The 132,989-nt window shown below is 45.2% G+C and overlaps 13 protein-coding genes across 30 annotated transcripts in view; 8 read left to right on the top strand and 5 right to left on the bottom strand.

Moving 5' to 3' along the window:
• Positions 1-3,068: 3,068 nt before the first annotated feature.
• Positions 3,069-8,451, bottom strand: nrarpa (NOTCH regulated ankyrin repeat protein a). 2 transcript variants are annotated; one of them, XM_055513453.1, is made up of 3 exons: positions 7,203-8,451; positions 6,206-7,010; positions 3,069-6,076 (listed from the first exon to the last, which is right to left on the bottom strand). In XM_055513453.1, the coding sequence occupies exon 2, from the start codon at positions 6,559-6,561 to the stop codon at positions 6,223-6,225; it is 339 nt and encodes a 112-aa protein (XP_055369428.1). In that variant the 5' UTR covers positions 6,562-7,010; positions 7,203-8,451; the 3' UTR covers positions 3,069-6,076; positions 6,206-6,222. The 2 variants fall into 2 exon arrangements, with proteins under 2 accessions (XP_055369428.1, XP_029024906.1); XM_029169073.3 differs by having other exon boundaries at positions 3,069-7,010; positions 7,203-8,445.
• A 3,217-nt stretch (positions 8,452-11,668) lies between these two features.
• exd3 (exonuclease 3'-5' domain containing 3) lies at positions 11,669-37,520 on the bottom strand. 4 transcript variants are annotated; one of them, XM_029168938.3, is made up of 22 exons: positions 36,728-36,878; positions 35,923-35,984; positions 33,368-33,432; positions 32,598-32,759; positions 32,330-32,515; positions 32,199-32,252; positions 31,965-32,104; positions 31,700-31,806; positions 31,539-31,612; positions 30,964-31,002; positions 30,614-30,780; positions 30,287-30,440; positions 29,984-30,182; positions 29,769-29,878; positions 29,033-29,216; positions 28,706-28,881; positions 28,107-28,325; positions 27,946-27,999; positions 27,723-27,854; positions 12,350-12,416; positions 12,138-12,246; positions 11,669-11,938 (listed from the first exon to the last, which is right to left on the bottom strand). In XM_029168938.3, the coding sequence occupies exons 2-22, from the start codon at positions 35,981-35,983 to the stop codon at positions 11,923-11,925; spliced, it is 2,475 nt and encodes an 824-aa protein (XP_029024771.1). In that variant the 5' UTR covers position 35,984; positions 36,728-36,878; the 3' UTR covers positions 11,669-11,922. The 4 variants fall into 4 exon arrangements, with proteins under 4 accessions (XP_029024771.1, XP_040929076.1, XP_029024770.1 ...); XM_041073142.2 differs by lacking the exon at positions 36,728-36,878 and adding an exon at positions 37,442-37,520 and having other exon boundaries at positions 11,669-12,246; positions 35,919-35,984; XM_029168937.3 differs by having other exon boundaries at positions 11,669-12,246; positions 35,919-35,984; positions 36,728-36,877.
• A 310-nt stretch (positions 37,521-37,830) lies between these two features.
• Positions 37,831-42,323, top strand: cdc37l1 (cell division cycle 37-like 1). Of its 3 annotated transcripts, none has more exons than XM_055513446.1 (7): positions 37,831-38,195; positions 39,203-39,493; positions 39,580-39,673; positions 39,784-39,905; positions 40,074-40,196; positions 40,414-40,587; positions 41,320-42,323. In XM_055513446.1, exons 1-7 carry the CDS (start codon positions 38,091-38,093, stop codon positions 41,389-41,391), a joined length of 981 nt encoding a protein of 326 aa, XP_055369421.1. In that variant the 5' UTR covers positions 37,831-38,090; the 3' UTR covers positions 41,392-42,323. The 3 variants fall into 3 exon arrangements, with proteins under 3 accessions (XP_055369421.1, XP_055369420.1, XP_029024864.1); XM_055513445.1 differs by having other exon boundaries at positions 37,840-38,195; positions 41,289-42,323; XM_029169031.3 differs by having other exon boundaries at positions 37,843-38,195; positions 39,784-39,899; positions 41,289-42,323.
• Positions 42,324-43,072: 749 nt separating this feature from the next.
• ak3 (adenylate kinase 3) lies at positions 43,073-48,127 on the bottom strand. The gene is made up of 5 exons (XM_029169052.3): positions 47,466-48,127; positions 46,206-46,325; positions 45,936-46,108; positions 45,123-45,241; positions 43,073-44,694 (listed from the first exon to the last, which is right to left on the bottom strand). Exons 1-5 carry the CDS (start codon positions 47,623-47,625, stop codon positions 44,583-44,585), a joined length of 684 nt encoding a protein of 227 aa, XP_029024885.1. The 5' UTR covers positions 47,626-48,127; the 3' UTR covers positions 43,073-44,582.
• On the top strand, positions 48,118-54,568 carry rcl1 (RNA terminal phosphate cyclase-like 1). The gene is made up of 10 exons (XM_029169019.3): positions 48,118-48,148; positions 48,379-48,600; positions 49,099-49,170; positions 49,418-49,593; positions 50,094-50,168; positions 50,278-50,402; positions 50,651-50,776; positions 50,892-51,048; positions 53,375-53,478; positions 54,344-54,568. The coding sequence occupies exons 1-10, from the start codon at positions 48,118-48,120 to the stop codon at positions 54,495-54,497; spliced, it is 1,242 nt and encodes a 413-aa protein (XP_029024852.3). The 3' UTR covers positions 54,498-54,568.
• Positions 54,569-54,631: 63 nt separating this feature from the next.
• On the bottom strand, positions 54,632-58,165 carry anxa3b (annexin A3b). 3 transcript variants are annotated; one of them, XM_029169033.3, is made up of 14 exons: positions 58,035-58,165; positions 57,721-57,756; positions 57,577-57,624; positions 57,277-57,364; positions 57,101-57,195; positions 56,896-57,009; positions 56,668-56,758; positions 56,497-56,576; positions 56,348-56,404; positions 56,104-56,197; positions 55,860-55,955; positions 55,728-55,786; positions 55,027-55,149; positions 54,632-54,902 (listed from the first exon to the last, which is right to left on the bottom strand). In XM_029169033.3, the coding sequence occupies exons 2-14, from the start codon at positions 57,733-57,735 to the stop codon at positions 54,843-54,845; spliced, it is 1,020 nt and encodes a 339-aa protein (XP_029024866.1). In that variant the 5' UTR covers positions 57,736-57,756; positions 58,035-58,165; the 3' UTR covers positions 54,632-54,842. The 3 variants fall into 3 exon arrangements, with proteins under 3 accessions (XP_029024866.1, XP_029024868.1, XP_029024867.1); XM_029169035.3 differs by having other exon boundaries at positions 58,039-58,115; XM_029169034.3 differs by lacking the exon at positions 58,035-58,165 and having other exon boundaries at positions 57,721-58,028.
• An 844-nt stretch (positions 58,166-59,009) lies between these two features.
• Positions 59,010-67,097, top strand: si:ch211-282j22.3 (ER degradation-enhancing alpha-mannosidase-like protein 3). Its single transcript, XM_029168943.3, has 20 exons — positions 59,010-59,904; positions 59,989-60,034; positions 60,278-60,378; positions 60,624-60,663; positions 60,764-60,876; positions 61,092-61,245; positions 61,472-61,606; positions 61,721-61,826; positions 61,923-62,020; positions 62,128-62,253; positions 62,375-62,458; positions 62,647-62,730; positions 62,879-63,003; positions 63,172-63,337; positions 63,498-63,655; positions 63,738-63,855; positions 63,986-64,156; positions 64,310-64,475; positions 64,567-64,758; positions 64,962-67,097. Exons 1-20 carry the CDS (start codon positions 59,810-59,812, stop codon positions 65,219-65,221), a joined length of 2,538 nt encoding a protein of 845 aa, XP_029024776.1. The 5' UTR covers positions 59,010-59,809; the 3' UTR covers positions 65,222-67,097.
• A 779-nt stretch (positions 67,098-67,876) lies between these two features.
• Positions 67,877-79,340, top strand: npdc1a (neural proliferation, differentiation and control, 1a). Its single transcript, XM_029169705.3, has 9 exons — positions 67,877-68,214; positions 72,503-72,646; positions 76,710-76,820; positions 76,939-77,172; positions 77,387-77,453; positions 77,615-77,705; positions 77,817-77,896; positions 78,045-78,144; positions 78,280-79,340. Exons 1-9 carry the CDS (start codon positions 68,097-68,099, stop codon positions 78,349-78,351), a joined length of 1,017 nt encoding a protein of 338 aa, XP_029025538.1. The 5' UTR covers positions 67,877-68,096; the 3' UTR covers positions 78,352-79,340.
• Positions 79,341-82,099: 2,759 nt separating this feature from the next.
• pou5f3 (POU domain, class 5, transcription factor 3) lies at positions 82,100-85,099 on the top strand. Of its 2 annotated transcripts, none has more exons than XM_041073209.2 (5): positions 82,100-83,086; positions 83,171-83,279; positions 83,363-83,493; positions 83,693-83,857; positions 83,929-85,099. In XM_041073209.2, the coding sequence occupies exons 1-5, from the start codon at positions 82,334-82,336 to the stop codon at positions 84,187-84,189; spliced, it is 1,419 nt and encodes a 472-aa protein (XP_040929143.1). In that variant the 5' UTR covers positions 82,100-82,333; the 3' UTR covers positions 84,190-85,099. The 2 variants fall into 2 exon arrangements, with proteins under 2 accessions (XP_040929143.1, XP_029025286.1); XM_029169453.3 differs by having other exon boundaries at positions 83,168-83,279.
• On the bottom strand, positions 84,976-87,646 carry LOC114867102 (fucosyltransferase 7 (alpha (1,3) fucosyltransferase)). 4 transcript variants are annotated; one of them, XM_029169455.3, is made up of 3 exons: positions 86,963-87,646; positions 86,810-86,869; positions 84,976-86,676 (listed from the first exon to the last, which is right to left on the bottom strand). In XM_029169455.3, the coding sequence occupies exons 2-3, from the start codon at positions 86,810-86,812 to the stop codon at positions 85,606-85,608; spliced, it is 1,074 nt and encodes a 357-aa protein (XP_029025288.1). In that variant the 5' UTR covers positions 86,813-86,869; positions 86,963-87,646; the 3' UTR covers positions 84,976-85,605. The 4 variants fall into 4 exon arrangements, with proteins under 4 accessions (XP_029025288.1, XP_029025290.1, XP_029025289.1 ...); XM_029169457.2 differs by having other exon boundaries at positions 87,315-87,646; XM_029169456.3 differs by having other exon boundaries at positions 87,349-87,646.
• A 2,652-nt stretch (positions 87,647-90,298) lies between these two features.
• clic3 (chloride intracellular channel 3) lies at positions 90,299-92,916 on the top strand. Of its 3 annotated transcripts, none has more exons than XM_029169458.3 (7): positions 90,299-90,458; positions 90,599-90,697; positions 91,237-91,346; positions 91,792-91,917; positions 92,001-92,107; positions 92,208-92,383; positions 92,507-92,916. In XM_029169458.3, exons 2-7 carry the CDS (start codon positions 90,641-90,643, stop codon positions 92,669-92,671), a joined length of 741 nt encoding a protein of 246 aa, XP_029025291.1. In that variant the 5' UTR covers positions 90,299-90,458; positions 90,599-90,640; the 3' UTR covers positions 92,672-92,916. The 3 variants fall into 3 exon arrangements, with proteins under 3 accessions (XP_029025291.1, XP_029025292.1, XP_029025293.1); XM_029169459.3 differs by having other exon boundaries at positions 90,306-90,458; positions 90,604-90,697; XM_029169460.3 differs by having other exon boundaries at positions 90,309-90,458; positions 90,607-90,697.
• A 579-nt stretch (positions 92,917-93,495) lies between these two features.
• Positions 93,496-109,898, top strand: LOC114867048 (patatin-like phospholipase domain-containing protein 7). Of its 4 annotated transcripts, none has more exons than XM_029169353.3 (36): positions 93,496-93,633; positions 94,426-94,471; positions 94,556-94,630; positions 95,023-95,110; positions 95,371-95,453; positions 95,672-95,772; positions 95,918-96,058; positions 96,147-96,306; positions 96,438-96,518; positions 96,995-97,123; positions 97,273-97,353; positions 97,808-97,937; positions 98,023-98,079; positions 98,222-98,298; positions 98,418-98,573; positions 98,727-98,804; positions 98,897-99,102; positions 99,344-99,475; positions 99,617-99,740; positions 100,388-100,501; positions 100,582-100,648; positions 100,722-100,871; positions 101,123-101,186; positions 101,396-101,564; positions 102,599-102,781; positions 102,884-103,002; positions 103,158-103,314; positions 103,759-103,875; positions 104,057-104,126; positions 104,281-104,397; positions 104,581-104,729; positions 104,861-105,013; positions 105,145-105,261; positions 106,222-106,306; positions 106,596-106,699; positions 107,990-109,898. In XM_029169353.3, the coding sequence occupies exons 1-36, from the start codon at positions 93,614-93,616 to the stop codon at positions 108,137-108,139; spliced, it is 4,050 nt and encodes a 1,349-aa protein (XP_029025186.1). In that variant the 5' UTR covers positions 93,496-93,613; the 3' UTR covers positions 108,140-109,898. The 4 variants fall into 4 exon arrangements, with proteins under 4 accessions (XP_029025186.1, XP_029025187.1, XP_055369463.1 ...); XM_029169354.3 differs by having other exon boundaries at positions 93,505-93,633; positions 94,397-94,471; XM_055513488.1 differs by lacking the exon at positions 93,496-93,633 and having other exon boundaries at positions 95,094-95,110.
• Positions 109,899-120,341: 10,443 nt separating this feature from the next.
• Positions 120,342-132,989, top strand: part of nsmfa (NMDA receptor synaptonuclear signaling and neuronal migration factor a) — a 24,677-nt gene continuing 12,029 nt past the window's right edge. The window contains 6 exon segments of the mRNA XM_055513194.1: positions 120,342-120,720; positions 127,438-127,499; positions 127,668-128,162; positions 128,165-128,545; positions 128,995-129,061; positions 132,707-132,759. Of these exon segments, the coding sequence (XP_055369169.1) occupies positions 120,650-120,720; positions 127,438-127,499; positions 127,668-128,162; positions 128,165-128,545; positions 128,995-129,061; positions 132,707-132,759 (1,129 nt within the window). The 5' untranslated portion in view covers positions 120,342-120,649.

Genomic DNA, 132,989 nt, shown 5'->3' with positions numbered 1-132,989 from the left:
CTTCTGGGCTGTTTTCTTCAACATTAAGACCTTCATGATGATCCGTTCACTTTGTGTTTATATACGTTTATGTTTCAGTTCTTTCCACCTGTAAACTGACTCTAACGTGTCTGTGTCTGACACAGCCTGACGAGGAACAGAGATGCAGCTTGACTCAAGGCCAACGTGTGTGTGTGTGTGTGTGTGTGTGTGTGTGTGTGTGTGTGTGTGTGTGTGTGTGTGTGTGTGTGTGTGTGTGTGTGTGTGTGTGTGTGTGTGTGTGTGTGTGTGTGTGTCTCCATTCCCCTGCTTTGTTCTGGACTGCAGCCCATACCTACACACACACACACACACACACACACACACACACACACACACACACACACACACACACACACACACACACACACACACACACACACACACACAGGCTGTTCTGTGTATTGGGTGCTGAATGGTTACGCCTGCAGGGCAGGGGTAAGGTTACTTTACATACTGCACTTACAGCTCCCTTTACCACTGGGGTATAAAATGGATTTGAATGAGAATGAGAGGAACAGAGGGGTGAAGGGAGGAGGGAGGAGGGAGAAGGGGGAGAAGGGGAAGGAGGAGGGCGGGGGGCACTCCCTTTGTGTAACAGGAGGTCTGCTGCTGCTCTGGCATGGCTATGGAGATGGAGGAGCGGGGTCACTCTCCCTGCTCTCCCTCCCTCTGTCCCTTCACTATAGGATGGCTGCTCTGTCCCTCCTCCTCATCCCTCCATCCATCCCTTCCTCCCTATTAGCATAGCAGCTGCCCGATACAGGGCGTAGGGTGGGGAATGGCCAGGTTGCTGTGTGCATATGTGAGTGTGAGGATGTTTTGTGGAGGGAGGGAGGTTAGAGGGGGGGAGAGGGGGGGGGGGGGGGGGTCCAGTCAATGGCGGTCCGTCTGGCTGGTGAATAGCAGCGAGAGCAGGCCCCCGCAAGCTAGACAAAGGCGCTGGGGAGGGAGGGGACGGGGTCGGGGTGTGTGAGGGGAACGGAGGGAGGCAGTGAATGGAGCGCCTTGTCACCAGCGCTATGGAAAGAAGCACAGAATGAAGTGGAAGAATGAAAAGAAAAGTTCAAAAAGGAGCGGAGGGCAAGGAAAGGGCCGACCCAACCACCTGTCTCTCTCTCTCGCTCACTCGCTCGCCCGCCCGCCCGTCTTCTACTCACAGACAGCTTCTGAACGGGTCGTGTTTGGCGACAGACATGCTTTTACTTTCGGGAGCAAAGTGCAGATTCAGCAGGATTTGAAGCCGTCGCCCAGTGAGCAGGAAGCAGCAGGAAGGTCATCAGCAGAAGTGTCCAGTGCTTCCCTATCATTCACATCACACGCACACCCACGCTGGCCCGTCAGGTGAAAGATGGGACACACACACACACACACACACACACACACACACACACACACACACACACACACACACACACACACACACACACACACACTACCAGCGCGTTGTGAAACCCAAGATACAGAAAGAAGTTCCTTCTTTGTGGGATTATGTAACTATTCCACACGTTTAAAATACACGCTCTGATACTAAACATGAACCAGATGTTATTCAGAGGAGCTGCTCGTACTATTATTACTCAATCAGTGTATAACGGGACGCTGTGAGGAAGTCACGCAGAGGATCTTGAAGAGAGACTGTTATAGAATGAGGAATTGGCTGTTGTGAAACCAATTTAAGACATGCAGTTATTCAAACTCAGAGCAACCCTTTAAATCGTAATGTGGAAATATGAGGATAATAGCACAGATGCAACTGATTACTGTAATAGAGAGTCAGACAATGCTTCAGCGTTCTATTTCCAAATTTTTCTGGACTTTACGCAATTCCCCAAACTATTTTTCATCTGATAGTCCTCTGTCAAATTCCAAAAGCCCTCACGTTGCCTGGCTGAGCCACGCAAAGGAGAGGCCGGACCGGTGCGAAGGACGGAAAGCCGCGGCACATGAAGAAGCTATTAGGGGGCCTAGCAGCCAGCAGCAGCCCTGGGAGGCCGGCCAACTCAGTGTGTGAACAATGGGAACCCGGCTCAACAAAAACATCCTGCACAAGTGAGAGACGGGGAGGGAGAGAGGGAGGAAAGGACGAGCGAGGCCAGAGATGCGGTATGCGAACACAGAGGGGCTCAAGAACCGGCACCGGGCCGGTGCAGGAGGTCCGAGCCGAGGTCCCGGGCGGCACCGGACGGCTCCGACACCAGCGTGGACCTCCAGGCGCTTCAACCGGGCACTCGCACGTCTCTTTGTTCAAACACTCACAATTGAGCGCCGGCCGACACCCAGCGAATGTCGCAACACGAACAGGTCTGACATGTGGAAAGGCGCATAGTCGTTTCCCACGACCCTCCCACGGGCGTGCAGCATCACGGAGCGTGACTCAGTCGCAGGCGGCGCGCCGCACAAACAGGTGCTGGGACTCAGTACCTGGGAAAAGGATCCAGAAGCGCTGATTCTTCACATTCTTGGCTGCGAATGAGTCACGGTGCTGCAGCCGCTCTGCTCTTAACTCGGGTCATTTCATGCATCATTACATGAGAACATGTTTCACAAGAGGCAGAAATACACACATTTAAAGAATACGTGAACGTGAATAGGTTTATTTGCATCGTTCTACTGCGACTAAACAGTAGAGAGGAGCATGAATGGTGCGTTCAGGACCCGGGGAAGTCCTGAACTGCTGCGCCTCAGCCTCCGTTCGTGAGCGAGCACAAGAGCAGAGTGTGTTAGAAGGTTTTTGAGTGTGGGGGTAACATAAAACCATCTCTCCCACAACACACACAGGGGAGGGGACCCTTCTTTAAACGGAGCCTACCCACAATGCACCGGGCTCTTTTATCCCAGCAGTGAAAGGATGAGGCCAGATGAATGACAAAAGGAGAGAATGGGGATCTGGGTTGGGCCCAGGGGGGGGGGGGGGGGGGGGGGGGGGGGGGGGGGGGGGGGGGGGGGGGGGGGGGGGGGGGGGGGTCGGTGGTGATGGGGGGTGCTTCTCAAATCAACCTTTCCATGAAATATTCGGGGGGGAAGAAATGTATGCTTACACGGAAAACTTGAGTTTAATGATTTCTTTACTGGCTTGTACACAAACGTACAAAAATAATACAGCACTCATCTCCACATGACATCACGTCATCATCACAGTGTTACAAACGTTCAGAAATGAAAGATTACAAAGGAAAAAGAAAAAAAAAATCAAACACGAGGGAACATCTGCATCACTCACGAAATGAACACTCAGCTGTTTCCGCCTGCTTGAAATGAAGCAAGACCAGAAACGTGACTTGGTCCAAAGAAGTCAGCACTTTTTTTCCTTTTTCAAATTTAAAAGAAAAAAGAAAAAGCATCTCACTCATGTACACCAATCCGGCAGCCGGCCCCTCACGTCATAAATGTTATGACCCTGGTGAGCCAGACAACCACACAACCGTGCAATTTTTATCAGGTTACAATGATCTTACCATCAAATGTATTATTCCCCTTTAAAAAAACAGGAAGATAGCACTTCAGAAAAGAAAGTGCCCCAAGATATCATCATCATCATCATCAGCGCTGATATATATATCCATATGTATATATACATACACCCAATCACAGAGATACACGCATCTTTGTTAAAAAAACATCATGTCTTTTCCACAAAGCAACACACACATTAGGACATTATCAACTGGAGCATATATTTTTACAATAGTATTTTGTTGTGTTTGTTTTTTTCTATTCAGAAAAAATTAAATGTTGACACATCAAAGCCAACGTTTCAACAACAGTCATCAGTGCAATATTCAAACAAACAAACAAACAAACAAAAAAAGAAAAGAAAAACATCAAGTTTAAGGCAAGCGATGCATATTTTTTTTTCCATTTGTTGCCTGAACTCAATCTATACCATGACAATGGATCTATCGCTTCAGGTACTTGTAGTTGTTCCAGGTTTGAAACAGGAAACAGGGATGACTGTTTAACGCAGCAGCACCGGGCCACACGAGAAGCGCACACACAGAGACAGAGACACACACACACACACACACACACACACACACACACACACACACACACACACACACACACACACACACACACACACACACACACACACACACACACACACACAGACACACAGACACACACACAAAAGCTCCTCGTGTGGTGCAGCAATGCTGCCGCGAAGATTTTAAACTGTTGGCCATTTAAGCAGTAGGCTTTAAAACAAGAACATCAACATTAATTAAAAAAAAAACAAATACAAGCAGCATCGATACGAATGTTAGGGTGCCACGACTTTGAAAAGGCAGCAGGCAGGTTTACGGAGCCAAATTGAATCATTTGCTATGACGTCCTGCAAATAGTCACGTGTCTTCATCGTCCAACAGTATTAGGGTCCTGCTCAGTAGTAGTAATTAGTCCAAAGCCCTGGCTCCTGCAGTTATCCCGTACACACACTGGGACGCGCAAGGCTCCACGTTTTTGTGCAATAAAACTCCCTGCATTTATAAGTCATCCCATTCAATTCCATTTGTGTATGACTGAAAATGTAGAACACAAAAACGAGCATACGGGCTGATGAAAAGAGGGTGGAGGTTTATAGGGAAAGCGATGGCTGTGTGTGACAGAGAGAGAGAGAGAGAGAGACACAGACTCCTGTGCAGGAAGGCTAAAAGGATGCTTTGTCGGTTTGGTTGTAGTGTAAAATAAACTGTCCCGACTGAGGATGAGTTCATTGCATTTTCTGAGCTGAAGTCAATCTGTCTGTTAGGCTACAAAGAAAACAACAACAACATACTGGCATTGGGGTGATCAGACAAACCGTGAGCCTCCTCAGACCCCGAGCCGCGCGGCAGAGTGGTGAGAGAGCTGAAGTTGAGAATACTTTATAGTCGAGGTAGCTGGCAAAAGGCAACCAAACAAAGTCCTTTTCATGGACAGAGGGAGAAAGTCTTCTAGAGGGTCAACGGGCTTTTACAGTGGGGGTGGGGTGGGTGGGTCGACCTCCACACGGGACAGTTTATACTACGAGTCTGAAGCAGCTTGAGTCACCCTAGATATTCTTACACTTATAGAAATTTAAAGAAGAACCACAACAATATTCAAAATGCATCTTCTCAATGTACCTTCATAAATAACAAAAGCCCAGTCTGCTTTCACAGTGATGACTAGGATGTTAATAAAATACTGAAAGGAGATTATAAAGTGAATTTTCCAAATGCGACTTTTTTTTTGATACAAAGCGAAAGCAGCGTTTTTTTTTTTTTAGTAACACAATGACCATTGGCAAAGTGGTCGCACTGGCCTGAAAAAGTTGGACACCAGCATGGCAAAGGTCTGCTCGCAGTAGGCGGAGCGCATCCAGCTACTGTCTCTTTCTTAAAGATAAAACAAAAGGTTTTCTTAAAAAAAAAAGTAAAGCTATTGTGTACAGTACTTCACAACATTGATGAAGGCAGTTGTTATATAATGATTACACATCTGAAAAGCCTGCTGGAGAGCCGTGATGGAGCTCTCTGAGTGGAAGGGGGTCAAACCAGTGAATGCATTTAGCGGAAATAAACCTCTGGTAGCCAACAGAGGGCAGCCCTTCTTCTCTTGTTCATGCGTCTTCCCTTTCAGATATTCCAGCATGCAGCCATGTAGCATCAAGTGCCATGTTGTGTAAAAAAAATAACTTAAAAGGGATTTTACAAGTGAACAACAGGTCAAATCTGAGCCCCCCTGCAGAGACAGTATTCCACTGGACTAAGGATGGAGAGGAGGGGAGCGCACCAGTCCATCTGCACTCTGGAGTCCAGAAACACACACATGCGCTGCACACTCTCCGGCTTCTGTTAGAGTGGATGACGCGGCCTAGTATAGACATTCAAGAGGAAAGCTTTAGTACCAACAAACTCACCGCGGTGGCGTTTCTTTTGTTAAAGAGTCGTGCAGAAGCGCTGTGTGTGGACCGTGGCCGTGCCTCGTTCTCTCAGCAGTGCAGAGAGGACCCCGTTTGGTTCACACACACACGGAGGATTATCGTGCAGGCCTACTTTGTATTTCCATTTTGTATAATTTGGCACCACGAAGCCTAGATGCAGATAAGATGAGAGTTTATTCGCTTTTACAAGAGCCCGGCTTTCCCGTGTGTTGCGGTTTCATGTTCCATTTGTTGCTGTTGTTGTTGTTGATCTTCAATGTTATTTTTCTCTATGTTTACCTGACAGCAGAGACAGATCACCGGGCGCCAGACGAGTACTTGGCCTTGGTGATGAGGTATAGCACAATGTCCTGGTGGCCCCCGAAGGCGGCGATGTGTAACGCGCTCCACCCCTCCCGGTTCGCCAGCCGGATGTCTGCGCCGAACTTCACCAGGAGCTTCACCAGCTCCAAGTTCCCGTCGATGACGGACTGGTGCAGGGCCGTCTGTCCCTCCGGCCCGAAGGAGTTGACGTTGAACTCGCAGTTCGTCATGTTCTGCAGCAACGAGTGCAGCTCCTTGGTGTTGCCCTTCTTCACCGCCTCCTGAAACACCCTCTGCGGCGCGGAGCACGTCGAGACGTCCGCTTGGCTCATCGCTGTAATCCTGCCCGGGCGCTAAAGCTGAGAGTAATCGTCTTCTCCCTGTTGAGCGTCTCTGGTCTGGTGCCAGCTGCACTGGATTGTTACCAGTTGTGGCACTTTGAAGTAATAACAGGAGAAGATCACTGTATATCCCAAAAAGGACAAGAGAGCAAATAACACACTCGGTGTGCAAAAATGTTTATATCTGAGAGATCCTAAAATCCCTAAAACATAAATGGGTACTCTCTCAAGGGATCCGAGGGTCCGTGGGTGGAGGGCTCCTCTGTAGCAGCAGGTTCTCTATCGCAGGGGATGGAGAGGACAGACGCCTCCGGGGGAATTACAAGTATATGACCACTATCTCCACAGCCCAGGCTCCTCGTGGTGCGTCCCCGCAGGTTCCCCTTCAACGGCCCGGCCTGATTCCTGGCTACGTGCCGCTGCTCGTGCGCCCGGGGCGTCTGGGAGAGACAAAAAAAGACAAGAGAAGCCCGAATTAATTCCACTTTCTCACCGCCAGCCTTTGAGCTTGACCCAGCATTCCGCCACATCCAGGCGTGAGAGACGGGATCCCCGTGCGCACACGTTTACGCACGGACACGGGACCTGGCTGCCGCCGGTTAAGAACGAGCCGCTGCACATTTGTGACTTACCTTTGAGAGATGGACGGGTCCGTGGCGACGAGAACGTGAGAAATCCTCCGTGTGGCTCGGTCTGTGTCGTCCGTGCGGTCCGTGCGAGTCTCTGCCCTGCGCCGCGCTCTGGGGGAATATTTTACGCGTCCTGTATTTGCATGACAATACCTTCCCAAAGAATCAACTGTGGAGGAATGGGCGGAAACCCAGCGAGGTTATAAGCTGCCGGCTCGGCTGGGAGGAGGGGCCAGAGGCCTGTGAATACGAAGGGGGCGTGGTTTGTGGTGGGGGGAGCAACAAAGTTGCTGCTGAAATATTAAACAACCCGCAGCAATATTATGGCGAGCGGTGTCCGATCCCCTGCAGCCCAGGAAGACCACGGACCCCAGGAGGCCGAATGAAAGCCGGCGGCCGGAGCTGTAAACGGCTGCAGGAGCGCGTCACTGCAGGGGAAACCACTGGATTAACATCAGGAGGAGCGTTAAAAGCCAATCAAGTCATATGCACGTGGATAGAAATAATCAATGTCTCTCACTTGACGACCACAAACTATAGCTTCATCAAGAAAATTATATTTTTTAGGAAATATATATACATATATTTCACACAATAGAGATGTAGTTTCACGTCCGCAACAGGTGAAAGATCCGTAAAACGTTCTGAAAAATAATCTCACCTTTATCTTTTGGGCTATGAATCCGTACTGTGTTAAAGTAACTACAGTAGTGGCTTCTTTGTACTCGTTGACGCCGTATCACGTCACATGGAAATGTGTTCAAATGTGCTGATAACCCACTTTTCTCTGGAGTCCGACTGAGGCCAATGAAAGCGCGCTGACCACGTATGAGGCCAATTTAGATCTGTCCAAAAGTTACATGTCGCTTTAAACCCATGTGCATTCTGAATTAAATTATTTTTAAAGAGCGGAGGGAGACATTTTAAAAGTTTTAATAGTTACTCTTTTGCAGCTAAACGTCTAAAGCCCCAGAGTAATAGTACCGTAAATGTCTCTGAGCCAAACGGCAAAAGAAAAACTCCAAACGCTCCACACAAAAAAACACCTCGGAGGAGGAGGTTATAGCTGGCTGTGTAAATCATAAAGTGCGGATATATTCCAGTTGTTTTTGAGCGACTAGACTGTGGGACTTGAAATAACAAAAGCCCTGCGCCACTTCCTTTTTGCAAGTGAAAAGAGGTGACGCTGCGTAGATTGACACGCCGCTCAGCTGCCCCCGCCACCGTGGGAACTGGGCGCCTGTGTGTGTGTGTGTGTGTGTGTGTGTGTGTGTGTGTGTGTGTGTGTGTGAACAGGCAACCATAGCGCTGACAGACATTGATAGACTCAAGCAAAGTTTTAGGAAAAAAAAACGCGCATGTGAACGCGGCAGAGATGGACAGATAGAAGAAGAGCGGGGAGGGGGTGGGGGGCGTGTGTGAAAACCACACCAGGTACGGCTCAGCTCCCATGAGCCGTTTGCTCCGTTTGTCGAACCGTGCTTCGTCTCATTTGTGTAACACTTCATAAACCGCTCTCTGCTCGGACGGTTTGGCGGCTTTCACACTGTCCTGTTTTCCCACACTCTGAACTGTACATTTGGCGCACGTCTGCGGCTGCATCTGTCTGCATGAGTGTGTGTGCGTCAGCGTGGGACCGACTACAACAGGGATCCCACATGAAGCTCACAGCCTAGATTAAACCACATTATTTAGTGATTATAGGCTGCGTTATATAATTTATAACATTCATCTGACTGCTCTAAACGGTGGTAGGTTGTTCTGCATCCCTCCAGGTGCATCTGCAGGTGACAGTGTGTGTCTGGTTCATTTGTTCCTCTGTTGCATGGGGTCCACAGCTGCAACTGCTCCAGAACAAAGGCTGCGCTTCTGACTCATTCGCAGATATGTGGTAAATAATACCTGCTAGCTCAGACTACCGCTGTATAATAATACTCGCTTTTCCTCCTCCTATATATGTGATACATAAAGAGGCACCAGGGGATTTCTGGAGTTTGAGGTTCCAAACTCTCCTGGGACGAAAGCAGGTTGTGAGCTACTTTTTGACATGTGGACCGTGTTTCTTGAAAGAAAAGAAAAGCACACGTTTTTTTTGTTATATGTAATTTTTCTTGGGTCTATCAAACAGTGCAGAACATCTTCTGGAAAATCAGGAACATCTGTCCGCTATCAGAGCTTTGGCTGCAGTGCGTCTGCACACTTGGAAAACATTTGCACAGACCGCAGGAGCCAAACGTTCCTCCGATTGGACGAGTTTCTCTCCCAAACTATGGCATTTGCTCACCTCTCTTTGACCCCCCCCCCAAAAAAAATCTGTAAAAAATCTGTATGTATGTATGTATGTATCTAGATCGGTGATGATATATAGATTAGGAGAGATGAGAAGATCGAGGGAGATAGAGAAGAGAGAGGATGAGAATAGAGAGTAGAGGAGGTAGAGATAGGAGTAGAGGAAGAGAGATTATTATATAGTATATATATATATCTGTTATATACTATATATAATATATACTATAGGTATATATATATAGATATATATATATATTAATATATGCTATTATATATATATATTATATTATATATATATATACTATATATATTATTATATATATATGTACACACAAAGACTGCGCAAATTCTCTTCTAGCTCAAAAATGGAAAGTGGTCTCACTGACAAAATAGAAATCTGTGCTGGTTGGATAAATGCGACTCGTTATTTTCCCCGCGCCAGTGAAATAAGCCAGAGTTGTGCGTGCGGGGCTTTGTTGATGCCTCGAAGACGGGGCGCCGAGACTCGGGCCAGTCGGTGCCAGAGACACGACGGGAGGAGCCCCCGGTCCCGTCCTCGACCCGGGGTGGGAAAACAGGAGGATGGACGCAATGTGCAACGGTTACATAAAAATGCTGAGCTGGTTATCGGGAGGATGTGGCAGTGTTATTTCACAGATGAGACGAGGAGCGTGCAGAACCCCTGTTTGTGGGGAGAGAGAGAGAGAGCGAGCGAGAGAGAGAGAGAGGTGACGTTTACCAGGAGGGCGGTCCTTTTGAATCCGATTCATTCCAGGCACCACGTGTCCCCAGAGCGTGGGAAAGAGGCGAGCTTTTCTTCCCAGCGAAGAAAGAGCAGGGATCAAATAACACTGCGCTGCAGCAGAAAGCTCGCGCTCTGCGCAGAGACAGGGGCTGCGACCACCCGAACGAGGACGGGACGGGACTCCCAGAGAGCGTCAGCTCCGGCGCGGACCGTATTTATGGCAGTAGAAGCGCTTCGTGGTGGATGAACGTGGCCGCAGCTCGTAGACAGTGCGCGTCAAACGTGCCACGTTGGTTTCTGCGTCGAGCCGAGCGATAAACGCGTTAGAGGCAGGTTCTGGACTCGTCGTTTCCGTAATACCCTGACGGACAGAACAGCGCAGCTTAGTTTAATATATGATCATGTAATAGATTAACAATGAGCAATAGTCAATCAATAAAAAATAGTTTCTGGACAATGTCTTCACACCTTTCTTGCTTCAACACCTCCAGTCTGCATTGCTCTTACAGAGATGACGTTCTGCTCCAACACGTGACAGACGCAGATATAGAACATTCAGATGCAAAGCTTCGTCCTGAAGTACCTCTGATTCCTGCCACTGAGCAGGTTCCTGCAAACCGATAGCTTGTGAGGCTGGAGATGAAGGGCTTCAGCTCACGCGCACTGCATGAAGCACATTCCATCTGTTGCTGCTGCGATTATTCAGTTTTTTTAAAACCACTTTCCACTAAAAGTAAAAAAAAGGGATGGAGTAAATGTCTATGTTTTTGAGCGTCGCTGAATCACGTTGAGATTCAAATCTCTGATTCGTACTGCAGCTGCTGTGATTCAGACTAAAACAACACTCCTCCCTTTAAAAAAGTAGATTTTTAATTCTTTTTAAATCTGTTTTTGAGTCAAATCATCCATAATCATATGTGCACATCTGGCTCTGGTTACGGAGAGAGATTTTAAGTCTAGACTCCCGTTTCAAAATCTTTAATTGTAGGAGCTTCATAGCAGATCTCTTCTAACCTTTATGGGCAAACCCATTTTACTGCGTGTGTGTGTGTGTGTGTGTGTGTGTGTGTGTGTGTGTGTGTGTGTGTGTGTGTGTGTGTGAACAGACGAGAGGAGAAAAGCAGTCCTGAGAAAATGAGACAGGACCCAGGACGTTTGTATGTTGAGTTACTCTGTGACCCGTCTGCTCTCACGCCTTGGGCAGGACCCCCCCCCCATCGTCGCGTTACACCTGATACACATCATTGAAGCTCCAGACTGTTCACACGTATTGAGCTCAGTGTGTGCACTGACTCAGCCGATGTCTAGATATGAATATGGTCTCTGATGATCCCGTCAATCTGTTCTCGCTTAATCCTAAAACCCACCATCTGCGCTGAACATTCTGGAAAGTCAAAAATACAGAAACGCCTGCAAACCAAATTTACTTCACTCATTAAAGTAAACAAATGCCAGTTTTATTAATAAAGAAATTTAAAAGTTAATAACTAAATAAGCAGGTAGCTAAATTAAGTCCAGAAAACATTCCGTCATCGTCTTGATGCATGTGGCCACCATGTGTTAAAAGGAACATGTGCTTTACACAGAACATCATAACGAGATACAGCCATGAATACAGTCAAACAACCATTTTAGCATGTGATCAGTCTTGTGTGGAGATGAAAGCAGCTCGTTCAGCGGCCCCGTCTGTTACGTGTAAGACCTCCTGAAACATGGAGACGACCCGGGTGAAGTGCGAGCCCTCCCAGAACACCTTGCCACATTTGGTGCACACACAGAAGAGCGCTATGCGCGGCAGCAGGGCGGGGGACACCGTGTGGAGCTGTATGGGCACCCCCCCGGGGAAGGTCAGCGTGCCGGGGTCCAGCTGTGAAAGGGGGGCCCAGCGGCACTGAAGGGCATACCTGGGCAGGTCCGCAGCCACGCCGGAGCCCAGGGGGTCGCCGAGCTTCTCGCCGTCCTCAAGGGACGCGAGGAGCGCGGGATCCGTTACGTCCTGGTCCTGCAGAAAACCTACGGGCAGAACGCGACAAAGTGAACCAAGCAGCACCTCCACGATGCAGGTATTAACAGAAATGGAGCGCTGGAGGTGTGTTGCTAAGCAGAGGCGAGCGACCTTTCTGTCGGAGCATCCTGAACATGTCCTCTCTGGGCACGGCCACGTACTCATCGCTGTTACACGCCTGGTGAACACATGAAAACACAAGCAGCCACTTTTAGTTGTTCATCTCGTTGGTCTGGACGGCTGCTGCACGTGAATGCGAGCGGGGGCTGCAGAGCCAGACCCGCGTCGACCCATTCACGCTGACATTTTTCCCAGGCTGCTGCTTTAGTGTGAACGGGTTTAAGTGTCACAGAGAGACCGTGTCAATGTGTGAGCGCGGCGATGCCGTTTACGCCTCAGTAACATTCACAGCTCCGTGCCGTCCCGTCCTCCCCTGCAGCAAACGTCTCTGCGGGACATTAGTGGCTCCTTGCTTGACGGCCCATGACGCGCTCACACACTCGTCTGCCAGTGGTCCTGCTAAAAGCCTTGTCAACACACCTGAGCTCCACCCAGCAAAAAGCATTCCACTCAGAGACGGGCTGTAAATCACACCCCGATCCTCCACTCGCTCGCTCTCAGATTAGTTCGTCTGTCTTCACCCAGATAGAGTTTAAATGGAGGCTGTGAATCAGGAGCACCCCCCCCACACACACACACATAAAGGCACGGTATGTCTTCTCCCCTGTCTGCACACGCAGGGCTGTGTTTGCCTCTGTAGCACCTGAGGTCAGGACGGGAGGAAGCAGCCAGACATGGAGGTGTGGGAACGGCAGAGGTGTCATCTCCTGCCTTAGAGTCTATGGGAATGAGAATTCAACATTAAAACACACTCGCGCAGGCACTCGCATAAACACGCTAAGATGTCCCCACGAAAAGCCGCTGCACAGACACAACACTTCACGATTCACACCGGTCCCCTGCAGCGCGCACACAGGCCGCGTGCGACCGCTCGCAGCGCAGACACGCGGCAGCGCGGCGGCAGCCAGGAAAACAGACCCAGCTATTTGCTCAGCTCACAGTTTCCCAGAGTCGAGCAAGCCAGAACCCGCTCTGAACTCTCAAGGCTAAGCCGCGGACACGCAGGCACGCACGCACACGGCCTCGCACACACGCGAGGCGGATCGAACCCATTCCGGCTGCCATTCGTTCGTTTAAAGATCCTGCAGACATGGATGAAGCAGCATGTGCAGTGTCGATCGGTCCCGTGGAAACAGACAGAATAAACTTGCTTCCATCAATAAGTGGAAACGAGGCTGGAGCATATGATCAGTGTTTGGCTTGATGCAGGACAGGAAGTCTTCACCACAGCAGAGTTTTCAGTGCACAGGTGCCTCCACTGTGGACCTGAAGCCTCGCGAAGCAGATTTTAGTTGTTTGCACATGTAATTATTAGGGAGCACAGCACGTGGCTCGGGTCCCGACAGGACTTTTTTGAGGTTTTTATGTAACTGATGCCTTCAGTCTCTGCACATAGACACATTATTGTGTTGTGTTTTTTCCCAACTGAATAATTCGCAATGAGAATACAGTTTATCGCCACAGATGCAGCGCTAGCACGTTCAATCAGAAAGCCACCAATGAAATGGGCAAACATTCCTTTTGTTCAGATTTATTTACTCAAAGAACAAGGTGGTTGCTGCACGGCTGCATGTTCTAACCCTTGACTGCCCTTTGTCATTCCGGAGCTTTTCAGGGAACCTCCTGCATTCTCACACTCCGTGTGGCCCTGCCGCAGGAAGAATGCTCCTTGCCGTGACAACAAAGGCTATCTAAAGTGTGATACTGTGTTTCAAAGGATGGGAGGTGGTGGAAAAAAAGAGAAGAGCGAAAGGGATCGTGGAAAGGAGGTAGGAAAGAGAGGAGGGGGGAGTCTGGGGGGTGGGGGGGATTTTTCCCTAAAATGCTGCCGTGGCTCTCCCATGGGAAAATCTTCGGCCGATCTCCAAAGGCGGTGCTTTCAGGGCGTTGTAGGTCACATGGTTAGGGTTTAGCCAATTGTGCACTGGTGATTTGATTCAAACTGTGGGAAACCAGGTAACAGGGCAGCATGGGAACTGGGAAGGAGCGCTGGTGGAGTGACAACCGCCTCCGAATTTCAAATACAGGTTCTAAAATATCTACCTTCACCGTTTAAGGTCTCTGAGCTTAAATATATTATACAGTGTGTCATTTTCTACTTTAACTACAGCATTCGTTCCAAAGAAAGGAAAATAAAACATACAGCAGCATGGGTTCATTATTTTAAAGCACTGCCCACATCAGGGATCTTCCACTTGCCAGTAATTCTGCTTGAATGGAAATATCTGCCTCACACGCTTGTAGAAACGATGAGTAAAGAGAAGCTAAGAGACCAAAACGCGTTCTCCACGCTTTCCCACGCGGCGCCAAGGTCAATGGATGCAAAGTGCAGCGGGAAGAAGGACGTGGAAAGCGCTGACGCCGCTCGGCTGCTAATCACTCAAATCTCATCGCTATCTTCCCCAAAGCCCTGCTGTCTGCGGAGTCGCGCCCACAACTGTCGCCTGCTCGGTGGAACGATACCGACGGTTCTGACGGAATCAACTGCAGAGCTGCAGGTGGTCCAGGGCGCTGTGCAAAACAGCGACTCGTCATATGCGAATGCATCCAAAAATAACAGGACCATAATTTGGCTTCTGGAATTTGCCCTCTGTCGAGCTGAAGGCTTTGGCAGGAAAGCAGCCGCTGCAGTGAAGTCCATGAGTGACAAGAGCTTTTTGATCACGTCCTTAATCTCTAGTCAGCGGCTGCAAATGATTTTTATCCAGGTATTAAATATCCTTACGTGTTTTATGACATTAGCAGCCGTTTTAAACGGTCTATTGTCTGGAGGTGGAGGTCAGTTTGCCGATGCAGCAGGAGCGCAGGGTAAACACTGCACTGACCCGCTGCATGTACTTTCCCACAGCACCCTGAGGGTATCTGGCCAGTGTCTCAGCCCAGCAGTCTGGGGTAATTATGCTCACAGCAACCTGAACTTGGACCGCAGCCGTGCCTGCCCGGGCTTGACATCACGCACGCCTCCCTCTGACTCACCCGGCGCACACACATGTGCAAGCACTGGCGCTCGCACATAGCCCACAGCTCTGCAAAAGGCGGCGGAGACACGCATGCAGCTCTCGCACTCACACGCCCGTCCCTGACTCACGTTGCACCCACTCATTTCACCTGCATGAAACGCAAAATCACACACACAAAATGATTTCCTGTGTGATTTTCCCATGGCTGCAGTAAACTATTCCGTTTATTAAGGTAAAGCAACGCAATAGCTTCATCATGACATCTTGTTGCTTCCATGTGGAGCATGAACCATATTCAGTCTTTTTCATTTTCTGAGCCTCACTTTGACATTGCTGCCGTTTTTCCTCCCTCCTTTGGTCACTTAGTCTCTCTTCTCAACAGAGGAGATAGCAGCCTAGAGTGAAGCAGATAACAACCCAGTCTTCACACACAGCACTAATGCTTTCCCTCGGCTTGGCACAGGCGGTTCATTATGTGTTTCAGCCACTCAACCTTCAACCTCAGCCTCCTTCTCCCTTTCTCCGGCCGAACTCACGTCTTCTCCCTCTCTGCGTCTTGCTTAAAGCTCCATCTAGTCCCGCTCTCCTTCTCCCTGGTTGTCTCTCACCTCTAACCTCTTTCTTTTGCTCCTCATTCAACCCCCCCACACCCCCCCCTTGAAATGCCGGATAACTAGCACCAGTCTAATCCAAACAGCTCAGGAAAACAACGCGCTGAAAAGGTCCGTTGAGCAATGGGATAAAAACAGCTCATTTCAAAAACATAAAAAGCTGGATTAAACTCTAACCAGCCTCTATTGATGTGTAGCTTTTTTCATTATGGCTTAAAATTAAAACAACCCGACTAAAGAATCTACCAGTTTAAGGGGAAATGTGTCACATTCAACACTGAGACTAATGAGTACGCAAGTTAATGCACATGTCAGCGTTATTACAGCTGGAACGTTCAAGGTGGTCCGAGAAAGTAGTAGATTATTATCATTAAAAATGATTTTAGTCATTTGTCAAGTCAAGACCAGCTCATTCACTTTTTAAGTAACTAGTTTAAGATGGGTCGACCCTCTCATTAATTTATTATCACATTATTTTGACAAGTCATTATCATCACAATCTAACTAACTAAGCGTTGCTTGTGCAACATCTACCCGCTGCCCGTCAATTCTCCCGAGCCGCTGCTGCACCCATTCAACCCGATGTTGTAATGACATCTACAGTCATCCACGACGTGCGCTAACAATCCTTAAACTGTCACTACACCCACACACTTCAACTGAAATTCCACCCACTCGACCTGAATCCATCAACCTGAACTACATCTGCGCACACACACACACACACACACACACACACACACACACACACACACACACACACACACACACAGAAGGTCCCGTCATGGGAGAGCCACCGGCAGATTCCTTCGCTGAACATTTATCATTGCCGGCGCATATTTCTCCCTCCAGCCTTCCTCCTCGCCCATTCTCTTACTTTTTTTTCTCATGCCTTCCTGATGCTGAGGCTCAAAGGCACGCCGAGAATGTTATTGTAATGCATAGTGATTCACCCAGGACTGTAAATATTGACAGTGGTGACTGTCGCTGCTTGGTTCGCCACTGTTCATGTGAGGCGGAGGCATCGGGGTGGTGCACTGTACCTGCACACAGCTTCACTTTACTGCATGAATGTCAAGACCACGAAAATAAATACACAACCCATCCATTTCAACTTCAGTTGTAAGTAAGTAAATGTACTGAAACCTCAACCTGCCTTTGTGTGAACATTTGTTGCATCATCTTGCACGTGATGATCGTTGCCTAAGGGTTTGTGTGAAATCACATCAGACATCTTCCCATGTACAGTACAGTGGGTCCATACTGGGGGCACACACCCACCACACAAAGTGCTGAACAATGCGTGCATGCACATGTCCTTTTTTGGAAGAGGCCTGCCAGTCATTACTAAACGCTTCCTCCCTATTTTCAAAGGTCAAGAAGAATGAACGTCCACGCTAAATTCAATGCAAACAACAAGCCTCATTCCTAAGTTTTTTTCTCTGGCGTCCCAAGAAAAATCCAAGATCCTCATGACATATTCATGAAGTGTTGATATGGGCTTTAATAATGATGTCGTGTGATGATGGTGTGCAAATCCTATTTAACATAGCTGAATGTCCTGCTGGTGCCCATAAGTCACCGCTGTAATGTGAGAACATGCACAGGTTGTGGGCTTACCTAAAAAACAGATCCCAAATAGGAAAAGAAGATCAGACTCTTCATGAAAGCTGCATGAAGAAAGCTGCTTCATCTTGAGAACATTTGTGAAAATTTCCAATTGTGAATGAAAACTTACTTACGGCCCAAGCAGTAAGTCTGTCTGAACATAGAACAGTGAGCTGTGTTAAAATGTAATTCTACTAAAACTACTAATGGAACAACTGGATCATAAAACTATTAAGTCATAGCTTGTGCTGGTAACATCGTTAATGCTTCAGACAAACTCAGAACACTTCATCCACGTCTGTCTCTAAGAGTCATCACACATTATCAGGACACACACACACAGTGGACAGGGCTATGAGAGGGTGAGATAAGGGCAAATAAAAGAGGGAAAGGTCTCAGGGTTAAGTGGCAATAATGGTGCAGGATAAGACATCTATGTGTGTGTGTGTGTGTGTGTGTGTGTGTGTGTGTGTGTGTGTGTGTGTGTGTGTGTGTGTGTGCGTGTGCGTGTGTGTGCGAGTGTGTGAGAGAGTTCAAACTCATTTCAAAGTGTCTCTGGGAGTCTTGAGACACGAGAGGAACACATTAGAGAAGCAGAGGTAGAGGGGAGAGGGGAGGTAAAAAAGGGGGGGGGTGTTAAAAGGAAGCAGTACATGACACTGAACAAAGACCGAAGGGAGAAAGAGGAGCGAGGTGGAGGAGGGTAAGGGAGAGTTCAGGAGAAGTGGGTCGGAGGTGAGAGGTTGGGGTGTTCGGGCCGAGGACGGGAGGGGACTCGTGGTGACGAGATTCACCTCTATTGTGACTACAACAAGGTAAACCCAGAAGAAAGAGCGAAGGAGAGAGTTCCTGGGTCGTACACGCTCTTTAATTCCACCCTTCCTTCCCTTCCCTCCCTTCCCTCCCTCCCTCCCTCGCTGCTCCCTCACTACCACCAGCCCCAGCAAATTCCCTAGGGCCAGGGGCAGTCCCCTTTCAGTCTCTAGTGACACAGTAATTAGAAGTGTGGGAACTGAAACCGTCCCTCGTTCTGAGCCCCGCACTCCCACCCATACCCCTCCCTCCCTCCCTCCCCCTCCCTCCCTCATTTCGCTTGCCCCCCTTCAAATCAGCTCCCAGCTCCTAGCCTTCTCCTCTGCATCCTCTGCCACCTTATCCACACCACCTTAGCTCCCGATGTACGGAGGCAGCATCTAACTTGCAACAGGAGGCAAACGTCGACCCCATACTAAAACTATCTGCAACGAGAAACGGATGCTGTTAATTGACAAACAGAAGTATAGGAAAAAACATGACAACTGCTGCTGCCGCATTGAATTAAAACTAATCTAACCAAAGCCCACAGTGGCTAAATCCTCGTGGGCCACCTGTGATGCTCATGGGAGCGTCACATCGCACGCTCTCACACACATACACACACTCGACCCCATACCCTTCATTCACCCCCACCACCTCAATCCACCCCACCGCCCCCACCGCCCCCACCGCCCCCACAGCCACAGAGTCCCCCTATCTCCTCGAACAGAGCAACGCTGTCTCTGCCGCTCTCTGTCAAGCCCACCGTCACCACCCCAACCCCCATTCGCTATCTCCACGGTGATAACCATGGGAACAGCAGCACTGTGGGAACAGGCCACCAGTTGACCAAAATAGACAGCAGGAAAATGGAGGGAAAGAAAGGAAGAAAGGGCTCCCTGCATCCAAGGAGGAGGCCTGTGCGTGTGTGTGTGTGTGTGTGTGTAGGAGCTCCATGGGATCATCTAGACAGACAGGTACTCAGGCACTCCAGTCACCTCCGTTCCACCGGTAACAAAGAGGGGACGCTGGGTGGCTTGAGTTGCTGCTTCATTAATAGACGCAGCTTTGGTTTCGGAGTCGGTGGGACGTGCTGGAAATTCTCCTTCTCACACACGTTCAAACGTTTTAATAGACAGCAAAGCCCCACGCAGAAAAGGCTACACCCTTGACCACAAACACCCACACCCACACTGCAGACTAATACCACACCATCACACACCCAGGCGCTCCCACGACCACGCACCTTCAAACTGCACACACGCACGGAAATGAGATCCCACTGACTTCTGTCTACTTCATGAAATCAGTGATGAAGCACAGTTTGTTGAATGATCTGATTATTAATCTCAACATTTCTCTCAACTGCAAACAAGCTGCTCCTAGAAAATTCGCGACATTAGTTATGGGAAGGGATTCCTATGAGAAACATTATACCCGGGTTTTCTTTGGCCTGAAGGGGGAGGAGAAAAGGGGAAAGACGCAAGTTGTGCATCATCATCTTCCTTTTTTTTTTTTACCTACAGTGCATTTAATTTTCCATTCCATTTATATCCTGCATGTCTTTAAAGAGCAAAGCCTTGGCTCCTACTCTTATTTTATCTCCCTTCCTCTTTCTCCCCAAACTTACATCATTCCTCCACTTTTGTCCAATCTTTATTTCATTGCATGGATTCTCTTCCTCCGCTCCCTGTTCCTCTGTTAGTTTGTTTTACACTGTATGTCTCTCTATCGCTGTTGTTTCCAGATTTCTATCACTCCATCTAACCTCTCTGTCCATTAGAACTGCCCCCTTTGGTCTCTCAGGCCTTTCCCAGGCCAAAGAGTCTGACCTCTTCATCCTTCTACCTCTTTGCTCCCTAGAGGGGGGGGGTCTCTGTTTAATCTGAGTATGTGAAGAAATGAGTAAAAAGGGGGAACAAAATAGAGGAATTGTGTGCGTGCGTGTGTTTTCATGCCCGTCAAGCCTGGAGCTCCCAAAGCAAACAGGCTTTTACCCTCTTGATAGCATCACATCACGCAAACTAGACGAACTGCTGCAAGACAGAGTTTTCAGTCCAAGATCTTCACATGCACATACAAGCAGGGTACAAAGACGCAAGAGGCGCAACTAAGGAATGCACAGTCACAAAACTGATGTTCACAGTCTGCACGTAATAAAAAAAAGCAAGCTCCCAAACACTAGACATACACACAGAAGGCTGAGTGGTTACATTCAGAAACCACAAACTGAATGGGGGAGGGGGGGGGGGGGGGGGGGTGGTTACCATCTATTATCACTGTCTCCATGAGGTTTAGATTTAATTGTTGACACAACTTATTCTTGGAAACTGTAACACACATACTGCACGAACACACAGTGCACATACATAAAGGTGTTCCTCACACACAAGCAGACATCACAATTAAAGGAATCGTCTGCCTTTTTTATGACTCTAACAGGATTACCCAAGACATTGCTCTTCAAACTCCCAAAACTCTATAAACAGGAGACAGGAAGACAACCACAAAACGTCACTACCTCAACTCCTATGTGACTGTAAGCACAGACTGCAGACCACACACACTCATCACGCACAGACGCCGCAATCATAAGCTGAAAGGTAGCTAAAATTATGTCGTTAGTAACCTAACATTAGCTAAACAAAGCAGAGGAGGACATGATTTGCTTTCCAGAACTCCTTCATGCCGCAGGGGAGCTTGTATTCTGTGCACAACAACACACTGTTGTCTTTTAACTCACTGTTGCATCATGTACTTCGAAATCCTGCAGTTTTACAGTAAGGGTGAAAAGCGATATTCAATCAGTCCGTAAACAGAAAACTGGCTCCGTGTCAGTTTCTCAAAGTTGCCTATCGCATAGTCTGATGTAAGTCATATTCTGTCTCCTGGGAGTCACAGCAATCAAAACGCAGAATGAAGAGAACACTTGAGAAAGAATGGGATAAAACTGGATTTGTGCCAAAAGGACTCATTAGCAATATCATGTGTGAGAATGGGGTAACTCAATCTACTGCAGCGGCCTCGTGTGCCAGAGCCGTGATAATAACAACGCTAAACCTTTTAGCTTTTAGCCACGCTGCTGATGGAAGGTTTTTCTTTTTACCAGCCTAGTTGTGAGCAGCACAGGCGAAGTGAGCCCAGACGGTCCGCTGCGCTGCACCGCGCGCTGAGTGTGGGAGAATGATCTATGATTCACTAAGCTGCAAAGACAGGAGATCGCATTTCACTATCGCAAGGGAAACCATTATACCATGACCACAGACACAAAGACAGTCATACCAGCAGTATCTGGGAGAAACACAGTTGTTATGGCTAGTTCTCACAACGTTTTTTGCCGAGTTATCTATTTGGTTTCCATCTCACCGATGGGAGCGATGCTTTTGGGGTTTCTGGAAGTAAATCAAATTTGCACGCATGCACCTTCTGCAGGAAAGTAAACAAATCCAGCTCTGTCTGATTTTTTATTTCCACTCCGCAACACGTTGACCTACTTTTGCAACTGGTTTGTACGTAGCTGAGGTCTTGTCGTGCCACATATGTTTCAGCTTGTAGTGCACACCTAAATGCATACATGCCTCCGAACTGTGCATCGCCGGCGTTAACGCTTTGTGTGTGGCAGCGCTGTCGTTAGTCGACCCGAACTTTGTTATTATAGCGCCAAGAATTCTGCCTCCCCTAGGAGACTATTTAGAGGCAGAGGGCAATCAGTCACAGCAGCACCGTCTGGCTGTGCAGCTACTGTGTTCTGCAAAACATGAGAAACTTCCTCTTTCTGTGTGTATGTTAGAGAGGAAGGCATCACTAAGTGGTTCCCTCTCCAGCAGGGGAAAGTAGACCCTGTCGAGTGCCTCTCGGCTTCCCCACCTCCCCAACGAGCCAATAATGCAGTCAGACACACACACACACACACACACACACACACACACACACACACACACACACACACACACACACACACACACACACACACACACACGCACACACACACAGAGTGAGGTTTCTCCTCTGGAGGGGAACATAAACAGGGCTGTCTGTCTGCGAGCGGGGAGCGAGTTCTCATGACATCACCACCCAGCAGGAATGCTTTGCCCCATCAAAAACCCCTCCGCTGGCCAGCAATCCGCACATACGCATACACAAAAACACATGTTGAATGATTTATGCACGTCTGCCGTTTTACAACAGAAAGGTCCATATTCACAATAACAAGCAGCCCAGCGGCATTTTCTCTGCTCCAACATTTCATTACTTGGCAATTATTCTTTAATTCCTCACTACTCAGTCCCCCCCCCCTGCAATGTCTCTTACACTGTTACTTTACTGTTCTGTCCATTTAGACATTCACTGTAGTTCACACATACAGTATAATACAGTATAAGTACAAATCAACTATGAGAAACTGAGAAATATTGTTTTGTGTTGATGCGTATGTGTGTGGGTGTGGGAGACATGGGAAATTACGCACTAGTTCATTGTATTGGTGTTTGGAGGAAAAGCCCTATTGAAGCTCTCCCTCCTACCTTCTCACCTCTCTTCCTCCCTCCCTGACTCTCTCCCCCTTTTCCCTCCCTCCATCACTTCCTGCCTCATCTTTCTCTTCATAGCCATCTCTTTCCATGACCCCTCGCCAGTTTCCCCATCTTACTCTGCCTTCTAGTGTTCACCTCTGCAACCCAACCTGTCACTGTCATGTTTTCTTGCTATTTCTCTCCATGTGATTTTTTCCTCCTCCGGTTTCTCTCAGGCTTTTGGGGAGAGCAGGGGCAGGAAGCAGCTTGGCTCTCAGACAATGGAACGCATCAAAAAGCAGCACCAGCCTCACCAACTTTACACGCACACGACGCACACGACGCACACGACGCACACACACACACACACACACACACACACACACACACACACACACACACACACACACACACACACACACACACACACACACACACACACACACACACACACACAGCAAGACAAACAGGACATTCCAGCTGCCGGCTGCACCGGATTCCTCGCCTTGGCTAATCTGAAACGGAGAGAGAGCCTAGGAGCGGAGTGGAAGCTGGGTGAGAACAGTGGGTGAGGGAGACTGGGGGAGATGGGGAGCAAGGAGGCCAACCAAAGGGTGAGAAAAAGAAACAGATACAGAGAGGGAGTGAGAAACTAAACTGGCAAGTAGGGATTATAGAAGATAAAGAACTGCTGATTTGTAAGTGTTTTCAAAGAAAATAACATGTAACACTTATAGTCACATGCAGCTGTGCAGCTGTAACAGGGTATTAATTCACCCTAACACATGCATGTAATGTAGATAAGTATATAGGCTTGATACATTCATGCTAAGAGACACCTTATGTGGACATGTGGAGGTTCTGATGTCTGAACGTCAACCTCGTACCCACGCATGAGGGCGTCACTGGCGGCGCGCTCCCAGATCCGACCTGACCGTGGGAAACGTGAGCAGGCATGATTTCTGAGAGACCACGTGGTTGTTGATCGACAGCTCGTCTCTGTGCCTGTCTATTAGTGTGTGACTATATCTGTTATTGTACCTGTCGTGAGAATTCACTTCCAGGGGGCCTAAGGACACGTGCTGCAAGATCCAAGCTCCAGGTTTTACAGTGGGATTTCAACACATGCTCTGCTTCGCACACACTTCACCACAGTTGTATGAGTTTTGTCCAAACGTTCATTTCATGGCATTGTGTGACACGTTGGCTGCAGTTCACTTGTGGCCCCATGATGTATTTCTGTGAACTCTTCCATTTTTCTGATGAAAAATGACTCAGAATTAAAATCTCATTCCTGTAAAGAAGTAATTTCAACACACAACTGTGTGTGTGTGTGTGTGTGTGTGTGTGTGTGTGTGTGTGTGTGTGTGTGTGTGTGTGTGTGTGTGTGTGTGTGTGTGTGTGTGTGTGTGTGTGTGTGTGTGTGTTTGAGTAACAGGAGACCCGGAGCCTTCGCCACACACAGTGGGAAATATTTGGGATGGTTTCCCTCGGAATGTCTTGGCGTGCCTATGGAATGCCCCCCTCCCCAGCGACTCCTCCTCCCCTCTTATGCTGTCGCACCCCTCTCACTTCCAAAGAGGGGAGAGAGAGAGAGTGGGAAACTGGCGGGACACAGATTCAACCACTGCTTTGCCTCCACGAAGAACAGAGGCAGAGGACGGTCAATGCCACAGTGCACAAACTAGGCGGAAAATGTGTGATTGGACTTTAGAGCTGCATCTGTTACAAAGCAAACTATGGCAAGTATCTTCATGTGGTCCAGGACTTACACACATCCCACTGACCAACCCCTGTTCACTTATACACTCACACACGCACACACATACACAGCGAGCGTAGGGTAACTTTAGACGTGTCTCAACCGCTCACATTCCTGGCTTCTCAGCCAGCGGCCCTCTTTGTAGATCAAAGGATAGACAACAAGTCTGTGTATCACCATGCTCTCCTCCTCCCCTCCTCTTCCTTCAGTTTCACCTTTTCCATACACTCTCTCCACTTTAACCATTCTCGTGTTTACACACCACCAAGCGACTTCTCATTTCTCACACAACCGTTGTCGTATTATATCAACTCTTGGGTTCATTTTGTCCCATCTGAATCACCTCGCTGTACTTCCCTTTCCCATTCTGGCCGTTTTAAAACCTCGCTGCCATCTCTTCTGTTCTCACTTCTCCGTCTCCCTTCCCCCCCCCCCTTTTCTTCTCCCACCCCTCCCTCTCACGGTGTGGCAGTTCCTGTTGCTCTTGTTTTCACTTCCCCAGCGGTCTGGTGCGTGGGAACCAGCGTCTCTGCTGCAACAGTGTCTAAGGCTGACTTCGAGTGTGTGAGTCTGTGCGTGTTAAGGTGCTGAAGTGACAACATGCGTGTGAATTTGTTTGTCAGCTTTGCGATTTGAGTGTCTGTGTCTATGTGAGAATGTGGCTGACGGGTTGGATGTGGTGCAACTGTATCTCCCAGTCAATCTGCGCTCTCAGGGGGTTAAAGCTACTAATAATTACAATATATTTATTTCACAAATGCTACAATGATGACAAATATGAATAAAAGTTCAAACTATACACATTATCCCAAACCAGGACACAAACACAAAGCCCACCTACATCTCCCCTGGACTCCTTGCAGTGTGGACACACATTCCTGTGCTTCTAAAATCTCTGTGTGGCCTATTGATACACAGAGACAAACATTAACCCTTTCCCAGCACAAACGACACACACACACATACACAAGCTTGTGGTTAATCTCTTTTCTGCTTTTTCTCTCCCTCTTCACCCATGACATTCATCAGCGGTGTAGCTGCAGGAGAGGGGATCGCAGCGAGACAAAGGGGGAGAAAATCACCCATCCACTGCTCATCGGAGCGCCTTACAATCAGATAACAAAGGGGTTAACTTCGCCTGGGTGGGCCGTGGAGTAGACCCCACGGTGGCACTCTCTCAGTCACACATGCACACGTCACACACAAAACATCTCCACCTAATTTGATATTAACTAGATAGTAGTTTAGTAAATGATTTAAATATAGATCAAACTGTTTGAAGTCTATTTGAAAGGCAAATCTTATTTTGAATCCTGATTATTAAAGTAGGGAGCTTATTTTGTTTGCCTTTAAGAAATGACATTTTTAGATAATAATATTTAAACTATTACAGTTCAATCTGATAAAGAATTAACTGAAGAGACAACGGTTGTCTGAAACAGATGGCCGTATTCAGACTGAGGCTGTAAAACCTGCCCATGTACTGGGACAAATGTTTCCCAGCTCTGAACTGTCTGACGTCTATGATTTTACAGGTAACATTTGGTCCTTCTTTGGCTATAATACATCCACAGGCCTTTGCTTCGAGGTGGCATTCACAGTGACCAAACAGCACATCAAGGGCCTGACCATTTGTTCGGGCTGGTCACATATTTCTAGTGTGTATATGGAGGATGTAGCGTCAAGGTGGTCCAGGTTTCGGGAGATGAATGCACTTGTGGTGTGTCTTGGCACATTTGGGCTCCCCCACTAGGAGCAGGTCAGAACACCCACGTAAAAAAGAAACTGTCACACACAAACACAAATACAGCCATCAGCGCTCTGGCAGAGTTCTCTAAACAGCCACCCATGGAGATATCTGCTTCTCAAGTGCCCTAAATCCAACAGTTATTGATAGCGACTGCCTAACAAACACCTTTGTCAGGCTTCACAAACATGCGTAAATAAGAATTAGAACAGTGCTTAAATGACCCTGTGTTACACTGCATGCTGAAAGATTTATAAGCTGAGGAGCTGCCTCACATTTGAGTCTGCTGCACTTCTTTTTGGTTGTTTTTAATTTCTTCCATCTCTAGCACCTTTACAAGTCCAGGATGTGGTGGCAGCAACCTAACCTAAAGTCGAGGATGACTGGTGGGTTTGCAAAATTGAACCTGTGCAACAACCTGTTCCCAGCTACTGCTGCTCCTGGGGGCCCCTGGCATTCCCAGACCAGATGGGATATGCAATCGCTCCAGCTTTCCCTTGGAACGCCCCAGGCTCGCCTTCCAGTTCTATGTTCCAGGAGGAAAACTAAGCAGATAACCAAATGGCCGCCACCGGCTACCTTCAGTGTGAATGTGCAGGGAGTCAGCTGATCTGTTTTCAGAAGCTGGCTCCATTTTGGGTCCAATGTCTCCACAACAATCACAGTACAACAAACCCAAACCTTCCAAAGCACATTAACCTGCCAACCAAAACTCCTAATTGATTTAAATCTCAGTTGGTAAACGGGGGCCTGGTCAGACATTCTCTTCGCTCTCATCTTTGCCTTTTGGTTCACTGACAACATTTACATTTTCCCAGGAAAGTACAGTAGAGAGGGGAGAAGGTCTTCTGCTTTTTCCTTGTCATATAATAACCTCTTCCTCTTTTATTCAGCATTACACAAAGCCACAACAAGCTTTGTTCTTAGAATTCAGGAACATAAAGAGTCCTGGTGTATTTAACACCACATAATTATTTCTTGAATAATCAACATTACTTGTGAAAAACACTGAATGTTTCCTTTTACTCTTTTTTTGAACATTCTAATATATTTAATATAAACAGCAATAGTCTGTGATACATACCTTTTACCTTTTTCCCCTTTGCTCTCCTTTCCATTTCATTTCCCAGAAACTTGTCCTCACTGTGTATAGCAACATCTAGTAACCATGTTAACTGGGTAATCAGGTCATCAGGGAAAGAGTTTATAAGACACACCTAAGAAATTTGGCTTCTGGAAGCCAGAATGTCCACACAGCAGGCGAGTTATCAGACTTTATCTGTACCTCTGGAGACCGAAAGCAGTAAAAAGCAATGACATTATTTTATTAAGACACACAGAACTCCGGCAGCCAACCAAAAGGTTCCTACCTGACAGCGGCTGAATATATCGCTGGCAGTGGGCTGGACATTAAAGTGTCTGAGAACTCGGACAGCCTGGTCTCTGGCCTTTTCTGAACAGTCCAGGGAAAGACACCGACCTTCACCCACCTGGGAGCGCAACTATTCATATAGGACAGAAAACACACATGCTCTAGCAAATGGTAAACATCATCATTATCTATTGATAGGTTTCCTGTTTGTGAATACTTACACTTTGGTATGGTTGGCCACATGTGAGAATGACACGGGCTTCAGCCTGTGCTAACTGACACAAAATGCAAAAGGACACATTAAACAATGTAAAAGTTGTTTATTGGCATTTGTATTTATCTCTAAATGTCTTAGCAGGTTCAGTTCCACCTACTAGCTCACCTTTGCTGCCACTCTGTGATCATCGGTGCTCTCCAACATGACAACATCGACTCCTAAACAACGCAGGTACCTCCCAAGCCCCTGTAGCATATTGTCACACACCACCCGTAGCTGCTGGGGGGGCAGAGGGCTGCAGTCTCCTGAAAGCTTCCCACCACACGGGAGGCCTGTCTCATTGTCAGAGTGAGGGGGAATGACCCTTTGAGCTCCCTGACATTCCTAAATGGACAGAGACGATAATGTGATACTTAAGTGATCCCCACAGGGGGATTTTCTTTTCACTTGCATCACAGTGCAGGAAGGTCAAAGCGGAGGGAAATCTATCCAACTGCACCCCTGGAGCTGATAAGAACTACTGAAGCATCTTGGTCAAACACATATTGTCCCTCTCTGCGGGCTGTATTCCTAGGTTTTTAGTCTTTTTATTCATTTGGAAACTAAAACATTATCAATTAACTAATAATCATTATATGTTTTGGCACAGAAGATTATACTTCAAACCATCAACCTAGAAACTATCACATCTTAAAACATTTGAACACATTTTAAAATTTGTAAATGATTTCAAATTTAATGAGAGGCAGCAATTGGCTCTTAACCTCTGTCTGAAGGGCTTCTCCTGCCTGCTTGGCCTGGCTTTGTTTCCCCTTCTTCTTTTTTGCACTCTTCTCTGACTGGTTTGAGGACACGCTCCATAGGTCAGCTGGTAATCCAAAGTATTCTGGTTTACTGGAGAGGACAGAGTACACATCCAGCAAACAGTAGGCATCTGCCGCTAGGAGAGAAAAAAGGAGGAATCGGGTGTGAATTTATTGGTTTGCATTTCATCAGGGGATAACAAAATAATCTGTGATATTCAATAGTGAAAAGAACTGCCACCATCTGTCTCCCTGTCATTGTGTGTCTGTGCGTGCACAATAGCTTACCTGCATATCTAATTTGGCTGATGCGCAGAGGACGTTTCTCCCAGTTGGACATCTGCTCTGTCTTGTCCAGGGGCCTTCCCAGGACCTGTTGTACCAGTTGACTCAGGCCTTTCTCTGCAGAGTCCTCTCCTACCAGCACCTCTTTGGGACCATCGTCGGTTCTGGTGGCCTTGCAGCGCTGAATCTAAATAAATATGTGCAGAATAAAAAGGTAGCTTCGCTATTTTTCTTTACTAAACACGTTCTGTCATTAACTCAGGCCTTGGAAACTTTATTAACTTGAATGATCTGCAGTTGATGACAGTGCAAGGGTGCAGGCAATACATTGTTAAACTGTTAAACAGTCCCTCCCATCTTATGTCCTGCCACAACATCCTGTTTGAACCGGACATTCCTTGTGATTTTGAAAAATATGTGTTGCATTCCTCACATCCTGCAACATGCAGCCTAGCAGACGGTGAAGCAACATCATCAGTTACTGACCCACGGTGCCATTTCCCCATTCCTATTCCCCATAGAGACTCTGAGTTCCGCTTCATATATCTCAGGCAAACTACTGGGACATGGCAGCAGTGTGTACCCAGGGAAGCATCCAAATATAGCCAAGAGCAGGGGAACTATAACACAACAAGTTAATCACAATCCTCTGATATAGTACAGCCATTAAGTAGTCAACAAAAGTGTGTGCTACTACTTTACAACCCTTTACGTAAGGTCATGATAATGACAGTGTTACCTTTTGGTGTACGTTGAGTAGATCAAGCACCCCCTCAGTCTTCAGTGGCTCCTCTAAAAATTGCTGCCAAGTGCCTGAGAGACATCGGAGATCCCCTGCCATACCGTAACCTGAATGTGAAAGTAGGACAAATGTAATGATAAATAAAACGAAAAAAAAATAAAAGTGTCACCTGTAAGGAGATGACCTCAGATTGCTTAAAATGGGTCTCTTACCCAGTTTAGAGACATTTCTTTCAGAGAAGAAGCTCCTTATGAAGCTAACAGTATCTGGGTGTTGATAGAATCCATTTGCACAGAGGTCCAATAAAAAAACCTGGTCAGAAACTGCAAGTTGTATCAGAGAAACCTGCTGAATTGACATACAGCCAAACGTGGGCTGCCACTCCATATCAACTCCCACAATACTGCCGTCCTGAAGAACACGAAATAAAAAACAGGGTTTTAAAAATAGCTTCCAATAAGTGTTCTCTATTCACATCAGACACTTCCCTTTCCCCTATTGCTGGATATCTGTACCTTAAGTACGACATTACTGCATCTCTGCAGAGCTTCTGGCGTGTCCACAAAGTGAACCTTGTCCTTGGTCAGAGGCAGCTGGTAGAACATCTGACAGTGAGACTGAGATGGCATCCACTCCTCACTTTGGGCTGAATCACTGAAACCTATCTGTCTGAATAGTGAGGCGAAATGTGGGCATTGTTACTGGTAGGCACATTTACAAAGATCAGTGAGGGAATGTAACTAGATACACAAATGAATAAAAAAATATATACTGTAGTCTTTTTAATATGTTGCATGTTAAACACACCAGAATATTTGAATTTTTTAAATGATAAAACTCACTGTAGATGGGGGGGTAGAGCCTGCTGTGTCTTCCATACCTCGCATGGTAAACGGTTTCTGGGGATTGTGTATCTTAGTGACCATTGTGATGCTGTCTGTAGATTACAGTACTTCACCAACATCTCCACCAACTGGATCTGCAGCTCGAGGTCGTCTGCCACGACATACTATAAGCATACAAAAAACATATTGCTTATATTTTCTACACAAGCCTCAGTTCACTTTATTCAAAAATAAATCATGCGTGTCTTTTTTGTGATCTCTAGTGAATAACAAGCTCACTGAAAAAACAAACAAACAAACAGATGTCTGTTATGAAAAGTGAACAAAAAACTAAAGACATAACATACCTGTACATTGTCACTCCAGTTTTCCTCTGTCATACTTTTCTAAAAGAAAAAGAGAATGTAAATACAGACTAAAAGAAATACACACAATATGATTTTCAGAATATAACCTGGGTTAACTAACTAATTATTAGCTAATTCCTTCTCATAAATTCTTTTTACATGGTGTAATTGAATTACAAAGAAGCCTGAGAATTCTTTCACTGTCAGTCGTACTGTACTGTAATTACTCCTATTCATTCCCAGCACTTCTGTCAACAGCAAGAAATATAATAATAACTTCAAGTTCCAGTCAGTTCTTTGCTCAGCGTGTTTAACCACTAACCCACTAATGCTATGTCAGTGCATGTTCCCGCCAGACCTGGAGGTAAGACTTCATTGCATAACTCAGCTGTGACTTGAGCTTCTTAGCAAACCTCAAATGCTTTCTCTGCTGAAAATTTCCAAAAAAATCTATTGAGATTCCACAGAGTTCTGTTGGAAACTAGTATTGGCTAAAACTAATGAAAATATATTAAAAGTGAAAAGATGATTTAAAATGCATTGGTTAATAATTTATTAAAAACTTACTCACTTACCTCCACAAACCTCTTATACATAAGAAAACGTAGACTGCCTAGTTTCCGTTTGTGCAAAGCATTAGGACACAGTTCTGAGTGAAAAAGACAAGGTTGCGGTTATTTCTGCACATGCATATCTATAGGACATAAAATGACCACAGATGTCCCCAATCACACACTTTGGTTAATGTTGAATTTCTCCACGAGCCGTAAGGTGTGCTTGGTGAGCACTTTGGGCTGAATCTGGGCAACACAGTGTCTGGACAGAGACAAATGAGGGTATCTCCTGCAGAAACACAGATAGCCATGTGTAAGTTGACGCAGTTTAAACTAATGCCTGCATAGATTTACGTATATATATATATATATATATATATATATATATATATATATATATATATATATATATATATATATATATATATATATATATATGCTACATACTTGTGTATCTCCTCCACACTGAAGCTGGGGTGGCACCAGGAATCCAGAAGTACGACCAGTTGTTGTTCTAGCTGACTGTGACCTGTGACGAAGGTCTCTGCCAAAGCCAGCTTACCTTGCAGTATGAGCGGTACACACATCTGTAGAGAAAAGTTGAAAACTTAAGAGTTCAGGAAGCTGATTGGGAAGTCAAATAGAAAGGTTTAAACACACACACTGAATAATTTGCCTTACCTCCTCCATATTCAGGTTCTTCTGTAACTTCAGCTTTATACCGACTATTGCTGCCTGTAAAAAAAAATAAAGAACAATTAGAAAAACTAACAGAAAAATCTACCATATGACAATGTTAAAAATGCTTTCACCTCTTTATAGCATTTGAGGGTCTGCAACCTCTTAATGTGCAGCAGAAGTATGGCTGGATCTAGGGAGGTGAGCTGGTAGGTGTTTATGAGGCTCTCTAAAAAGCTGGACTGGGTATCTGTTAATAAGTTCAGAGCACGACACTGGAGTGGAACGGCTTGTTGCTCAGGGAGAGAGCCTATGGTTGCCTGGTGAAAAACACAAACAACAAGAACATAAAAATAGTTTCTTAACTCATAACTGCATTTATTTAGTTAAAATTCTTTCTACCTGTGGGTGCTCCTTCATCCATGTCTGGTATTCCATGAGAACGCGATGGCCAAAGGTGTGGCTGTTGCCCTTCTGTTTTACTGGACAGCCTTCCAGCATCGTTAGCAAGCCCTCCAGGGGTTCGGGTAGCTTTGAAAATCCATGAAATGAAGCCAGATGTAGCTGGAAAGTGACAGCGAGGAAAACGCGTCAGCTTTATGGGTCTGTTTCTGTTCATATTACTTAGATAGGCAATAAAAGTGGAGGATCAAAGGAACCTCTGCAGAAATCTCTATTTACTAATTTATCACCTCAGGATATGGCAGAGATTTTCAATCAGCTGAAATAGCACAGTAGTTATAATCACTGGGCCCCATGAACACAGGTTTGTTTTCATTCTAAGTCTAATCTAAGATTAAGAATTCAAACTCTGCCGTTAGGAAGTTCCTACAACAGAAAATGATATCTGTGTGAGAATGCCTTGCGCTGTATCTTAATTTGCAAAGCAGATGTCATCCACTCAATATCCTCCTCACACAGATCTCAAGTTCATTCAGTGCAACGCAAATTCCTTCCTTCCTACCGACAGACACTCTGGTTTCCTCATTAACACACACAGACACACACGCACTTCATCTGAACATGCTGATATCCGAGCCCACTCTCTTGTGTTCCTTCCTGTGCAACTGCTTGTTGGAGACACACAGCAACTCCATCTCGCTACCTCTGTGAGCGCACTCGCTCTTTATTGTGCACATGGAATTGACACACGCTGTGAAAGTGACTCTCACCGTCTGCAGATCTTTCCGGTTCCATAGCTCAAAGAGCTGGTTTCTCAGCTCAGCAGGGTCAAGACCTGTGGGGGATCACATACATGGTTAGATCAGGTGGGGTTTCACTCTGACCAGAGACCTCTTTTAAACTGTTTAGGATTAAACATTATTTTTACTGATAGCTTCTGACTCCGGGGCCTTTGGCCCTGAAGCATATGCAGTACAGTTCCATGCAACATAAATCTAAGCTTTTGCCTACAATGACCTTTTGTTACATACCTACAGATCGTGAATAAGAACGGCTCAATTTGTGGTAATGAACTATATTGAAAGTATTTCTTGTTAAAACATGCACAACTGTGCAAGGTCAAATATTACATTGTTAACAAGCATAGCAGAGCCACCATAGCATGAGATTAACAGCTGAGGCTGGTTGGACATGAGCGGAACCAGCTTTAGCTCTGCATTCCTGTTGAGTCTGCAGCTAAAGTATACTAGAAGAAAATGTCCTTCCATGAAAGGCCACAACTGTATTGAAATGAGGCAGGATATACAGTACGTATACTGTATATGTGTAGGTGTGTTTTACATGTTTTGTGTCTAGCTGCCTCTGTGTGCATCCCAAAAGCTTCAGCTTCTTTCTGTCACTCATGCTGTGTGGGCTCAGCCATACCTGCCCCTTTGCCTTTCTCCCTCCCTCCCTTCTTCCCAGGGCTAGTTTTCCTGTTCTCCTTTCTCTCCCTGCAGCAGCCTCTCTTGATTTTGTCTCGGATTTCCCGAGGAAAGGGCTATGCAGTGGTCAGGGTGTAAAAAATACAGTCTTCCTGATGCACAGCCTGGGAAAGTAGACCATAAGGTTTCTCTCTCTCACATGTTGGCCTCTTTCATTACGGTATCTGTCTTGGCCTGACACTTTGTTTCAGTCATGTAACCCTGTCTGATAATCATATCTTCTGGCTTCATTTTATTTGTATTTTTTGTAGTTGTGCTTCTCTACGATTCCTAATCCTAGACTCACTTCAGTCTCCATTTAAAATAAATAATAATTTTTCTCACTTCCTTGTTTAGTGTTTATTACACACTTCTGAGTTTCCTTTCCTTATTTGCAAGTTCATCTGGTTTTAGTTATTATGTGTGACTCAATGATCTCTCCAAAACGAAAACAACAAACCCCCAACAATATTATTTTCACTGTGACTTGTTTTACACAAGGCTTGTTGAAAATTACACAGAAGTACAATTTCTGCATATATATGCATCAATCACTTTTTAATTATAAAATACGTAAAGTGTTACTTAGATGTTACTTATAAGATGCTACATTACAGCATGCTATAAAGATTAGATTTGTCATGAATAGGCAAAGCTGCTTTAATTTGAAACACCTCTGCTGTTATAATGCACATTCCAAGCCATTCATTCGACTAATGAACATGCATATGTGCATAGGCACCGACACAAAACACAAACGGCACAACCCACTTCACTTCGCTCTCCATGTTTATGTGAGAAGAGGAAAGAGAAGTAGTGGCGGTGAGAGGAAAGGAATGTGGCCCATGTAGCTTCTTTATGTTCTTGGATTGTGATTGAATGAAATGAGCAGAAAGCTCTATTCATTAGGACATAATTACCCCATCACCTCATATAAATACATGGATACACATGGTGTACATGAACTCATTCACCCCTTGGAGGGTGACTCTGTCTTTCTTTTTTATTTTCAACATAAGAAAGCTTCTTTCTTTCAGAGTATTTCAAAGAAATCAAGCAGCAACCCTAACCCCATTGTAGTCTCTCACCTTTAAAACAATATAAGTCACAGACATTTCAGTAAAATTAGACAAAATTAAATCCACAGGCAGTTAGACGCCTGTTGCCAGGCAGCTGCCAAACAACTATAAGTGTCTAAATGGGGCATTTGGTGTCACTACAGCCACCAGAACAACTTTAGAGTGACTTGGCAGAGGCTGTGCAAGTGGCTCAACTCCACTGGAAGGATGCCACAACATTCTTCTACAAGTACTTCTCTTCTTTTGTAATTTATTGTAGGTGCTGGCAAAAGGTTTCAACAGGTGCTATTACAAAATCTTGTAAGTGAGGAAAGTACCAGCACTTACAAAGAAAGACTCCCATTAAACCAATGTCTGCATGTCAATTAGGGCTTCAGAATTGACCCAGTACAGCTCAGTGCCATGTGGACTGACACATACCTATATGCTCTACAACATGAAAAGAATGGTGATGTTGATATTCTTGTAAACTCTATTACCAAACTAACACGACCTAGAAATGTAAACAAAGCTACAAACTAGTTTATTCAAAGTTTGTATTTAGAGTTATTAACACGTTTAAGTACAGACGAAGTGCTGAAAACAGTTGGGCTGTTTTTTTAAGGACACAGTATTTCCAAGTAAAAATGATACTGAATATCAAGATACAGTGTTGTGTAATACTGTAGGGAAAAACATACTCCTTCAATAATTTACACGCATTTTTAATTATTATGTGCATTTTTTCTTAGAATCCATGTACACGGGGACTTGAATATAGTATAGACTATGATACAAACCCACTGCCTCTGAAGTAGTATGGCTCATCTCTCTCTCTGTCCACAGGAATGTGTGCTGATGTCATTCTATAGATCCACAGAAACACAGTTATAAATGTAAAGCTAGACCACATTCACTTAGAAGCTCAAAATAAATTCATGTATTTTGTTACTGTTATAACCATTGTGATAAAACATTGTAAAGACAATGTTCTTGGCAAACAATTAGACATACGCTATCATGAATCAATTTTGCTGACAATATCATTCATTGCCAGAGAAACAACTGTGGGTACACCAGCCTGAGAAAGGGCAGGAAGCCAGCTGGCTAAGATCCTTCATTTCAGGCTGAGCGTGTTGTTTTAGGCAGTAGTTTGGTTGTTTCTCACTGCCTGAATGTCTACAGGAGACTGTGGCATTCAACGTTTTCCAGGCAACAGCAGATTTTCAAGTGATTGGGACGGAATACAAATAAGACACGGCTCTGACAATGCTTTATATTATCTCCTTACTCCATCTAGTGGTAACAAAGTTTAAATCGACTTCCTCATTGCTTGTTTTCATCCCGTGGTAACAAACACTAGCTCGCTTAGTCCCGTAGAATCAAACGGACACTTTAATAACACATTTCATCTGTTAGTACCACATTTATTAAAGCATTTTAGGCCGACGTAGCAACGTTTATGTTTTTCCTATTACACTGGTGGTTTAAAAACGACAGGGTGCCATAAAGCTCTTTTTCCACATACAGTGGACCTTTTGTTTTATTTTACAAGTCCAGGTAATATCAAACTACTGCTACGCTGTATCATATATAGGAACGCACTCACCATGTGCTAGTTTCTTCCTTTAATTATCGTCAGATAAACTAACTAGCCAGCCTAGCCCAGCTAGCTGCTCTTGCCCCGCCTCCTTTGCTTCTTCTTCTTCTAAAGTATTATTAGGGTGTTTGACAACCAGTGTAAAAAAGCATTACCGCCCCCGACTGCTTCGACTACATCACAGTTGAAGTTATTCCTGCTTTAAAGAAAAAGATGTTTTTTTTCTGCTTACTCTAATCAGCTAAACTTACTATGGTATCTGTTACTGGGGCTCTGTTCAATCAATGGCTGTATTTGTACGCAACTTATTATCTGTATCTATGGACATAAATAATCATACTGGTGTTCTTTCCCTTCAGTCACTGGTGTACTGTGAACTACTGTCTCTTACTTGGTCCCACACCCTTCTATACTGTAGCGATCCGGGGGGGGGGGGGGGGGTGTACATAGTTTGGTTGACTGTTCCAGTTCGTATTGTGTTATGTGGCTCTTTTATTTTGAAGCGCAGATTGTTGCGTGACGCCAGGTGTGCTTCCGGAAAAGAAGGGACCCGGGAGAGAGAGGCGGGAGTTTTTGTTCTGTGTAGTGCCGGGGGAGCTTAAAAAAGACTGTGGTGAGACCTGTTGTGACACCGCTGTTGTTATAAGAAAATGAAATAAGTGCTGTTCACACCGAGGCTCGTAACAATACTATATAACCCCTGGTTGACGTCTGACGTGTTACCTCAGCTATCATCTGTGCTGCTATTTATATTGGGCTCATTCTCCACCTAGCGGCGAACCTTAAAGGACGTAACAGCTTCTTCTTCTTCTTCTTCTTCTTCTTCTTAAACTAAATACATTTGTAGAATTTAATTTGAGTCAGATTTGTTGATATAAGCAACTCGAATAAAAAATGGTAAAACACATGTCCACACTTCCAATGTTTTCATTTCTATTTAATTTACTTGTTTTTACTTTTATTTTATAAGGTTTTGAAATCCTTCGTTTATGAATTAGTATATGGCGTGTAGAGTTTGTATCAGGATTATTTGTTGCTTTAAAGAGTGATTACATCAGTGTTGCAACACTGAGAAGTGACTAGAATTAAGTAGAAGCATGAAAAGCTCTAGACAGTGTCACGTGGACAGCGTTGTTTACCACGTGCTCAGCGTGTAACCTTAAAATGACGGAACCGGGCGACCCAGGAGCGGATGTTGTTCTCGTTGCTAATGTTGTTCTCAAGAGCTAAAAGTCGCCTTCTGGGTGCACCTCATTCCCGACGCCTCGGTCTGGTATTTATAATAGCTGTTGACAGACACGGCTAGCTTCAGCTAGCGGGTCCCAGGCCAGAGCTCAGAGCCTAGCTGACTGACGTTAGTTTCCCAGCAGTGATGGAGTGGCTGGGTAGCGGAGCTCCAGTTCATTCTGCAGAAGAGTTTAGCGGTGACCCAGCTTCCACAGCCACCGCCTGCAGTGGTGTTTATCCTCCGCAGCAGGTAATTAGATCAAGTTATAGTTCTCGCTGTTGCTGGGAGATACTTATCGTACTTGGCAACACAGAACGAACTTAGTGTCAAAGATCTAACAAAGATGCTAACTAGCTAAGACCAGATTGAAGTTGGCGTCGTAGCTTCCGATTCGGCAAATAGTTTTGTGGGTCGAAGAGTAGCTTTCATGCTAAGTTAGCTTTGATGTGATATTTAGCAATGTATGTGTTGTTGGTTTAGCCTCACTGTTGTTGCCACAGATCATTGTCCAGCCTCCATATTAGAGCTGTTTTGAGCGCATGCTTCCCTCTAGCGTGGGGCTGTACTGTACACAGGCCACTGCTCGTGTCCTAATCGTATCAACACGCTGATGAATGCAGCGCCTTAGAAGAGATCAGCGGGGTGTGGGATGAGTGGTGAGATCAGGAGCCACAGCAGGTCATGGAGCGGTAGCTCATCGCTTTTATAAAGAACTGACAGCTGGGTGTGTTGGCTTTAGCTGTGTTTGTAGCCATGGATAACATGCAAACGGGGATGTATTTATCTTTAGCCCTCTCACTCAGATACAACGTGCTAGTGCTCATCATGCCATATAAGGCAATGTCCACATTTAGTTTGTGATGAGAGGGAATAAATAGTTTTTCTGTCATTCACTTGGAGCACGATAATCTTATGTCGAATAGGAACACTGGGATTTGATGAGATCATTTTAAATGAATACACCCAGACTTTAGTGTTAAGTCAACTATATACATACAGTATATGGATAGTAATAGTGTATAGATTCAGTGGAATATAGTATTTCTCCTCTTTAGAATGTTGTGACCCTGTGTGTTTTTAAATGCTTCTTTAAAATCTAATTGTATAGAAGTTGCACCACTGCAGCATTATGTGACTATAATCAAATTAGAATCTCTTTAATTCAGTACACTACTGTAATTAACTGGTAATTCACTGACAGAATCTTCATTTTCTCAAACACTGCAATTGTTTTTCTTTCCATTTACGGAATCCAGCCACATCTTTGTGACTGTGCCATGTCATCACTGTGCCAAAGCCAGCAGCGCTGTGTTAAGGCTTCTATTGTCTCCAGTTGGAGGTTGGCTGAGGCGCAGGACCAGCTGTGTTCATTAGGGGTCCACAGCTCGGAGTCCCTGGAGCAGGAACGCGCTCGGATTATGGCCTGCCCCGCAGACCTCACAAACACCGAGGAGGAGTGGCGACGCAAGGAGAGCATGCTGGGAGGTCAGGAACCCAGCCGCAGTTCCTTGCTTGAAAGTGTCGGAAGTTGGAACGTTTTTGACAAGGTAACAACTCCTGTCACCGACTTTGATTCAACATTGTGCATTGACCATGTTTTGCCATTGTAAACAATGCTGTTTTGCTCTTACAGAGTATTATTAATGTCCAAAATCAGCCCGTTGAACTGGATCATGACAAATGCAAGACATTTTTACAAAAGTATGAGCAAGAGATCAGGCATTTTGGTAAGTGACAAAATAAACCGGAAGCCTACCACTGTCTTTAATGTAAATGAAAACCAAAATAAATCCATAAATAAATCTCAAGGTTCAAATGTCTTGCATGTATTTGTCAGGGATGCTGCGGAGATGGGATGACAGTCAGCGGTTTCTTGCAGACATGCCTCATCTCATCTGTGAGGAAACGGCTAATTACTTAAGTTTTTGGTGTATAAGACTACAGCAAGAAGGGGTAAAGGCCTGTATTTTTTATCAATTTATTATAACCCCCTCCCCCCTTAACAACAAATATTTTTATACTAGCTAGTTAACAGCACTGCTGAAAACTCACCAGGTGATTTGAAATGTAAGTTCTGGTTGACAATTAAGACTCACATTTGGAAATCAATTGTCTTGTGTCCTGCAGAAAGAAGCGCTGATGGAGCAGGTGGCACATCAAGCTGTAGTGATGCAATTCATCCTGGAGATGGCCTCAAATTCTCAGCAAGATCCCAGAGGTTGCTTCAGACAGTTTTTCCACAAAGCCAAAGTGAGATGCACACATCTGCTCATATCCCACTTAATTCAAATACGGCACAGTCAAGTGTATATAAATGTGGTACCTCTAGAAATGTAGAATCAAATTATTTAAAAAATATTAGTTTCAGACGTGATTCAGCATTTTTTTTATTATGGTAACAAAACAGATGTTAATGTTATCTTTTTCACTTTTTCTGAGCTAATATATATCTTTTTATTTTTTGTAGGAGGGACAAGAGGTCTACCTAGAAGTCTTCCACTCAGAGCTTGAGGCCTTCAAACACAGAGTTAGAGAATACACAGACAAGTGTAGACGTGGTACATCAAACAACGCTGAAGGGCAGAACACTGACACAAACTGTAGACGTGACCCTAAAGAAGCTCTGGACTCATTACCTCAGGTACGTTTTCCTCTCTCCCTTTTTTCCAGTGCACCTGCAAAATTCACAGGCTACTGCACCACACAGTTGTGGAATAGATGAGTTTAGAAGGCCTCTCGCTCAAAAAGATATTTCACCTTTTCGTCATTCACTGCTCTGAAATCAGTATTTCATGTCTATTTCTGTAGCTTCATTGAGTAGAGTAGTAGTGATCTAAGTTAAACAGCTTTTACTTAACTTTGTCTTTGTAAGTTGAAAATTATTTTGTAAATGAAAGAGAACAAAGGCCTCTCTTCCCTTTAGTTGGCCTCACAGCTTGACTAGCTGCCAAAAGTCTGCTTAAAAGGAAAGAAAAAAGAAACTCCTTCCCCTCCCCCAGAATGTGATCAAGCCTGTTGCAGCTTTCCTTACAGCATTCCTATAGCTTCTCTTTATCTCACAATCTAAGTCATCAGAAGAACATATTTAACTGAGAATCTATACTTTATAGAAACATTTCATTTTTTTTAGTGGTTCGTGTTTCTTTTGCAATTAAAAATTGTATATCTGCTCATAAAAAGAGGCAGAGTGTAGTTGCATCATCATTGTAACTGGGAAGCAGTAGGCTAAACCCCCACAGTGTCCGTCTCTTTTTATTGGTACTGTAACTACTTGGTTTGAGTGTGTGCATAGCAGTCCCTACCTGTGATTGGTTTTGACTTCCTCGTTGTCTTCACCATCAGATGGCAGAATACCCTATGATGTGTTGTTTAGAGACTGGCCCGTGGACAAGCACAGGCAGCTGGACAAAGGAGGATGCTACAGAAACGGACGATACACGTATGATGGAGACCTCTTAGGGGACGCAGGATCCTTCCCAACCCTCTCTGCTTCAGTCTTCATCGTCTCTCCGTTTAGGAATAATCTCAGTTTCAGGCCCTCTTTACACAGCAGACCAGGCCGCTGTGTAAATGCCACTGCAGAGCAGGAATAAACCGAGCGATTATCCGTCTGCTATCAGCATGTCAGCGTCTGACCAGTTGTCTCCTGCAGTGCCTTTTACAAACAGAATCCATTTGTCGTGCCATTACAGCTCCTTCATTATGCTTCATGCTAGTTATTTTTGTTTCTGTAAAAAGCATTCTTACCCAAACTGAATGTGGGGCATAGGGGACTGAAAATCGTATCCAGACAACACAAAGATTTAAGATTAGAATTAAGCAACACTGAGCGACCTGTGTTTTTGAGGAATTAATCAAATGTTATATGTACAGTATTTAAAAATAAGCATAGTAACTACTGTAAAAAGGATCATGTAGGGTAAAGGCTCTATAGACAATTCAGACTTAATATTTTTATATGAATCATGGGATAGAAAACCTCTTGTTGAGCAAGTCTAACTGGCACTTTTGTTGCTTTCTAAGGAGCATGCCCTGTCTGCTACCTGACTCGACTACATGGAACGTACAACAAAACAGATGTCACGTTTGCATACGTTATTGTGTCATTGGCCGATTGTGAGAGATCTGGTCTCGTTGCTCAAAGCAAAGTGAGGTTTTCATTAAGCCCAGTTTTATGATGCAGGAGCTCAGCGTGATACATGTTCATAAGTGAATTTGATGCAGTTTAAGCAAATGATTTGTGTTGTCTGGTGAGGTGTTAAGTAATCAAATATCCTTTCTCATCTGCACTCAACATGCATCTCTGGCATTCAGATATTATCTAGCTAGTTAAACAGTGAAGACATGTACAGATTAGTCCAACAGTGTCTATAGTAAGTAATATATAAAAATAATGTTCACTTACAACAACAGATGATGGCATCACAGTATTTTCTAAAGTGAATGTTGTGCACTTTTGTGTTGGTGTTTCAAAAACCAAATGAACTGCAGAGAATAGTGCATGCTTTATCGGACGTATCTGCACGGTTGTGTCTCGGGCAAAAAAACAAAAATAACAGAACACTGCGTGACAAAGCACTTGGCGTTTGATGCACCTGAATGCACGGCACGTGTTAAATCAGTCCAGCTTTATTAAGACACAGCTTTTCACGATTTGAAATGTGAATTTTCTAAATTCAAGATATTGTCTGGGTGCAAGACGCATGGTAATGTACGGTGCAGTGAGGGCACATTTGCATACTGGTTATGATGTCATCACATCATCACTCTTCAACCAGAGCACAAACAACACAGTTCAACCTTCAAATTCATTGTATTATATTGTGTGACAGATTTACTTGGTCAGCATTGCAGGTGTGAGGATTTGTCTTTGTCGTCGGAGAAAAACAAACTTACATTTATTTTCCCAGGATCCTAAACACCCAGTTTCCTTATACATGTGGTCTGTGCAGACTCTGGATTGTGTGATTAGAAGGCACCGGTAAAGAGAGGAGGGGAAAAGGGCTGAGCTCCTCACAAACACTCTGAATGTGTCCTGCACTTTATATTTCTCTTTTCAAATAGAACAAGTTGGAATGTCTGAAACAACCGATTTCATACAGAAAGCCTTAGATAACTGTGTGGCGTTTCCTTTTTTTTTTTTTTTTTTTTTTACACTTTGCAATCTTTGTGTTCTTCGTTATCCAGTATTGAAGGGAGCCGTCTGAATATCTCTCTGCAGCAGTCTGTAAAAATCTGCTCCATGAATCTACCAACCATGTATTTTTGCAGACTGAGGAATTAGAAACAGCTTATGCTGCATTAAGTACAGTTCATGTATCTGTTGTGTTAAATGTTATTGGTTCTACTACAATCATTTCACCTTTGAGTCACTACTTGACACATTTACTTCTGCTCTGCACAACTGTAGAAATACTTTAACACACAATGTTTTGTTGGCAATGAACATAAAACGATGTGCTGTATTTAAGTTTTTTTTTTCTTTTTATCTACAGTGACAACTATGCAATTTACTGTTGGGCTTGAAGTGATGTAAACCTGTGACCAGTGTCTCTGGCGTCATGACTTCCTGCTGTAAATCATGTTTTCAGTTGGAAGGTGAACTTCCTCCTTTCGCCCAGGTTTCTAAAAAGCTGTAGTCTCCGAACACTGATGATGCTGTGTCTTGTTGTGAACTGCTGCGGTTCTTTTCAGATGTGTACTTAATGCTGTTTAACATGAACTGGTTTCAGATTAGAAGAAAATCTCTGGCTGTCAGGTTGCATCATGGGTGATGTAGGCCCCAGTTATAAGACGAGTGATGCCTACTGGTTAAGTTCAGGACACTGCAAACTGACCTTGAGTGAATGCGGTCGTTTACTGTAACAGATTTATACACTTTAAATGTTTCAAGCTAGTATATTTTTAATCGACTTTCGGTTGTGACGTTACATTAAATATCAGTATAAAATCTTATAAAAGTGGAAACTGGCATTTATGAAAAGCAACACCATTAGGCCTGTAGGTGGATAAAAGACAACGCTACACAATGAAGGCTGAATTCAAAATGTAAAATATCAAATGTGTAATCACTTCTCACATTATTCAATCAGTGGTTGTAATTTAGAAAAAAAAGAATTAACAAACTACATTCACTAATGTTAGTGATATGTTTAAAAGCAGCGAAAGGCATTTGAGTGCAATATGTGATTTACAGTCATTTTAAAAGCACATTTACCTTAAGGTTAGATATCCACAACATAAAAGCAGATTAATACTAAAACCTCTGGAAATAAGTCATGATTAGCAATAAGAAAACCTATAAAGGGTAAAATCAGATCTCTAAACTTGCTTCTTTAGTTGCTGGATTTGCCAGAGAGGACGTGCCAATAAAGTCTCTTCATGTCAGTGAATCTTGACTTCATCAAAGGCACATTATAAACAGGAACCTGATCATCCTGAGAATGTGCCAACCATCATCAATCAGGTGAAGTCCTGCTATAGCTGCCCATCATAAACTCTGAGCCTGCTCCTTAAATACAGACACTTGAAGTATAACAGCACACAGAGTGTTTTGATTGAAAGTGCCACATCGAGTGGACGACTGGTTTCTGCTGGTGAACTTTGACCCCTTCGCTGCCCTTCTGCTCAGGCTCTCTACGCGACTCTCTGGTTGGCAGACGAGAGTCTCCTGTGGAGGAAGTCCTCGATGTGTGGCCAGATCCTGTTGGTTTCTGTGCCAGTGAATGTCTCCAGTATACCTTTACTCCTGTAAGAGAAGAGACACAGTCACTTTAGCTTCAGAAAAGCTCTGCAGAGAGCCTGCTCGGCCCTTTGTGTTTACTTTAAACATGACTTTTGCATTCTTTCTGCTTCTTAAGGCCTTGATGAAGAAGCTCTTTGTGATCTGCGGTACTTTACGACTTGTACCGCTGCCTTTTGTTTGGCCTCCTAATTTACATTTCTACAACTCTGCTTCTAGGACAGACACACACAACTACTAACCTGCTGACTTTACTTGCTGTTTGAGATATTAAGTACTTAAGAAACAAAGCAATGAAAAGAGATGATTTACAGATAGAGTGGCTACAAAGACACAACTCACAAATGAGGCCTATTGGAGTGTATGAGCCTAAACACTGAGCCTGGTGAACGTCAGGGAGGATACTGCAATTCATTTATGATGATCTGTGTTACCTGTAATACTCTAAGACGGGCTCTGTCTGGGTTTTATAGGCATTTAGCCTCCGTGTAACAGTCTCTGGTGTGTCGTCGTCCCTCTGGACCAGAGGCTCCCCTGTCACATCATCAAGACCCTGGAAAAAAAAATAAATCACTGAGCAGCTGCAACTGAGAAGACTGTGTCATAAAACCACAACTCAGACTCCATTTCATCTCCTACAAACCACAGACCCTGCTGCCTTTGATGTCGCTCCGATGCCTGCTTTTGTTACGTTACTGCTTAAGGTTCATAAAGTTCTTTAACCAGTCAATGATTAACTATTAATGTCTTCTATTTCTCTGACCCGGGCAGGAATGTGCTGCAAATCACTTCCCGAGAAAGAACACCTGACCACGCGTGCGTTAGCCGTGAATCACGCATCACTCACTCAGTTTGGAAACATTCTAAACTCCCCATGACTGATGTGAAATGAACAATATACTATTATTATTTCAGTAATAGCCTCTAAAAACCCTTCCACGTCTGCCAGCATCTCTGTTTACTAGAGTTCTAACAGTGCATGAAAGCGAATTCTCCTCTTGGAATTTGCAGCAAACAAGGGCCCTGTTGTTTGCACTTTGCCTGGTTGCATGCTAATGTTTTTCCCATCAGCATGTTGTGATTCCAGTATTATTTGTTTCCTCTGTTTCTTTAGTCTTCCCACTTGTGTCTGATAATCTGATATGATTTTGTCTAGATTCAAATCCAGTGTCTTTATCTCTCAATTGTCTCCACTGACTGTGCCTGGAAAGCAGCAATAGGCAAAATGTAACGGAGAAGATATTTACAGAAACTTTGGGTGGGTTGAAATCTATGTTGTAGACTCTGCCGCTGGGAAGGTGAGTCCAGCGTGAAGTCAACCTCTGTTTGATGATTTCGAAGGGCACGTTGAGGTTGACGGCCGTGTCCACACTGTAGGCATCGTCCAAAGCCTCTGCCTGGACTATTGTACGAGGGAAACCTGTTGAGAAGAAGAATTGTCACCAACCACGTCATTTTCAGGACTTAAGTAAATGAAATATCTGAATGTTTCCGTCTGTGAACTTCTATGCTCTTACCGTCAAGCAGCCAGCTGCTCTGGCCCACTGCCCTCAGGTCGCTCAGGATAAGACGAGACATGACGTCATCCGGTACCAGCTGACCCTGATCAATACAGGCCTTCATTAACAGGCCGAGCTCTGACACGACACAAAAGGACCAATGACAGAGAGTGAGGCTCAGCTCGTTTCCCGAGGGCACTTTGGAATCTGACGTCTCTGAAGGCTAATGTCATCACGTTAAAAAAGATTAGCGACGGCTCAGTAACAAAAGCATCTAATGATATTATACTGTTCTACAGAAACTCTTAGCTCTTTCATTGAACTTTTTTAGGCACACAGGCAACTCAGCAGCTTCACCTTGTTTGATTGTAATTTTTTGCAGCAACAAGTCAAACGTGGCCTCAGATGTCTGTGAGCTTTACAGGAGTACATCTAAAATGTAAATTTATGCTTTGTAAACCATTAATAAAAAGTAAGGAAGTTCCAGACGTTTTGCAAATGTGACCCGACTGTAACAAGAAATAACTAGACGTGGATGTTTGTTTTGCTCTGTTGCAGTAACATGTAACTTTTATTCAATTTATAATTCAAACTATTAGATCTGAGCCTGCACTTACTTTTATCTCCATGAAATAAAAGTGTTGAGTGAGACAGAAACAGGACGTGGGAGCCCACGAGTTCATTCTCAAGGTCGGTTAGTGGAAAAAGCACATCCATGGAATGTAAATAAGAGCTGATCTGGGAGCTGCTGGAGTGAAGCTGCTCGTGTTCACAGGTGCGCAGAGTGCAAGTGTAACTGAGCGTGTGCGTGAATAATGCTTATGTCTGTGTGTTACTGCTGCTCACACACTATGAACGCCTCTCCCTTTCGTGGTCCTCCTCGGGGACAAAGGTGCACTGCTTTCCTTATCTTTACACGTCTCATCACCTGCATCCACGGTGTTACTGGCGGCTGCTGGCTGCCTTCCAGAGTTCGGGTCAGGCTGGTTCGGGACTACTGTAAACACGCTGTTCTGCCTTATTCCTCTGTGGCATGTGGCAACGAGATAAGGCGTTAGCTGCGAGGAGTGGTTCCGTTATCGCACTTGTGCAGAACACGAACTTTGATTGCACCGTTGCTGCGGCACGATGAGCTCTTTGCGCCTTTTACGGGTTTTTGCGCAAAGCTGAAAGCGCCATACAGCGTAGCCTTAATAGTTTAAACCCACGCAGACCCGCGTGCACGTTGCAGTTAGGTGTACAGTGACAGACTGTCGTGACGTGGAACCACTGTCTTACCGGTTTTAGCGTCGATGTTGGCTCTCAAAATGTCCCCACTGGAAATGTGTTTGAGTCCAAAAGTTTTGGTTATGCGTCCGGATATCGTTCCTTTCCCCGAACCCGGAGGTCCCATGATGACAGCACGAAAAACCCTTTGGAGAACCATCGTCGGACGCATTAAAAACAATTTCTAGCGACGGATGCTTCCTCCACTTTCCATGAAAGTCCCGTCTGGATGCAGGCAAAACTGGGCCGGGGCAGGTTTACTTTCTAGTCCAAGAAGTGCGACGCAAGCGCGAGTGGGTGTCGTTTGTGGAATCTCAAGACTCCCGTTGGACCTTGAATTTGTTATTTCCCCAATCGCATCAGAGATGAGAAGGAAGAGGAGGAGACGGAGGAGGAGGAAGGAGAAGTGGAGAAACGCGACCCCGCGGGGGCACGTGGGGACACTGCGCGCTGAGAGGGCGCGTGAGCTTCCTTCTGCTGCGTCCCGGGAGTCTTCCTGGTGTGTGTCCCTGATAACAATTTAGTGGGGATGTATTTATTGTATAACACAGTTATGTAATTGGTCCACGGGCGAAAAAAGCCTGATGGCAATGTTGTGGTAATTAATCCCTTCCGAGCCTCGATCAGCTGACAGACCTGCAGATTGGCCTGCAGGCTGGGAGCCATGACCATCAGTCTGTTCTCTATTCAGTGGTGTATGTGGGAATAATGTTGGCTCATTGTACCATGCGTCAATAAACACAAACATTTCATAGTAATGTTATACTTGTTCCTACTTTATTCTTTTTTATTTTGTGCACATTTTAAGCGTGTTACATGCATCTTTTCAGCCACGGCCACGTTATTTATTCAGTATAATGAGAACTTTCATAACATCCGTAAGTGGCGACTGCTGGGAGGGACGCTGGAAAAACGCATTTTTGAGCCTCCGGTGTCGCCGTAGCGTCGCCTCCCATCAACGTCTCCTGGACAAACACACGTGGATTTCCACAGACGCTAGGCAGAAACAATAATAACATGGCAAGCTTTGGGCTCATATACGACGGCTGCAATTTCTTCAGACAGCGGCTGATTTTGTCCACACTCAGTGGGAAGCAGGTGAAAATCAAAAGCATACGTTCTACTGATGACGAACCGGGGCTCCGTGGTGAGTTTTGCTTCACTCTGCATGTGGCGTCGCAGTTAGCATGGCGGCTAACGGGCTAGCTGTTACGCAGTTGGGAGCGAGAGTAAATACAAGGCGTCAGAGGTGGGGAATTAGTGGGGTAATAATGCAAATCTAAGATAAATGCAGTCTTGTCTTGTTGCACAAGGTTATGTTGTTTTTGGCTTTTTTAAAAATTTAATGATTGGTTGAAGGGGTTTGTTTTGACGTCATATTGTTTGAGTTACTGGGAGTATGTGATATCAGGCGTGTTCAGCATCCCACTTGTTTTACTAGTGTTTGCTTTGGGACTTTAAAAATATAAACATATAAAATAACATACTGTCCATTTATTTATTTATAGTATTATTTATTTATTTATATATAATCTATTTTTAAACAATTATCAATGTTTTAGCATGCATACATTTAAAATGATAAAACCACAGCTGCTTTAGAATTTCTTTCCTAATTAATTCGTTTTGTATTTGTCTTCTTCAGATTTTGAAGCCAGTTTTATTCGATTACTAGACAAAGTGACCAATGGTTCCAAAATAGAGATTAACCAAACAGGTGAGTCTAAATAAGTGTGTGACTGCAGACATGTCAGTGTGTGTGGTTTGTTTAATAGCTGTTTACTGTAAGAGCATAATATACTGCTACACTGCTTGTGCACACGTCAGTGTTTTTTACATCATTTATAAAAAATACTTGGACTGAAATCAACTTACTCAAAACAAAGCCTGTTTTTTCTCTTTTTTTTTAATGACTGTAAACTTCAGTATTAGAGGGTTTTGTTGGCTTGTGTTTCTGTCCTCAGGTACCGTGTTGTTCTACCAGCCTGGTTTGTTATATGGAGGTGTAGTAGAACATGACTGTAACACACAGCGTTCCATTGGATACTACCTGGAGGCTCTGCTCATGCTGGCGCCATTTATGAAGATGCCTCTGAAAGCCACGCTGAGGGGAGTAACGAATGACCCAACAGACCCCACAGTAAGGGCACACACCTCCGTTCGATCTCTGTGCAACAGTTCTACGTGTTTCCTTTGCTTCGGTTGTTTTTATTGAACACACTGGGTGGAGCTGAAGCATGTGAGTGCTGAGAAAAATGTGAACTATGTTTTGTGGTTAAGTGCAGACACTGCTCTAGTGCAGAAATCCGTACGTGCTACGAATAGGTCGGCAGTGTTGCAGGGAAGTGCTAGTGTTTTTATAAGCATTTATGTTGATTGTAGTCTAATTAGTTTTTAGTAATATTATTTAGTAATTTATCTAGTCTATTTTTTTCAATAATTCAGAAGTCGGTGTGTTTGTTTTATATATGTTATATTTTATATAATATTTGTAGCATCCACATATTTCAAATGTAACATCTCTACTTGTTGCTGTGTTAAAGTCTTTATTAAAATGTATTGACCGTTACCATACTATTGCCGTAGATGTTTTAGGTTCTTTTAATAATAACTTAAACTAAAACTGTTTGTCTTCTGCAGGTTGACCTGTTAAAGTCCACAGCACTCCAACTGATGAAGAAGTTTGGGATTGAAGGAGAGGGATTCGATCTGAAGGTGAAGACATAATGATAGCCTGTCAACTAGCATGTCATGATTCTGGCTGATGTCGGGTCTAGTAGTTCTGCTACTAGTTAACGTCTCTCATTGGCTGTTGCGCCCTCAGGTGGTTAAAAGAGGAATGGCACCTGGTGGGGGAGGAGAGGTACTCTTTACATGTCCAGTCCGCAGGACCATCAAGCCAGTCCAGCTGACAGACCCAGGAAAGATCAAGAGGATCAGAGGAGTGGCGTATCCTTGCAATGAATACATTTATGACCCTTTTTAAACTGTAAAAATGGGGAGGAATCTGCAAAACAAAGTCAAAGTAGATGCAGAAATATATTTTTCTCAGTTGACAGATGAGTTAATCAGTGTTGTTTCAAGAATGGTTGAAATGTTTTCCATTAACCTAAATGTGGGATGTTTGTTCTTAGTTAGTGATAGCACACGCTGAATGCATTAACAACAGTCACTGGTCCTTGACTGTTTGGACCCAGATATTCAGTGCGAGTGTCTCCTCAGATTGGCAACAGGATTGTGGAGTCCGCCAGGGGCGTCCTCAACCAGTTTCTTCCAGATATCTACATCTACACCGACCACATGAAAGGAGCCAATTCGGGCAAGTGAGTAGCTCAAGAAACATTTAACAGTAACTTATTACCTTACCTGATGATCTTTATGCATTAGCATTGCCTTTTCATACCAAGAGTCCTCACAGGTTGTGTTTGTTAACTGCAGGTCTCCAGGTTTTGGCCTCACTCTGGTGGCTGAGACACTGACTGGCTGCTTTCTCAGTGCTGAGATGTCCTCTACGCCGCAGGGGCAGGGAGAGCCTGTACTGCCAGAGGACCTCGGTAGGAACTGCGCCAAACTGCTGTTGGAGGAGATACATCGGGTACGCAAAGACCTACACAGATAGAACATAGACACACTTCTGTCTCTGCACTGATGACGTCATGTGTCATTGGGACCTAGACAAGAAATTAAAATTTAGACAGTTATTTGCCTTGTATTTTTTTACCTTAATTATACAGGTTGATGCCAGGGCAGCTGGTGAATATGTTTGCAGCTGTTCAGTTTTCTCGGGGAATCCCTGACCTGCATAATCAGGAGGCATCATAACCTCTGTACGCAACAATGACATTCACATCGCTTGTTTACTGACATTCTCAGATAATGACCATTAACAGGCAGCTGGAATTCAGTAGATGAGCTAAATGCTGGCAGATTCACAATGTAGAAAGCAGCATGTGTATTTAGAAATGTTTCAGTGAGTTGAATGTGATATCTTGGCTAATAAATGTGTTGTTGTGTGCTGCTATAGTGATTTGTCCTAAAGTCTGAGTAAGGAAATATGAAAATAACAAACTTTATTTTAAAGATTGATACTGGTTTACGTGCCATGTTTGAGTTGGATTTTATTTATGCATTTATATCTGCCTGTTAGTGGTAAATGTGACCTACGGATGTGACCTGTGACTATGAACCTAAACAGTCACAGGCAAAAGAGCCCACTTCATCAGAATGTGTACAATGTTCATGCAGTGACTCAGTGTCTTCATTTTGCTCCAGATGGATCTGCTGCTTATTGGGGCCATGTGAGTCCAGTTATCTTGTCAGGGTCGTGCTGATTAACTCTGAATGAGCAATATTGTTGGATGCACTCTCTTAACAGTGCAAGCAGTGAAGCAGGGAGCAACGGTTCCTCTTTAGCAGTCATGCAGGGTGGTCGGATTAAAACGTGTTTCTCATCTTTATTAAGTAAAAGATCATCTTTCTATAAAATGCCTTTTTTAATATGGCTGGACTGTAACGGGACAGAGTCGCTGCTGCAGCTGGAGGAAAAAATATTACCCTAGAGTAAAACATTCCTGTTACTTTTTTGTTGAAGTAGTTAATTTTTGAACACACAAGGTGGAAATGGCTGAAATCACACTTGAGGGCATGGGTGCTCTGTATGTGTGTATCTATTTGTTTTATGGTTAATGAGTACTTCTTGTAAATCTAAGCAACAAGCTGGACATTTTGTTTTTGGAAGCACCTTCAGGCAGGAGCTGATGTAAGTGGTTTCCTTTTAAATGTTGATGTTTTTGACCTGAATTAATATTTTTACTTAAAAAAAACGCAAACGTGACTAACTTGGGTTTGTGTTTGTAGAAAATATTCAGAGATAGAATTTGTTACCTTGTAGAACACATCTGCCTTCACATTTGTAATTTGACTGTTGAGAAAGGGGGGGTTGTGATTTGCTTGAAGAATTCAAGGGACTTTTCCGTAAAGCATCGTGGCTAGTTTGTGCCTCCTGGGACACGATAACTGTCTGTTTCCCCTGGAAGGCAGAGCCTGAAACTAGCTGTTAAAACGTGCGCTAACGCCTTAGACTTGTTAGTTTGTAGTAAAAAACGAGCAACTTAGTAAATGGCGACGACCACCAAGATGAGCAACGTCAAAAGGTAGAGTGCAAGCGTGACTTATATGATGGTTTTAAAAGAAATGTCTGTGTTTTTAAAATAAATGGTCTTTATCTACGCTGCTAAATTTTTATTTGAGGCTGGTTAAACATGATTAGTGGGTCAATCGGAACTATGCACAGAAAATGTGTTTAATTCAGAAAACATTTGAATTTATTTGCATAACTTTGCACATCTGAACAATCTGATCAAGTCATATGGAAGGTAGTTGGTGAAAGGGTGCCACTATATGTTTGCAGTGACATAATTAAAGAATTGAATCATATTCCGGTGACAAACTGTCACCATGACATGGCTTCATGTGACTGGACTGAGTTTGAACTTGGACGGTGCTGTGTAGCTGCAGAATAATTGGCATCACTCTGATACAGAACATTAAGTGGCCCATGTCTCACTGTGAGCTTCCATTTTACAGCAAGTTTAGTTTAAGCGTATCCTCGGGTGTGTCTGGTTTTGCATGAGCCTCTTCATAGGAGTTGGGAGTAGTGCATAACTGTTGAGTAATCACATCGGCATGTCCTCACTAGAATACAGAAAATGTGCTGTCTGTCCTCTGAATACCCCAACAACTGCTCCCTGAAGCCAAACTACGCGCTGTGTCCACTATCATTTAAGAACGAAAGACGAAAGAAATGCATTTATTTGTATAAGTATTTAAGTATATTTGTCTGTCACATTTGGACCCGTTACCTTATCTCCTTTTGCTACTCATTTCTGTTGAAACGCATGGTCCTTCCTCTTTCTCTGTAGGGTGGTTCTGTTGATTCATCCAATCAGAGCTTGGCGCTGCTCTTCATGACCCTTGGCCAACAGGACGTGTCGAAGGTTCTGCTCGGTCCCCTCTCCCCGTACACGTAAGCCGCTGTCACACATTAGGGCAAACTCTCCAAACAGGCCCTTGGCTTATTCAGGAGTTGTTATTCAGATGGATTTGCACATTGACCTTTAAATGTAGTTATCATTCTACGAGTCTGCCTCTTTTTGTCACTTGAGAGAAAACAGCCAAAGAGAAATCAACCAGGATAAGCCAGATAGGACAAAGAAACACGAAACTGTAAATGAGCTGCATGGAAAGAAATGACAAGCAGCACATTGTACATGCAATGCCTGTAAAATGTACTGATGGGCACTGGTGAAAGTCATAACAAAAAACTACATTGTTAAACTAACTCTCTTTAAAAATATAAAAGCCGAAACGAGTGATTTCATTCCAATCATCCGTAGTCATGTGGTTTATGCAGGAAATGTGAAATGAGTGGACATAATTAGGGTAAAAATGTTAACACAATTTAAAATGCTTAGGCATAAAAAGTAAGTTTGAACACAGTTGATTTCAGACGTCATCAAAGAGGAGAACTATGAACTGTCCATTTTCAGTTATCATGGTACCGGTGCTGTATCCCTCTCAAGTACAGTACTATGATAACTGAAGATTGGCTGTGCCATCACAATACACGCTCCTCATTCAGGTAACGCTAAAGCTGTTTTTTGCACTTTTTTTTTTAACCAATGGGGAAACATTTTGTTTCATGTGTAACTAACTGCATTATAAGCATTCATTCGACTTAGACAGCACAGAGTGGGCCTCAGACGCTGGGTTTTAATGACATTTAAATTAGGTTGCATATTTGTGAACACCACCACTTTGGAATGGCAACATGTAAAGTCTCCTGCAGCTGATCAATGAAGTGTTATCTTGACTTTCTTCCCCCTCTCCAGGATCGAGTTCCTCAGACACATGAGAGATTTCTTCCAGGTCACCTTCAAGATCGATGTACAGAAGCCCTCTGAAGATGAAAGGAAGGGGGGAGACAAGGTCCTGATGACCTGTGTAGGAGTAGGTTACAGCAACATAAATAAAGTTGTGAAGTAATATTTTTATATTAAATGTTAGTGTTTTTGTAAATTATGACTTTTTGGTAATAAAAGGTTAATTGTCTCTTATTATTACAGCATTTGTGTTGTTTCACCACTGTTTAATCCCTAGTACAAATTCAATATTAGGAATTAGAAGAATAATAAATGTGCATTTAATAGTTTTGTTACTGTTAACACCAGCAGAAATACAGAACATCAAACTTGTCACGTTTTGGAGCTGTTACTGCTTCTCCATGATGAGTAGATTCATAGTTACTTGGCCCTGTTTGTGTAAATGTAATGGAAAGGTCAGTGACTAATAATGCTCTAGATATGTGGGAAGCTGCTGTCAGGGGAGGAGTCAGTTGTCTTGGCCACAAAGACGTTTGAGTGCGTCGCCGTAGCTGCCGGACACATCGGACTGCACAGAAAGGAAAGAAAATCATGACTGGGTTGTATGAGTATATAAAACAGAAACCTTGAACCCAGTAACACATCTAAACTCTCAGGGTTACGTTTACAGCTCTCTATGCGTGTGCACTCACCTCTAATTGGGAGTAGAGCGAATATCCAAACAGCTTCTTGTATTCGACTCTGATGTCCAACAGGTCTATTTCAGAGCGGCAGACCAGTACCCTGGTCAAAATGGACTCTGTGGTCCCCAAACCCTGCAAGTGAAGTTGGAGGAAGAACCAAAGCGTCACTTTGGCCCTGGATGAGTCAGGGATGACGTTGCTTCCTGGGAACAACGTGTTGCTCACATGCTGGAAGCTTCTTTACTTCTAGTTCTACGCTGATCTGCTTTAGAGCATGTTAACAGTTTGCAGCCGCTGTGTATTTAGTGAAAGCAGCAGCATCAACAAAACTGTGGCTTAACATTCCTTTCCACACACAATGACTGTAATTGTCCGCTGTTGTTGAAAGGGACACATGGCCAACCGAACAATATGTGGACTTTATTTTGGGATCTGCTGGACTACAGTGCTGCGCAAAAGTATTGCATGCATGTTTGTCACACTCTGTCTGATTATCAAACAAATGCAATCATTAGTCAAAAATAACACAAGGAAACACATCATACATCTTTGCTTAAAATTATTTTTACCCTTAATTAAAATTTATTTGATGATCAGACACATTAAAGTGTGACAAACATGCAAACAAATAAATCAGTAAGGGGGCAAATACTTTTGCACAGCACTGTGTGTTTTTTAATTCATGCTATCGATCGTGACTCCATCGTTACCTTCATGCTCTCGTGCAGCTTCTCAGCGAAGTACGCAGGAGTGCTCTTCACACACTTAACTGAACAGAAACGCACAATATGTTTTAAAATCAAAGTCTGACAAACGTACAAACAACCAAATGTTTTTCTCACCAACGGCCACAAGCAGCGTCTCCAGGTTTCCAGACATCTCACTCTCAATGCTCTCCTGCAGAGTCTTGTTGCTGATGTTCTTGTACTCGACCAGAGCTGCCAAAACATCAGGGTCATTCACTTCCCCGGTCGCCCATTGTAGCACTATATGTCTGATGGGTGTAGATCCACACACACCACTGTGTGCTCACTCCTGTTTCCTGACACATTAACACACATTTTTCATGCAGATGCTAAAACCTACTCTGGCGGAGCTGGGGAACACTTCTGTGGCACAGGATGTCGATAAATCTGTCCTCGTCCGTTCCCCACTTCTTCTCTCCTGCTTCATACAGAGCCTGGTGGGATCAAAATGAATGTGAGCCTAAACAACGATATATATGAACCAGTTAAGAGTGAGCAGGTTCAGACTCACGGTTGAGGCGAGTCTATGACGACATGCTAAAAAATGCTGGGAATAACGAAACAGTGTGCGGGTGTGATGGTACCTTGGCGTCCGCTCTGGCTTTGGCAGCATCCACGTTGCTGCTCTCATCTCTCTTCCCCTGTAATCGGGTCACGTTATTTAGCGTCTCCTCAGAAATGTGTCTTTAGGTCATATTTTGTGCCTCATGGTTCATGCTTGTGCGAACGGTACCTCAGCCAGGATGAGCAGGGCTTTGCCGTAGTCTCCAGACACCTCAGACTTCAGATCGTATATCAGAGACCTTCCGATTTCTCAAATGAACAAAGGATGTTGCTCAGGCACTTTGAAGAACGAACGTCTGTCATTGGAGGACGTTACGAACGCACTGTGGCGAATTCCTACCTGCCAGGTATGCGTCAGACAGCGCTTTAATCTGCCGGTTGGATCTCGAGGCAAAGATTTCTGTCAGCGTGCTCTCTGTGGTCCCTGCACCCTGAATGGAACGGAACATGAACACCGCAAATAAACAATGCAAAGAATACAGTGTTCTGACTCCAAAGTTAAATTGTGTAAAAACTAGTTCAATGTAGAATGTCGGGCCCTGTGTTTAAGTAAACTGGACAGTCTCACCTTTATGGATTTGATGACTTCGCGGGCGTCGTAAACAGCAGGAGGCGTTACCAAGGCAACTAACAAGTCCTCAAAATCTCCATGGGTGTCACCCTTCAGATCAGCCACTAAGGTCTGAGTGAGAGTTAATGGAGGTGAAAAGTAAAGGCGCGTCTACTCCTACAGAGTAAATATTTAATATATTGATATAAGCCCATTTATTTACCCTTCCTGTGGCTTTCTCATAAGCCTTAGCGATGATTTGGCGTTGGCCATTACTTCTTTGAGTCAACACCTCAATTATTGTTTTTTCTGTTGTTCCTATGACAGAAAACACAGGATTACTATTTTATATGACACGGTAAATGTCATAGTAATGTGCTCTTTGTAATCGTAACATACCAAGACCCTCTATCGCCTTCCTCAATGCAGACACGTCTTCTTCCACTTTGAAATTGGGCTTGTCCTTCACAGTCCCTCGCGTGTTCGACTGATTAAACACACACGCACGCACGCACGCACGCGCGCGCACACACACACACACACACACACACGTTATATGATGTAATTGCATTTTGGTTGAAAACAAGGAAGTAAACTTATTATAAATTATATCTGTGTTAAAAGTGAATTTAAATTACACCAGTTGGATTGCAATCTATATTATTTGATATATTTATATAGAGAGTTTGTCCAACTTACTGTCTCTGTCAGAGAAGACGGGGAGTCTAAGAGCAGATCCAAGTCATCCTAAAGCAGGAGGCAACAAAGTATTATATTAACTTCTCATGTCTAAAGATTTCATCTAATTCGGGCCATGTTTTTACCCACAGACCGCAAACTCACCCAAACAGACGCCATCGTGTAGAGGAATAAAACAAACTATCGGGAAGAAAAACAGTGACTTTTGTGATTAATGACTCCTTGCACTGTTCCTCTGGACACTTTGTGCTAAATCCACGTCATCCGCTCTCGTGAAGAAGTTGAATAAATAAACCCAGAGAGACTGTGAGCGACACGAGAGGACCGCGGCAGAGTTCTGCCAGGCCCGGTTTCCTGATCAGCGAAGCCGAAAACAGATGAGCGAAGGACAGAAAGAAATGCGCACACACATAAAACAAGTAGCATCACGAGTCTGCACAGTGTGTCTGCTGTCTTACCTACAGATCAAGAGCTGATTTCACGAAATTTCCCTAAATCCCAGGCTCGCCACACCTTTGAGAACAGCTGGGAAAGCAACGCCCCTGAGCAGCAGGATGGAGCTGGATCAGATCACAAACCCCTCCTCGAGTCCAGTCATCAGTCCGTGTCCGCCTGACTGTATTTATTAAAAACGTTAATTAATTAAGGAATTAATGAATTAATTAGGCCTGACATTAACAAATTTGACTAAAGTAAATCATTCTCTATACTAAAATTTGTTAAAGATAAGCCACAACAACTGCAACTACTAATAAGTGAATTCAATCCCTCGTCTTTGTCCTCTATTTTTTCTTTTGTCCTCGTTTTCTTTTTTCCATCTTCCAGCCTGGATGTGGGCTTTCGAATATTTCTTATTATGTTTTAACAAAGTCGAAGGAAAAACAAATTTCCTGATTGCTCAGCATCCCCATCTTGTGGCTGTAAGAGGTTGAATAATATGACCGTGACTGATGCGTGATCCTAATATATTTAATATATCAGCAAAAAGATCCAGCTTTCGAGTGATATGTTCCATAACATCTTAATCTGCATCTTAATATTTATTCATCCCCTTCCACTTATTTTTGTCATTAAACACTTACTGATAACAGTAATTCTATTACTATTGTCAGAGAAACTGACTTGTAATATTTTAGGATTGTAATTGTTTTACATTACGCTCTTTACTGGCACCACGTACGGTATCTTCTAACGCGACCGCCCCTTCTTAGCCACTTTTCCCTTAGTTTAACCTGTAAGGATACTGCCCCGGTACCAAAATAAATGCCTACAACAGGTAGGTTGTCTTAATACAACACTAAACCTAGTCATAACATAAACGTAATAACATTGTACTAATTGCCACCTTAATACAGCAGTGTGGTTTAGGGTAAAACTTGGGCGGGGGCGTTAACCTTACCTGCGAGGCTGCGCTCAGGACAGTAAATATACCATATCGGCTTTGCTTCTGCCGGGTAGAAAAAATCCTGCCCTTTGACAGCTCGGCACTCGACGTCAGGATGTTGTGTGGCCGTAGGTCTATTTGGGGACGTGTCATTTGCCATTTAACTGCATGACGGTCATTTTACCTTTTAAGGGACCTGTTTGTTTTGTAGACGAGTGTGTTGTTCTGGCAAAACGTAGGCGTAAGCTACGCTTGCTAGCTAACCAGCTAGCTTGGCGGCTAAGTAGCAACTTTCAGCTGGCTAGCCACCAGGATTATTTCAGTCCTGACACGAATGAGGACATGTTTTCGCTTTGCTATAAATGTGACAAATACCCTTTGTAATAGTTTTATTTTACACATTTGATATTTTTCTGATCATCTCGCGTTGCTGTGTTCTGGACATCGCCAAGTGTTATTGTTTACCGAGGCTCAGCTGGAGCTCGCCACCTGGATTGTTGACATGCGTGTACATGGATAGCGGTGGGCTGGGGACCGTGGGTAGCCTTTGTGCTGCTCCTAACAAGACCGGACCAACTATAAAATAATCACTGAGCACGTATGGACATGGAGCTGGGAGGTAGCTAACGTATGTCGACGTTAGCCTGAACAGTGTGGCCGACTTCGTAGCAAAATGAGGAATACTGGGTCTTGAAGGGACGACAGCTGTGCCCGTTGGACGGTTTGCGTCGGTGCTCGACAAAGGACGGGGGTTGTTAGTCCTTCACTAAAAGCCTCACTTGAGGCAAGTAAAAGCGTTGAAGCGGAGCTAAACGTTGCTGGTAACTCTTTCACCTCTGGGACACTGGGATGATGCTTAAAACGTTGCTTATCACCAGTCTTCTTGGCTGCGTGAAATGTCAGGAGAGCCACAGCATGAGTCCAGAGGAGAAGTCTGTCATCAGGTGAAGCACGTATAGACAGACACATCAACACTATTTGTGACTGTGACACCTGTTGGCTTCATAAATGTTCTTCCTCTTTTGCAGGGACCAGATTGTCGAGATGTTTGATCACGCGTATGGCAGTTACATGGTACGGGTTAAATATGAAGTACTAATATACGAATTTGCACTGCTGCAACACATCCTATGATTCATGATGGTCTAGCAGATAGCAAATCATGTTTATATATGTTCCTTTATCTTAATTCTTATCCTGACTCTAACTAGCTCTAACTGTTTTATTTAAACCCAGGTATCGGTACAATTTGGGAGTGGGATGCGGCTCTTGTGTAACGTATTATGAAGTTTGAACATGGCTACTATTGTGTTGCAGAAATATGCCTACCCAGCAGATGAGCTGATGCCTCTAAGTTGCAGAGGGAGAGTCCGTGGGCAGGAGCCCAACAGGGGCGACATAGATGACTCCTTGGGGAAGTAAGCTCATTAGCCACTCCTGTATGTGAATACTAGATTTGTTAATATGATTTTAAAAGAGCCACAACAGGTAAATTCTCTGAGGCAAAAAAAACATGGATTTCAAATTTATTAGTTCTGAATGCAGCAGACTTGACATTTAATTGTGTAGCTTACAAATTCACAGATCATTGGTAAAGTGGGCCACCGGCTTCACTGCTGTGCCAGAGGCCCTCATCATAATATTTCTCCCGTCGTCTCTGTAGGTTTTCTCTCACACTAATTGACACCCTTGATACCCTGGTGGTAAGTACTCATTAGTTTGCTTCCGCCTTTCCTCTAAGCCACAGGGCTTTAGTTTGGGTTTGGGTAAATGCATCTTGCGTGTGTGTTTGTGTGTGACTAGGTGTTAAACAAACTTGATGAGTTTGAGGACGCAGTCAGGAAGGCTGTGAGGGACGTACGCCTGGACAACGATGTAGTGGTGTCTGTCTTTGAGACCAACATCAGAGTTTTAGGGTATGAAACATGTCTCACACCTAATTTCCTTTATAATGTATATACATGCATTGTTGTTTTAATAAACTAGTCATAATAAGTACACCTGCCTGAAGTGGAATCCTGTAAACTAGAATATTCTTCTCCCTAAAATGCTCACATGTACCCACCATGCCAATTTTTCAGTTTAATTTTTCTTTGTTTAGTAGTTTGTACTTTCCTTTAATCCTCCTCAGAGGACTTTTAGGGGCCCATGTGATGGCTGATTTGCTCCGTCAACGTGGGGACAGAATGCAGTGGTACCAGAATGAGCTTCTACACATGGCCAAAGACTTGGGCGACCGATTACTGCCTGCCTTCAACACCACAAGTGGCCTTCCCTACCCTAAGGTGTTCTTTATTTGCCTGTTATATGACACCGGATTTTAGCTGAAATCTCATCTTTTTAACTTAACTGTGAATCACTTAGATGCATAATTTGACTTTTCATGACATTTGACATTTTTCCAAAGAGGAACTAAAGCATATCAAGAATCTATTTCAAAGTCTACTAAGGAAACACAATGAAATGGTAAGTGAACTGACATGATACATTTCTCTGTTTTGTTTTTGCTAGGTGAATCTGCGGTACGGAGTACTGAATCCACTTTCACGTACTGGCACTGAATCAGACACCTGCACAGCCTGTGCAGGAACAATGATCCTGGAGTTTGCTGCCCTCAGTCGGCTGTCAGGAGACTCTGTATTTGAGGTGTTACCACCATGTTTTCATTTCATGTTACTTTGACAGTTGTTCAAACATAAAATAATTCCTTATTTTTTCTACCAGGAACATTTTAAGAACATAACATTTCCCTTTTACCAGGAACATGCAAGGAAGGCTTTGGACGTCCTCTGGGAGAGGAGACAGAGAGGAAGTGACTTAGTGGGGACTGTCATCAATATCCATAATGGAGAATGGATCCGCAGGGGTGAGGAAAAGAAATGTGGCAACACCTAGCTTTATAATGGGTATACAGAGCATCTTTATAGATTTCTATTCATCTTTTTATTTTCTTTGTTTGCAGACAGTGGTGTTGGTGCTGGTATCGACTCGTACTACGAATATCTTATGAAGGGTTACATTCTTTTAGGAGATAATGTTTTTCTGGAGCGGTTCAATATTGTAAGTCCCCCATTACTTTATCTCCATCATTGTGCAATTATTCTCCTCCCTGAATCAACACATACAGTTTCTTTTTTCTAGTGTCTCTTCTTTTTCTTCTGTAACAGCACTACAGTGCCATTATGAAGTACATCAGTCAGCCACCACTGCTGCTCAATGTGCACATGCACAACCCTACTGTGAGCGTGCGGAGCTGGATGGACTCCCTTCTGGCATTTTTTCCTGGATTACAGGTCAGGCATTCTGTCTGCTACCATAAAAATGTCAGAACACAATGACAAATATGTCTTGACATACTAGAACTAGTGATTTCATTTAATTATAGAAGTTGTTGCATGTGGGTTTTTAACACAGGTTTTAAGAGGAGACCTGAAACCAGCTATTGAGACTCACGAGATGCTTTACCAAGTCACCAGACAGCACAAGTTCCTTCCAGAGGTGAATAATCTTGTTTTTTCGTTTTGAAACACATTTTCTTTTATAGAATATCTAAATCCCCTTATGTGAGACGCTCCATGTATTGCAACATGGCCCACAATAAGCAATACAGAAACGTGTATTTCATTTTCATTATTATAATGAAACTGGAAGAAGCCAGCATTACTTTTTCTGTTCCTTTTTCACAGGCATTCACTACAGAGTTCAGAGTGCACTGGGGCCAACATTTACTGAGACCAGAGTTTGCAGAAAGCACCTACTACCTCTACAAGGTGAAACGTGACAGAGAATAAACTATACTGCAGTATTTTGAAAGGTTCATGTCAAAGTAGGCTAACTATACACCAATAATACCAATTATTAGCCATTTCAAGTAATTCTGAATTGAATGCATGATACAGTTCTGTTTCTTCTGTGCAGGCCACCGGTGACCCATACTACCTCAGAGTGGGACAGTCGGTTGTGGAAAAGCTCAATGCCTATGCCAGAGTGCCTTGCGGGTTTGCTGCTGTCCAAGATGTCCGTACCGGGACACATGAAGACAGGTACTGTTCCAGAACCATCAGTAGCCTCTTTCATACCTCCACACTGCCTCTTTGTGATGTATTGAACACACTGACTGGGGTGAAGCTGGTTCACCTCTTTTGTTGTAGATGTGTGATAGCATCTTTTGTGCCACTGTGTATTTATTGTGCATATATTTGTGTGTATAGGATGGACTCCTTCTTTCTGGCCGAGATGTTTAAATACCTGTACCTGCTGTTTTCGGAGAAGAGCCAGGTACCCATTGACATAGATGACTACATCTTCACCACAGAGGCGCATCTGCTTCCTGTCTCTCTTTCCACCACCCAGCCACCCTGTCAGGGCAACAACACGGTGAGTCATGCAGCTTTAAACAGGTTTTGACAAGAAATTAAAAAAAAGTTTGAACTTTTCTTTAGTCAAAGAACGTCGAACATTCAGTCCACAGTCCTAAAATGCTAAATTGATGATCCAGAGGTGGTTAACAGATTTTTATCTGGATCATGTTTTATAGGAGACGTTTCCCGTTTCTCCACAAGAGGATCTGTTCACCCACGCCTGTCCCAGCACAGAGACATTGTTTCCCAACAACCCTTCATTTGCCAAAACCATCCGGGACGGCTACAAGTACCTCACAGGGGTGGGACGAGCCTTCCACCCTCTACCAGTCAGGTGTGTGAAGTCAGAACATTTCGTATCAGGCGAAACCTGTACGTAGCAAATACACTGTTTTAATTTGGCTTGTGCCTTAAAGGGAGATTGAACTACCACTCCATGATAATGGCATGGAGCCAATGGAGTTCTTGAAAAGCATGGGCATTTCTCTCACACCTTTGAATGAGATCCTAACAGGAGAATCTGGAAGTCAGAAGGTATTCAACTTATTTTATATAAATGATTGACATCATGTCTGCATCTGTAAACATCTCAAGTCAAAGTGTGAATTCAGATAATAAGTAAACAGTGTTTTTAATCTAGTTTTCTAAATGTTCATCTGTTCAGGAGCATAAAGGAGTGTTCCGCGTGAAGCTTGTGGCAGAGGTAAGCCAAACAACAGAGGAGGAGGTGCTGCCTCATGTTGTGCAGCTCATATCTCCCCCTTTTCTGGGAAGAACTGTCCTCACAGCAGGACCTGCCAAATTTGGAATGGACCTTTCCAAACAGGAGCATGGGGTTAGTATCCAGTTTTATAATATTATAAGTTATAAGTCTGTCGTGTGCTTATAGTTGTTTATTGACCGATTTCATTATGTTGCATGTTCTCCTATTTTCCAATTAACAGAATCTTAAAATCTTAAAAATCACACACTTACTTTTTTGCTTCAGGTCAAAGGCAGCATTGTGAAAACGTCTCCCTACACGGCCTGTGGGCAAATCGACAATGCTGCGGAGATCAAAGGCCGTATTGCTCTGGCGCTACGCGGTGACTGCATGTTTGCTGTCAAGGCTCGTCGGCTGCAGGAGGCTGGAGCTATAGGAGCCATTTTTATAGGTGAGAAACAGAAATAAAGCTTTCTTCTTATAATACTATTCAGTGTCTAGTGTAGTAAGTTTGGGGTTTTAGACTCTTTACTCTTTCTCAGATCACCGCGAAGGAAGCAGCAGCAAGGAAACGCCTCTGTTCCAGATGGTTGGAGACGGCGACTCCACTGAGGACATCACCCTACCTTTGGTTTTTCTGTTCAGCCATGAGGGTGCTGTACTCACAGCTGCTCTGGAGGAACATCACAATGTGGATGTGCTGCTACTGCCCAAGGAGAAGCAACTGGGACATGGTGAAGACCAGGGAAATTAGTGAAGACTGTTAATGATATTGGTGTAGCATTTTAACAATTGCAGGTGCAGGCATACATAGTGAATATGTTTGAACTGTAGGTTTTTGTAGCTTATTGAATTCCTTGATGTCTTTCGCACAATATCCTATTCATGTGCTTCATACATTCTTCTGATTTTGTATTTTATTGGTCTTTTGATGCAGAAAAAAATAAAAAAACAGCTGGGATGAACATTAAATTGCGTCTGTCAGAAGATGTTGGGCTGGAGGACGGAGCAGCTGGAGGACCCACTTTGGAGTTTGTCCTCGAAAATGAAGACATTCTGCTTAAGGAAGAGGAAAATGAGGAGATCAGAGGAGAAGAGAAATCACAGTTCTGTACGGAGACAACAGAGGACGACAGGACTGAATCGTGCTCATCTCAAACCCCAGACTCTAACAGCAGACCAGACTCGACTCCTTGACCACTGTGACGTCTAAAGCAGCCAAGCCTCCCACCACTGATCTCTGATCCTTTTTTTGAATGGCATGTGCCTCAGAGCCCCTCACTGCCCTGCAAAGAGCCGTAACCAACCCAGCCTGCATGTGTACATCTCAGATAGGCAGGTCAAGCATTGTGATGCCCATAATCATGACCCTTTACAACTAAAAGTGTACATCAATATGACATACAGTCAAAGAGCAGATTTTAATGTAAGAAATATGGAGTTTGTGTTCTTTTAAATGCTAAATGCTTAAACCTGTAGGCTGAGATCGCTGGTGCTACCTAAACCCAGCTGGTATTGTAGTTGTATGCACGTAGGGGGTAATAATGATGTAGATCATTAAATCAAATGAAAAATTACCTCTTTTTAGAGGGGACATGGATAAGACAACACATTTACTCAGCTATGTTTTTATCCAACATGGTGTGTTTTTATTGTAAATTGCACCTTTTTGAGTCTGTAAGTACTGTTAAATATTAAGTCATGGTTGATGGGACATCACCTGGCCAGTAGGTGGTGTCAGTTTACATGATTTTTCTGCAATGTCCTGTTAACTGATGAACGATATGTGGGCCAATTTAGTTTTGTTTTTTTTAACTAGTGCACAGCTTCAGGGAATTTTAAAAGTGAATGAAACGTTTGTGTGCTCTGCATTTTCCTTTTAATATAATAGGAGCTTACGTTTTCGAGGCATAACTAATATCTGCAGCCCAAGCTTCAGTGCTGTCAGATCAAACCCTTTAGTCTTTTCAAAGACGTGCATGCAAGCATCCAGCATCTGTAGGACTGACCATATGTATCAGTTGGGATTGTTTGGAATTATATATAATTATTGTTGATTTGTAAATGATGATTGCAAAATTGACCAAAGGCGGGTTTCTTGCAGCATAAGTCCACATGTACATTAACACTGGTTATTTCTAGATGCAGCATCATTGTTGTACAAGACTCCTATGCACTTTCAAACACGGGTATGATCATCGTGGCAGATTAGTACATTTGCATTTATTTTGTGTTGGTGTTGCAATAAGCAGTTTTATCAGCAGCAGTCGTTAATATTTTTTATTGTGCATACATAGCATACAGGGACAAGCTACAGGGTTGCTTTTATAACTGATACTAGTGTTTTATTGATTTGCTGGTTTGATGGAAGACAGCATCTAGTAAAGTAGAAGCGCCAATTTTTCCTGAACACTTGTGTGCAATTAATTTCTTAGTAATGTCTTCATCTTTGTTGTACAAGTGCTATTGATATTGGTACAAAAGTGCTACTGGGTTAATTTTAATTTTGAATCTTAATCAAACATCGTATTAATATATACTTTTTTTAGCCTTTGTCAGGGGCACTGCCATCCTGTATAGCTCAGGAATGTGTGTTACTGTTCACATAAAGACCACAAACTACAGTTACATATACTTTGTTTTTCATGTGCATTTATTGTCACATTTAGTTGTCTAATTTTTATTTTGATCAGTAGCTGAAACTCCTAATGTGCCAAAAGAGACGCATGCTCCCATTTTTGTTTCACATGGTCTCTCTGCTCAGTTCCTGTCTATGAGCTGAGGTAGTCTCATCGATACATTCAAATACACTTTCAATACATTCATTCATTCAAATATTTTTGGAAAGAAACATTTGATTCTTCATTGAACCATCTATGTGCAACACTCTGCAGGCATTTCATTACAAAAAGGAATAGTTACTTTTTATTCCTAATTTCATAATTAAAATAATGGATTACTTGTTGTTGATGTGACCCAATGCTTTATTACATCCACCTTAACCATGTGCTATCATAATTACAGTAATGTTTCTGCCATGACTGTGAAATAAACCACTCTGTTTTCGCTATTATTATTATTATTATTATTATTATTATTATTATTATTATTATTATTATTATTCACTATTATACATTACCAGAGATAGATAGATAGATAGATAGATAGATAGATAGATAGATAGATAGATAGATAGATAGATAGATAGATAGATAGATAGATAGATAGATAGATAGATAGATAGATAGATAGATAGATAGATAGATAGATAGATAGATAGATAGATAGAAAGCTTTTTTTCTATATTTAGTTTTATTAGAAAAAAGACGGCTTGATTAATATAATAATAGCAGCTAAATGTTAAATGAGGTGTAAGATAAGACAATCTCTCCGTCGCTCTTCACCAGTGTGAAAGCCATTAATCGCAATGAATTTAAACAAATATATGATATGATCTGACGTTATAAACCGGATTTTCCCATCGCGTCATCGCGTACAACGCTCCTACTGCGCTTGTACTGTTTTTAATCCGGTTAGTAAACAGTAGTATTCACTTGCTGTAAGAAAACGTACAATTACACAGTGCATAGGGGATTTGCGTCTCAACCTTTTGTATATTAGTAGAAATACGTAACCTTCGAATGTATCTTAATGTGAAGGGCAAGAGGCTCACTTAAATAAGAAAACAACCGATTTTTCCCTGTGGACGTTTTTCAGCGAGCTTCGCCCTTTTTATCGACCAGTATAAGGCGGCTCTGATTGAATTGCTCTGTTTTTCCCCCCACGAAAAGAACACAACCACGTGTGCCAGATCTCAAATCAGGGCGGGTTGTCGGGAGTTTACGAGGCGACCGTGAAGGCACCGCTCCTTCCCTGTGAAGCTCCGCTATCTTTAGCCCTGCCACGGATCAGAGTGCGCAGTGTGGACGCGTCGGTGTGCGCCGCGGTGCGTGCGTCTCTCTGAAGCTTTCTCGCCTTAAACACGGGAGGAAACCGACGGTGATGGGGGAATGACGAGAGCCTCCGCCTCCGCCTCCACCTGCGGTTCTCCGTCCTCGAGAAGACCCCAAGGATGCTGCTGCTGCTGCTGCTGCCGCGCCGCCCGCGGAACGGGCGCGAGCGCCGGGCCTCGCTGCTGCTGCTCGCCGCGCTCGCGCTGCACGTCGTCCCCGCCGGCGCCAGTCTTCCAGGTAAGCGAGCCACGCACGCGCTTCACTGTCGGACGCCACAGAAGGGTCCGAGTCCGCTCGTTCACAGGGCAAACGGTACGCGACGGGGCTTTAATAGTGGACGAGTTGAAATTAAAACGCGCGTTTTATTTAGTTTTGCCGTTGTTTGCCTGATTTGTCAGCTGGTGTTTACGAATCGCGTCACGAGGCCAGGAACTTGTTTTTTGACAGGTTCACAATAACTTAAAGCTTCAGACTTCAAAAATACAAATCCCCTTCTTGCACCTATTATTAAATACACCAGTGCCTTGACGTGGGCTGAACAGAGGCACAGCTGGAATACTGTTGTATTGTGAAATATGGTACTTTGTTTTTTTTATTGTTTGCTTTTTTCATTTTGAAAGCGTTCCTTAGATTTTCATTATTAGAATAGGAATTGTTTTGAGCTCTGGTTTCTTACCGGTGACGTGTGTGTGTGTGTGTGTGTGTGTGTGTGTGTGTGTGTGTGTGTGTGTGTGATGGGGCTCCACACTAATGCTTGCTGCTGATGTGTGCAGGGGAGATAATCTCCTTCTCGGCATTTAACGCTGAAATGCTGTGGGAGAACCACCAGCTGGACTCTCACGCGTAATCTCTAGACTTGAGCCGAGGCACAGACACACACTGAACATGTGCAGCCGTGGTCCGATCTCTGTGACCTAACGGGTCTTATATTTTATTAATTATTAATTATTTATTAATATTTTGAATGCATGAAATCGAAAGTGTGCGACATCATTTAGCTCATGCAGAACAAAAATGATGACACATTAGAATCACGTTGTTAATTTTCCACTGTTTTTCAAAACTCCATTGCTGCAAATGTCATTGTTTCCTGTGAAGTTCTGCATAAACTCAACTGTATTCAGATGATGAGCTTTTTTGACATAGACAAGAAGCAGAGAAGAGTCGGGGACTATTCATCTGGACACTGAAGCCTCCAGCGCGTTTCTTGCTTTACATGTTCAAAAATAACAGCTGTTTGGCGTCATCAGGTGTCAAAGGATTTCACTGTGATGTGATGTTGATGTGACCTGTTGAATGTATATTAACCAGTCTCCTAATTCAGCAACATCATCACTGTAAATATGGCAGAGCATCTAAATGTATGGATGGAATTAACCCAAAACCTCCATAAATGCTGCTGAGCTAACTGAGCGCTGTCATGTCAGCGGCCCAAAATAGAGAATTAATTATAGTAATTTGGCAGATTTGTCCCACAGTTGAGGCTCAGTGGGGCACATCGCCTCGACGGCGCCACTTTGTGATGGCTCGTCTAATTTTGGCATTTCTCTGCAGACACATCATCTTCTCAATATTGTAATTCCGCCAGATCATTGTTGTGCTGCCGCGCTTAAATGCCGACTGTGTCATTCACAGAGCCCACGTAGGGTTTGTGTGATAATTATTCAGGCAGCCTCTGCCTCTGGTCTTTTTTCCAGCAGGATTGTGCCTTGGGTGTCACACTGTCTCTCCCACACACCAGGTTCCTCTAGTTGTGGGCAAATGGCCGTAATTATTACCTTTAGGCATCGTCACCAACAGAACATCGCTAAAATATTGCGCTCCCAGCTTCCCCTCACTTCAGATCACACAGACAGGGTCGACAAATGGCTTCACGCATTCTGATTCATATCCTCTTGTGACTGGAGATTAAGTGAAGCTTACATTTATTAGTGTGCAATTAAGAGACTATTTTTGCGTTAAAAATAAATTGGGTCGTCCGCCTCGTGAGACTTGTCCGACTGATTATGTGAACTGTTGTTGTGATCTTCCATGTCCTTTAGGAAGCTTGGATGAGAGTGAACCCCCTGGAATGAGGAACTAGGAAACTGTTGAAAAAGCTTTCAAGTTACTCATTTTTTAGATGTGGAGTCAATTTCTACCTTAGCTCGAGGTGTTTAAAGATAAACATGTTTTCTAATGAGGCTCACTTAAACTCCAGAGTCGTCGTATCCTGGACAGAAGCAGCCGCAGGCCGACAAGCGTAATGAGCAAATGAATGAGGATTGAATGGGGGATTGGATGGAGAATGAACCAAAGAGCTTCGCTTCGTTGTCTGACATGACGAGACGCGACGGCCTCGCGAGACACGACAACAATCTGCCCCCACGTCATTTTCAGGAACGCACAAAACAGTGTGATTTCTCTGATTCGCTTCATTAACGTTTACGTAACCACCACCACCATTTCCTGCCGCAGCATTAGGACGCGACCTGAGTCAGTGTCTCAGATTATGGTGGGAAACCCAACGTCTGACTGAAACTGATAAAGCAGCAACTTTCCGCTATTCAGTCATTTACTCAGACTCGTCACCTTCTAGAAACCTTTTTCTGAGAAGCACATAGATGCGGTGGCCATTTCCGCCATGTGCTTGAAGACAAAGTCATGACTGAGCAATTTTTCTCTTGTTCGTTTTTTGTTAGTTTATTATAGAGCTTTTTAACAGCTTTAACTTAAGAAATCATATGGGTGTAAAGTAGAGTTATTAGTGAGTGGAGATGAGAGTCTACAAAAGCTTTCCAGACATAACTCAAAGCCCTGAAGCTTGTACACAGTAGTGTCATCATATATCACATATGATGATAATCCAGCTGAAAAACGGGCACTTGTTTGTTTTCGCCCGTTTTAGAGGAACAGCTGTTTGAACTTTGTTTATGTGGAAATAAACCCTGTAGTTCTACAGCGCTCGGCTCCTTAATGTCTCTACTTGATCTGGAGTGTTTGGCGTTCGTCCTGATATCACAGGCTCAGGAAACGCTCACAATGGGAGTGTGTGACCCTCATTTCCTATTTCCTCACTGAACATCTTCCTCTCTCTCTCACACACACACACACGCGCACACACACACGCGCACACACACTTAATTACAGTTTGGGCTGCATTAGCTTTATTTGTAGAACAGCTTCAACAACTGAAAGCATGCTGTGTGTGTGTGTGCGTGTGCATGTGAGTGTGCGTGTGTGTGTGTGCGTGCGTGCGTGTGTGTGTGTGTGTGCGTGTGTGTGTGTGCGTGCGTGTGTGTGTGCGTGCGTGTGCGTGCGTGTGCGCGTGTGCGTGTGTGTGTGTGCGTGCGTGTGCGTGCGTGTGCGTGCGTGTGCGTGCGTGCGTGTGCGTGTGTGTAGGTGTGTAGGTGTTAACCAGGCTGTGTGAGAATGCCTGTGTTTGCCTGGCAACAGCAGCAGCAGATGGTTAGCAAAGTCATCCCTCGCTCGTTCCGACGACTAGTTCCCGAGTTCCTGAGTTACATAAGGTTCTTCTTTTTCCACACCTCCGGTATCTTTTCCAAACACAGGCCTGACGTGGTGGAGGAACGTGTCTCCGTCCTCATTAGCTCTGTGGGGATTTGTAAATGTAGTTTCCACTGCGTCTTTTCTTCGGTTTCCACGCGTTTAGCTTTTTTTCCACCCTCATTTTCTCAACGCTGTCGTGACTCACACACAGGTAATAAAACCGTGTGCGCGTGTGCGTGTGTGTGTTTAGACTGATGCATTCTCGTGACTTGAACAGGTTCCTCTCCTCTGTGTTCCCACGTAACGAATAGCAGATCAACTGCACATTTTCCTGTATCTAATATTTAGTTTTGGGAATCGGTGATTGACCTTGACTTTTCTTCTTTGTGGATGTTAATTGTAGTCAGTGACAGACTCTGATGAAAAACATTGCAGTGCATCAATCAGGGTTTGGCATCTGCATGGAGGTGAGGAAGAAGCCACGTGGCAGGTGAACATGCAGGTGAAGCCGTGAGAGAATAATCAAAAGGGGAAAAAGCTAAAAGCTAAAGCCGCTCTTCTTCCTTTCTGGGCTCATCAGACTCAAACCATCTGATTTCGCTGTTCTTTGTCCTTTCCTCTTGAACAACCCTGACCTTTCAGAGCCATTATGCCACCAAACCCCTGTTATCTCACCACTTGTCTGACACCCACTGTCCTGTTCACCTTCAGGAGGCCTGGCCTGCACCCGTGGCCTCATTATCTGCTTTCTCTCATGCCGTCACAGTGCCCCCCCCCAACACAGCAACACACCTGCTGTGTATCTGTGACCCACTTCCCTTTGTGTCTGTGTGTACACCAGGTTGGATTTAAAAACAGTGTTTGGGCTCAAACAGCAGGAATCAGGTCAGGCGATCATCTCGCCTGATTGAAGAGCAGCTGTCGATTACTCTTCACTGTGGTTAATCTGACCTGATGTAGAGTATAAACCTGAATGACTGTTCTGTTTGATGACCGCATGGTCCTAATGGAAGTGTCTCTCTCTGCCCTCCCTCAGCTCCTGCTAAGTGTCCTCCCTACATAGACTGTGCCAAGCAGGGACGGCACTTCTGCAAGCCCGGCTCCTCCTCCTGCGGCCGCTGCCTCTCTGTGCTGGAGGAGGACGAGGACGGACGCTGCGTGAAGAGGCCCCGTGTGCATGGTACGACCGCTCGCCGAAGCTTCGCTCCTGAAAACACACTGATGGAGCTCCTGAATGAGCCGGGTTTATGTAAATGTACTCAATGAGTCACCGTTACTCTTTCTGTGATGTCCTTCACCACATGTTCCTTCTGCATTCGCTTTTCATCACCGTCTCGCTCCTCCTCGGTCTCCTACTTGTGCTCAGTCCTTGAGCGATTGCTTCATTTCTTCTTCCTGTCTTTGTGTCCAGTCTAACATCCTCACTCACATCTCTCTCTCCCTCCCCTCTGTCCCACCTTCACCTCCACGAAGTGAAGCCGAGTCAAATGTCAGTCGGTGGAAAAGAGAGAGTGCGCGTGTGTGTGTGTGTGTGTGTGTGTGTGTGCGCGTGTGTGCGCGTGTGTGTGTGTGTGTGTGTGTGTGCGTGTGTGTGCGTGTGTGTGTGTGTGTGTGTGTGTGTGTGTGTGTGTGTGTGTGTGTGTGTGTGTGTGTGTGTGTGTGAACCATCTGTTCGCGGGCACACGTGCTCTCTGCAGGATTAATAATGTGGACGGCTCTGGTGCAGGAGAGGTTCCGGTCCAAACTTGTCTGAAAGTATCAGCAAAATAAACGTGAGAATCATACGCGCAATAATGAAACTATTGTATAACTGGATATTGAGCTTTAAATTGGGAGCTCAGTGATGCTTTGCTCATTGGCGTTGGTAGCGCCTGTATTCTTTTAAAGACAAAAGGTTCATTGTGGAACTACGCCAGGCGTGTGTGATGCTGTGGTTCTAGCGCCGCTAAGCTCCCTGTTACATAAAGCCCCGAGAGGCCGCGGCGCACACTGATCCTGAGTGTCTGCTCTTCACACTCACATGCTCACATGCACATCCTCTCCGTCAAAACGCGCTGCTGATGAAATTACTGCAATTTCACTTCCAGAAATAGCCCACATTTAGTTTATTTGATTTTCTTCGGGGTCAAAGCGCAACAAGAAGCAACAATCTGGCTGCAGGCTTCATGTTTTGGAGGCATCGTTGACTGGAAATTGCATCTTAGATTTCATTCTGTGTTTCAATGATAAACAAACAGGAGGTTTTATAACGTTTTAGCGTTTTCTTCAGAAAAAGACACGTTCCAAAAGCGGAAACTTACTGTGCTTTTTATCTGTGTATAAAAATAAAATAAATAAATAAAATATACTATACACATCAAGCTGACAACGAAACCTTTGGAGCCCAGTTCCCATTAGAAACTCATCCCATCTGCTCTTCAGTTCAGTCGCTAAGTTCATTTGCACAGAACCGAGTAGCCGCATCATCGGGCTGACTCACTGCTTCAACTTGCTGCATTTTGCTGTAAAGAAGAATAATGAAGACGGTAACGTCAGACAGACTCTTCTCCGCGTAGACGTTGGAGTGAATTAGCAACTTTGGGCACCGAAGGTCATTTAGATACACGGCTCAGACTGAACAATAAGGACGACAGGGTGGACCCAATGCACTGTATGTGTCCTTGGAACCGGAGTCTGTGGATTTGCTGAGCTGATGCTAGAACTGAAGTTAAAGGCTGTCTTCATGACTGCATCTTTATTTTATCAAATAAATAGTATAAATATTACACTACTATAGTATTATGCATATGCAGCGTTTTACACCTGTAATGTGAACACATCCAGCTCATCTCCAGCAGGTTAAATTCACTTTATGGCTTTTATATTCGTGCAGACCAGGTCTGATGCTCGCTGTGCGTGCCCCGCAGGTGCACGACACAGACAGCACTGTTTATTGTGAGCAGGACTGGCTTGTATTTGCCATAGAGGCGTGCACTGCCATTGGTAAACATGCAGTATGCCCAGGAGCTGCGTCATGTGTTCAAGAAGCACAAACACTAAATGTGAAGCCAAACTGTACTGTTGTACCTGGAGCTTCCTCTCTCTCTATGTCCGTCTCATCCAGGCTCATATTGCAATACAATATAGTACCATAAATAATTTACAATAGAGTCAGCGAGGCACTGACGGGAGCAAAAGGACCAAAGCAGTGCAACAGCTGCTCTTTTAAAGTTACACTGACGCCCCGCAGCACTTTGCTTTGGAAACAGATCCCGAACCTGAAACCGCCTCACTTGTTGTTTTCCAGCCTCTCACTAACCAGACACAGTCTGCTTGAATGAATGTTATCAGTGACGGTGGCCACCGGTGGCACCGCTGTCATTTCATGCTCTTCATCCTGTGGTGCATTTATTCATTGAAACTGATGCTGACTACAGACTTGGTGTGTGTTAATCCTTAAAACTATGACAAACACAGGTGCAGCTGTTTAGTAATGGGCAGAACATTGCAGGTCAGATTTATTTGCCCAAAGTTGTTCCGTCACGTTTTAATGGCAGGTCAGTGGGCGGCTCAGGCTTATAAGGTAACCTACTAAACCAGTTTGAGATTTCATGTCCAAAATGACATTTTAACTGGCTGCCGCTCCTTAAGTCCATAACCTTTAAAGTCGATTTGAGTTTCTGATTAAACCGTGACCTTTCCTCTTCCTCGCTCTCTTGTGGACCTTTTTTCTAAACACACAGGAAAGACCAGACGAAGAGCCTAAGACTGGACGGACCTTTTTTAAATTTTGTTAGATGTCAAGTTGGTCCAGAGACCCGCATTCAGAGAGTTTCATAATTAATTGCTACTTCCTCCTCGATGCCTTCTCCTGTGTGACCACTAGAGGGCGGCAGCACACACTGAACTGTAATACACAGTGAACTAGAAAATGGAATCAATTTAAAACTTCTCAAAAGCTAAATGATTGCGTTTTAGTTAAGTTTTATTTATGGTTGTGTGTTAATGTAGCAGCTTCACACACAGTTTTATATTGTATTTTTTCTGTCCAGTATATTTTCTGGGTGCATCATCTGATTCAAACAGGGGTAAGGGTCATAAAAGCGTGTAGATTGTTCACTGAAAAGGCTGGAAGAATATCACGTGACGTCCGTTACTTGGGGGCGGGATTAGAATCTGTGTGTTCCTGCTCATTGTTTGGAGGAGGACGAAATGCAAATGGTTTCAAAGTGGGGACGGCGAGCGGCACCCACGGCCCCTGTTGAGCAGGTTTACTGTTTGTTTGTTGTCCCCGGCAGCTCCCTGAGAGCCTCTCAGGAGGCTACGGCTCATTATCGCCGCGGCGGCGGCGACGCTCTCGTACGCAGGCGGCGCGTGACTAATCACAGCGGCCGCGTTTTAAGTGAGTTATCGACGTGGGTCTAAGTGTTTCTCCCTTCGAGTCTGAAGCGCTTCCCAACGTCGACCTCCCAGCAGCTTCAAACCAGCCCTGTTGAAACTCCCAGTTGGATTGTAAATATTTAGGCCCGTGTCGGGGGCTCCTGCTCGGTGGGAGCCCCGAACCACCTGCAAAGTGCAGATGGCGGCTCCCGCCTCCACAGACACCTGCTATGGAGCGCACTAAATGGCCATTAGCGGATGAGGAAGGAGGCAACAAAGCCGGCAGTGAAAGTGCTGGTGCAGTGACGCCCGCGGTGGCCGACAGATGGCCGGCCTTCTGGAGCGAGGGCCGCGCGCTGATCATTAATGCCACGTGGGCGGCGGCGATGTGCAGGAACCTGTTTCTTTGGAGAGTTTTCACACAGTGCACTTTGGGCCAGATGACGACGGGCGCTTTATCCGTGGTGTGAGGTGGAGTCGCCCGACCACCGGCGGATGTGGGACTCACTGCTGTGCCGTGGATGAGCTGCCATTAGCGGCGAGCCACGGGTTCGGCTGTAAAAGCTGCAGCCTCGGCCCCGCGAGGCCGAGCCCGGGCCTGATTGCCGCTGCCTCCCTGCCGTGCGTCCTCCCCCGGGCCACACACACGCTACGGCTGTGGTCGCTCCGGAGACGGGGCCTGTGTGGCGAGAATGTGAGTCTCTGTCTGGCCTTAAGGGCCGTTAACAACTGGTGGGGATCGTGTCCCTTTTTTTATGTAACCAGTTCACAAACAAACACGACACATGGGCACACTCCCTGTCATCTGACACACACACACACACACACACCTTCCTCCCTGAACACCCAGAGGCCTCATACTTGAAATCTGCTTCTTCCTCCAGGTAAAGGGAGACTGTACCTCGACATGGACGAGGAGATCGATTACCTGCACTCCATCATCGAGAAGCAGCAAGTGACCGGGGCCGATTCAGCAAAGCAGTCAACGAATCCTGGTAAGAACCAGTCACAAGACAGAAATATGACCAGAGAAGCAGGAGTGTCTCGCTTATGTTTGGGGTTTAAGTCAAACTTGGTGAAATCCTCTCTCTCTCTCTCGCTCGCCCCCTCCAGCACCTGGCATGACCTCCTCAGCAGGTATTAACAAAAGCAACACCGATGCCGCTCTAAACAAGCCGGCGAGCCAGGATCGTTCCTCATCCGCCGGCCTGCGAGCCGCCACCACCACCCCCCACCCTGAGGTGTCGGCCCCCCCCAGGCTCACCCCACAGGCCGGGACCACGGGCGCAGGCGGCAAGGCCGGTCCCATAGCGATACCCAACCACAAGAATGACCGATTTCTAGTCAGTGAGTATGGCAGCGCCGAGGAGCATAGAAAGTGAAAGAGCGATGATGGAGGGGGAAATGAAACTCATTTTATTTCCTTTTTCTCAAAATGTAGTGGTGGTTCTTCACCGTTGATTGTTTTGTGCCTCCGTCACTTAAACAAAATCATACATATATAACTGTTGTGCACGCATGCTAAGTGTCTGAACGCTCTTTGTTTTGTATCAAACCCCAGTTTTGATCTCGCTGTGTGTCGCCGTGGGAACCTTGGCCGTTATCGTGGCAACGGTCTGTTACATCAAGTGAGTTGCCGCATCACACTATTATTAAACCTAAGTATCACATTTGATCAGTTATAGGTTCATTAGGTTTTGAGCAGAGCGTTGCTGGTCTGGATCTTCTACACGTTTTAATGAGACGTGCAGCGTGACCTTCATGGCTCATGTTCTCCTCGTTGTTGCAGGTTGCAGAATGAGTCACGCCTGGCTCAGAAGGTGGACTACCCCGCTTTCAGGGCACCCAGTGCTCCTCCTGCTCCAACCGCGGGTACCACGGTAAACGTGCAGCCCTCGCCTCACCCACCGCCGGCTCTTCTCACTTCCTCTGCAGTAGGCGAGGGATGTGGAGGTGACACTCACACATCCTCCTCCTCTTTCACTTCACAGATGGGAGATAAGACTCTGGCCCAAAGCGCTCAAATGTATCACTATCAGCATCAGAAGCAGCAGATGCTTTCAATGGGAAAGTAAGTTGTTGGGTTTTTTTTAGCCTTTCTGGGCTCCACCTCTTCCCCTTCCCAGCTGCCTATGTGGTGGTTGTATGCTCTTAACCACATCCTTTGACCTTGGCACCTCCTGTGCCTTGACTCGAATCTGTCTCTTTCTCGTCTTTAGTCATAAACCTGAACCGAAAGTCCTTGACTCCGAGGTCACATCAGATGAAGAAGAAGTGGGGGGAGACTTCACAGTATACGAGTGCCCCGGGCTTGCACCGGTTTGTACACACACACACACACACACACACACACACACACACACACACACACACACACACACACACACCTTACACATTAGTTTACGCATGCGTGTGTGTGTGTGTGATTACTAAATAACTTTTTCTCCTGCACAGACCGGAGAGATGGAGGTGAAGAACCCTCTCTTTGATGACTCGACTCTACATTATCAGGGGAATCAGCAGTGAGAACCAGCTCTCCGCACCCACAGGTCTTTTTGTAGTTATGAAGACAACAGGCTCATATCCTATTTTAGCAAAAAATAAAAGTCTGACTTCTCCATTACTCGTTAACCTCAAACAGGCCCCTTGTTGCTGTCAACACAAGGCAACTGTTTTACTGATAGTAAGTAAAATGTGTCCTCATAACTAAAAAAGAACGTTCACACCAGACACGGCCCCTCCTGTAGAAGAAACCACTCACTCTGTGTGTTTAAAGGTGACAGAGGACAGGATGAGTCAGATGATTGTTTCCCATCTATATATACATACATATATATTACTTTTACCCCAGTAGGGCTGTTAATCCTACAAATGTACACTGGGCTCCTTCTTAATTTATTTCCGTCTTTCATTTGTTTTATCCCGATGGGTTTTTGATTTTTCCTTTTATTTAATTTATATAATTTCTGCAGCTATTTCCAAAGAATGTGGTACAAACACAGTCATACGTACAACTCAAAAACACAGATCTATACATACGTTGTGATACAGGCACTTCCCCACATTCGTTAACAGGTACCCAAGAAAAAAAAATCTTACCTGGGTGAAACCTCTGTAAAAAGTCCCTGATACACAGTTAAACGTCGATGTTGCTCATTTTATTTCTTGTCCTATAAGCTGCACTCGAGACTTTTATGAATATAGGAAATAAATATATATGAAATGAAGTACATGTCTATATACTGTCTGACCGCATGGTTTGCCTGTGCTGTGCTTTGATCAGTGATTCTGCCTCCTGTATGTTTGCATCCCGTTGCTGGAGGAGGATTTACACTTAACTTGAAGACAGACTATGCTGATGGATGTGTAGGTTAGTGTACCTGTCCTGTATTGTTCCTCTGTGCTCTTTCTTTGTGCTGCAAGATGTACATACAAAGAGTGAAGGTATTCATCTTTTATAGATATTTGTACATGCAGATCAAGCAGAGGAATTAAAACTTTTTACCACGCTGAAATGCTTCTTTTGTCTGATCTTTGTGCACAGTATGAATGTATGAACACATGCAGCCTGTGTCTTTTGTGGTGTTTTATTTCTGTTTGAATAAGAAGAAATGGGAAAGAAGGTCTAGTATCACACATCAGGAACTCTAGTTACTACCTGTTTGTTTTGGCCCACAGGGTAAGAACACAATGCATTTCCTGGCTGACTACCTTCACTCTGTTCACCTTTCACCGTGTCATGTTTTGCATTAAACTGCCGCGGGCTGCTTTACGCTGGCCTCTGACCACGGCCGTGCCTCCGGGGCACAAATGACTGCACCCAGAAAGTGTGTGCTGGGGAGGGGTGGGCTGTTGTCTGCCTATTGATGAACATGTCTCCACCAAGAGCCATTAAAGGCCTTTGTGCTGGTGGACGAACCGTGTGGGTGGAGGGTCTGTGGCGATGGGTGTAAATGGCAGAGCCATTAGGGAGAAAATCAAAAAGCCATCAGACCCGTTTGTGGGACACGATTGTGTTGCTCTACAGGAGGGGCGGCATTTAGATTCAAATACTTGATCAGCCACTGAATTCCTGCTATCGCTTCCATGTGGATTAAAAATGACAGTATGGATGGATGTCACCCACATATACGTCACAATCTGTCTGTAACAGTCCTGTTATTAGTCCCAACAACTGCAATGTTTAGAGATGAACAAGAAAAAAAACTAGAAATAATAATAATTATTATTATCATTATATGGTTTGATCAAATTCCGGGTAGATGACGCTTCTCCCTCTCTCTGCTGCATCTACAGGCTTTTGGTCTTTTTAACTTTCTCCTTTTCAGGCTTGAACTCAATCTGCTCAGCAGCGAGCACACTTCTGAAGTGCCTCCAAGAGGCGACTTAAAAGACAGGATCTGAGACATCTGAGGGGGGTTCATCTCCCCGTTACTGTATCGAGCCATTCAACACGGACGGCCCTCCCTCCTTTCTCTCTGCTCCGCCGTCCCTTTCTCTCCAAAGCCGGCCTGAATTCCTCTCTCTTGGTGCCCGTCTTTTGCATGACAATCATCCTCCCATGTCTGTATAGTTGAGGACTGGGGTCTTTTAAGCTATTGACCCGGCTCTTGTGAGAGCTCTGGTGTTGGACCTACAGACTTTGTGTCTCGAAGGGCAGAGAGGGCGCAAAACCCGCTCTTAATTGTCAGATTCCGACGATAAATCCTGCCTCGTTTGCGCTGTATCCTGAAATCGTCGTTTTACTTCCCTTGTAGGCGATTTGTCACATTTTCCATTTTCACTCATCCTAATTACATACAGAAGCGACACACACACAAACCAATAACAAACGATATATATATAGATATATATAAAGGTGATTCACTCAGGCTAATTAAAGGGAAGTATCGCTCCTAATTCCAGCCCTTCAGATCAGAGTGAAACTTCAGGTCTAGCGTTTCTGCAGAGCAGAAGGAGGAGGTGGGTGTGGGGCGGAATCAAAGGGCAGAGACTTATTGTTTCAATCTGAAAAGAAGCTAATGGTCGACCATCGCAACTCTGGAGCTGAGCGCCGCGGGGTGCCCCGGGGCCACGTCCTACAATGCCCCCCCCCCCCCTCCCTTCCCGCAGTGCGTCTTCCTGCCGCAATCTGCGGCCAGAAACTCGCGCTGGGGGAGCGAACGTGCACGGGTGCGCGTGTGGGAGACGCTCACCTGAATGACCTGTAATGTGAGGTGGGCATTTGAGAAAGGCCCGCGATGGAAGAATCGGTGCGCGTTTACCGTTAGGGTGATGACGCGAGAGCGATGTCAGACGCGAAGTCCGCTTTCATTTATCTGGAGATTAACACTTCGTTATCAAACACCTCCCAGGGCGAAAAGGGAGCAGCTTCAAACTAGGTTAAGTCACCGCAACTCCCACGTAACGTGAAAAACACACCTCATTCTCCACACTAGTAACAATGGCCACAGCAGGTTGATTTCACAATAAAACCTTGTTAAAATAAAACTATGTTACCTAAACCATTTTATTTACGCCATCTCTCGTGTTCACGTCATTGGAGGGCGAGAAGAAGTCGGGAAATGGCAGCACACGTTGTAACATTGCCCCGAGGTTGACCTGTGGTGCAGGTGTGGCAACTACAACAAACCCAAAGTACACGCAACGGTTCTGCTGTTAGGACAGCGACGCTCCACGTGCGCTTTGGCTGTTCAAATAAGCAAGAAACGAAGCGAAATGAGAGATGCCACGGGCAAAGGCCTCATTGTGTCTTTATAAATCCTTCCATCACACTCCCTTCCCCTTTTCACTTTCCAAATACACGTACAAAATGTGATGAAACAATGAGAAATTCTGTCTGTTGTAACTGTTCAAAGAAGCACACGTCTGGAGTTCGGACGCGTTTCTACGCGTTTCTGGAACTTCTTTCTCATTCTTCTTCAAATGGGATGCATTCAGCCTAAATAAACGCAGCGCTGCAAGATTTACAGCAGTGACGACTCGTGCTCAGAAGTGCAAATATGTTTTTGTAAACTGTTAAACTGTGAATAAATTCCTAATTAATTATTTGCATTGGCTCTTAGGTTAGTTGGAAACAGAAAATATAGTTGCGCCGCAAAATGGCTGAAGTTTGAAATGAAAACACGCCCACTGCTTTAGGGAGAATCAAGGTCATTTACAAACTCATTATCAGCCGTGCGCAATTGTCTGCGCCAGCCAATGGCTGAGGAGAAGGGAGGGGGGGGGGGTTGTTCCCGCAGGACCCGCAGCTGTGATTAAGAAAACCCCCGGAGTTTGCTCAGGAGCGCATTCGTGTCTGAAGGTGAGTGGAGTTAGGACTTGATGGACTAAACGATAAGTGGCCGCTTGTACTTGAATTTGCGCCGTTTTTCTCAAAGCGGGCATATCTGTTTTACGTCGTGCGCAAAAGAGGATGAACGACCAGGCCTAAAGCGCTCAAGTTTTTTTGTTGAACTTTTGAATTTTGGGTTGGTGTTCGCTGCCGAGCCGTCGCGTCGTTTGGAAGATGTCCGAAGGATCGCAGAGTCCGGAGTGCCAGAACCGGTCCTATGACTCCAGCCGCGGCAACTGCGCCCAGCATGTGGGTCAGCAGGGTCTGGGCAACGCGGCGTCGTTCCAGCTGCCTCACGGCGTCCTGCCGGACCCGAGTCTCTTCTACAGCAAGGCCGCCTATAACGGCATCTCCTCGACCTCCGCGCAGCCGTTTTTCCATTTCCCAAACGTCGCCACTGATTACAGAGGGTCCGACCCGCAGGCCGGGGAGTTCGGCCAACCCAAGCATTGGTACGCGTTCGCTGCGCCCGAATACACCGGCCAGGTACCTGGCGCGACAGCGGCGACCCAGCCCACGAACCTGAGTCCTCCCATAGCCGAGACCCGAGAGCAAATTAAACTACCCGATATAAAGACGGAGAAGGACACCGGAGAGGACTACTCCGCGGCGACCAGGGCCCAGCAGTACCCAACGCCCCTGGCCTCCGCCGCCATGCACCAGGGGGTCTTCTACTCCGCGGCCTGGAACCCGTCCTTCTGGCCCGGGATCACTCAAATCGCACCGATCGGCAGCAACCACCAGAACCCGTCCACGTCATCGGCGTCCTCCCCTTCAATGTCGCCCTCGCCGCCCGGTACCGGCCTTCTGGGGAACTCCTTTTTCACCATGAACCAGAACCCGCTTCCCAACGGGAACCCGGCGCAGAACCCGGCCTCCTCGGCCCGGAGCAGCGGCTCCTCCAGTGGCTGTAGTGACTCTGAGGAGGTGAGCGCTTTGAAACTTGCAGTTGAGTAGTGTTCCGTTTAATTAAGCATTGAACACAGCTGGAGTTGCCTTTGGTTGCAGGAGACCCTCTCCACCGAAGAACTGGAGCAGTTTGCGAAGGAGCTCAAGCACAAGCGCATTACTCTGGGTTTTACTCAAGCTGACGTGGGCCTTGCTCTTGGGAATCTTTACGGTAAGTTTGAATCTCATGAGCACTGCTACATAATCTGGGTGGATTGGAAGGTCTCATTTAAATCCTGTTTGGTGTTTCTGTAGGCAAGATGTTCAGCCAGACGACCATTTGCAGGTTCGAGGCTCTGCAGCTGAGCTTCAAGAACATGTGCAAGCTGAAGCCGCTTCTGCAGAGATGGCTGAATGAGGCGGAGAACTCGGAGAATCCCCAGGACGTAAGTCTGCACATCTGCTCATTAGTTTGCAAGACAACAGATGATCACTGGTGGAACTGGTCGATCTGAGCTGATTTCCTGTTGCGCATAAACCCCCGACACAGTAGCTGCTGTGAACCCAGGAACTCAGTCGTGTGTTCTTATTTAGGCCAAATTAGTTTGTGCCCCTCAGTTTTAAAGCTGCTCTACTTTTTTCCAGATGTACAAGATTGAGCGAGTGTTTGTTGATACCAGAAAGCGGAAGAGGCGGACCAGCTTGGAGGGAGCGGTGCGCGCGGCGCTGGAGTCCTACTTCATGAAGTGCCCCAAGCCAAACACCCAGGAGATCACCCACATCTCTGACGACCTGGGCTTGGAGAGAGACGTAAGTGCAACCCTCGCTCCCTGGGGGGTCGTTGCCTTCGATGGTCCGGTTTAACGCCATGTTCCTCACAGGTGGTTCGCGTTTGGTTCTGCAACCGGAGGCAAAAAGGGAAGCGGCTGGCGTTGCCGCTGGACGAGGAGCCGGACGGCCAGTACTACGAGCAGAGTCACTCCCCCCTGAACATGGCTCCCTCCCCCATCCCCAATCAGGTCTACCCAGGTTCCAGCTACCCCCCCGCCCCTCCTCCCACGCTGTACATGCCCCAGCTGCACCGGCCCGATGTCCTGAAGCAAGGCCTGCACCCGGGCCTGGTGGGCCACCTGACCGGCTGAAGCCCCTCAGGTAGTCCCTCCCCGGAGTTCACGTCCCCCTTCTAACAACCAGCCAGGGTGCACAGTCCTGTTTGGTCACTAACCCTCTTGTCAGATTAGTCTATGCAAACGTATGAGTCTGAGCACAAACCCAGGATCCTGAAAATGAGAACCAGTTTTAAATGTGCCTTTTTGTGTTTTGACCCTTCATGGTGAGTTGTTGTGTAGATAAGTGTGGCTTCCTTCCACTTTACACTAAATCATGGGTGGGCAGGTTGTGCGTACTAGATGAGATTTCAGAGGGGTCAATACTTGTGCAATACTTCATCCTGTTCGACTGTTGCAATGAAAATGCAAACCTGTGTAGAATGCATTTCCACAGACTTTGCTCAAAGCTGCTTGTTGAGTGTTATCGTTTACATTTGTAGTCAAAAGTCAGATTTTGTCCTTTTTGTCACTAACATCTTGGACGTGTTGAGCTTTAGATTAATAATTGATGTAATGAATGTGTTTACTGGCGTGTCTTAGCTGCTGATATTTTCACGTCTCTGAACATGACGCGTCTGACTTTAAACATGCAAACTGTATTTCCATACCTAAGATTTTTTTATTGTAAAGGATTTAAACTTAATGTGTTGAACTGGAGTTCTCATGAGTTATTATATATTATCTCTTTTGTATTTCTTTTATAAAAGAAAAAAAAAAGTTCCAAGTGTCACTGACATTATTAACCAGCTCAAACCTGGTTATTTCAGTATTATATATTTTTGACCTTTTTTATTAATGAATTTACATGGGGTGTGTAACTCTTTGTTTTGAATAATTTATTGAAAAGCTGGTTACACTGAGCCTGATGCCTTTCATACAGTACACTTGCACATGTTTAACCCAAACCAAAAATAAACTAGTGTGCCGACGTGCACGCACCCAACTTCAGTGTGCTGTCTGTTTAATGATTTGGTGCGTGGTTCATACAGTCACTTGACGCGAAGTTGACAACAGTCCTTGATACAGTAAAAATGTTTATGCTGCTGCTCGGCCAGTGGGGGGCGCTGTTTCTCCTCAAAGGCCTCCTGGCTGCGACAGGGCTGCTGCTGCTGGCTTCTCTTGTTTTACAGTACGTACATTCTAACCTGTCACTCATTGCACATTTAGGCCATTCGTATCCTACTACCTGCTTTAAATGGACTAGTTTTGGGGAAATACACAGGTTTGTGTCTAGCAGCAGGAAGGTGAAGTGGACACTGGATTGATAAAGTGCTGAGGATTTATGTCACTTAAAATCTCTATCTAATTCTAAGTCTGATCAGCAAAACCAACTCCACATGGGTCGACTTCACTACATGGCGGTCAGAGTCAACACATCTCATCTTAATCAGAAAGTAATGTAATCAAATATAATGTCTTGACAATTTCCCACTCATTAAACATTCATTCTCAGGCTTTGACCCAGGCCTCTAGGTCGGTGTAAACTCTCTGCTGAGGTAAAGTGTTGTACAGTGTACAGATCTTACACAGTCTCTCCCTCCAGTCTGTTATTAGTGTCACTTTCCACTTTTGCTTCCAGGTGAAGTACTCAGAGTAGCGTTTCTTGTCCTGTGCCAGCTGCTGCAGATGTTCCCCTAACTCCTCCACCGACGCAAAGTCATCCACGTGGATGAAGGAATGAGGAGGAGCCACGGCTTTGTAATGGCTCGGTGGGGGTCCCAGGACCACGGGCACCGCTCCAGCCATGTACGCGTTCCTCCACAGCTTCTCTGTGATGTAGTCACTGGCCACGGAGTTCTCGAACGCCAGATAGAAGTAGCAGCGAGATATGGTCGGCAGCAGGTCGCCAGAGGAGAGCGGCTTCTTGTTCCAGCCCCCGTAAACCTTCACCGGAAGCGTAGCGTTCAGCTTGATGTAAACTTTGCTTCTCGTGTGCCACTCCTTGTACTTGCTGACCACCCAGCACACCAGAGACTCCTTATTCAGAGAGCTGTCTTCCACCACCGGCGTTTCAGCCTGCTTTGCCAGCACCTCGCCATAAGGTACAGTGACGTCAGCGTTCCTTTTGTAGCTTATGGTGATGTTGAAGACATTTGCAAACTGTTTGAGATTTCGATTATTAGCAGGGGCCTCCAGGGACATCCACGCCCACCTCTGGCCCTTTGGCCGGGGCAGGGTCAGGGGCAGCTTCTGTCGGCCCTGCTCCAGCTCTCTGTGGTGGAAGACCACCACGTCTGCTGAGGAGAACAGGGAGCGCTGGTCCACCAGTCTACAGCCGGGTACGTGGTAGAGGTCCCAGCACACATCACCCTGCAGGCTGGAGCATTGGTTGAAGGGCCAGTGCCACAGCAGGATGGTCACGTTCCTGCTGCTGCTGTTTTGGACGGTGGAGGGATTATTGGAAGGCGAGCGTAAACGAGGCCATCCGTTGAAAAGACAGAGCAGCAAAAGACAGACCAAGTAGAGGAGAAGACACTTCTTTGTCGGTTTGTATAAGACCCCTTTACTATTAGCATCCTCCTGTCATAAATGAGAATAGAGAAGAAAAATAAACCAAACTTTTTCACATTTACTCACCTAGTTATCAGAATTTTGTAAATTTATTTCAAACTGGAACTCATTCCAGTCCATCAGTATTAAAATGAAGACTAACCATCACATGCTCCAGCACCAGCTCAGTCTGTGACTGTCATAAAAATGAAGCTGGTCTTTCCTATATAGAAAAAGAGAAAGGGGGTTAGTGAGGGAAAGCGTGTTAGGATCTGGACTAAATCAATGCATCAATGAAAACAGTTTATTAACTCACAACCAACAACACAAAACACTCCTTTGAAACTAAACAAAATATTCCAGGAGGAAAAAAGTTAGCAACAATGAATGGAGAACTAAGGAAACTAGCAAAAAAGCTAAGGCATAGTATTAACAAAACATGACTAGAGCGTGCCCGGGTATGGACAACGCGGCTAGAGCATAGCGTAACCAACATGAACAACGTGACTAAACAGAATTAGCGAGGGGTGCCAATGCACGTCTTATATGCAGCGCAACGCATGGCTAACATCAGCAACATGGGCTACAAAACAATGGGCTATGGCCTATGAGATTAACGCAATTGAGCACGTGAGGCTACATGGCTGACAAAACAAGCTAAGACAAACATGAATTAATGACGGGTGCCTTTGCACTTCTTACAGGCAGCACAACTAACAGGAGGCAGAGTCCTTCATATACCTGTATATAAGTGTATGAAGGGAGCAGAGGGCAGGCACAGGTGTGAGGAATTGAACTGATTGCCAGGAGTCTACTGAGGTGAGATGGAGTGGGCGTGGTCTAAAGCAGAGGCGTGGCCTGGTGAGGGAAACGCAGATTGGCTGGTAGAGCCGGCCCAGGATCATGACAAGCCCTGCCATTAATATCCATATTTCCATTAATAACACACCGGTGCTCTGAGGCATGACACAATCTGTGGAGCTCAGTCAAGTTTCACTCTACGGCACATACACAGCAGTCTAACGCGTCAGACAGTGGCATGAAGCCACACTGCTGCTAACAAATCTCCACCTTTTTCCTGAGCCTGCCTCCCACTACTCTTTCCCACAGCTTCATTGTGTGAATCAACTTTATTCCTCTGTAGATGCTGCAGTTCTGTGTGTCACCCATCCTTTCTAATCTCTGCTATTTCCTGCTCCACAACATCCACATCTCCCCCCCTTCTTTCCCTGTCTTTTCCTTATTCATCAGCTCCTCAGGATCCTCCCATCTTCTCTGTACACTCTGCTGGGTTGTTAGCACCTTTCCATCACTGTCTTTAATCACCCTTGTCTGTTGCACATCCTTCCCATCTCTGTCTCCTGTACAAGTCCTTCTCTCCTTCCTTCGTGTCTAACCTGTCATACAGCTCATCATAAGCTTTCTGTTTGGCCATTATCACCTCGCTCTTCACTATGCGCTGCGCTTCCTTGGACTCCTGTCTACTTCCCTCAGTCCTTTCTACATCCCACTTCCTTTTAGCCAACCTCTTTCTCTGGATGCAGTCCAATACTTCCTCATTCCACCATAAAGTGTCTTTATCTTCTTTCCTCCGTCCAGATGACACTGAACGCTGTGGTTCCCAGTCATCGGAAGCTCTTCCTCACCACCCAGAGCCTGCCTCAGCTTCTGCCTGAATTCCTCACTAGTTTCTTCATTCTTTAGCTTTCACCATTTGGTCTGTCTTTTCTCTCTTCCAGAGTCATCTTACACACCTCCATGCAGTGTTGTCTGGCTACACTCTCTCCAACCACCACTTTGCAGTCACTAACCTCTCTCAAATGACCTCAAATGGCATCGTACATATGATGCAGTCCACCCAGGTGCTCCTACCTCCGCTCCTACGTGACTCGGTGTTCCTCTCTCTTCTGGAAGTAAGTGACTACAGCTATTTCCATCCTCTTAGTAAGTCCACCACCATCTGTTCTTCTAGGTTCCTTTCCTTTACACCAAACCTGCCCATCTCCTCCTGATCACCTCTGGTCCCATCACCAACGTGCCCATTGAAGTCCGTTACAACCACTACCCACTCTCCTCTGGGGATGCTCTCTATGATCATTAAACTCACTCCAAAATCTCTCCTTCTCTTCTAACTCAGATACTTGTGGAGCGTACCCACTGACTACGTTCACTATCACCCCTTCGATTTCTAGCTTTAAGCTCATCACCCTGTCTGAGATTATTTTCACCTCTGGAACATTAACAAACTCCCCCTTCAGGATGACTCCTACCCATTTCTCTTCCCATCTACACCATGGTAGAACATTTTGTATCCTCCAATACTACGTGCTTTGCTGCCACTTCTTCTCCTGCACACACAGTACAGTACAGTACATCCATCTTCCTTCTCTCCATCATGTCTTCCAGCTCTCTGCCTTTCCCTGTCATTGTGCCAACGTTCAGAGTCCTTATTCTCAGATCTATGCTCCTGTCGTTCCTCTTCTCTCTCTGTACACAAACCCGTCTGCCTCCTCTCCTTCTTCGTCTAACAGTAGACCGATTTCCACCGGCACCCTGTTTGTTAACAGCATCGGGGTGGGGGTACGTTATTAACCTGGGCCTCGACAGATCTGATATGATATTTTTATGGACATCGCATATTCGTTTTTGGCAAGTTTTACGCAGGATGCACTTACTGACGCAACCCTCTCTATTTATCTGGGCTTGGGACCAGCACAGAAGTCACTGGCCTGCAACCTCTGTGGCTAGATTACACTCCGTTAAAGACTAAGGTAGATAAATATTAAGCGTTCAGACAGGTCATTTGTAAAAGGTGAGAAAATGATATTTCACTTGTGGTAGCATGTTTGTTTCTTTTTTTGAATTGTAAATTCTGAAGTCTGAAGTTCATGCTGCTTAGTTTTGCTTTTAATCTTAGATCACCAGCCAGAAGCTAGAAATGACACCGTGACTTCAGGTGTCAAGATTGTAATCTACCTTCTATTCTTTGGCAACTTTTCTCCTGCGCTCCAACAAAGATATTGTTCTCAGTAACTACTACAATAAATGAAAAATAAACATGAGGAAGAGACTGGGACCACAAGGCAGGAACTGATAAGCTCTGCTAAACCTTCAAAATGCGTTTAGGGTGTAACCATTTCCTCAGAATTTGTGTGACAAATAAAAAAACACATTTTATCATGAAGGTACATTCTTCTGTGAACACAAGTGAGAAAGATTTTCCTTCTTCCTCATAATGACCCCAATGAAGAACTATGGAGGAAATATTCTAGCTTTCTGAGTTTGTGGTGGGAGAACTAGTCGGGCTGGTTGGTGCTGGGCCCTCACCTCAGTTCCACCCAGCATCTCTGTGGATGCGAGCCAACCTCAATCAGGGAAGAAATCCCTGCAGACAAATTCACAAATATTTTATGTTAGCTAAGTAATTAACAGTGAAGTTTTGCATGAGCACAGTGCGGTTGATTGAGCATGTAACACCAGTACAAGATACGAGGCACCTGCAGTGCTTCACACACTTGTAGACAGATTAGTGGGCAGACTGACACAATCACGGCAGATTTCATTTAGAGAACACGCTGGAAGGCTCAATGACTGAGACGACCAATCCAGATCTGCTGGTTAGACTGGAAAAGCTGAAGGGGGTGTTGGCTGCTTCTCAAAGCCTGACAGGTGTGGTTGGAGATGTACAAAAACAGATACAGACGCATAGAAGAGGCAGAGGGGAGCGAGAGGGGAGCTGTGTGCTTTTAAAAACTGCAGGTGGATTGACGATCAAGAGTTATTCTCGTGGCCAGCGTGTGTTGAGCGTGAGGGTGAGTACAGATTTCAGTAACGCAGCCTCTGCACAGTGAGTGTGTGAGTGAAATGAAACGACTGAGCAATTCTTGTTACGCAGCAATTAAAGCCTCACGGTCATGATTTGGTTTCGATATTTATTCTGGCTTCGTATCAGTCCAGTAGAAATACTTGGACGTTATAAAACAGGGAGGAAAAGATGGCGGACAGAAAACCAGCGACGGCTGACGCCCCGAAGATTGAGCTCTTCGTTAAGGTAACCATCACTGTCCATGTGGAACTGACACACGAAGTCTGAGGTTTCCTTCTTAAAGAAACTATAAACTGACTTCTTTGTGTGTTTGACTACTTTCTTAACTAATATTTCTCTTTTGAGTCATTGTGAAACTGAAAAGAAGACTGTCCAGTTTGGAAGCATGTGTCCTGCCCTTTTCAGAATTCCTCTGCTTCCAACTGAGCCTCAGTAACGTCAGGCTGCAGTTGAACAGTGCAGAGTCCTGCAGGACTTCACAGCTAAGATACCAAAGTACCACATACAGTTTATATGCAGTGTTTTTGTTATTGGAATCTTTTTATGGAGCCTCAATCCTCTATTTAGAATTCCTCAGTTGTTAGTTTAGTTCAACTAGAACAGGCTTTACAAAAACAGCCTCATCAGCCTTGGGCAGTCCCAACAATTACAGCACTGGTGGCAGAACCAACATGCCAACATGTTGTCGTATTTGAAAAACACAGTTTCTTTTTCAGGATTGGAAAGTGTTTGTGTTTCTAACATAAAGTCTGTTTGTCTGTCAGGCCAGTGCAGATGCTGAAAGCGTGGGGAACTGCCCTTTCTGCCAGAGGCTCTTCATGATTCTTTGGATTAAAGGCGTGAACTTTACCCTCAACACTGTGGACATTAGGAGGTGAGGCCTCGTTTTTATTGCTTTACTTGGGTAGGGTTTGATGACTGGAGTGGAACAATACAAATGCAACTGAAAGAAACATCACAAAAATTCCTGTTAGATGTAATCTCACCAAAACTAAACCTCTTGTGCAAATGTCCCATTTATAACAAGACCATTGTGTTGCAATGTTTTTTATTGGCCCTTTTTGTAAAGTGTGACTGAGTCAGTGTCATAATAATAACACCTATAGACATATATATAGATCTGATTATTGGGAAACTTTGGGTTTAGAATGAATCCCATGCATATAGGAGGACTTGACTTCTGCACCTTAAAATGTATCTAAAGTAATTTGGAGCAAACTCCCATAAAACAAGTTTATTTCCAGATTATTTTGTTCATGTTTCATCATCAGACTAAATTTATAAACAAGCTTAATTTGTTGCCCACTGTTCTGTTGCAGGGCACCAGAGATGCTGAGAACTTTGGCTCCAGGCTCTCAGCCTCCTTTCCTCATCTACAACGGTGAGGTGAAAACAGACACTAACAAGATTGAAGAGTTCCTGGAGGAAACCCTCGCTCCACCAGAGTGAGTCCACTGCATCCCAGTGTACTTTGCTTCAAACCTAATTCTTCACTGGACCTGACTTCACATATGGTTGACAATGACAGGTATCCAAAGATGTCCTGCCGATACAAAGAGTCCAACGGTGTTGGAGAAGACATCTTCAGAAAATTCTCAACTTATATAAAGAATCCCATTCCTGCATTAAACAATGGTAATGACATCAGTTCAAAAATGAATTCTGAGAATTTTAGCTATCATACATTGCCACAAGGGGGAGACTGTGATCTGTATAATGCCTAACTGTCTTTCAGCGCTGGAGAAGAAATTTCTATCAACTCTGGTGCAGCTGAACATGTACCTAGAGACGCCTCTACCCTATGAACTGGACAAGAACCCTAACGCCACTGAGTCTACCCGCCTATACTTGGATGGTGACACCCTCACGCTGGCAGATTGCAACTTGCTTCCCAAAATCAACATTATCAAGGTAGAGTTCATCAGCACAATCACCAATAACCTCATTTGCACAGTAATATAAATCTCTTTCTTAATGTCTAATATGAGAAAAGACGTTTGCACAGCTTTTGTTAATGTCACTCTTTTATTATAGGTGGTGTGTAAGCAGTACCGTGACTTTGGCATCCCACCTGAACTGAAAGGTCTGACGCGTTACGTGGATAATGCCTATAAACAAGATGTGTTCCGCTACACCTGCCCAAAAGACTCTGAGATCCTCCTCGCTTACGGCCCTGTGGCCAAGTACCTGAACAAATAGATGCAGAGCATGAGAAAAAGCAAAAAACAACGGACAGTTGAGAGAAAGTGCAGGGATTGGAAGAAACAAGCTAAAAGTGCCTGAAACCTGTAAATCATTTATGTTTAATTTGTGTCAAAATGTTAATGGAATGTGCATAAAGAAAATTGTTTATAATTTTATGTTTAATAATAAAATGTTGTATAAAATGTTTTATTGTATACTAATAAATTTGGTTCTTATATGTATGGAACTGCAAAACACTACTTCAAAGCTCATATCTGTGAATATTATAGTTCTGCTGTCTTCCTTTTTTCAAATGTCTCTTTTTGGATATGCACAGTTTGTTTTTTTCACTTTCTGAGTCATTTAATTAGTTATGCATTGATGAAAATCAGGTGAAATAGCAACTGAGATGTTGAGATGAGACAGACATTTACTAATACTAAAACTTTCCACCACAATATAGAAAAAATGTGTCCAATATACACATACAAAATACAAAATATATAAAAACAAAAATAATTTTACCCAAATAAAATAAAACAACGTGGCAAATGAGTCTGATCATAAATCTCATTTTAAATCTGGGAGCACAAAATTAAGACAGCAGAAATATCCTTTTGTTGTCACCTGGTGCATTAGTATGTGAGTAGTATTTTAGGTTGAGCTACTTTATATACTTGCTTAAGCGATTTTTTGCAACACTGCAGGTATCATCCTTCTTCATTTATTTCTAAAACCTAACGTGTGTAGTTAAAAAACCTTCGTAAAATCCTGTAAACAGGAAAAGAACGATGCTCGTTTCTGATTGGACAAGCGCGCAAAACGTCACCAACACTATTGGCGGCCAAGGAAATATGGGCGGGGCTAATCATGTGACAATATACAGAAAACTTTGTTATCTTACGCGCTGACTTTGCTGCAGTTTTCGTTTAGCTATGTTACTAGATTAAATCGAACATGCCAGAAGTCCTCGACAAGTAAGCGCGCTGCCTTCTGTACACTCAAAATATCGTGGTGCTGGAATGGGAAGTTGACTTTTTAAATATTTATAGTAACTGTGAAGACGGCTAACCTCCGTCAACTAGCAGCTAGCTAATGTTGTTGTAGCCTAACGTTAAACAAAAGCTAACATTGCGACATGTAGTTAGTAATCGATGCAAACAAACTGTGAGGACAATTGATGTAGATACGCGTTTGCGAACTGTAGTGTTACAAATCACTGATGCTAATTGCAGAGAATGCTTCGTTTTTTATTATAGTTGATCCAAGTGAGGGAATAAAAACGCCACAGGGAGCGTTTTCCTATTGCTCCTAACAGCAGCACAGAGACGCAAACAAATAGCAGGTTGTCAATTCAGTCAGAGTCGCAGGTCCTTCTCCCTTTGTGTGATTATACGATTATGTCACGACTTTATTCATACCCTTATTTAAGATAAAACAGCGAGATGGGAAAATAGTGGCGACGAACAAAGGCTGAGTTAAAAGAGACTGCGTTTCCCAGGAGGTTTCCTGTGTGGATGTTTGTTTTCTATTGTGGCGATCGGCAGGCTACAAAGGGTTTTCTCCGTGTTAAAGCTCCCCCCCACACAAGCAAATCTACAATTTTGCATCAGTATTTCACACAAGATATTCCCATTCCCAGCAACGGATCCTTCCATTACGTGCGTCCTTATGTGGACTATAAACCAGTGCATCTCTGTGTGACTGTGGCAAAATATCAACTTATAGGTTTGATTATAGGCTTGCTTATGAGCATTGTTGTCTTAAAGGATGGACTGCCAGGATGATGGAGATGTGTGTGAAGGGGCAAGTTCAGTAAGTACAGTAACAAGCTAATCAGCAGTTGAATTTGTATTTTTAGTTATTATGATTTCTCAGAAAACTGACTTTTTGTTTTAGATACTGTTCACGAGCAAAAATGAAATCAGTGCACGGGTTCAGATGTTTGTAGAGGAGAGGATGCACAACACCATGGTATGGAATAATAACTCAATTGCTAACAGTGGTTTTGTTTAGTGTGGTTACATAAGTGAAGTAAAGTACATGTAATGTAAAAACATGCGATATCTTGCTTCCCTGGCTCTCTGGCAATCTAATAGCTGCTGGAAAGATGCTGGAGGCAGATGTGTTCCTCTCATGTTTAATGTTGTAACCTAAATTAAAGCTTGGTATTTATTGAATTGCTTCATTAGACACATTAGACACTTCATACTAAACATTTAATCCTGCTCACAATTAACGTAATATTTGTCTGAGAAGCGATCCTAAACACACACACACACACACACACACACACACACACACACACGCTTTTGCAGGTACACTGCCTTCTCATGTGATATATTATACTCTTGTCTGCCCTCTAGCTCACAGGTGCTCTAATAGGAGCTGCTGTGGCCGTTTGTCTTATTGGGATTGTTGTGCTCTTTCTTTACAGAAGATACAAACTTGCTCGTGAGTCAACTTCCTACTTGAGCTTTATGTTTTCGTTCTAATATAACAAAATATGTTCCAGCGTACACAAGGGGCGTGTAGAGAATTTGTGAACAGTCATACATAGTTATATCCTGAAAACTGACATGCAAATCACTTTGATTATGTACGACTGCTAATAAACAAAGCTGTAGACATCACATTACTCTGGAAGAATGCATAGATATGCACAAGATTTTCTTATCTGTTAATGACTTGTGTATATTTTGTTTTTGGTCAAGGTCAACAACAGCCTGGTGTGCCTCATTATCGATTTAGAAAAAGAGATAAAGTGCTCTTCTATGGAAGGAAGATAATGCGAAAGGTTCTTTCTTTTTTATTCTTTGTCTCTCACGCATACACAAACGTGTAATTTATTATGTATTCTAATGCTTTAAAGGTATTTCTACTATTGTCTCCTTCATCTAGTTTAATTACACTGAGAACACAAGGTTCTTTCCTGCAAAATAAACTTTAAACATTTAAATAATCATTTATTGATTATTCTTTGCAGTCTAATTGTTTAAACACATTATTTTTAAGGTCCAGACACTGTCTGCGATTCCTCCTTCATCCTCTACCTCAGTATCAAAGCAACCGCAACGCATACGTAAGAGAACCAAAGTTCTAAGTATAGCTCGCAAGTAAGTACTGGTAATATAAGTTTTTTAATATATTTGTTCATAATATTCATTGAAAAATTAAGGCTTGGCGTATTCATCCCTTTCTCTTGTCTTGTCCAATATAATTACTGGAATGTAATCAATCTCATTTTGTGTCTGTCAACAGAATCCTCAGGATCCGTAAAGACCCCCCCACCTTGCAGCCTAAAGAACCCCCTCCCTCACTGCTAGAGGCTGACCTAACAGAGTTTGATGTGCAGAGCTCAAACCTGCCCTCTGAGGTGCTTTACATGCTAAAGAATGTCAGGTAGATAAACATTTCTCTTTTCACACAAATTTAACTTTCCCATGTTTCCCCTGATTTCATGACGTGTGTGTTGTACAACCTGTTGTAGGGTCTTAGGTCATTTTGAGAAGCCAGTGTTCTTGGAGCTGTGTCGCCACATGGTATTTGTTGAGTTACAGGAGGGTGAAGTTCTGTTCAAGCCAGGAGATGATGATGACAGCATCTATGTGGTCCAGGATGGTCGACTTGAGCTCTGTATCCAAGAGAATGTATGTAGTTAGAAATTTTTTTCACACAACCTTAATATGAAGTCTTTTCTTTTCCTCTTTCTTTTGTGAGACAGTTTTAAGCTTTTCAGTCTTTTTCAATATATATGTTTGCCTTTTTGTGTTTTTTTAAGGATGGTACAGAGCCAGTTGTGAAGGATGTGCATGCAGGGGACAGTGTCCACAGCCTGCTCAGTATTCTGGATATCATCACAGTAAGCTTCTCGTTTCTCCTCTGTCTGTACTTAACTATAGCTTCACTGCTTCTATTCTGTGTCTCGTTTCACTTTTCCTCATAGTTAATACTTATACACATGTTGTTTAGAAGCAGTTCTTCTTCTACCCTTTATTCAACTGAAATTGTTCATGTATTGGCCTTACTGTATAAGTTGTTCAAGGCTGTGTGTGTAACCACCACATAAAATCCCCTTAATTTTAAACACTGGAAATTCTAGGAAACAACCTAATATTGATAGTAAATGATTTAGTGCAACAAAAGAGAAACAGCAAATGATGAGATTTGTTTGGCTGTAAAACCCAGTTAATCTGAGTACATTATTAATATCGATTAAAAATAAAAACAGCTGCTAAAGCTAAAGATTGTATTTTATGCAAATGGAGGAAAATGTTTTTCTATAGATATTTGTAATGAGGTGTTTTTTAACTAATCCTTCCCTTCTGTGTTTGACAGGGTTACCCAGCTCCATATAAGACTGTGTCAGCACGGGCAGCAACTCGTTCCACCATCTTACGTTTACCTGCGTCTGCCTTTGAGTCCGTTTTTAAGAAATACCCAGAAACGCTTGTTCGCGTCATTCAGGTAACTGCTTTTTACTCTAAACATTTAAGCTTCCCTACTGCTCACAGCCCTTAATAAAACAGACACTTGGTCTTATTCAGATGTAACTGTAATCTGATGAATAATATGTTCTGCTCTGTTTAACCCAGTGTTGGTTTTGTGTGTTGCAGATAATCATGGTGCGCCTCCAAAGAGTCACCTTCTTGGCATTGCATAACTATCTGGGCCTAACAACTGAGCTCTTCAATCCGGTAGGAGGGAAATTAATTAGCGCACACATAATTGTGTGTACACATACACTATCACACCTAGAGGCTCCTACTGAATACCTAAGCAACACTGGTTATAAATTTGTTCATAAACAAGCAAAGAAAGCCAAATACACACTCGGCACCAAACAAGCAAACTAATTTCACACAACATTAAGCACAGTCTCATAGTTCATTCCTTCACAAAGCCCAGTGAAAATTATGAACATTATTACAGCACCCCCGCAGAAGATGGGAAGAGCAGTAACCTTAAACCTGACTTCCATCGGACCTCATACTTACCCCAAAGTATAGTGTAAAGGAAAAAATTAGATACTATTAAATAAACATATGTCACAATTTTTCTAATGGGTATTTCTGTGTATGTCAGTGTAATGTTTTCATGTTTAATTTATTAATCTGTTCCATATGTGAATGTTTTTCTTTCAATTGATAGGAGAGTCAGGCCGTACCCTTGTCTCATATAAATGGTGTCTTAGGGGAGGCAAACTCGGCGAAGATGAATCGACGTCTGCACTTCCAGGATGAGTTACCGTCTGTCAACGTTGATCCCAGTGCTGAGACAGGTTGCATAGTCATACACAATTCTTAAAATCAAAATTAGGTTTCAGAACATGATTCAGTGTTAATATGTCACCTACAAACAAACAGATGGCGTGAAGGACATCATCAGAAAGCAGCGATCCACTTCCATGCCCACCGACCCAGGTGAGTCACTGTCTCTGACATGAGGGAGCACCAAATGGCAGATCTGTCTGCATTATGTCCTGCACAGATCTGATCAAAGCAAGGCCACACACCTACTGTGACTCACAGTCACACCTAACAATCATGGTCTTTGTCCTTACAGGTAATGACTTAAACATGGTTTGTGAGCGAGCTCGAGTTGCTGTTGATGATGCTCCATCCAGTCCAGTCACATATAGAGTAAGACCTCCTGACATGTTTGCACATGAACCCAGAGGTTGGCGGTTTAATATGCGGCTCCGCTGACTCTACTTTTTCCGCTTTGCTTCATTTGTCACTCTTTTATCCCTTTGTTGTAGTCTAATCTGAAGAAGAGTGTGACAATGCTGCACACACCTTCCGAAGTGTTTCACTACACAGACGGTGGGGGGCACGGTGATGCCATCCGCCTCAGCAAGAGCAGCACGATCCTACAGGCAGCAAAGAAGGACCTGCTGGGAGTCATCCAGCTTCAGGTGAGAGGTCATTTATCAGACAATAACCTAAACTGACAAAGATATTTCAGGACTGTGTATCTGTAAGAAATGTGTCAGACTGTATGACAAACAAAGCATATAATCTGTCTTTGTGTTCTGATAAGCAGATATTCAAATTTTTTCCTGCTGCAGGATCCCAGCTTGCTTGAGGGCAGGGTGACTCTCCATCATGTCAAAGCTGGTTCTATGGTGTCTCGTCAAGGAGACCAGGTTAATACAGCAGCATAAGAAACAGCTTTCAGGCGGTAAACTCTCAGACTCACAAATCTGTTCCCATCTCTCTCTTCCCTTGGGCTTTGTAGGAGGTGAGCATCCAGTTTGTGATATCTGGCCTCCTCCATGTTTACCAGCGAATGATCGACCGTGAGGAAGACACACGTCTGTTTGTTACGCACCCCGGAGAGCTTGTCGGCCATCTTGCCGTCCTGACCGGAGAGCCTCTGATATTCACCGTGCGAGCCCAGCGAGACTGCAGTTTCCTGTCAATTTCCAAAACCCACTTCTACGAGTCAGTCATGTGAAAGCGTATTGCACACATCAATGCACAGTAATGCACTGTGGATATGTAATGTGTTAGGGTTCTGCTGTATAAAGACAAAAAACTGTACAAACAAAAGGTTCAAGGGTAAAGAAATGCCAGTCTTAACTCATTTTTGATGAAATATGTAGTTAGGTGTTTTGTAGAGATGTAGGCGAGTTGAAAGAAGAGCGCTCAGAATGTCGTTGTGCTTTGTGGACTTTCTTCCCAGGATAATGCGTGTGGAGCCCAAAGTAGTGCTGAATGTCGCTCACACAGTGGTTAGAAGGATGTCATCTTTTGTCCGGCAGATAGACTTTGCTCTCGACTGGATGGCTGTGGAAGCCGGCAGAGCCATCTACAGGTATTTGTGGGGTGATTGTTAAAAGGCAGTTCTGAAGTGAAGTAAAGCATTGATACGGTCAAAACGGGAAAATGTCAGCTCCTTTTTTGAAGATTTCAGCAAAATGGACACAACTGCTATCTTGGGTTGTCTATTTTTCAGGCAGGGAGAGAAATCAGACAGCACTTTCATAGTGCTGAGTGGTCGCCTGCGCTCTGTAATTATGAAGGAGGACGGCAAGAAGGAGCTGATAGGAGAGTACGGACGTGGTGACCTGATTGGAGTGGTAAGCACTGTGATAACGAGAGGAAAGGCTGATGGCAGAGACTTTGAAAAGTAATCATATGTTTACTCCTCTCACATCTTCCTAAATATTAATATCTATAGGTTTACCACACATTCCAGGGCTGATTGCATTTTTTGTTCTAGTTTGAGAGTCTCGGTTACACGTCACATTGTTTGTATTGACTGGTGTATCTGGTCTCTAACATAGATTCTAATAATACTTTGCTGGAAGCTATGGTAACCTGGAGGAGGTAAGCTGTCTTTGCAGCTCCTGTGATGAGAGGAAAAGCCTTGTTATAAGAGCGGCTACCATTCACTGGGGTGACGTCAGCTCTAAATGATTGAAGGGATCTAATTTAAGACATTCTTTTTTCTTTTATTTTTATAGTGCAAATTCACTACAGAACTGAACAAAATATTAAGGTCTTTAGTTGAGCTGTGAGCGGTACAAGTCTGAGAAGTGACATATAATTAAAACCTGATCTGACCTTAAACCAGCCATAGCCTCAGGTGATTCTAGGAGGTTGTCATAAATGTATCTGCTCCAGCTCATAGTGCGACTTGAGATTGAGAGGCATTTATTAAAACACTGCTTTAATTATTTTTATTAAATATGTTTAGAACTAAATAGAAGAGGCCTGTTTGCAGGTGGAGGCCCTGACCCGTCAGAACCGAGCCACCACGGTGCACGCCGTCCGCGACTCGGAACTGGCCAAGCTACCGGAAGGTGCCCTCAATTCCATTAAGAGGAAGTTCCCTCAGGTAGAGAAAGTTACATGTGGCACGCGTGAACAGCAGTGTGATTTCCAAACACTTTACTTAAGCATTACGTTCGATCTCAGGTTGTCACCAGGCTGATCCACTTACTCGGACAGAAGATCCTCCAGCAGGTCAACGGTCCTTTGACAGGTGTGTGTCTACAGTATGTGAGCTGTCCCACTTTTATACTGTGGAGACTGTGTTTCTAAGTCCTGTCTATCAGCTCGCAGTTTGGCCCTCCACACTCCAGGCAGTCAGTGGGATGCAGGGAACCGAGCCTCCAACCTCTCCACCGTGACGGTCCTGCCGGTGTCAGAGGAGGTGCCGCTCACTGCCTTCACCCTGGAGCTGCAACATGCACTCCTTGCAATAGGTAAAAAATATTTGAAAGGGTTTATGTAGTCCTATATATTCTCATAGACGTTCCCTTCTTTTATTGTTCTTTGCCAAACGCCAGCAAGATGTTCCCTGTTTGATTTCAAAAGCTCTTCAGAGCAGCCTGTACTTTGAGAAAACTCCCTGGAGCACCTGTTTTTCTTAGCAGCACTTTAAGACATGTATCCTGCCTGTGTGAAGTGTATGCAATCAACTGGCTCTAATGATCCGATGTGATCTTTCACACAGGCCCCACTCTTCTTCTGACCAGTGATATTATTAAACAGCGACTTGGAGCTGCAGCTCTAGACAGGTGCGGTATTATGAATTAGATAAGTCATATCCCATCAGTCCACCTTTTCCTGTTTCCTGCAGCTGTTTGGCCAAATTTATTTTCACTTTATGCATCAGTCATTAAATTCAGTTCAAGTATGCCTTTTTGGCACAAGAGGGAAATGGATCCACCGTCTGCTGCCAGCTAGTCAATGCCTTCTGTCAATAATGGACTCCTTTCTTTGTCAGTGTCCACGAGTACCGTCTGTCCAGCTGGCTGGGCCAACAGGAAGACATCCATCGCATAGTTCTTTACCAGACAGACTACACCCTGACCCCGTGGACACAGCGGTGCATCCGTCAGGCTGACTGCATCATCATCGTGGGACTAGGGGAGCAGGACCCGGCTGTTGGGGAGGTGAGGTTTTAGGTGTAGTTTAGAGAAGGAAGAGGTGAACTAATGGTAGCCATGATGTACAAGCCACTAGGAAATAATTTTATTTGGGATGTGTTTTAATAGGAGACAAATACTGTTTATGGCACAGACAAACACATCAAGGTTTTGTTATATGCAGAGCTTCTGTGGGAAAAATCATAACTAAGCTCTTGTTCAGTATGCACTCTGTTAGGAAAGAGTCGGCTGTGTGATGTCACATCATTATGCTCTTGAATCATGGTTATAGTTTGACTCCTGGGCATATGGAAGGAATGAGTGGATGAATGCTGTGAGAAGGAGGTTAGAAAGGAGGTGTAGGTCCAGCTGATGGAGAGGTAATTGCCTTCACAGGGAAAATGGGCAAAGAAGAGAGAGGAATGTATCCTTATTTAACAGGACATGGTTGGAGAAATGGAAAGATGGATCAATATTTGCTCAGGCCCAGAATGAGTCATAGCTCTGTGTTGATTTTATCTTTCTGGGCACATTCACACACAGACACCCTCTCACCTTGCACATGCACTACGCCTTTAGTAGAAGGCCTGGCAGCTACGTAGCACGTATCACCTTCCTGTCTGACTATTAAGTTTTTGATTAGAATGCCTAGACACGAGTGCTTTAGAAACTGGGTCAGATGGAAAATTGCATTAAACTTTAAAATCGAATACAGCAATAATAATAATAATAATAATAATAATAATAATAATAATAATAATAATAATAATAATAATAATAATAATAATAATAATGTGCTCTTAATGATCGTCTTTATGCCAAAAATAATAATAATTATAAATAGTACTTAAAGTTTAACCTTGTGGAATTTATCCTTAAAAAAATTAAGCTTTTTTTATATACCTGTACAGTTGCTGATGTGATGTGATGTGATAAAATGGTCTCTAGTGGCGAATGTGTAGTCTTTCTTTCCCCCTAATTCCATTTTTGCAGGCACTAGCTGCTCTGACTAAGCGTGGAGTCTAAAATGTTGCGAACATCTGTTCTTGTTTCCTCTCTAGCTCGAGCGTATGCTGGAAGGAAGTGCGGTGCGGGCCCAGAAGCAGCTGGTTCTGTTGCACAAAGAAGATGGTCCTCAGCCCAAAGGCACCGTGGACTGGCTCAACATGCGGAGCTGGATTTCCAGACACCTCCACCTCTCCTGTCCCCGCAGGGTTTTCTCTAAGAGGAGCTTGCCCAAACTGGTAGAAATGGAGCTGCTTTCTGATGATTTTATAATTCGTCTAATTCCTCTTCATCTTACTCCCATTTGCTACATTCACCACAGTATTTTCCGTGTTGTTCAGTTGGAGCTGTACCAGCGTGTGTTTGCGAAGCCAGCTGACCGCCACTCTGACTTCTCGCGCCTGGCTCGAGTCCTCACAGGCAACGCTATTGCCCTTGTTCTGGGAGGAGGAGGTGCCAGGTAACGCCCACACTCCTTCATATATTCATACTTGATATATGGTGCTTTTTTGGGAATCGAATGGATGGATCTAGTAATTGTTGGAGCCTCAAAGCTTTTTGTTCTTTTAATCCTTAAGTAGTAAATGTTATTCATTTGTTCTTCCTCCTGTTCAGGGGTTGTTCCCAAGTGGGGATAATGCGAGCAATCTGTGAGGCTGGCATTCCAGTGGACATTATTGGAGGCACTTCTATTGGCTCCCTGATGGGGGCACTGTATGCTGAAGACCGCAGCCACAGTCGCATGAGGATCAGAGCCAAAGAATGGGCAATGGTGCGGGCAGCAAAACAACATGACACTAGCTTTGTGATAAACCGAAATCCAAAACATGGATTTTTTCTGCTCGTGATTAATAGTCCTTCCCTCTTTCTCTCTTTTTTCTCATCCTTTGCTGTGACAGAAATGTGGGAAGGAGCATTTAACATATATAAGTTAAACTTAGAATGTATCTTTGGCTCTTAACATACCAGATGCCTCTTCCTTCTGGCACTAATTGCTGTATTTAATTGGTTTTAACTCAGACACCTTGTGACCTTGAGTAAACATCTTGAGGATGTTACATAACATCATGCAGCACTCCTAATGTCCTGCAGTCTGTATTCACGATTTTCTCTAATATTTGTTCAAATAATTGAGATAACTGTTTAATTGGAATTGTTTAGATTAGAAAGAATGGGAGCCTTTCTCAGTTGTGTTGGTCTTTGTTTTCTTCTGTAGGAAATGACATCGGTTTTTAAGAAGGTTCTGGATTTGACGTATCCAGTCACGTCTATGTTTTCGGGTGCTGCTTTCAACTCCAGCATCAGCAATGTTTTCAAGAGTAAACAAATTGAGGTGAGTGAAGTTGCTTACAAAGAATCAGACATGAGCAGGGATTAGGGAGAACGGGGGTGTGGGTGGCGGTGGTCAGATGTTTGACTCTTTATTCCTCCTGGGCCACATCAGATCATCACTAAACCTGCCTGCAGAGTGATGATGGCTGTGATTAGCAGTCTTATTAATGTTGTGTACACAGGACCTTTGGATCCCGTATTTCAATATCACAACTGACATCACTGCCTCCACCATGAGAGTACACACTGATGGTAGGTTCAGTTTCCCATTCATCTTGTTACTTTGGCTTCTGCCTTTTATTAAACCAAGGCTCTGATGAATATCTGCCACTTTCAGCCTCTGTTCTTCTATTATTCTTACTCATGAGTTTATTTTAATTGATGGGTTGCTTGTTTGCTCTTTCAGGCTCTCTGTGGCGCTATGTTCGTGCCAGCATGTCTCTGTCCGGGTATCTGCCTCCTCTTTGTGACCCCAAAGATGGACACCTGCTTATGGATGGAGGCTACATCAACAACCTGCCTGGTCTGTGTTTTTAGATTTAATAGTTCATCCTTTCCTCGTCATGCCTTCCTACTAATGTGATCTATTTACTGAGCTGTGTTTGTACATTTTATTTTTTAATCAGTGAGTTTGAGCGTTCATTTTTTTCTTTGTTTTTTTTTCTCTACAAAACCTCTTTCCCCCGGACATCTCCTGATTTCTCAGCTGATGTGGCCCGCTCCATGGGGGCCAAAGTGGTGATAGCTATTGACGTGGGAAGCCGGGATGAAACCAACCTCACTAATTATGGCGATTCGCTCTCAGGATGGTGGCTGCTATGGAAACGCCTCAACCCCCTATCGGAGAAAGTAAAGGTAATGGATTGATTAAAAAATAAGGACACAACATACTGTGTGTGATGTGTTTTAAAAGCCAACAAATCCAATGAATATCAATGAGAATATTTTTGTTTCTTAGTGATTCACTTCCTCCTTCCCGGTCTCAGGTGTTGAACATGGCAGAGATTCAGACTCGGCTGGCCTACGTTTGCTGTGTGAGGCAATTGGAGTCTGTGAAGAGCAGCGACTACTGCGAGTACATCAGACCTCCAATTGACCGATACCGAACGTTGGAGTTTGGCAAGTTTGATGAAATTGCTGTAAGTTTAAAGTCGGATTCAGAATCAGAAACAGCGTTTCTCAATTCGCTTCCTCTGACTTGTTTCTTAGCTCTTTATTTTACCCCTAACCACAGCAGAGTTGTGTGTGTGTTTTTGTTTGTGCGTTGTAGGAGGTGGGATACCAGCACGGCAAGACCGTGTTTGATGTATGGAGTCGCAGCGGCGTAGTGGAGAATATGTTGAAAGACAAACACCAGGAGTTCCACAACACTCAAAGCAAAAACAGTGTAAGAATGAAAATAGGGACAAGCGTATGGGAATGCTGTGAGAGACTGTATATTTCCAGAATATCATTAGGGATTGTTCAAAGCAGAGAAACGAGAAACTACAAGGACGTTAGGCTTTTAAATCTGTTAAACATCCTCATGAGTAACGACAAACACACTCCGTGAATATTTATTTCACTGCTGATGCGGTTGTTTTGTATGAGCTGCATTCTCCCATTATCATTGTTTCTACAATGTATCATCAGTCTCTGAAGCAGTTCCCTGTTGCCAGTGTCATATATTAGGCCTCGGGCGACGCTGCTAAGTAATTACATTAAAACAGAACTGATTCATAGTTTCAAAGTACAGAGCAACAGATATGCTTTACACCAGATGTATCCTTCAGCTAAACAAGGAAATGGATGAATAGAATGAAATATTTACCCGCAGCCTGAGTGTCGATGAAAATGTGAAGAAGAGTTGACTCTAAAAGGAGTCGTATGGGAGTCAGCCTGGAGCAACCAAGCAGGTCGGGTTGCAAGTAATGTTTAAAGCAGTTTTATAAGTAAATCCAGCTCACGTTATTTAAAAATAGTCACCCCACATAGGCGTTTAATAAGAGCCTTGTACATTTACAGATGCCACAGCAGGGTATAACTATCAGGGTAAATTATACATCTGTTCCTGTGATCTACCCGACATTGTACAGTACTGTATGTTCAGCTGTGCCACACAAATGCAGAACTAAAAACAGCTAGTGACAGAGTCTGGAGAAATCGAATATAGGTACAGATTAGATACGTATGAAGAAAAAAATGCCTCAAACAATTTCTTCCCCTCCTGTTCACGTATTCACCCGTGAGTCGCCTGCTGTAGCCTCAGCACAGATGAGGCGTTGTCTGTCAGAGGCCAGTTGGACAGTTGGGCTATGACCTCACTAATCACTAACTGCCACTTTATTTGATGCGTTCTTTGTTTTAGGTGGTGACGTGTCCCAATGCCTCCTTCACTGACCTGGCAGAAATTGTGTCACGAATCGAGCCTGTCAAACCGGCTGTGGTGGATGGTAAAACAGAGCACTCTCATCATGAGCCACGCCTGTGATTAGGAGCTACACGTCTAAAATGCATAATTAGACACGTCTCGCTTTGATCTCCCTGTTTATGACCTGTCTGTGATCTATCGCTTGTCAAACTGTTCTGTTTGGCTTCTAATGTGCACATTTCTGCCTGTCTGACTCATTCACCTGCAACACCCACTTTGATTTGTCACCTCTTCTGCTTCCATATATTCCAACCTCTTCACCCACAATGTGCCTCTTTTGCTCGCTCCCCTTCAACCCTTCCCTTCGGCAGAGGAGTCTGACTACCACACTGACTATGACGAGGAGGCGGCAGAGAGCGCCCTGTCTGACATGGAGCTGTATCGCTACACTGAAGGGGAGGAGATTTCTGACACGGTGCGAATCTATAGGTTTAGGAGTTGACATTATAAAATCTAAAAATTGCAGCACTTAAATAGAAGCTGTCTTTTAGGGGTGTCTAAAACAAGCATGGTAGCTTTACCTCTAGTGTTTTATCACATTGGGATTGATTTTTATATTTAACAGACTTGAGGAAAGTGATGGGTTTTTGTTGGCCATTGTACAAAAACACATTCAGGTTCATACTGGACTCAGGCCAGTTAATGCTGTAGTGATTAATAATATCATAAAATAACGTATATTTTAAAATTAATTGGAACCAACTGAGAAGCAGTTTAATTTGACTACAATCATATATTTTAGTTATAGCAGAAGCCGGGTTCCAGGGAAGTTACAGGGCTTTGACTTTGAGGGAATTTTAAGGGCTTTTTTTCTTGACCACTTTCATATCAATAATTAACATGGAATTACATCATCACTTACCATTTGAGAGTTAAATAGAATAGATAAACATAGAGCAACTTCTTAATTTGTCTTAGATTTTTCAGCTTTATAGTTATTAAAAAAGAATAGTGAGGTTATATTTGATGTAAATATGATCAAATCTATAAAACGTTGGTGGAACAGAAACTGAGAGAAATGTGAGATTCCTACGGTATTAACTCTTGGTGATGTGAATGTTCTAAGCAGAACATGAGTCATCATCATTTAAGCATCATCACTGGGCTTTAAACAGGATTAGCTCTGTTTTTTTAAGTTTTGTCTTAATTGATCAGCTGGTTATTCACCTGCCTCTAGTGCTTTATACACAACCTGGACTAAAGAGATAATTAGTGAGAATTGATTTGAGGCAACGCAGGTCGTTAAAGGAGCATCTGGAGAAAAACTTTATTTAACCTGGAGACTGTAGCCAATAACCTGAATAAAGCCCACTCAGAGGTAAAGGCAATAAATTATTATTGTTCTGTCAAAGGAGTATATTAACATGTAACACTGCACAAGTACCACATGGTTTTATAAAATGTGTTTATTACTGCACGGTTATATTTGTTCTTCTTACATCACATGGTTTTAACATTAATTTGGTGCTACTGTAGCAAGTGAGCATTCTAAATAATTTTTTCTAACATGAGGAAATAATACGTTTCTTGAATTGAGAGATTTACAGTGCTTTAATGAAATTACACAGACAAACGAGAGGCTGCATCATTATCATGCGCCGCTCCTTCATTGTAATGTGATTAAATGTGTAGAATATCACTCTGATAGAATGTCATTTAACTCCTCGCCTCCTCGCTGATGCAGAACCTCGCCTCTGATTCACAGGACGAAGAGCCGGAAGGGAGGCGTGCGCGACACACTACCTCACAGAGCGGCGGTCGCCCTCAGGCTGCTTCTCTCACTGACAGCCTACCGGACACGCCGCCAAACCACGAAGTCCAGCCCAGTCAGTCCGGTCGGGGAAGACTGGTCTAGTTTACTCAGACGAAACATCCACATTTAACCCAGCTGTCTTTACCACATTTAACCCTACACTCTCTAATTATCACTTTGCCCTCTGACCTGGCCTCTAGTTTATTTACCATTAAAAAGACATCACCTCCATAATAATTTAAGGCAGAAGTACTTGGGTTTGGAGCAGTGTCACCTCCAGATGCCACAGTAAGCGTATTACATCACCAGAAATGCCTTTTCAATCTGTTCACTGATTAGTAAATGGAATAAGCCTTTAAGACGCAATGAGACCTGCAAGCTTGGCACAAGACGGTAACATTCCACCAACAGATGGAGAACTTCATCCTTTTTAATTCAACCCTTTCTTCTCTCCATTTGTTGGCGCCTTTTAGAGCATTTTGGGAGGTTAAAGCGAAACGAATTGAGCCTGAACTTGACGTGCTTGACTTTGGAACAGACGCGTGAACCCCGTGAACTCGGCCTTTGTAATATGCAGCTCGCGTCTCCACTGCCGTCCCGGCCAGCGTTGAAGGGCTGTGAAGGGGGCTGTTAGATTCAGCGCCGTCGTTTCTGCCTGATAGCAAGGAAAAATGTTCATCCTAGAGTTCAAACATCACTAATATGCATTAGGTCATTGAGTGTGAGTGTGACCAAAAAGCTTCAGTTTTTAGTGAGCAAACTCAGCTAACACTGTAAGTGGAGCAGACCATTGTTCTGTAACTGATGTATTACAGGAAGCTTGAAAGGAAATGTGACCCTACCCTTAATGCTTCACACTCAGACAAATTCAGGTACAGGTTAGTGGTACCTACTTCAAAGACCCCCCCCTCCTTTCATCTGTTTTCTGGCTTTAATCTATGACACAGATGGAGCAGGTGACCCTGTGGAGCTGCTGGGTGATCTCTAAAGCTGCGTGTCCCAGTACAGTTTGTGTATGTTTGCTATTTGCAGCACCAGGCCAGTTCTTCACAGGAACAAGTTGCTACACAAATGATTTGGCTTGTCATGATGTGTTTTTTCCCCCTGTGATTAAAAAAGCAACAACATTTATAGCCTTCCGATAAAATGACCAGGTTTGTGTAGCACATATTTATTCCGTCCAAACAAGTGATTAAATTCCATATTTAAGCCAAGTATGTTTATGATGATGATCTAACCTACATAATTGATAACTGGACGATCATTCCATATTGTAAATGCAGCACATTGCACATGTAAACAAACTAATCATAATATTATAGGGTACAGTCATAACACTGTACTGTTAAGTTTTGATTTGTTGTATGTTTATAGTTTTTCCAAATAGCTATTTTCTAAATTAACAAGTTCTTACATTGCAAAGATGTGCATTGTTTTATAACTGACTAACCATTCAAAACCCAAAGATGTACACGAAGATGAACATGTGCGTTTTCTGGCGTTTCCCTACTAACATGTTGCTGCTGACACACGTGTACAGTACCTCTCAGCAATGCTTCATCAATGCAACCTTTTTAGTTTGGTTCTTGGACGTGAGCTTTTACAGGAAGCTGCAGTCGTCACTGTTGCTGGTGCTGCAGCATCTACAGCCTCATTGTATGGGCATCCCATAGTCCGAACACATGTATGAGTAAAGTCAGACTGATATGTGGACAACAAAGCTTGCGATGACCTGTATGGTAACAACCACTCTGATGATGGTCAGTACATAGTAGAGACTATGATGCACTTCTGACGTCAGGTACTTGTCTATATTTGAGATTTTGTTTGTTTTTTACTAATAAACCACTTATTATAATGATGCTGTTCTTCATGTGTTTCAGTTACATTTGTTTGTTCTGCTCATTATAATGCTATGATGCTATAACATTTGATTTCTGTCTTTGTGGTACAGTTATTGAGCAGGATACGGGTTCACTAGCTTGCAGTCACTGTGTGAAGCTGGATCCACAAACCTTTTTTAACAGGTTACTAGGAAATTGCTCATGTCAAGTTCATAGTGAGTAATGTTCCGTCCATCAAACAGACCACGCAGCTCGCTGTATTTCCAGTTACCTGAGAGACAGAGCGGCTTGTGGACCACGAATCACAGCAGTGTCTGCAGATCTAAATGGTTTTAGTGTCGTTTTCTGCTCACTGCTTTTGCCTGCACACTTCAAATGAGATCGGTTAATGACGAGCACCTCTGTAAATGAAACTTAATTAGGAAAAATAAATAAAATATGCGGCCACGGTTCCACTTGGTGGCCTGATTATAAAATCCCCCTCAGTGGGAGGACGCAGGGCTCAACGCTGGGGTTGGTGATTATTCAACCTGCTTTTGTTTTCTGTGTGAAACCCTGCATGAAGAAGTTTATTCCTAGACAGAGGAGGAATAAAAAGCACGAAGAAGAAAACCACATACATAATGCACACACACACACAGCGGTGGATCATACTGCAGCGGATAGTTAATACCACTTTATTGATGTGTCCTATAATGAGCTTTATCAATCTCCCCACCTCTCTGGGGACAACAGGCTTACATCAGCTAATTAATGAGCGCACGGAGGGGGAAACCAGGTCACACGAGGTGCCAAGAGACGTGGATGAGAGGAGAATAAGTAGAAAAGTGATCGATAGATGACAGGGAAGGAAGGCGGTCAATGGGTGCAGCTGCCCAGGATATTAGAGTCCTTTCACAGAACAGACAAGGTCGACAGTGAACAAGCGAAGCTGCTGTTGAAGACACCGACAGCAAAACGCAGCGAGGGGACGATTTTCTCATAGCGAGTCCACTGAAACGCTCCACAGCCTCCCGTTCTATATGTTTGAAATATGTATCTCTCCATCTACTGTATAATTGATGGCGCTGTGTTTTCCCATCTTCCCCCCGGCTTTGCCTCCTCTCATCCCTCTTTCCTTGACTGCAGGCCTTTCACAAAAATGGGAACGAAATGGGTTTAAACAGGTAAGTAGGTCACACATTGTAGTGATTGTACCTCAGTGACGTGGGAACACAAATAGGGTTTCAGCTCTGCTCACTTTTACAACATGAAGATAATAACATGTACTACATGTATCTGACTAAACTACCTCTACATTTTATGTCTTGGATGTTCAGGCTTCCAGTCTCTGCAGCACCAGGCCACTGTGAGTGGCTCCAAATACAGCACCGAGACGAACTTAAGATAAAACAGTGGTTTTGACTGCAGGCTAATTTATGGGCAATGTTTTATTGCATGTAATCAGTTTTATGCACAATTCATGTTCTTATCATTTATGAAACAAAGATGCCTTCTCTCTGCTTCAGATGTGGATTCCTGCTGGAGACGGGCCTTGTTTGAAACCATTCGACTTAGTAGTTCTGCTGGCAACACACGAGATGAATTCAGAGCAGAGAGAAGTGTAAAGTGCAAAAGTTACAAGAGTATAGATTTTAATATCAGTTCATGCTTTAGGTTACTCTGTAAAGTACATATAATAGATTCAGTAAAGGTCCAAGTCTTCCTCAGCTCTAGTCTGAGTACGTTGGTGCAGTAGACGCTTCCGTTGTCGCCTTTTTTCCTGGTTTTGTGTCTGCTTTAGTGCGAGTCAGTTGATCACGGCCTCGGGCCCATACAGGATGCAGTGATGAGACGAAAATGAGACTATCCAGCACAAACGCAGCCAACGTGCGACGCCTGCTTTCAGCCTTTTCATCAGTTATTTCATGTGGGCCCAGAGTGATGATTCATGTTCTGCTTTACATAACACACACACACACACACACACACACACACACACACACACACACACACACACACACACACACACACACACACACACACACACACACACACACACAGCGTTTACAGTAAACACGATGAAGCATTTAAATATTAAATACACACAACCTGAGCTGCTCTTGTGCAGAGAAGCCACTTCAGCACCTTCGTGTTTCACGCTGTCAAAACACTCATTCACGCTCTCAGTCAACGACCTCTGATTAGCACACACAATATGCACACGCCTCCAACCCACCTGTGAGCGCACTGTAAGGGAGACAATACAGGACAATACAGGCTGACACACAATGAAATGAAGACAACTTATTGGACCTATTTGCAAACACGGAGGGTTCAGGCCACACTCTCACCCTCCTGCATCATGATGACAGAGTTGATCACAGAATAGTAAGTGTATCAGAGTTTTTGTTTATTCAAATAAGGCACAATGATTAGTTCGTAAACCCACAATCTGTTCTACAGCCTCAAACAAGTTTGAGGAAAACACTATAATCAACCCCGAGTTTCTGTGCACACCTGTAATACAACAGAAGCCTGATTGACACGCGTTCCCAGCTGATTGCAGATCGCGGCCTGCGCGTGCCCGCTAATGCGGCTCGCGGCTGCAGACGCGTGCGTGGGAGCGCGCGGGCTCCACGGGGTCCAAGGGGCACAAGGTCCGGGCCGAGCTGCGGCTCCGCTCAGCTCCCCGCCGGCCTAATAATAACCCGCCGGCGCCGCTGATTGGACGCGCGAGGTGCTCTCACCTCGCGCGTCCCACTGCGTCAGCGGCGGCTGCAGCTGCTAAAAGCAGAGTGACTTCTCTCCAGATGGAAGCGGGTGCTAATATGCTCCACGCCGCAGCAATCCTCCCACGTGCGCGCTGGAGCCTGTGGAGATCCAGCGGAGAGCACAATGACGTGAATCGTGTATTTTTACACCAGGAGTGTTTGGATTTAGTCAGGAAGTATTTTGAGTGGGTTTTAAATAAACCCAAGACATTTTAAGCATGTGGCGCCTGTAAATAACACATTCACCACATTTCCAGCTTAGTCTCACTTTTGTTGTTCTTTCTTCTCATTTGCTGTATTTTGCGAGTTGCAGCAAGTTTCCTGGTTTTGTTTATGTGTTCGGGACCTTGTCACAGTGTATTTGTGTTTGTGCAGGCTTTGTCTCTGGAGACCAACGGAGCTTTGAAACCTATGAAATGAGCCTTTTGAGGATGAAGCTCATGATTTGCCAGTCTCGCATGGCAACACCAGGATGTGACATACGAGCATGTTTCCATCGTAATGACCAACCAGGAGCGTAATGCGGTGAGGACTTCTCACGTATAACACTGTGTGTGTGTGTGTGTGTGTGTGTGTGTGTGTGTGTGTGTGTGTGTGTGTGTGTGTGTGTGTCTTTCTCCCACAGCTCCCCAACCATCTTCCTGACGGCTGCTCGTTTATCACGTTGGCCTCTCCCCGGTCCGTGTGGTTCTGTGCTGGATGGGCTGTCACCCCCCCCCCCTCCTCCCCCAGCTCTCGTTTCTGTAGGTACACTCAGTCTTTACTGGATTCTACTCCGCTCCCCCTCCTTCCCACAGTAAACGATATCCCCCTCGCGTGTGTTTGCCAAGCCGCAGGGATCTGAGGCCGCCTCAGGAGGCATTAGGTCACGGCGGGCGAGGGAGCCGGTCCGAAAGGAAATGACCTTTTCCCAGTCGAGCAGCGAGACAGAACACAGAGCCGGGAAGCGAAGGGGGGTTTAATCAGATCAATGTGCCCTTTGTCATCGCGCAGTCTGCCCTGTCAGTCCGCGCGTCCGTCTGCCGCTCGCTGTCCGTCTGTTCCTCGCTCGCTCCATTTTCCGCCTGTCGTCCGTCTCGCTGCGTCGCCGGGTTTTACCTGTGAAGCCAGGTGTCGCGGCCCAGCTGTGCCGTGACGGCGTCTCCCATAAAGCCTTTGATCTTGGCCTGAGCAATAACTGTGTAATAACCTGTGTATCTATAATGGTGACAGTCTCAGCTGCCATGAGCTCCAGCCTGGTTGGTGGTGGTCATTCACCCCCCCCCCCCCCCCCAGCTGCTGCTGCATGTGGATCTCCCCAGTGCTCCGGCAATAGTATTGCATTGTGTCATGTTATCTCACAGCATCTTATCTCGGACCGGACTCGCCCTCCGAGCACCAGGGATGTCTGATACAGCTCAACAACCCACTGACAGCCTGTGGGATCCTGCGTCAGAACGCTGGTTTGTATTAGAGCGGGTCTGTGGTTTTAATAACATGTGTACAATGAATTTAATCAACACATGAAGGGTTTGTTGTCAGAGGGGTCTAATCCCTGAGAGGCTGCTGCCTGTTTTCTGTCCTCATGTCACTTCACACTTCACGTCCGTCTCGCTCTCCCGTCTTGTCCGTTGTGTTTTTTTTTTTTTTTTTTTCTAGCTGTCCGTCAAACGCTGTGTGTCTCTGCCTCTGTGTCCAGACGTCGCTCCCTCTGTCTGCCGGCGTGCCGCTGTGCAGGGACGGACAGATGCGTCCACGTCCACCTTCATCGCTCTCCATTCAGAGGACGCATTGTTCTGACTCAGAGTAAGGGTCAGTGTGTGAGTGTGTGTGTGTGTGAGTAGAATACCTATCATACGGTGACATCATCGCGCTTCATATTTACAACCGCGGCGCGTCTCCGGCCTCCCGTTCGCGTATCCACTAGAAATGAATGAATCGCACGAGTAAACAGAGACAAACAGGTCTCCATAATTCATCATTGGGCCTCCGGGAGGACGGCCAGCGCCGGCCTCAGCCTCTCATTAATCTGCAGCACTGCTGTGCTGTAGCGGAGCGCCGTTCACTGTGAGCGGAGCTTAAACACACCCAGCAGACGCTTCCTGAGGATCCCCTGTAATGAGTTTCGATTCCAGTACCTGCTAACGCTGCAGGAGTTACACCAGGACAAATAATGCTAATAAATATTGATGGAATGAGTCATTTACTGGAATCTGAGATTGTTTTGCATGTTTATATGATGCAAATATAAGATATTACCCGTTTAACCAGTAGTTTATAGCAGCTGGCCTTTGGAAGTGACGGCGCGGCCATTTTAAAAGTCTAATTCCTGACGTTCCTGCAGCTGAAGGCTGCTGTTGGACGAATGCTGTTAAATTTGGTTCACACGTTCATGTTGCTTATTTTAGTCACCTGACTTTGACTCTTTCGGCAGCCGCCTGGCCCCACTCTTCTCTCTATCATCGACTGCTGCCCCCGACCCACTTTTCTCCCTTGCACATTACCCAGACTGTGTCTCCGCTTATGCGCCCATTCCGTCCCATCTCTTCCACTTCCCCCTCCTCGTTTCACAACCTCCCTTTCCATCAGCCTCCTTCCTCTCTCTAACCAGTCTGTCCTTAACCTCTCAGAGAATCAAACCACCGCTACTCAGCCGACCAGAAAGAGCAGGAATCTATTAAGCTCCACAGTGGAAATGTGTCTCCTGGGAGTCAATGTTATGAGCAATTTAGTGAGAATGCGTGGATGGAGGAGAGAAGAAATGGAAGATGGGATGTGTGCTGCATTACCAAGGTGAGACAAGGTGGGAATAGACATGGTGATCACGTACGGGGAGGGGCCTCCCCCTCTGCACGCATGCACACACACACTGTGTGTGAACTTTAAGAGCCCGCACGGTTGCCATCAGTCTCAGAGGTGATTCTGGACCAGTAATGAGATTGGATCACTGCCCTCTTAGAGTTATGTCATCGTTTACAACACTGTAAATTCACCTGACAGCTCACAACCTACCACTACTAAATAAAAAGACACACTCAATCGCATTTGGATATGATTGTTTTGATTTGTGCAAAACTATGAATATTATTAAGGTGACGTCAGGCAGATTCTCCCATAGTTGAGCCTAATTTGCCCATAAGTGTGTCTGATAATGTGTTATTGTTAAAATTATCTACATGAAGAGTTAATGTCATTTATTTAGTGCATGTGCCAGTGAGTGTTCACTCATTTTATTTGTTTCCATTCAGTGATAAGTGCCTTTGTGTCAGCATGGGCCTTTTGCTGTCACGGAGCTGTGCAGAGGAAGCTGAGTGTTTTGACCCGGCCTAAACCGAAGTGGCTGCGCCCCTGACTCCTCTGCGTGAAAGAGGTCCTGCTTTTGTTCCGGAGCGCTCGGCTGCCGGCGCTGACAGCGACCGGCGCCTTTGTGGAGCACTGGGCCAGCTCGTCACTGTCAACAGCGCTCAGAGCCGAGGCGCAGCAGTATCGAGTACTCCCGGTGCCACTGGAGGTTCTGGCTGTAAACACTGGGGAGGAAATGTCTCCGCACGCAGCTGATAGCGGTCCCTGTGGGAATGATGGAATGTAGTAGCAACGGCTGACGGAGGCACTGAGGGAAGAATCCCAAGCGTCTGATGAGGGACGACGGGAGAAGAAAATGAATAAGAGCGACACAGACGCACATAATGATCAATAAGATGAGTAAGTGTGTGCAATGATGACGGTGCTTCTTCTCTCCCCGCGCTGTGACCCCCCCCCCCCATCATCATGCGAAGGAATTAGGACATTTAATCCTCCACATCATATCCAGGATTTGACGGCTCATTTATAGCCGCTGCCAGAATGTCACGGGGTGTGGGTGGACGACGTGACAGCGGGGATTCCCGGCAGGCAGGGAATGACAGTTAGCATCCCGCCACCTCTGCCCAGGCGCCACGTGAACGGACACGGCGTGGTGGGATGAGTCACCGACCGGGAGCGGAGCCACGCGCCGTTACGAGGTCACGTCCACTCGTGATGAATAATGAGGGTTGTAGTACGTTTCTGGGGAGGAGGCGGTGGGTCGGCATCACTAAAAAGGACGCGGCCCCTCTGTCAGGGATAGTTACACTGAGTCTGTATCTTATTGTTACAACTTATTCCATTAACTCGTCTCATTTCCCCCAGGCTCGCTCCGCCGCGATTAGGCTCCAGTTTCCCATCTTCTGACGTTCTCCTTGGGATCATTTAGGGTCAGCCATCTTTTTCCAACCCTCTGCCAACTGCTCTGTCTAGGTCGTTCTCAGCATTAGTATTCACAGGAGTCATTTCCTTCAGTAGTCCCCTTCCAGTGTCTGGTTTCAGCAGCACGGACAGCAACAAAGACGTTTTCTTCCGTCTTTCAGAATCAGGGAGAAAGAACACGTGTCATCTACATCAAGGAGTTGATGAGAGCGAGTTTTGTCACGTGTCTCCTGATTATTTATTGATCGTTTGTTGTGTTTTCTAACAATCTGACTTGTTTGCCTCCATCTGGCAGAATTGGTTAAAAGCTAATTTTAAAGTCAGGTTTTCCTACATGATGACCACACTTGCGCTCCACATCCAGATTTCCAGTTTTCTTCTCAGCGAATGGCCCTGATGTGCTCGTCCAGCTTAAAGAACACAGTGCAGAGGTGAGTGTTCTGCAGAAGTGTTTTACTTGAAGATGTCTGAAGAGGCCACAATGGCAGGTCGCATTGTCTTGAAGATATTCTGAAGGAGTTCTTTGTATCCACTCGTTCGTAGCATTGGTGATTTAGGTCTATTCAACTTTCAGTCTTGAATATTTTGCATAACTGCTGCAGACAGACAATATCACACGCCAAATCAAAGACTTCCCATCTAAATGTGCAACATACCCAACGATGAACGCAAAAACACAATAAAATGACGCTGTCGTTTTAAATTGAACAACTTGTCAAAAGCCACATTAACATAATTTCCAATTACTTATTTGGACGGACCAAACAGCTCTTTAATCTGCCGCCGGCAGCTTGTCTGCTCGGTTTAGCGGCGGAGCAGGCGACAGTCACAGCTCTCGATAGGGATCTGCTCGTATGGCAGCTTATTCCGAGCGCAGCGCGCCCGTGGACGCGCTCATGCTCCGTTTATCAGCTGCAGCGAGTGTGTGAGCCATTGTGTTTGTTTTTACACGGCTTCTTAGGGGAAGATTAATGCGCTGGCTAGTCCATGTATGCAGAGGGGATGAATGTCTCTTGGCTGACCTTGTTTGTTAGTTTATTTGCTGCTGGCGCCGGAGAGACGGCTCCAAAACAGAACCACAGAACCTGCAAACATGGCTTCAGATCTGCAGGGAACAAGTGGAGGAAAATATAATCCTGAGTTAGTCTTCTTCTGCCATGACTTCATTGCTACCATCACTCTCCTCTCTTCCAGGTGAGCAAGTCCCCAACGGTCCACAGACTTTCAGCCGCTCCACATCTACGGAGTAATGTGAGTAATGACGTTCTTGTTACTTTGTAATACTTTAAAATGATTAATAGTCACATTTCTTAATATGTTGTGACATTTAGTGTTGTTGCAAAATAACAGCTTTTCTGCAGCCGTCCTCTCTAATGGTTATGAGTGTATGACTTAATCAGGAGGTCGAATAAAGCAAATGAGATTATGCAGTAAAGTTAATTACCACTGGGAAGTATCATTAATGTAGGTTAGACCCTTCTAATCACCCTCCTTAAGTTAAGCAGAGCATTTAGAGAAGCCGGGGTTTTGAGTTGAGACTTATAAACTTCCCTACGGATAACGAAGGTATCAAAGTTTAATATAGTCTGACTTAAAGCCTTTATAGCTTCACTACACGCTTTCTGCACCCCATTAACGATGTCCTAAGAAGTCCAGACTCGCATCTGGTTCTAAATCGAGCCACAGATCAACCAATGCCACTCGTTCAGACCCTCCTGTCACTCAAATGCTTTGTGCCCGTCGTCGTCGAAGGGGACGCGTGGGGATTCAGCAGCGCCAGCGTTTCCTGTCCTCTCACGGTCACCGCTCGCTTCTCCGCCCGTCGCCAACTTCCTCCTCTTTGTCCGCTCGCTGCAGCACGGCGGGGTCTCTCCGTGCCGCTAGACGCTCTCTTCACGCAGCCCCGCTTTCATCTGGTGTCTCCCTCGCTCATCCGTCTCCGCTCCAGTCTTCTGTTCGGCTCATTTGAGCCTTTTGCTCCTCTCTAGCTCGTGTGAGCGGCTTCATGCGGCTGCTGTTCATTCATGGTTCCTTCCCCTGTTCTTTAGCTTGAGTCCAGCAGCACACGCTCCCTCGCAGCTGTCAGATTTATTTACTGCTTAATGAACCTACAGCAGCTCACAGCACCGAGCAGAGCTTTGCTTTATTTATTGATTTTGATTCCTTTTGTCTTAGTGTGTGTGTGTGTGTGTGTGTGTGTGTGTGTCCAGCATAGGAACATAAAACTATAAAGCCCAAGGACATCCTGCCCATTCAAGCTGCTGGCTAAATGACTTCTGGATTGAAGGATTGATTGTCTTAATGTCTCAAGGCTAATTGACTATTTCTCCGTGATTCATGTGTTGCATCTGTTTCTAGCTGTTAGTATGACATCAGCATGCGTGCGCACACATATCAGCTGCTGATTTGTCTCTGAGCACTGTGTTAACTGTGAAGTAAATACTCTTCACTTCTGGGACGTTTGCCAACATTGATTTCTTTTAATTAAGGCAAGAAAAACAAACTAATTTGCATATTGTATTGATCCATACTATTATTTATCTTTACGATAAGATAAGCTGGGGTCCTAGAAGAAAAGTCCCAATATAAAGCAAAACTTTGCACAATAGACAAAGTAGTGTCTCTACAGAGCTTAATACAAACCACCTGAGATGATACACAACAGCTCCAACTTTAAAAGGCTCTGACTTTCCTCCAAAAGTCTAACAACTGTAATACAAACAACAGTTTATTGCACCGTACTGGACTCAGAACACAATCACTACACCACGCAATTTTAGACACAACCATTAATGTGACTGAACCACACAGAGAGAAGCCTCGCTGATAGAAAGACGACACACGAACTCCACAGAGGAAGATCCGGTTACACATAATCCCTCGGCCCCAGACCACCTGGATTCCTGATCCATTTACAGGTAATTAGGACTGCGGCAGCACAAACTCACAGACCTGTTCGTCCATAAACATGTCATTTTAAAAGCTGCATGAATTGCGAGGCCACTCACTGTATGACGCCTTCTTCTTTATGAATTCGCCACCAGCATGTTTCTGCCATTCACAGCCTGTCAGTCTATTATAGCACTATAACACATTGAATTGAAAACTTATACAGCAGAAAAACAAGGCATTGTGTCCTGCTGCTGTTTGAAGCGATGCTCTAACACCACTGCGACGCCTCAACCTCTTTGCTCCTTCCGTCCTTGCCCGTGGATGAGAGCCTCTTCATTTCAATTCTATGCGAGACAGAGGAGCAGGAGGAGGGGGGGGGGGGCTTTTACCAAAATGACCGATTACATAACACAGAGGAATAAATAATCATCCACGGATGATAGTCCGAAAATGGATGCGGCGAAAGACAGAGGTTCCTACATGGACGGCACCAGCGTCCCTCATGCGGCGCGGCCACGCCCCCCCCCCCTCCCCCCGTGATGCTGATGGTGATGTTGATATCGCCACCCCTACATCCTCCCACCGCATTTTCTGATCAATGAGAGAGAGAGAGAGAGAGAGAGAGAGAGAGGTCTGTGTATTTCCAGCCACGCTGGCAGCTGTGCAGCTTCCCCACATACATTCATGCTCATATCCGAGGAGAAACAGAGGAGAGAGGCCGACGTCTCCGGTGTTTTTGGCATCTGTGCCTCTGCAGACGCGCGCGTGACCTATCGGCTCCCGGATTTCCCTTCAACTTTGTCACCATTTTGTTTGTTATTATTTTCTTTTTGTGAATACTCTTTCCGTTGTCACGCTCCTCATCCCCCCCGCGCCTTTGGAATGAACTCCTTTGCTGCCCGCGTCGTTTCCATGTCAGCATGGGAAGTGCCGTGTCCAAAAGGAAGAATCTGAGAAACGATGCGATATCTTCCGTGGCAGCAAAAGTTAGGTGAGTGGCGCCCGGAGCTCCGCGTTCGGGTGCTCGGCGGGTCCCGTGGGGGTGCGTGGGGGGTGCACGAGCCCGGCGGAGTTGCAGCGAGGGGCTGCTGTGTTTGGGTGAATTGCCACTGCGCTACCGCGAGCCTGGCGCTGTTCTGCGCAGAGCCTCGATGCGCCTGTCGGCTGTCCCGTCTAGACCGACGGCGTCTGAGCCCGCGGACGTGCGCTATCCCCCGTAACCTGCCGCTGTGATGCGCAAATGGCGCTCTCCCGCAGGGCTGCTGCCCTCTAATCCCCGCGCGTTGTGTCTTATTAGGAGTAGATGGCTCACTGGAGCAGAGCCCACGGACGGAGCCGTTCCAGCGCAGCCTCATTGTGTAATGAAAGTCATGCAGAGGCAAAGCGGACTCAAGTAGCCCTGACGCGTTTCCTCACTTTGGGATCGACCAAAAATCACCTGTAAGAGGAAGCAGCGCGTCGTTTTCGGTTTTATTGTAATTAACCGATAAGTGCTTGGTGTCCGGAAGCGGGCGGGTAAATGATCCAGCCGTCGAAGAATCAATCACCGCGATCGATTGGGGCATTTGCAGTGATCGCCCATCGCGGTCCGTCATTGGAGCCGTCGGTGAGGGCAGCTCCGGAGAGGCAGCCTGGCTCCAGTCCAGCGTCAGGGCTGGAGACGGTCCGGACGGATCCGCATCCGGCCGCTACGGCGGCGGCACGTCCGCGAGCCACAGCCGAAGCACGTGCGACTGTGGCATCGTGTGTCCACGCATGAAGTGCACAATCCCGAGTGAGCTCGGAATACAAATGAGACGCGGGTGGGCTCCGTCGCCCCACTGCAGGCTCGTGGGTTTAATTCACGCTATGACCTTGACTTGAGCACACTCTGGATCCATAGATGTGGGCTGCCTTCACAGTGGGACGTTCCCTCGGTGTGCGTGCGTGTACAACAGAAAACCCAGTTACCCGCGTGTCTATATGTGGCACGTGCACTCAGGTATTCATTCCCTGTCTACTTGTGTGTTCATCTCGCAAGCCTCGGCTTCACCCAGTGTTCTCACGAATACACACACACACACACACACACACACACACACACACACACACACACACACACACACACACACACACACACAGGTCAGAGAGTAATTTGTGGGAATTGATAACAGAATGAATATTGTGTTATAGTGAATACTGTCCACATTCAATATTTATCAGCGTTTCACCTGCCCACGACCCCATGAAGCCAACAGAGGTTCCACATCACTTCAAACACGTGTGTGTGTGTGTGTGTGTGTGTGTGTGTGTGTGTGTGTGTGTGTGTGTGTGTGTGTGTGTGTGTGTGCATTGACACATACATTAGACTCTCCATTTCATCTGTTCTCTTCTTGTTGGACCTTCATTTTCTTGACAAGCATTTAGCAACTTACAGTAGATCTATGTTCATCTGTTTTGCAACTGGAAACAGCTGGAGTTATTTGTTGATGATGCGAGGTCACAGTTGATTATTTTCATCCAGCTGTATTTAGAGGAAGTCCTTTTATAGAAACGACATTGTTTAGGTTTATTGCTACAAGGGTTCTTCTAGCAGGTGTGTTTGCACTGAGGTGATGGTTCTTCTGGACGTAAAGCATCAGTCTCTTACTCCAGCCCTTTGCTTCGCTAAATATAACCACAAACCTAAGTTTGAGTCATCATCTTTTATCACCGCTTCAGCTTTATGTGCAGCACTTAACCTCCTGTTGTGAAACCTCTTGTTGATCCTGATGTAATCTTCATTCTGACCTCGTCCTAATCTGAAAATAGCAGCATAAAGAAATGAAGATGGGTTTGTTAAATAACATCGCTAAATATCAGGCCATAAGAGTTGTTCCAGTTGGATATTGTTTTGCAACAGCAATGATTTTGCTGAGTTCCCTCTGAAAAGTGTCTGGAGGTCGGAGTCTGTCCTCACCAGATAAATGATCAGTGTCAAAGGCCTGAACGCTGGCGTGGGACAACACAAAGCTCTTAAATTCGGGAAAACATGCAAAGACGGGAAAGTCTGGCTCCTGGCGTCAGCCGCTCGCCTTGTGCATGTTTATGGATTGCTGGTTACGAAACAGGTCACACTGTCCCCTCACGAGAAGAAGCCAGAGAGGGGAAAAGAGAGAGCGCGAGCGAGCGAGAGAGAGAGAGAGAGAGAGAGAGAGAGAGAGATTACTTCCAATTTATGCAGCACAATTCTGCGACGTGGCGTGAAAAAGCAAACGCTTTGATCTTTCCATCAGCCGGAGAGGAGGGCGTTACGGCTGAAGAGCGTCGGACAGCGGTGTTCGCCGTGCGGTGGGGGAGGAGGGGGAGGAGGGGGGGAGATGGCGCCGCAGATCAAAGGGTGCACGCATGCAGATGAAATACTGTGCCTTGGTTTGTTTGGGACAATCGACAGGTGCTGCTGTCTTTGTTAGAGCCGGGCTGAGGGCTGTTATGTAACGGTCAGAGACGGACACAGACTATTTCCTGGGATGTTCTCTGCTTATTGTTTTATCAGGGGCGAAGCTGTGAGCTGTGTCCTGGAGCAGAGCCTTTGCTTTGAACTGGACAGACGTGTTTGTGCGTCGCTGACATTTTAATCAGCTCTCTGATCAGTTGCTTTCTTCCCCCCGCGTCCCATAATGCACCACACTTTCAAGGCTGCAATTAACATCCCCCCGTTCCCCCGGGGCTCCCGGCGCGTGCAACACGCCTGTCTACAGGTCCTCGGCTGCGCTGATGTATGTGCGTGTTCATGGGAAACCCAATTCAATTAGTGCGTCCGAGGGTCACGTTCGATCACGTTGCGAGTGAGGACTCTGGTGGTTTGGCCGCTGACCAGCGGAATCCATGCCAAAACATTAACGGCCTGTTTTTCCCAAATTATAAATGAAGTTCCCATAAAAGTGCAATCACAAATATTTGAGCAAAGTTGAAAAGCCAGAAAAAGTCTGATTCATCGAGAGGCAGCTCTAAATTCGTATTTTTTTTCTGCGAAGAACGGAAAACGAAAAGTAGAAAGTCACAAAAGTGGAGAGTGGAAAATAAGAACGGTTTCACCACCTGCACCATTAGTGAGCATAAAGCAGCGAGCCAGGAAAGGTCGTGTTTACAGTTCTGTTCCATCTGTTAAGTGTCTTGGTCCATTAAAGCGGCTGAGATGCTCAGATGCGTCTTCCTGTTGCTGAGGATCCCTTTATGCGGCGCCGTCGCAACGTGGTCGAGAAGCGGCCGGCGCTCGTTGTGTGTGACTCACTGACTCACTCGGCTCGTGAAATGCTAAGTACACAACGTTACAAACCCAGACTCCAGCACCAGGCGGTGTGACGGGCCCAGAACCGGCCCGGTGGGTAGTCAGTCCTGAGTGTGTGTGTCTGTGTGTGTGTGTGTGTCTGTGTCTGTGTCTGTGTGTGTGTGTGTGTGTGTCTGTCTGTCTGTCTGTATGTGTCTGTGTGTGTGTGTGTCTGTGTCTGTGTGTCTGTCTGTCTGTGTGTCTGTCTGTCTGTATGTGTCTGTGTGTGTGTGTGTCTGTGTCTGTGTGTGTGTGTGTGTGTGTGTGTGTCTGTCTGTCTGTCTGTATGTGTCTGTGTGTGTGTGTGTCTGTGTCTGTGTGTCTGTCTGTCTGTGTGTCTGTCTGTCTGTATGTGTCTGTGTGTGTGTGTGTCTGTGTCTTTGTGTGTGTGTGTGTGTGTGTGTCTGTGTCTGTGTCTGTGTGTCTGTCTGTCTGTGTGTCTGTCTGTCTGTATGTGTCTGTGTGTGTGTGTGTCTGTGTGTGTGTGTGTGTGTGTGTGTGTGTGTGTGTGTGTGTGTCTGTGTCTGTCTCTGTGTCTGTCTCTCTGTCCGTCCGTCCACCCATCAGACTCGGTTTAGGACTGCGATTCAACCAGCGTCCTTCGCTGTCATATGATCTCATCTGGTCCGAGTCCAGGATGCAGAACCCGATTGTCTGCCGTCACTGTCCCTCTTGTTTGGATTGTGTTTACACGGCCGCTCTGTAGTAAATATACATTTTTAATCAATCAGCACAGAAACCCACATGTCACTGTATGTTTATCTTCAAGTCCTTGAAGAGGTTTAAGGCCCTTGAGTTCTTTGCAGTTACCCTGATGAGCAGCCTGTCGTCAGTTCAGTCTCTCACTCATTGTCCTGACTGTACTCTCTCTCGCCCTCTCTCTCTCTCTCTCTCTCTCTCTCTCTCTCTCGCCCTCTCTCTCTCGCCCTCTCTCTCTCTCTCTGTCTGCTCATTTCCTCAAGTTTACTCCACCTCCGCTTTCACATGTCCCCATTTTTCCTCCTCGTCCCTGCTTTAATCTGCTCCCCTCCCCAACCCGTGCCTCCCTCTCCCCAAACCTCTGTCACATGTCTCAGAGCATGCGGGACGAATCTGAAATCTGCTCGCCAAGCTCTCCTTTTCTTTTTCACCCGGGTTTCGCGCTTCTCACGTCCTTCCCGATGCGTCCGTGTCCCCGACGGGCCGCGTGCTCGCGTCATACGTGACGCCGGGGGCAAAGCAGTAATGTGAGAGAGCGCGGCAGCGAGAGGGGCTTTGTTTGAGATGGATTGAGAGGCATTATGCTATATCCGCTTCCAGCTCAGTTTCCTCTCATGTATAATGGATGATGAAAGTATCTTGCACCATTGTTTGCTGATTCTAATCAGAGTGCCCGGCCTGTTGAATAATAAAGCAGCGGGGCAAAATGAAAACGTCCGAGGGGCACCTGCTGATTAGAGCGTCTGTAACAGGGAACGTTATATGACATCAGCGCGTCATCTGTTCCCACATTATGCAGACACACACGCCACAACGGTAGAAGTCGAGGTTTTCACATAGGTGCAGTGTTCCAAAATTGCAGCATGGGCTATTTTTAGATGTGTAGTGGAAGAAGCTGGATGGCGTTGCAGATGCGGAGCCTCTCGAACCTCTAAAAACTCATTGGCTCATTTCGAAGGATTCCTTCATTTTTCACTTCTGACGGAGTGAAAAATGAAGCTATGGATTTTAGCGTTTGACTACATCCTTTACTGAAGCCACCCCTTCGGCCAAATGGCCACCTGTTCGGCGCTGCCAGATGTTCGGGGGCTCTGAAAGTTCCCCGGATCACTTTCCCCGCGAGTATCACAACATTAACGTTGTATTACTTGAAACCTAATATGAAACTTAAGCCGAGCTTAAGAAAGCGGCCCACTCCCTGCTGCGCTTGGCTCTTCAGGCCCCTCCTCTGCTGCTCCACCACCACACACGCACGGTCCCCCAGGTATTAGTCATCACCAGATGAAAATAAATACCAATGCAGCAAAACTTACTCATCATGCGGAAATCATTTGAACGACCATTCATTTTGGAGGGTGGATTGTGGCCCTGGTTAATTTGAGGACCCCTGCTGAGTTCATGCTTCAACAGACCTGCAAAAATGATGATTAGTGCAGAAAGTTCACACCAGTCATAGTATGAAAACCCAAGTGGACTTTAATACAGATCATTTGAGGGTTTATGAGGCTGTTTACACACAGTTGTTGGAGTCTTAGTTCTTCGATTCGTATTTTGAAGGAGGCCGGGTTTCACTGAACTCCCGCTCTTCGGACGGGCTTTAATAACCCACGGAGCGACGTACGCCCACAGACGGGATCTTCTCCTGCACACGCGTACGTCCACGCCTGCAGCACCTCTGACATCAGCCGCAGCAGGAAAACGGAATCATAATCCTTCCCCCGAATGCGGCGGAGGACGCGAGCAGTTAATTAGACCTCGATAGCGGAGCAGCCGGTGAGAAGTTATATTTCAGGGTGGCTTCAATATAAACAGAATGAATTATGCATAGCGCCTAATACGTCAGGTCTGAGAAACAAAAGAAGGACGTTGACTCATCGCAGGAGCATTAGTCTGACTTCACGAGCGGCTCCTTGTGTGGACTGTGTTAAGTCAGTGAGCGAGTAATGATCTCTCTGATCAAACAGAGGTTTTTAGGAATCCGGCCGCATCAGGGTCGGTATTATGTGGTAAATGCTGTGACAATGTTGGACAATGAGGCCCAAGGTCCTTGAGTGCACTGGGAAAGGACAGTCTCCTCGTGATCCTTGCCTTGAAAATGAGTTTTTATTAGTAGCAAACGTACTGAAATGTTCCTCTCACGTCCTCTCGGCCCCGGATTCATTTCACCAATCATTATTTCTAATAGTTATTGCTGCGCTGCATTTCCTGCTCGTGACCAGGATGACACTGAAAGCGCGTCTCCATCAGCGGTCAGCGTTGCTCAGCATCAGAACCTGGGCCCGTTTTATTCAGAGGAAGCCCATTGTGATGGCGCTTCTACTCTGTGGAGAAACCGGCAGATATGGAGCCAGTCGTTCCTCTTCTTCAGGTGCCGTCGGGGTTAAACGTTCCTCTTGACGCGAGATGCAATAAACGCAGGCGTCCTGAAACAAACACACTTATGATCCGCTCGCTGCAATTACATCCACCGACGCATCCAGACCAGAGGTTGTACTGAGCCCAAAACACTGTGTCTGCGGCTGCCGTCTCTCACCGCCTCCCGCTTTCAGCCTGCTGCTGCCTGAAGTGTGGAGATAAAACAGCTGCATCTTAATCTGTGGGTGGCACAAACCTACAAAGGAGGCAATTAGGTTCATAATTTACAATCCCCCCCCCGCTCCTGCTGCCCATGAATTAATGTCTTTATATGTGTCATGTGTGTGTGTGTGTGTGTCCCCACAGAGCAGCGCGAGCTTTTGGAGAGTACCTGTCCCACACACACCCTGAAAACCGAAACGGATCAGGTCAGCGCCTCTGCCACCCTCCCATCTGTCCGTCACCCTCATGCTCATCCTCCCTTCTCTTGGCTCTGTGCTGGACGTGATGATGATCCACTCTCTCTCCCATGCTCGACTCGACCCGCTCGTTAGCGCCCGTCGCGTGCCTCAACTCTCGCCTCTGTCCTCCCCCAGCTCATCTTCTCTGTGAGACCTCCGTGGGCCCCGACCCGGAATCGCCGACCGACCCGGTCGGCCCGAGCGACAACAACAACCTCCGCCCCTGCAGCGACAGCAAGGGCCCTGAGGCCAAGCCGCAGCCCGGCTCGGTGAAACAGCCCCTGGGCGCGCTCCAGCCACGCCCCCCCCCCATCCTCGCCGCCGCCGCCGCCAAGCCAGCGCGGCTGTCCCTCGAGCGCAGCTTCTCGGTGGAGGAGGACCGGCAGAAGTGTGTTGAGTGCACGCTGCAGCCCGCCCGCGTGTACACCATCACCTCCCAGCACGGCATGCTGATGAGCAGCGGCCGGGGCAGCAAGGAGAGCCTGGAGCTGGACGTCCTGAAGGAGAAGTCGGGGAGCGGCGGGCCGGGATCCAGAGGTGGGCTGGTCCAACCCTCCACCTCCCCCTCCTCCGCCACCTCGTCCCCCACCCAGCACCACCCCCCCAGCATCGCGGGGCGCCCCAGCTCTTCGGCTCCACCACCAGCACAACCACCACCCCCCACCACCCACCACCACCCTTCTCCTCCGCCTCCCCCCTCAGCCGCCCTCCTGTAAGTGTCGCTGGCTCCCAGCCCCATCATGTTCCAGCCCACTCCCACCACCACCATCACCCGTCTCAACCTCCGCTGCAGAGCTCCGTCAGCGCTCACAACATCCGCAGCTGGGGCGAGGGGGGGAGGGGCGAGTCCGAGTGCGGCGGGCTGGCGTGCGACCCGTGCAGCGGCGGCGGCGGCGCCCCCTCGCGGAGCCAGGGCTCCCTGGACCTGGAGAGCACGTCCCGAGAGGCAGGCAAGCAGCACCGGCGGCTAGAGAGGATGTGGAGTGTGGACCGGGTGACTGGGCTGGAGAGAGGTGAGAGGGCGGAGAGCACAGGAAGGCAGAGGCGCCCACATTCCAAGTGTGGAGGGTTGGGTTGTGGACCAGAGATGAAATAGCATCTAGCTGCAATATGGTGATGCTCGATGGGATCCAGTTCCTCAGCTCGAGCTTTTAGGTGTAACGGTTCCACCCTGTGAGCGTGAACCAGCTTTGCTGCTTCTATCGCAGCGTCTCAGATCTATTTCTTCTCGGTTCTGGTGGGGATGGATGTTGGATGTGACGTGGTCTCTTCGTCTGCCCATCTCGCTCCTGTGCTGTCGCTTCCTGTGTGTCTCCCTCTCTCCATTTGTGGAGTGGTGGACTGTGAAGTGCTGGTGCCGTCGCTGGTTTTGTGCTTCCACATATTTAATCTGTTTTTCTCTGAGGGCTCTTTCCTCGAGGCCTCGGAGTCATCGTCTGCTCTCTTCTCTGTCTGATTGCAGAGGACACTAACTGGTTCCCCAAGGAAAACATGTTCAGCTTCCAAACGGCCACGACGACCATGCAGGCGTGAGTGTCCCGCCCTCGCGCACACCCACAGCACACACACAGCTAACGGACACACTCAGTGTATGGAACGTCAAAAGGTGGTGCTGCAACCCAGAATTAACAGCCGGTACCAGTGTTTTGGGCCATTAAGCACTGATTGAGTACTTCACGCCAACCTTTTTCTAAAGCATGCTATAAGGTTCTGGATTGATTTCCATCTCCCACGCTGCCACTTCGGCTCTGAAGCTATAAAGTCGGCTTGCAGCACGCTCAAGGAGAACAAAGCTTCATTTTCCACTATGGTTGTACTGTAGCTACATGATGATTAATGTATTATTGATGCATTCAAAGACAGTTTGACTTTTGGACATTAGAAAACATGAACACTTTGTAATTTTATTCTAAACCTAATTTGATTATTTATTTGTAACTGATGATAGGCTCCTTTTAAAATGAGCTAATTCACATCTCTTACTCCTGATTTTATTTGAATTTACTTTAAGTGCCCAGATTCACTCCCTTCTTTCAATGAGTATGAGTGTGAATGTCACAGTTTGAGATCAGATATTAGAGGCGTGTTGAAGTTCAGACCACAAAGTCAGACGCTATCTACAGTAAGCGGTGGTTAAATAAGCACAGAGCAGTTCGATTGTGAGGCGTTGCAAGTCGACTTCTCAACAGTGACTCACTCCTTTTGTCTTTGCCTCATTATTGCTCTCCCAGTTCTTCCCCACTGCTTTTGGCTCTGCTCACAGGGGCCTAAACTGTTCTCTCTCTCTCCCTCTCTCTTCTCCCCCTGCATGCTAATTAATCCTGGGACTCTCCAACAGGATATCGTGAGTATTCTTCTCTGCCTGCTTAACCCTTAACTGCTGTTACTTAACGTGGATGTTAGCATTAATCCTCCATCCTTGGGTTCACAAACTGACTGTAATGCGAGCGCTGGGTGTGTGTTTTAATGTATGCATGTGGGTGGATTCACAGTTATCTGCATCATCATTATACTAACCTCAGAACATTAGATTTTTGATGGAAGACTAAACCCTCAAATTTCACACTGCTCTCCTCCTCCTCCAACTGCACCTTCCCACTAAACCTAACTTACCTCAACTAAGCCTAACTAACTCCAACTAAACCTGAACCTGACTTAGTCTAACCTGCCTAGTTATTTGTTCTGTTGACCAAACTAACATCTGGCTGCTAGCTCAAAAAATTTGGATTTTATTTATGATAAGACTAAAACCAATGCTAACCTGTCAAACAAAATTAAATGTTAAATATAATTGAACCAAAACTGAACTAGATTAACACTAAATGTGTAATTGCTGACAATGCATAACATATATGGTTGTGTTTTTTAGTTCACTTGAAATTTTACTTTGTAGTTTTATCTTAATTTTGCATTTAAGGGCATCTATTTACATCTATTTACTGCTTAGAGAAAGACACCAGTGCATTGGTTTTGGTCTTTTCAAGAGTTTATTTTACAACAATATAGAATAAAAACAATTTAAGGGAACATTTTTGGTGGAATTTTGCTATATTTATTCTACACACCCAGAGGTACATTTATTATCATATTCAGTGTCTTCAAATACACAAACACATTAGTTACTTACATTTAGTGTAACTGTAGAAGTTCTCTAGCTCCCTCTCTGTTATGGTGTTCATCAGCTTCACAGCAGCGATTCGATTGCACCGTTCTTGTCCTGAAAGTCTGAACTTACAACCGAATGTTGAAAGTGACGCGTTTCACACCTTGCTTCCATTTTAGCGCAGTAAATGGTGAATGATCCGCACTTGCACCCGAAGCGCTTTGACGCTCATTCGGTGGCTGAGCCAGTTGGGGTTTGGTGTCTTGCCCAAGGGCTCTTTGGCACATGACCCAGTGGTGTCACTTCTGCTGCCAAGAACATTCTAATAAGTGTCACAAAAAAAGAACTTTGCTGCAGATGTCAGACGAGCAGATTCAAACTTTAACATATACAAAACACCCATTATTTCACATTATACTCTTAATTGAAAGTATCAAATGTTCAGTGGTGGAGAAATCAGACTTTTTTTCCAGGAACTGATGAAACAAGCATCCATGACTCATTCTGAGAAAGTATGAAGAATTATTAAATTCCCCAAAAATGAGCCATCTCTTGAGGAATAATCAGCGTGTGGGTTAGAAGCTGGATACTGTGCAGACTGGCACCGCTGATTTGAGCTGGTGATGTGCTTTGACTGGGGTCCTGGAGGTGACGCTAGCTGCTGCTTACCTACGGCACCCTCCCCTTCATGGCCCGAATAAACCCTGCCGCTAAAAGCCCCTGCATTCCCCCGCTCTCATCCTTTTAATGCTGTGCCGCGTCCTGGCAGGGCTTTCCGGGGATTTGTGCAGAGAAAAAGGAGAGAGAGGGAGCAGGATTCGGCCGCAGTCGTCCAGAGGTACGGCGCGTCCCCGCGCTCCTTTCTGTCCACAGACGCCGCTTGTTTACAGCCGCGGCTAATCTGACTGAGCCCCAGTGTGAACGCGGCCCTGGGAGGCGTGAGGCCGTCAGCTTTCAGAGGGGCTGAAGGGGGTGGGCTTCACTGGAGGCCCCCGCTACAGCGGCCCAGTTTCCAGAGCGGATTTGTGCTGCCAATGTTGTTATTTTTAGACAAAGCTGTAAGATCAAAAAGGGTGCAGGCCTCAAAGTCATATATTAAATCATACTGACTCGGACCGGGCTTCGTGTTCATTTCCCAATGACTTGGGTCATGAGGAAAATATGCGACGCTTGGAAACATGGAGCTGGGTTTTGCAATCATGTATAACGGCATCAATAACAAGCCCACAAACTGCTGTCACACAGGGCCAGATGGCAAATGCAACACCACGTAGTACATCTCAGTTCCTTTGACATCTGAGTGTCATCCATCTGAAGCGTCGGCATCAGTAACTTTGTGTGTTGCTTCATCTAAATAAGTGATTTGAACATTTGGTGGAGAAACAACAGCCAAACTTTCAGGGACACTTGAAAGTAAACTTAAAAAAAATAAGTAGTCACTTGAACGCATCGACCATCACATTATAAAACAAGATCACTAGAAACATACAAGTGAAAAGTTCTCAGTGTGTTTATGATGATTCGTCGTAGGTCTTATATTTGCTCCATATTAGTGTTTAGATTCTTACCACTCTCGTCCTTAACTAATAATCACCCCCTCGGCTCAGAAAAGTAAAGCAAACTGCACCGGTGCAGCAGGTTGGAGAAGTCAACTCCCTCAGAAGCTCTAATTTTACCGCTGGTGTGGGTGTTTGCTCGCAGCGGGTCCTTCAGAAGCAGCCAAATATAAAAGCGGGGTTTCCCTTCCGCCGCCGAGCGAACCTCCCGCATCTCCAGTATCTGGAGTCGCTGTGCGGTTTACGACGCCCACGCCGCCGCGGTGCTTTCCATGCACGCTGACAAGGAAATGTGTGTGTTTACCTATAATTACCTACAGCCACAAACTCCTGTTAGAACAGACAGTAATAGATAGTGTAGCTGGATAATGGCTTGACACTAACCGCCTCTCCCTGCTTTGTTGTCTCCCGCCTTCTCCTCCCTGTTTCCTCCGTTTCCTCTTTCTTGTCTCTACGTCCCGGCTCTTCCCCTGTCCTCCCCGATTCCTCCTCCGCTTTGATTTCGCTACCCACAGGAACTTCCGCAAGCATCTTCGCATGGTGGGCAGCAGAAGGATTAAAGCGCAGAGTGAGTCAGCGCGCGTGTGTGTGTGTGTGTGTGCGCGTGCGTGTGCGTGCACACCCGCCATCATCTGTGTTTACTTGTTTTCGCATGTGTGTGTGACACCGGGCGCCGACGCTTCGCTGGGCTCTGATTCTGCCGTTACCTTGAGGTGTGTGTGTGGATCCACCAGTGATGGGAGCTGTGCATGTGTGTAAGCTGTGGTTTCCTGTTGCATCGCTTCAAGTGTTTGGAGT

The sequence above is a fragment of the Betta splendens genome, chromosome 12, assembly GCF_900634795.4.
Source record: "Betta splendens chromosome 12, fBetSpl5.4, whole genome shotgun sequence".
NCBI classification, from domain to species: domain Eukaryota; kingdom Metazoa; phylum Chordata; class Actinopteri; order Anabantiformes; family Osphronemidae; genus Betta; species Betta splendens.
The sequence above is the reverse complement of the archived record's forward strand: the minus strand, read 5'-3'. Positions and strand labels throughout refer to the sequence as shown.

What these genes read in the sequence shown, in the direction of transcription:
- nrarpa (XM_055513453.1), bottom strand. Translation starts at nt 6,561, where the DNA reads ATGAGCCAAGCGGACGTCTCGACGTGCTCCGCGCCGCAGAGGGTGTTT.
- exd3 (XM_029168936.3), bottom strand. Translation starts at nt 35,983, where the DNA reads ATGACATCAGCACACATTCCTGTGGACAGAGAGAGAGATGAGCCATAC. An exon ending in TGTATAAGAGGTTTGTGGAG is followed by an intron (nt 31,003 to 31,538) that starts GTAAGTGAGTAA and finishes TTTTTCTTTTAG; the next exon opens with AAAAGTATGACAGAGGAAAA. An exon ending in CAGCCAAATTAGATATGCAG is followed by an intron (nt 28,882 to 29,032) that starts GTAAGCTATTGT and finishes TTTCTCTCCTAG; the next exon opens with CGGCAGATGCCTACTGTTTG.
- cdc37l1 (XM_055513445.1), top strand. Translation starts at nt 38,091, where the DNA reads ATGGAGTGGCTGGGTAGCGGAGCTCCAGTTCATTCTGCAGAAGAGTTT. An exon ending in GTTGGAACGTTTTTGACAAG is followed by an intron (nt 39,494 to 39,579) that starts GTAACAACTCCT and finishes TTGCTCTTACAG; the next exon opens with AGTATTATTAATGTCCAAAA. An exon ending in AGTTTTTCCACAAAGCCAAA is followed by an intron (nt 40,197 to 40,413) that starts GTGAGATGCACA and finishes TATTTTTTGTAG; the next exon opens with GAGGGACAAGAGGTCTACCT.
- ak3 (XM_029169052.3), bottom strand. Translation starts at nt 47,625, where the DNA reads ATGCGTCCGACGATGGTTCTCCAAAGGGTTTTTCGTGCTGTCATCATG. An exon ending in TCAACCCACCCAAAGTTTCT is followed by an intron (nt 45,242 to 45,935) that starts GTAAATATCTTC and finishes TTTTTTTTCCAG; the next exon opens with GGTCTTGATGATGTGACAGG. An exon ending in CCCGTCTTAGAGTATTACAG is followed by an intron (nt 44,695 to 45,122) that starts GTAACACAGATC and finishes CTTCTCTTACAG; the next exon opens with GAGTAAAGGTATACTGGAGA.
- rcl1 (XM_029169019.3), top strand. Translation starts at nt 48,118, where the DNA reads ATGACCATCAGTCTGTTCTCTATTCAGTGGT. An exon ending in TGACGAACCGGGGCTCCGTG is followed by an intron (nt 48,601 to 49,098) that starts GTGAGTTTTGCT and finishes TGTCTTCTTCAG; the next exon opens with ATTTTGAAGCCAGTTTTATT. An exon ending in GGTCCCCTCTCCCCGTACAC is followed by an intron (nt 53,479 to 54,343) that starts GTAAGCCGCTGT and finishes CCCCCTCTCCAG; the next exon opens with GATCGAGTTCCTCAGACACA.
- anxa3b (XM_029169033.3), bottom strand. An exon ending in GACGCTGCTTGTGGCCGTTG is followed by an intron (nt 55,787 to 55,859) that starts GTGAGAAAAACA and finishes GTTTCTGTTCAG; the next exon opens with TTAAGTGTGTGAAGAGCACT. An exon ending in CGCTCTACTCCCAATTAGAG is followed by an intron (nt 54,903 to 55,026) that starts GTGAGTGCACAC and finishes CTTTCTGTGCAG; the next exon opens with TCCGATGTGTCCGGCAGCTA.
- si:ch211-282j22.3 (XM_029168943.3), top strand. Translation starts at nt 59,810, where the DNA reads ATGATGCTTAAAACGTTGCTTATCACCAGTCTTCTTGGCTGCGTGAAA. An exon ending in GCACCTACTACCTCTACAAG is followed by an intron (nt 62,731 to 62,878) that starts GTGAAACGTGAC and finishes TCTTCTGTGCAG; the next exon opens with GCCACCGGTGACCCATACTA. An exon ending in GGAGAAGCAACTGGGACATG is followed by an intron (nt 64,759 to 64,961) that starts GTGAAGACCAGG and finishes CTTTTGATGCAG; the next exon opens with AAAAAAATAAAAAAACAGCT.
- npdc1a (XM_029169705.3), top strand. Translation starts at nt 68,097, where the DNA reads ATGCTGCTGCTGCTGCTGCTGCCGCGCCGCCCGCGGAACGGGCGCGAG. An exon ending in CTCCAACCGCGGGTACCACG is followed by an intron (nt 77,706 to 77,816) that starts GTAAACGTGCAG and finishes TTCACTTCACAG; the next exon opens with ATGGGAGATAAGACTCTGGC. An exon ending in AGTGCCCCGGGCTTGCACCG is followed by an intron (nt 78,145 to 78,279) that starts GTTTGTACACAC and finishes TCTCCTGCACAG; the next exon opens with ACCGGAGAGATGGAGGTGAA.
- pou5f3 (XM_029169453.3), top strand. Translation starts at nt 82,334, where the DNA reads ATGTCCGAAGGATCGCAGAGTCCGGAGTGCCAGAACCGGTCCTATGAC. An exon ending in TGCTCTTGGGAATCTTTACG is followed by an intron (nt 83,280 to 83,362) that starts GTAAGTTTGAAT and finishes GTGTTTCTGTAG; the next exon opens with GCAAGATGTTCAGCCAGACG. An exon ending in ACCTGGGCTTGGAGAGAGAC is followed by an intron (nt 83,858 to 83,928) that starts GTAAGTGCAACC and finishes TGTTCCTCACAG; the next exon opens with GTGGTTCGCGTTTGGTTCTG.
- clic3 (XM_029169458.3), top strand. Translation starts at nt 90,641, where the DNA reads ATGGCGGACAGAAAACCAGCGACGGCTGACGCCCCGAAGATTGAGCTC. An exon ending in GAAACCCTCGCTCCACCAGA is followed by an intron (nt 91,918 to 92,000) that starts GTGAGTCCACTG and finishes TGACAATGACAG; the next exon opens with GTATCCAAAGATGTCCTGCC. An exon ending in CATTCCTGCATTAAACAATG is followed by an intron (nt 92,108 to 92,207) that starts GTAATGACATCA and finishes ACTGTCTTTCAG; the next exon opens with CGCTGGAGAAGAAATTTCTA.
- LOC114867048 (XM_029169353.3), top strand. Translation starts at nt 93,614, where the DNA reads ATGCCAGAAGTCCTCGACAA. An exon ending in GTGGTGACCTGATTGGAGTG is followed by an intron (nt 99,741 to 100,387) that starts GTAAGCACTGTG and finishes GCCTGTTTGCAG; the next exon opens with GTGGAGGCCCTGACCCGTCA. An exon ending in CTGGGAGGAGGAGGTGCCAG is followed by an intron (nt 103,003 to 103,157) that starts GTAACGCCCACA and finishes CCTCCTGTTCAG; the next exon opens with GGGTTGTTCCCAAGTGGGGA.